Source organism: Manis pentadactyla, chromosome 2, assembly GCF_030020395.1.
Source record: "Manis pentadactyla isolate mManPen7 chromosome 2, mManPen7.hap1, whole genome shotgun sequence".
Lineage (NCBI taxonomy): Eukaryota > Metazoa > Chordata > Mammalia > Pholidota > Manidae > Manis > Manis pentadactyla.
In genome coordinates, this window is record NC_080020.1 from 231,644,561 (window position 1) to 231,788,739 (window position 144,179).

Here is a 144,179-nt window from a genome sequence, read left to right on the forward strand (position 1 = left end):
CAGTCCCTGAAACACTATTCTTCGCTCTTGTTTCCTGATTGTACTGTATTATGCCCACAGTGCTTGCCTGTGTGATAACTGGTTTTTGAATTTATACAGGCTCTGATGACTTGAGATTCGAAATTGTGTTATTTTTATAATTTTATCTCTCCTCATCCTCTTTATATTTGTCTTCTGGATCAATTTGTGAGGAGCATATATTAAATTCTCTAAATAAAAATTCAGATTATTCATTTCTCTATGAATTTCTGTTATCACTTTATAAAGTATAAGTATGTTGTTAGAAGCATGTGAGTTTTTGAGTTATAACTTCTTTTTCTTTACCAGTATATAATGCCTCTACTTGACATTAATGTATTTTCTGCTTTGCCATAACAGGATTAAATAAGTTTTAGAGTGTCAGCAGAATGCCTATAACATTTTACCAAGTATCTGAAATACCTATGATCATTCTGAATGAGAAAAGGATACTCAACAGATGGGGGTAAAAAGAGGGAATTGATATTAGAATAATCTGACCAAGAGCTTAAAGCAACCATCATTATAATCCTCCAGTGACCAACTGTAAACACTCCTGGGACAAATGAAAAAATAGAACCTCATGAGAAATAGAAGATCTCTGAAGAAAAGAAAATGAAGTTATGGAGAAGAACCGTATGAAGAAGTGGAAACTTGTTAAATTTTCATTTCATTCATTTTCAATACAATGTCATGTAGATCCAAGAGAATGGAAAGGACTTACTAATATTTTGAGGGTATAAATTTCTCTTCTATCATTTTCCCAAGTCCCCTGCTTGTTACAGCATGTGGCAATTGTGCATTTAAACACATATGAAAGCAGCTACAGAGTGTGGTCTCTGGGAGATGGACAATTGGCGCAGCCGGCTAGTACTCCATCCTGCCGCGTTAACCTTGGGGGAGCTGAGAAACAGAAGAGAGAGGGGCTCATACCAGATATACTTGCAGAGCACAGCCACTGGAGAGCTCAGCAGCAAGGACAGAAGGCAGACTGGGGAGATGCCTTCAGTTTTGCTCCTGTTCCCCCCCACCACCACCCACGTTACACTGGGAGGCCATGCCCTCCCCCCGCCACCAGCCATTGAGGGAGAACTTGGCAGTAGAGCCCAGCAAGGAGTTCTCCTTTCCTCCTTTCCTTTCTTCCTTCCTATTTTTTCCTTCTTTCTAACTTTAACTCTGGGTTAAAATTGTAACCTTATTAACTTATCCAGATTATTTTTTCAAGTGTAACTAGTTTGGGTAGACAGATTTCTGCAACACCCCCTTCCCCAAAATTGCAAACCACTTCTTTCTGCTAGTCTCTTGACTGCCTGACGAAGTGCCTTCTTTTCCTAGCTTTCTGATCTGTGTCAGTCAGCTTTGCTCTATAGCACCTCAATGTCTCCTCCTCCAGAATGGTTCTCTGGATTGAATGAAGGGCATGTTTTGTCCAGTCATGTCCCTGTATGGCTTCAGATAGCTAATCTTCTGTCAATTTACATTTAATTAATTCTACCATAATTATTGCTGTTGGTATCCAAATGACAACTTGTTGAATGCTTGATATATTCTGGTCCTATTTGTCTTAGACACTGAAGGTGCAAAGGTGAGCAGGATAGATGTGACCTTTGCCCAAGCGACCTACAGCCGAGTTGGGAAGTCTGATGAGTAGCAGTTCAAGGCGTTTAAGGTACTTGTCTTCAAGGGAGAAGGAAGAGAATGTGAGACTTCCCACATACCCTGATTGCTTGGCATTTTATATTCCTTTATTTACACCCCCCCCCCCGTTTGCCCTTAAATAGTATCTTACATCTCATTTTGTGCATACCCTTCTGTTTCCTTTCTAATCCCTGGTAATTTTTGCTTTTAGATTCAGAATTTAGAATCGAAAGGGCCCATATGAGTTATACAGTCAGATTTCCTCATTTTAGTATGCATATCGGGCTTCCCTCGCTGCCTGGGCCGTCTCCTCACCACCTTTAGGGACACTAAACTGGTCTCCCTCGATAAATACTAAATCCTCCTGGCTAAAGAGAAGAGCCACAAATCCCCAGAACAAACCAGGAAGACAGAAAACAAGGAGAGGGGCTGGAAGAGGGGGGTGGTTTGCTGACGGCCCCACAGATTAGCTGGGCAGACTGTCCCCAGCTCCTTGCGGCCCGTCCCACTGCTGCAGCCCTGGCCTCCTGTCTGGGGGCACTGGCGCCCTACAGTCTGGTTTAGCTCTTTGTTTATCTGACTCTCATCATTCTGGCCCTCTCCTGTCAGCCACTCCTCCTGTGTACATCCCTCAGTTGTTACCACAAGCTTCTTGAACCAGGGACACCCTTGTTCCCCTTCCCTCCAAGGTCCCCCTGTGTGCAGGAGAGCTTCTTTGCCCTCAGGGTGTCTTCCAGCTGTCAGAAAAATTTGGCTTTTCTTCTAGGCTTAGTATGGACTTGGGCAAATTATTTACCCTTGTGAGTCCCAGTTTCCTCATCGGCGAAAGAGAGATAATACAAGAGCTTACTTTCTACATTTTTTTGCTTTTTGCAAATGAGATCGTATGTGTCAAGTTCATGGTTCAGGTCTGCAGGTGGCCGCTGACCGGCAGGGGTTCTGCGGCCGCCACTGAATCACTTCCTTGGCTCATTTGGTTTCTGTATAAGGAATGCGCTGCAACTTGTGATTCAAACCTGACTGAATCCTGTGCCCGACCTCCCGCACGCGATGATGGCTCTCTTACTACTCACACCCTGTTCCTTGTGACTTTTTACTAATATAGAGAGTTTATTCTGTTTTATCTGTGCCTATTCCCAGACTAAACTGTAAAAAGTTCAAGGTCAGAACATGTAAATTTTTCCTCTCAGTATTACCACAGCATCTACTTAATATTTTACACACAATAAATGTTAAAGAAATGCCTCTGTAATAAGAACATATAATAATTCATCTGCTTAGTCATCATGTAGTATTTCCTGAGCACCCACAGTGTTCCGATTTTCGAACTATTGCTTTGGGCACAGAATTATCAATGTAAAAGGATCCTGATGAATTTTAATAAACCCATGGAAGAATTAGTAATGAAGCCAGAGTGTGTGGGCTCATTCTGGTGGCTAAATGTCAAGCTCGGTCCTGGGTCAGAAAGGTGGTAACAGCTCCAGTTTCTGAAGGCACCTGAGCTTGAACCCCCACCTGTACCCCAGCAGTGCTGCTCATGACTGAGGAGCGGAGAACCTCCGCACACAGCAGCGGGGAGGTGAGATGCTCATGAAAGAAGGCAGCTCTTCACTGGCTGTTCAAGCCATTCCAGCTCAGGGGAGCGAGCCGGTCGGTGCCCTGCCTACGGTGCCACCTCTTCCCTCGAAGCCGAGAGCGTCGCTGCCTGGCCCGTCTCCTCACCACCTTTAGGAACACTAAACTGGTCTCCCTCGATAAATACTAAATCCTCCTGGCTGAAGAGAAGAGCCACAAATCACCAGAACAAACCAGGAAAACAGAAAACAAAAAGAAAGAGAGAGAGAGAGAGAGAGAGAGAGAACCCTTCTCTTAATGTCTTAAAACACTTTCTTGTGTCTCACCTCTGTGGTCTGTGTCTGTTTCGAGTTCATCTGTGGCTATAACCTGGGAGGTACTGGTTTGACAGCTTTTCTGAGGCCCTCTGTCAGCCTTTGCAGACATCAGCAGGATTTAAGTAGAGAATTAACCTGGTAAGCATATCATCCACTTAGACTCAAGAATAAATAAGAAGGACACAGGCTTATCAAAAGCAAATCCCTTTTAACCACCTTTTCTATACGGAAAAGACTTTTGTACATCTGTACAGACTCTTTTTCTCTATTTATCTTACTTCCACTTTTTGTTGCATGACTTTCTCACAGCTTCTTATGATGGGCATATGTGTATATTTAAAATGTGCCAACACAGACGTAAACACCCCAATGTGTTACATTGTGATATGCATTCAAAGTTTCATTAAAATAGCGGCAACAAAAGGCTGACTACTAAAAACATCCCAAATTCAGAATTAGTTAGTCCTGCTGAACTGGAGTTCTCCTCTGGCAGAAAGCAAGAAATATGCCAGGAAAACCTGGATGTTGACAGGATCTCTCCTGTCAGCCGATGGCGTCTTTCTATTTATTCCATTGATTTACAGGTGCTGGAAATGAAGGACACTTGTCAGGACCTACGACAGACAGTCGCACCCAAGATGGGGCTCTGTCCCCACAAGCCGTTCTAGACCAGGCCTCGGCCACATTCTTCCCCGTGTGTGTGCACTTCGGGCTTCCCCAGAAAGCAGTGACGGATGCGTTGTCAGGAGGGCCTTGGCGTCCTTTTGTCTTTGAGTCCTTGTCATGCAGCTAAGGCTCTGTTCCCAGGAGCGTCAGGGAGCAGAAAGGCAGGCCTGAGAGGAAGGCCCTTTGTCGGCTTTTGTCAGGAGGAGGCAGGGACGGAATCAGCTTCCTCACTTGCAGAGAGCAAACGATAATGGTGGCTTTCATCCATGTTGTTATGAAGAATAACTAGCAAAGGATTGTAAATTCAGTGAGAAATGTTTATTAATTAAATGATAACAAATGTTGCTTAGAAACTGGCAATTTTTTCTTGGCTGGCAGGACAATGGGTCATTTTATTTTGTGCTTCTTTTGGTTTGCAAGATTCATTGCCAGCAAGGGAATATGTGGCTCTTCCTTTCGTCAATTTATTTTTCCAGCCCCGTGAAATGCGGCTCTCTACGGCAGGGGCCAACAGCACAGTGAGACTTACCGTGTAGGAGACCAAGCCCTTCCATACCCAGGACGAGCACATGGGGGCTCCCGGGGGGCGGAGGACCCGCCTCCAGGAAACCTGGGCGCAGCATTCAGGTAGGGGGCCATGTGCTCAGAGCAGTTCACAGGCAGAGTACCAACCTTCTCTTATTTGGGGGCTAGGGAATGGGAGGTCACAGCAATGTAAGATTTTGTTATGAGGAGCAGACCCAGACCCATTTGTCAGATGCTAAGGTGCTTGGTATTATTCATAGTATTAAAGCAGCTTGAGAATTTCATTTACAAAGAAAATGCAGCCCTAGCTGGCACCTAAGGTGTGGTGAGCACATCCCCAACAGGGCCCAGGCTCCCTGGGAACCAGCAGGGAATGTCCCCCAGGCAATGTCCTGGGGTAGAGACCCAGCCATCTAATGCACTTCTCCAGTCCATTTTGCTCTCTGCAGCGTCGCCCTTGTTTGCTTGGCTTCCCCACCTCACTGACCCCTCTGGGGCAGCTCCTCCCTCCCGAGGGCTGTGGGAGCTCAGGGTGCTGTGCTGGCCCCGTGGGGAGTCCAGCAGCCTCCCCGGAGCCCCAGCTCCTCCTATTCGTGCCAGTAGCTCGCTTCATTCATGTCCCCCCAGCAGCACCTCCCTGGGGCTTTCTCTTCAACTCTTCTCATCCCTCTTAAACCTGATTGTTTTTTTCTGGCTCCTGACTACGGACTCCCAGTTTCCTAAATTTGGGTATTACTTTCTTGTTTAATGCAAAAACAAAACAAAAACAAAAAAACAAACAAAATATCAACCTCGAGGTGGTCCCTCAAGAGCAGTCCCAGCCACCAGACACCAGGATGGAAGACATAGCCACCTCATTGGCATGTGAGCAACTGAGGCTGGCGGCAGTTTGCCTCTGAGAACCCCACCCTTTACATTTTCAAAGAAGTTCACCCTGGGTGCTGGGGACTTTCTCCCTGGGCTCTTTCCTGAGACGCGTTTTGAGTTTTCGGAAACCATACAGCATTTTTCAGTCACTCTTTCTGAAACATTTAGTTATTTTTGTAGGTCTAGACATCTAGAAAATCTAGTGGACAGGTTTCATAAGAGAACAGATATGATATGACTCATTTGAGGTAGGTTAGAGGGGATGGGGAGGTGGGGCAGGGTGAAGAAATTATGGAAAGAAAAATTTTATCCTAACTATGAAATAAAACCATAACCTTATCATCCCCTGAAAAGGCAGCAACATAAAATGGAAAGAGCAAAGATTGAAGCGTTTGACTTGCGCTCAAATCTGACGCATCGATTTCTTAGCTCTCTGAGCCTGAATCTCTCCACCTTAAAGTTCAGACACAACCACCTGCCCTGTGATACTGTGGTATGACATGAAGCCACACGGGTACGGCAGCCGACCCACGGCAGATGCTCACAAAGGGCTCAACCCGTTCTGCCCCCTTCACATTCTTAGAAGTTTACGTTTTCCAGAATGTTTGAATTTTGTTATCTTTGTTTTCCTCACCGTCTGCTCTGTTTATCTGACCTGAACTTTGGTTTTTAACTTTTTTTCCTTGACTAGCCTTTCTTTCCCCTAAACAAAAACAGCATTAAGGAAAAAATGCTCAGTGATTTTAGTGTGATTGTTAATAAAAACAAAATATTCACATGAGAATTAAGAGGGATTAATGGGGACCTAACACTGATCCACACTTGATTGCCCATTATGCTTCCATGCCAAAGATAAAGAGAATCTGGGGAAATCCTTCTCTCCCTTGGAAAGTTTATTAAAATGATAAATGAGGTTTTGGTGGCAGTTAAACAGCTATAAAGTATTCTCTTGGGGACAAGCTCCACCCCAGCTTGTTGGGAGTATTCTAACTAGGAGAGCTGGTGTGAGCACGAGCCCATCAGGACCGGGTTGTCACGGTTACCAAGACTCTGGGATTCCTGGACACAGAATACTCCAAAGCTGCCACCAGATGATCAGGCATAGGAGGCGTTCTGAGACCTCCTTCTGCCTGGATTATTTTCTTGGGATTCATCTCAAGAGAAAGAGTCGATATATTAATTTTCCTAATGGAACTCAGCACTGACAAGGAATAATGAGGAGGCTTCATAATGGCCTCATTTTCCATCTGTCCCAGCCCCCACAGACTATGTTCATGCTGCATTCACAGGACCAGTTCAAACTGGAAGCGGCCCTCCTGTCTGAACTGCCATCTTAGTGAAAGGCGGGGAGACTTTGTTTAGAATTCAGTGTCATAAGCACCTTCTCAATGTGCAAATGCGCAGTTTGGACACTCCGTGAGCCCCCAAGTCTTGGCATATTTTAAAAATAGGGCAGGCACCTTCATTCTATGTTCTTCTGTTACATGTTGCCTAAATTGTAAGCTCCCTGGTCAGAGGTAGATGTCCGGTCGCCATCCATGCAGTAGCCTGAAACTGTTTGCATCAGTGCTGAACTTTCTGCCTCTGACCTATGCCCCCTTGAAGAAAGTCAAGGATGTGTGTGTGCCTTTGTCAAGCTTTTATACTGTTAAATAGCATCTCCTAACATATCTTACAATCTAATAGGAGATGATGATAAACTCTACCTTCCAATTTGTTGAGAGGGCTAAAATAAGACACAATGTGTGAAAGGCAGGTCCAGTGCCTGGCATGGTACAGCTCATCATGGCTGCCATCAGAGTTGTTAATGCAGAGACTTCCTCCTTCAGTTCTGGTTCACACAGTTGAACAAAAATAGTTGTCGGGTAGAGTGTGTTGGTGTCTCAAACTAAGGGGCCTTTTTATCCATTACCTCACAAAATGCTCCATCATCCTAAGGGCTGTGATCATGGTGGCAGATGGCAGGTAGAATAGGTGACAAGGGAGATGAAGAGAGAACCTATTGGCGAGAGACGTTAGAGCAGCTATAGGACCCCTCCCCTGGGGATTCACCAGACTTGAGAACTGTGCATCATTTCCAGTGTTCAAAGGTCTCATCAAGTGACCCAAATCTACTTTTTCTCTGCAGACTACCAGGTAGATTTAAGTAATGGTGTTATTCTCCTGCTTGAAACCTATTCCTATACTCACCCTCCAGTCCCAAGTGCCTCCATGTGGCATTTAAAGTGTAGTTATCCTATAATGCCCCATAGTATAATTTACCTGCATAATCTCCTGTTAATAGGTATGTTTGTGCCATCAAAAGTCTTGATAAATTATTAGAAAGCCATGATGTGGGGAAAAAGCAAAAAGAGAATTTTATAACCAAAAAAACCCTGGGTGTATGTTGGGATAGTCTATTTGGGAAGGCCCAGAACCTCGTATTCCAGGGTTCAAATTCCAGCTCCATCTGTGAAGAGAAGCTCTATGTATTATCTCTTTGGGACTGAATTCCTCATATATAATAAAGAATGTAATAATATATATCCTGCTGGATGAGTGCAAGGATTGTATAAGATAATGCATATAAAGCACCTGGAAAAGGCAGACACAATGAAAGGAGCTGTTATTATTCCACTGAGGGGGCGTGGGTCTAGGATTCTCTCTGGTCAAATAAGCACTCCGCACTGGGCCCTCCACAGGTTCTCTCCCATCATAAGGACCTCGGTTTACAGAGGAGAAACCTGCGTCCCCCCAAGGGTAAGGAATGTGCCCAAAGTCAGCCCGTGTTGTAGCTGCTATTTAAGACAGGATGTGAACCTGGGTCCGGCGCTCAGCCCTGCCGCCGCCCACGTGGCTCCTCTGGGAGCTTCTGTCAGGCCAGTGGCAGGAGACGTGAAGGTCCTGGGAACACCAAAAAGCACATCCTAACTCAGGCATGCTCTCAGGGTTTTGAACTATGAAAAAATAGCATTCTTCAGGCCAAAGTACCAAATTATGATACTTTTCATTGCTTGTATTTAATAAATTAACCCTTTAATCCACTCAGAATATTTGACACAGAACATTTGTATAACAAAGAATTTAAGAAACAGTTCATTGTGGTTACAGGTTGAATTGTGTTCGCGTTCCCCCATTCACGTGTTGAAGTCTTAACCCCCAGGACCTCAGATTGTGACTGTTTTGAGAGACAGGGTTTTCACAGAGGGAATTGAGTTAAAATGGTCTGCGAGGGTGGGCCCTGCTCCAGTCTGACTGGCGCCCTCATAAAAAGTGGAAATTTGGACCCGGAGACACACAGAGGGAAGGTGATGTGAATTCACAGCGAGAAGGTAGCTTGTCCGCAAGCCCAGAGGCCGCAACAGAAACCAGCCCGTTGGGACCTTGATTGCAGACTTCCAGCCCCCAGAGCAGTGAGACAGTGAAGCCCTGCTGTGCAAGCCCAAGCGTGCATTCCTTGGTCACAGTAGCCCCAGGACTCTGAAGTAGTCACGCCGCAGAGGGACTGCGGTCCAGTCGTGTGACATCGCTTCAAGTTGCATGATGAGTGATTTCCAGTCTGCATTATGTCAGCATCTTTGTGACTCCCTTTGGAAATGACATGAGGTCAAAAGTCTAAATGTTAGGCCATTGAGAATGTGAAGCCTGGTGCGTGTGCCCTGCGATGTTCCTGAACCCTGAGCAGTAACGACAGGCACGCTAGCTTCCAGCAGGTGGCCCAGAGCCGCTGCAGTCCCTCTCGGCACGTGCTTATGTTACACTAAGAGAGCGCAGTTGGCAGGTTGGCTTCTAGTGACTGTTCATTCTTACCTAAATCTAACTCTTCATAACACCAGATCATTTATAAGTAGGGTCGTGAAATCTAAGTTTTTATTAAAGATCAGCTACATGGCCTTGGGTGATGCTACGGCTGGAATGTTTGTTTCCCCAAAAATTTGTATGTTGAAACCCTAACCTCCCAGATGGTGGTATAAGGAGGTGGGGCCTTTGGGAGGAGATTAAGTTACGAGAGCAGCGCCCCAGATGGGATTAGTGCCCCCTCACCCCCTCTGCCCCACGAGGACACTGTGAGAAGAGGCAGTTGGTGAGCCAGTGGGCCCCACCCGACACCAAATGATCTTGGATTCCAGCCTCCGGAACTGTGAGAATTCAATGTCTGTTGCTTATTAGCCCCCCAGTCTAAGGTGTTTTGTTGATGAAGGCAGGTGAGTGAAACTTCTCCACGCTTCGCTTCTCCCTCCCTAGGAAGGCCATGCTCCCGTCCCCACGGTCTACCCTGGAAATGAAGATGAAACTGACCTTCAGTGTGAAAAGACTGCGCTCTCTGGCAGAGTTCAGCATCATTTATGGACTTGAGGCTTTTGGAACTCTGTTAAAGGCAAGAGTTTTTGTGGTTCTGGGTCTCTATTGTGGAAACTTTTCTAAAGAAGCAAAGTCAGTGGAAACCCAAAATGTACAAGCAATGCCGTCTAAGAACAAAGCAGCCAGCATCCTCCCTCTAGAGACAAAACACATTATTTCTATGACATGCTTGGTCTCCATCTGCTCAGAGAAAAGGAGCGACTCTCCCATATGCCTCACCGCTGGGCTGCGCCTGCCTAGGAGAGCGGCTCGCCCCACAATGCAGAACTGAATGTTAAGTAACTTTAGGCTGCTCTCATGGAAATAGCATATGGGTACTAAATGAATGAAAACAAATGAATACCTTGATTATATTGCCCTATTTTTGTGTTAATAAAAGCAACTGCCACTCATTACTAATCATTTTCTAACAATTTTGCTAAATCTGTTATTCTTTTTTTTTCTGAAAATTCTCAAACAATTCCCATCATACTCATTGTTGAAATTATATATTCATGAAAAAAAACTTAAACACCCCCAATTATGTGATATGGTCATATTTTCCACATAAACATAGGCATTTGTTTCCCCTAGAAGTACCCAGAGCCAGCACAATATGTAATTTGCTAGGCTATTTGGCAACTAAGAATGATTAAGACCCTGCTGTTTGCAGTTAATACGGCACAGAACTTGAGTTTGAGGCCAGAAAAGGAAGCAGTGCTGATGGTGAACTGTGGCTTTGTTTGTGAGTGAACGTTTTATGGGCCATCATGCTACTTTGGTAGGTTATTGCTCCAGAAGTGATAAAAGGAACAAGAGAAACAATTATTTCATGAAATGTTTTGTGTATTCTTTTCTTAATTTTAACAGTTGATTGCAGTCACCATTATATAGGAAAAGATTAGGCTCACTGGCTGGTGGAGGGCTGTATTTGCACAGAGGGCACGCCACACCAGTGCAAAGATGAGATGAGCTAGTGTCGGGACTCAGGCAAACCCGAGCGAGAGGACGAGCTAGAAGTGAGGGGGAAATTACAGACAAACGTCAGAGGACTTAGGAAGCATTTTAAAATGGTTGTAGAATGAATGAGTGACATTAGTATTGTTTTTCTTCTAGATGGGGACTTATAGAGCCCTTCAGATGGAATTATAAGGGAAGGGACAGTCCTGACGGGAAATGGGGCCAGGCCCCAGAGAAAGGCTGTTTCCCAAGGCCTCCATCTCCCACACAGCTGGTTTAGTCTGGAAAGCCTTGCTCACTGTCCCTGAAAACTCCCCAGTGTGGAGAAATGGCTGAGGCTCAGTCCTCCAACTGTCTAGAGGGCAAGGGAGCAGGCAGGGTAGCTGACTGGATGGCCCTGTGCAGCTCTGAGCTCAGGACGGTGAATGGCACAGCGTGCCCGGTGAGATCAGGGGCCCTATGCTCACGAGCACAGCCCCTCAGCAGACCAGCGCTGCCCACCAATCCCTAGAAAATATGGACCAACACAGGGCAAACGTGCTTAGCAAAGCCCAGGGGTCTCTGAAGGTTGTACATTCATGTATCATACTCTAAATACAAAGTATGATGAATTAAAAATACACACATAGTTTTACTTATCAGTTGGACATTTGTGTCCAATGTTCCAGGATAATGCATTTGAAATAACCGTGTGACAGGTAAGTGAGGGGAAGAACGGTGGAAGGCCGTGCTCCGGCAGCAGGTAGGGGCACACCCCACAGGCTGAAGGAGCAGGCCGGGCCATCAGGAGCGAAATGGGCGCAGATGGAATGGGCGGACTCCAGCAGCCACACGCGACGCAGCTCGGTGGCCCCTGCATGCATGTGACTGAGCCTGGTGGGAAAGCCTCAGTGCCAGTCAGGGACTGATGCCACACATAGCTCTAGTCCCAAACAGGCCCAACTCTAGGTCCATTTCAAAAATACCTGAATCAGGGACAGATGGGTTACCCGTCCGAAAGGCTCTCAGGAGGACTGGAGAAGCAGCGACTTGACGCGAGCTTGGAAGCCAGCTTTGCCGCCTGGCTCCCCCTTTAGCCTTTAAGTCCTGACATGCAGCCCGCCTCCGATCTTCAGCCCGGGCCTGTGTTCGGCCAAGCAGTGCGTTGTTCCGCCCCTCGGTCAGGGAATCCACATTTCGTGCTGAGGTGCTGCAAGCCTCCCTCTCAGAGACAACAGGCCACTGGAGTGCAGGGAGTTCCTTTCTGAGGATGGTGTGGAGAGAATTCGTAGAAGGTGATCAACTCTTGACCACACCTGTTTCCTTTGCGCTGCCGCCTCCTCCGAGAACGCATTGCAGAGGCGGCCGCGGCTCCTTGCAGACACCATCGTATGACGGGTCCCGGCGTCAGATGCGACCTGAGGGCTGTGGACTAGGTTGCTTCTGAGATCCTTGGCAGCACTAAAAGCTATACATCTGTGGCAGCTTAACCAAGAAACTTTTTCTCTTTCCTTCTTTCCTGCCACTTGGTTTTGGCAATAGCTTGAGAACTCCAGGATTCTGCACGGGGTCACTGCCCTGGCTCGTTGCCTCGGCACGGATCTGCTGGAAGCCTCAGGTTACAGAAGGTGCTGGAAGTGGCAGAGTGTGTGGGGCTCAGGCTGCAGACTCCTCTGAGGCCAGACGGGGACCTTTTATGGCCCTCAGGCCATTGAGGTGGTGCATCTGAGCCAATGCCCTTTACCTCCTCGTCCTTACGCGTCACACGTGAATGATGGTAGCGACGATGGCTGAGGCTTACTCTTCACAGATAGTTTTGTGCTAGGAGAGGAAATGAGATGTTACAGAACCCCCAGTCAGGCCTCACATGGGGTCACCACCATGCACTGATACTAAGATACTTTGCCCTTTGGAAACATCGCAAGTGTGGAAGACAAGGTTACGAGGGTTTAGTTACTGGGACGGGTTCTGATGGTGACTACTTGGAACTCTGTGTCCTCGAGGAGATGGGAGCTGGAACGCCCACCACTCCCTGCTGGCCTGGGCTCTCTATCCAACGCTGCCCTCCATCAGAGATTACTCGTCTGTCCTTGGGCCCCTTCTCTTTAGGCCATCAAGCTTGGGAGGGATATTTCTTCTGTCTTACTAAATCATCTCCTTTTTTCACAAGCTTCTACGTATCACTCTCCTATACACTTTTTTAAAAAAAGAATTTCTTTAAAAGAAACAAGAGATTTGCATTGTGGTGGTTTGGCTCTGCAGAAGGGCTGGAGAAGGTCTGTGGGGCTGGCACTCACCAGCCAATGTGTCTTCCTGTGGGACTAGCCAGAGTGGGCACGGCTTTCCCATCCCTGGAGGCTGCTCCTGCCTGGAGCATGCAAGGACCCCCTCGGCAGGGCTGCGCCTTAGTCACAAGGGGCTGATGGGTTTGTGGGAGGGATCCACATTTCTCTTAGGCATGGGAAACGATAAGAAGAATACTTTTCCATCTTCTCTCTAAATAATTGTGCTTTTTAAATTCAAGAAATTACCTTCAATTAAATCAATGTAAACATGACCCTGAATCAGTTTTATGTGTCACTTTATTTAGCTAAATAAAGATCACAATATTGAAAAATGAAAACACTAAAAATCGTAAGATTTATTTCCAATTCTTAGTAATAATTTCTCAATATAATTCTAGTCTTGAGCTGCTAAGCACAGCAGTCAGTATTCAGAGTCACTAGGAAGCAAGTCAAGGCCCTCCTCGTAGTCACAGGCCCAGTGTCTATCCCCACGAATGTGCGGCAGGACCCTCAGTGTGCACAGCCGAGAGAAGGCTGGAGATCATCTTCCCAGGGTCCTGCTTCCTCTCGAGAGAGGAAGTAAAGGTGTCATGTTGTGCAGCTTATGTTCCCCATCAGAATAATGCCCTTTGATGGTCTATGACCCCTGCCAGTGATAAACAAAGCCAATTGCTCGTTAAGGTGGTAGGGACAGATTTTAGTCCATGGCATAGGATTGCAATAGGAAAGAGGATGTCATGAGCTGAACTCAACTTCCATTTGTGCAGAGGTGACTGGCGTTCTAAAGGGAGAATGGTGGGGGTGGTAAGGGGGCTCAGTGGATTCAGGGACATGAAAATTACAAAAATCAGGAAGAAGTGTGGTCCCCATGGAACCCATTTGAGCTTGTCAGGTGGTGCCTCTGAAGCCAGGCTCCCACCTCCCCTCCTACAGACATGGGAGCTGCGGCCACTCTCCTGGTGTGGCTGCAACATAGCCCTTTTCTGTCACCTTTGAGTCCTGCCGGGCACTTCAGGAGGACTGGGGTTATCCTAAGGATGTGGCCATGAGCTACTAGAAGCTATGTGAATGCAGCTCACCTCTTTATAGGCCAAGACTGAAGCCCTGTGGACAGGCAGGCTTGGGGCCTGGCTGAGGATTGGGTCCATGTCACTTCTCACTGAAAAGGTTTGCTGAATGTCCTCATTATTATTTCTTGTTCTCTCTTCTCTCCCTCTCCTGCTCTTGTTTTATTTTTAGGTGTTACTGTTCCATCCTGCCATCTGCCATGCTCTTTGCATCTTCCCAGAATCCTTAAATCTATTCATGAAACATTTCCTTTAAGGAGCCACTTTTCGCCCTGCAGTTTAATCCATTAGACTGATGTCAGAAAGAGATTGAATTATAGCAAGATTATTTCACTAAGGTTTAGTTTTTAAAATGGAAGAGAAACCCAACCTACAAAGTTGCTTTTCAACGAAGACACAATGAATATCTGGAGTCACAACATTTTCAAGTTGAAGGTTTTCAGGGAGCAACTGTTTCATTTTATGGAGAAGAACCTGAGGGAGGAGATGGAAAAGTTTCTTTCTGGGGTGCTCTTGGTAGCTCCTGTGCCAGGTGCCCTGCAGGAAATTCCAAGGGTCTCCCAAAGACCCACTGATGCCACCCTGTTGTGCTAGGACCATGCCTTGAGCCCTCTCTCCTCCTGTGGATTCTATTAGAATCCAAAATCTCAGCTTGGTGAAAGTTTCTTTTTTTCCCACCATGTCTTTTATTTTTGTTTTATGCTATGTCACAAGTTCCTCCCCTGCCAGCCCCCCTTCTAATCCAGGACGAGCCTTTGGAAACATCCAAGCCAACGCTGACTCCTTTCAGCTGGAAGATTCTGTTGTGACATGTCATGGGTTGAACTGTGCTGCCTCCAAGCTCCCGTGATGAAGTTGTGGCCCCAGGACCTCAGAATAAGATCTTACCCGGAGACTGGATCTTTGCAGGTGATCAAGTCACCATGAGATCATTAGAGCAGCCTTCATCCAACATGAATGGTGTCCTGATAAGAAGAAGAAATCTGGAGACAGGCTTAACGGGAGCACAATGTGAAGACACAGAAAGGGGATGGTCATTGCGAGGCAAGGAGCAGGGTCCAGGGCAGACTCTCCCTCATGGCCACCAAGGGACCCAGTCGGCTGATGCCTTGACCCCAAATGGCCAGCCCCAGAGCTGAGGGCCAATACATTTCTGTTGCTTAAGGCACCAGGCTGTGAGCTTTGCTAGAGCAGCACTAACAGAACAGTGCACACGTCTTCCTGGTGAATGAAGTGTGTGGTGCATGGCACTGCAGGATGGCTGGAAGGCCGAGGCCACACTCCAGGGTATATTCCACCTCCTGGGCAATGTGCGATGCTGGAGTTGGGAATCCTAACATCTGTCCCCTTGGCCTCCATTGCCATCATCTTAGAGTGCAGGCTGTCTAGGGAATCCTCAGCATTTCCCAGAGCGTAGGTACAGAAAAAAACAAGGATTGCCTCTTACACATGAGGGCCCTGGTATCTACTTTATTTGTCAATAAAACCTCTGTGTAAAGAAAATGTGGTTGGTTTGTGCTCAGAGGGATTTTGTCTGTCAGCCGATTGTTCTTTTCCAATCACGGCGCTTACTGGTAGGAAACGGAGTTGGCAAAGCCAGCCAAAGGCAAGCCGAGGGCAGAGGAGGAAACGCCACTTCATAAAGGTCAGCGGTGGAGGAACAGAATGAGTGCTGGAGTACAACTCCACTTTTCTGGGCTGTATTTATTTTGCATGAATAAAAATACCAAATAGATTCTAAAGCCTGTGAAAAGCAACAGATACTCTGCCATGCCTACTAATTTCTACCTTAGTAAGTCCTGTAGCGGAGAAAGGAAAATGAAGCAACCATTCCTGTTCTTTGTTGCCTCTGGTTGGTTTTAAATTATGGAAAAATAAACTAAATACAGTAAGGACAGAAGATATGGTAGGTGTGACGCCCGTGTGGATGACGACATTGTGTGCGTTATCTTATTTCAGTCCTAAGACCAGCCTCAAGGAGATGTATTCACAGCTTCATCCTATATGAACACGGATGAGGAATGTGAGGCTGAGAGGAGCTGTGGGCTGATGACATTGCTGAGGGGGTGTGGCCATGCTGGGACTGGACCCGTTTTCAGACTCCAAATCAAGAGGCCAAGATATCTCCGTGAGCGCAGACAGGGTCGGTCTCAAGGTGTGAGACCTATGCCGTCACACCGAGCCCCGCTCAGAGATTCCGTGTGTGATGCCGCTCCGCTCTCTTGAAATTCCCTCTGAGTTTTGAAGGACAGGTTTCCATCTTCATCTTGCACTGGGCCCTGCCACATACATACCTGGTCCTGCATGCAGGCACTGATTTCTTATGTTGAAGTGAAACAATGGCATAAAACCATAATTTTAGTATTATTACTCTCTTTGAAATGGCTCAAATCTATGACTCATTATTGTGATGTAACTGGATCATTGGGAGATTTCAGAGTAAAGGCCCACATATTCCTTCTGTAGCTACCAAATCCTTAAGCTCCTTTAAGAAAAGCAGCAACGATGTATTCATACTTCTTTAACCATAATGTGTGGATCTTAATATCCTTAGAAATAATAAAACATGACACTTCAACAGCCTTTGAGACATATCAACACTTTATTACCATTTAAAGTTGAGAAAATACAAAGTTAAATGTTTCACAAAAAAGTGTGTATCAAAGAGAACACTTTCTTATTAAAAAGTGATATAAAGCATATTAATTTCTCTGCACTTAGTTTCAAAGGAAAATGTGGATTTTCATAGGAAGATGGAAGGTTTGGAGGAAAAGGGAGGAGTCTTTGAGTCAAATAGACCTGGGTTCAAAACCAATCTCTGGAATTTACTGGCCTATTGTTAAGAATCCCTAACCTTATTTTCTAACCACTAAGAGGAAAATAAACTTTCTGCAGAAATATTTTGCGTATGACATGTCATATAGCCACAACACACTTGTGAAATTAACTGTCACATACTATTTAAAAATTATTACACAGTATTTTCTTCCTGTTCTCTCATGGAACCATTTCACTAAATATTTAGTGATATGACTAAGCATAAGAATGTATAATGCAATGGTTTAATCATACAACTTTTAATAAAGAAGCTGAAACTAAGATGATATCTCATATGTACTCTTAGATGGTACACTTCAGAAAAAATTAAAAATTTAGGTAAAAACTTGCTGTGACCAGAATACAACAAACCAAAATAATAGGAGAGCTATCTCAGCTCAAGAGTTCTCTGAGTGCCAAAGTCAAGAATTGAGGGCTACCAAAAAAATGGAAAGTTTATCAAAAAAATTGTTAATTAGTGTCCTGGTCAAAACAGTATCCGATTTGAGACTGTGGATCATGGTTCGCCGCTGGCTGAGGAAATACTGTGCCCGGCCCTGACAGTTCCCCTGATCATTGGCTGTTGGGTCCTTAGTTACTGTCTTTATACTTTGCAAAATCTGTATTTTACTTCCCAGGGCCAGGTATGATGTAGTGCTAATTCTCAGAGTATTTCTCCTGCTTGGACCCTTGCTTCTCAGAAAAATTAATTAATGAACAAAGAAGTAGGTGGACCATGGTGGGATTGTCCAGGAAGTCTCCGTGGGAACGGAGTCCCTCCAGCACCGTCCTGTGCTGAGGCCTTCTCTCTGTGGAAGGTGGAACCTGGGGCCAGGCATCTTCATCCAGGTGCTGTGACGTTTGTCTCTTCCCAGAAGATAGGCTACATCCTTAGCAGAGAAAGAGAACAGGAAATGACTCTCATTCTCTGCATAATATTATGGTTTTGTTTTTTTTTTAAATGTTGGCTTTGCTTTAACAGAATTGGACAAGGGGAAAAAGAAAGAAAGAAATGGTACTGTTCAATTGGGAGTACTAAGAATGGGGCTTGGAGGCACTGCCGGCTCATAGTTTCTGCTTCGAGGACAGCTGGAAAGACCCCAGCAGGGCTTGGGGAGAGGGGCCATTGGTGTTTGAGAGCGCTGCTCTGACGGGGCACGTTTCCCTCGCCATCTAACTGCGTGACTGGAGAAAGTCTGAGGCTGTTGGGAGAGGTGGACTCCCACCTGTGGGCAGAGAGCAGGGTGGGGACCCCAGGCACTCCCTGGATGTGGGCTGACATTCACCCACTGGAATAAAGGGGTGGAGAGACAGACCTCATCCTGCCCTCCAAGTGTGTCGCCATAAAATATGTGTCATTGCACAGGAAAAGATTCTAAATAGATCGAGGCAGTGGGGAGGGTTTAGGGAGGGACTATAGCCTAATTTTTCCAGCTCTTAAAATTATGGCCATTTCCATTTTGGAGTGTGTGTGTCTCGAATGACTTATAAAAAATCTGGCTTTCCTAAGGCAAAATTTAACTGAGCTGGTGCTATGTTCTGGAGACTTCTGCCATAGCTGGTAACATACCGAACGTTCTAACTGCCGTTGTTTGAAACCACTGAACAATGGCCCCCAACAGAACTAAGTGAACTATATAAACACCTAGTGTTTATTAGGTGACATTATAAGGCAGCATCAATGAACTGCAACGTGGTGGACTGTTTGCATCTACACCCTTCATATTGTGGGTACCTGGCTCATCCAGAATTTAAAAGTTCCATCCCAGAACCGGAGGGAGAGACTGCAGAGGGCCCTTCCTGAGGAGAGCAGCAGGGAGCCTGGGGAAGGGCGTGGACCTCATTCGTCCCCTCCTCCCAGCTGCTGGGACTCCTCACCGAACACATGCGGCTGGAAACCAGAAGACACGCGACGCTCTGTGGGACCCACACAGTCAACCTCCCAGAGAACAGCCAGGTGAAAAAAAAAAACAAGGAGTTACTGGGTGAGGGGAGGCGGTAGGGACCAGGAGGGTATCTGGCATAAAACCTGAACTATGTAGAATAAAATCTGCACCTCAAAAAAAAAAAAATCCTATAAAGAGTTACGTTTCTCTGATTTTTCCCATGTGGCCTGCCCTCGTTTTGACCATAAAACTTAGGTAGAGACTGTCTATTGCAGGCATCTACCCAGCCTAGTATCTATAGGGCTCTCTAAACCAAGATCTTACAAAAGTTGCAAATAATGAATTCATTCTGTGCAAGAGACATATCTCACATTGGAGCTAATGCTGTCCAATGTACAACTGTGGGTGCTACAAAGTGGGGCTCCTGTGGGCACAGAGAGCCTCTTCTCCAAGGCAGGGGTTCCTACGAGAGAATAGAGTCTGCCCACCTACTGGAATCCTTCCACTTGAATTGTCCTGACCCTAATGACCCCCTTCCGTGTAGCCCTGATGCTCTGCGCATGGCCGTGGCCCCAAGTGGTATCTCCTCAGCATCTCTTCTTCCCTTCCGAACAGAACTGCGATTTTGTTCCAGTATCTGACTTCATCCTGTGCCAGAAGGTGACCCTATACATATAAGCCAGTCAGCACATTCCTCTTTTAACTACTTTTGGTCAGTATAAGGGTAGTGGCCTAGATTGCCCAGTGGGAGGAGAGAAGTCAAGGTCTTTCCATTCCTCTCTGATTGCTCCAGTCTGAGCACTGTGCCCCTGGTGGGCCCAGGACCCATGACCAGGGAGGGAAGGGGCCTTTGCATTACACCGAAGCCATGGGTGCACACGTTTGATGAAACTATCTATTAGCCATGTGGCAGATCTGGAGCAGACCTTGTCAATAACATTAAAAAAGAAAGTCTTAGGCCAGCATAAATGTTATTTATTGTACAGCATTTGTATGGATCTCACCTCTACATGGTCTATACAATTCCCCAAAATATTATGACTTAACAGAAATGAAATAAGCTTTATCCACAGGGAATCACAAAATCACCCTGATTCTATAGACCACGATTACAATATGTTCTTCCCTTAAAATGTAAGTAAATTTGATATTGCATAACTCCAGGAGGGACTGCAGAGTGTGTGTGTGGGGGGTTAACACTCTAAGTGCCAGTGTTTCCGTTCAGGGGAAGTGTTGGATATTCGACTATTTTCATGAGTGTTCGTCTAGACATTAGGGTTCAAAGATCACACCTGCCTCAGTTTCAGTCTTAATTGTTGTCACCTGTACAGTCCCCGGGCTCTCCGGCTGGTGTCCGAGCTTCAGCGCGGCTCCCCAGCCATCCTCCACAGAGCAGGGATAGTTTGAAACACCACACCGATTACACAACTTCATTGCTTAGAATTTCCCCATCACCAACCTTGTCATTAAAAACAAAGTTCAAACCTGTCAGCACAGCACACAGGCCACGAGAGGTGTTGCCCTTTCTTATATCTGCCTCACCTCCCACCTGCCATACTCTCGACATTGCTGACTTATTTGTGAGTTTCTTAACCCACCGTGCTCCTGAGCTTATATTCCAGCAGTTTCCTCTAACTGTGCTGCACTAATTACTGCCCATCTAACAAATCACAGTCTTCTGTACTCTGCTCTTCAGTACCGCCACCACCAGATGGGCACTCCTGCAACGTGTATGAGTGCACACTGGGTCCAGCCCAGCCCTCACTTGAGAGCTAGGTGTAAACACAAAGGAGACTCCGCCCTTATTTTCAAAAGCACAGAGTACTGAGCGGTGAATGAAGAGATGATTGAGTTTAGTGGGCTAGCCCCTTTCTGCAGGCTGTGAGGAAATGCCTCATCAAGTTCTTGAGGGGCACAGAGAGGGTCCCAGGGAGCCAGAAAGTCTTTCCGCAATGCTCTTGAAAAGGACCTGAGCCAGGAGATGCCCTTGAGACTCCAGACCTTCACTTAGTGTCTATTGCAGCTGAAATGTATCATCACTTCATTCTACAACAGAGTAAATCTGAGAAATTCACCAGACAGCATTCAGTAGAAAGCAATAGAATTTAAATAAATGAGGTTTAAAATCAGATCCACCTATTTGAGGTGTCTTACAACTGGGATACCGGTTGGCTCTTCTGTGAATTCCACTGATTGGTACCATGTACTCTTGTGCTTGGAGGTTCTTAAAATAGGTAAAGTGTTTTCATATGGCATATATGTACATTTATTCCCTGACATGTTCATACAGAATAAACACTTAAAGTCTGATAAGCTAAAAAAATATTCTCCTCTAACCTTTTTGCCTGTAGGAAAATTGCATGCTATGAACAAAACGGAGCCTAGAAACTACTGCAATTTTTCTTACTTCTTCCCATCTTCCAGGAAGATCAATGAGCTCCCTCTCAGGTCCCTGCAGGAACGGTTGGGCATATTGTATTTTTGTAACATTGGCTGAGATCTGAGGTTTGGCTCGTTGGTTTTTAACACCTCCATCCTCGTGTCCTTTGAAGGGCTGGTGGCCCATTCCTCCAGTGCCTACGGCTGATCTCACTGGGCCCTACCTGCAGAGCGTGGCTGCCCTCTCTCCCCTCACACCTGGGGCCTGAACCCCCACTTGTGTTGTGGGGCACACTGCTCCACTCCTCTGTTGGCTAGAGTCACTGAAATTTGAGGCAGCCCATCCAGCTGCTTCCAAATTTCTCTCCTTTTGGAGCTCGGAAGGCAAAGCCTGCTTCCATTTTCTTTGTCCAGCCACCTTGTTCTGGGATGGGCGGCAGAAAGGCAGGAGCTGCCAGGGAAACTTGACTATCCCCAGATCAAAGAAAAGGAGTTTCCCGAAGGACAGTGGTTGGGATCCAGACCAGGAGAGTGACTTCTAGCCCAAAGGGGCAATGTTTCTCAACAGCAACCTAGGAATCCAATTAAGAAGACTGAAATGACAGGAAATACCTGTGAAAGTAGTTCTTGCAAACCTGCGACAATCCTAAAACCAGGTCAAACAGAGCAGTCGGCTGTGGGTGGCACGCCGTTTCTCACAACATTGCACTATTGCGGGTGAGTCACCTGAAGCTCAGAGGATTTAAACGAGCTCCCCAGATTACACAGCTTGTGAGTGCTGGCACTGTGAAGCTGATTTCAAAGCCTCTTCCCCTTTTCCCCTTTTGCTGAAAAATCAGTAGCTCTGCTACTCAACCTGTGTGTTTTGGGGCAAATTTAACCTCCCTCTGCTTTAATTCCAGAGATGATCTTCAAGGACATTTCTAGCTCAAGAATAATAACTTCCTTTAGGAGCTACTCTGAACTCAAAGAAAATGGGCATCTCAAGTCCCTCAGTGAAGGATTCCCCCCACCCCCACCCCCACGAGACAGTTTACATTTGCAAAAGAACCAAGACCTTCAGAAAGATCTCAGCAGGGCCTCCCCCCAACCCCATCCCCAGCTCTCTCACCCCTGGCTTCTTAATGGAGTGAGATTTTCTTTTCTTTGGTTTATTTGCTTGTTTATTTTAACTTGACTCTCGTTTTCACTTGACTCCTTGAAAAGTCCCAGATGGAATAACAAAGCTCACAAACTCCACCTAACCTCCAGGCTGGCTAAAACAACCCCGACCAAAAAAGCTGTTAAAATCCCTTGACGTGCATGGCCATCTGTTTTAGCCGGTGCTCTCACCTTTCACGAGGCTGCAGATAAGCAGGATAGAGTTCCTTTCCTATCTCTCAGGCTGATCTCAGCGGGGATCTGAGAGCCCAGGGACTCAGCCAAGCTTTAGAATGTAAAATGAAGACTTAACTCTTACATGGCTGGTAGCTGGGTCTCGGCTCCAGCAGTGGGGCTTGTCACCCCACTCTAAGCGTCCCAGAGAAGGCTGCACCCCAGAGCTCTCTTTGGAGGGATCTCTGCCGGAGCTGGTCTGTCCCTAAATAAATGGAAAACACAATGAGTCGGGTTGAGAATAAGAGAGACAGAGAGGGCAGGATACAGTGGGGACACCTGATCAACCATGTTGGGTGGAGACAGGCGTGTTGGAGTGTTTCAGCTTTCAAGATTGCAAAGATTTGTATTTACAGTCCGTCTGTTTCTGCCATATCAAATGTGGTAACACAGGATATCAAAGGAAGAGGGTCTACAGGGCTGCCACCATTTTACATGAAAAACGTCCGTTCTCCTCAAGCACGGCGTTATAATCTGGCACACATGGAAGCATGTGCTTCTATATTTTACTGGTTCTGTACATTACACTGGCAATAAATACTGGCCAAATCAAGTTGTAATTTCTAAAGTTCCATATAATCCATTTTACCAGTATCAGCTGCCACAGTTTATGGACCCCCTAGAGAAGGCTGCCCAGATTCCCCGGTTTTATAGGCCATTTCAAGGAGACCTCACAAAGAAAATGTATATTGACAGCATGGCCTGTGTTTTAGTATCCGTCTAGTTAATACTGCATTTGCTTATTGCAGTTTAAGCATTTCAATTATGTGTTGGGCCTACTCTTTCTCTCTCTAAACTCATATTTATTTATTTGTTTTCTTTTAAAAATCATTTTTCAGTGGCTGTGAGACCTTCTGTCTATTTCCTAGGGTGGGGACACATGGGATGGGTGCCAAGAGAAATAATTGTTTTGGAACGGAATGATAGCTTCGACCAGAGAAGGTCTTGCAGGCTCTGAACACCAGAGGCCACAAAAGGTAAAGAGATGGCTTCCAGGGGTTTAGTGCATTCCTAGGAAGAAAGGAGGCAAAGAAAGGGATCGAACAGATTCAAATCTGACCTGAGCTGGACACTTCCTGGATGCCTATTATGAGCAGTGCTTGGAGGGTTTGGAAGGATTATCTAATTTAATAACAGTGCACCATTTTGGTCATTTTATAGGTAAAGAAAGTGAGTTTGGGAACTGCTGATAACCACATCACATGCACAGCTAGAGCAGGCAGACCTGGAGGCTGACAGAGGCACATTCGATGCCCAAGTCCATGGATTTTGTTTTCGGGTGGATGCAGTGCTGCCTATATATCCTGTTTCTGCCACTCATATAAGCCGTCAGGTGCTCCTCGGTGTGCTTCCTGCCTGGGTCAGCCGTGTGGCTGTGCTGACCCCGTGAGCTCCTTTGTCTAATGTGGGCTTCGTACTGGACCACTGGGCATCTTCCTCCTGCTTCCTGGGAACCGGCTGTCACAGCCGACACTCGGCAACCCCAAGGGAGCAGCCGTGTGGCTCAGGGAAGACTTGCCGTATTTCTTTTAAAAGAGACCATGGCAGGAGGGGCGGACTAGGGCAGGTCAGTAGCTCCCCTTCCCATGTGTCGGCTGAAGATAAGGTGGGACTCCCGGGTATGGTTCTTAACAGCCTCTCCAAATGACCCTCCTCTTCTCCCAACTCTCCGGTGTGGATACCAAGATCAATTTTGTTTTCATTGGGATTTCAGAGCCCTGGGGACCAGACGTTTCTTTCTTTGAAGAAAAGGTCCCTAACTTATTTTGGGTAGGGGTGTTCCCAACACATATATCGGAAGGGCTTGGTCACTCCTTATGAAATCAATGGTTTCAAATATGTGTGTGACTGCCACAGACCTTTGCTTAGTAAATTCTTCCTTTTCTAAATATCACTGCAGATAAAATATCTTAAAATGTGTGGAAAGTGTTCCTAAAAACACATTTCTGACACACAGTGTTGCCACGGCTTTTCTTTCCCCAGGTAATAAATTCCAACTTGCATACCTGCAGCCTTTCACAAGCCGGTCTCGGACACCTTGTCGTCCGACAAAGACTGTCTCCTTGACCAGACTTTGGGTCAGGCGATGCTGGGCCCTCCTGCCGCAGGGCCTCAGCCTTGGCCTGGCCGTGTCCGGCCCCCATGGCCAGTCTGCGCAGAGAATCCTTCATCCCACCCACCCTGATATCTGCCCCGTTCCTCCTCCTGACCTGTGGTGTCTAAGGCCTGGTGCTGCCTTCCCCTAGAACCCCCAACCCTGATGTCCCCCCTTCGCATCGCCCACAGGCCGCCCCTTCTCTGCTCCTGGGCTGTGCATCCCCAGCTGTCTTTGCCGTGTTAAGAGTTGTGCCCCATCTCTCCCCACTATCACCACAGTCTTACATAAAGTCTTCCTTACCATCTTCTTAAGTGCCGGAATGATTTTTTCTTTAATGTGCTTCCTCATCAGATACCCTGTTTTTAAAAATACCAAAATATCATCGATTCTGTGAATAAGCCATACTATGTCTTTCCCCATTTCTGCACCTTTTTACACAGAATCCTTTGAAATGCTCCTTCCTTCCTTCTAAACCAGGAAAACTCTCACTCTATACTTAAGATTCAGCTCAAATGTCACTTCCTTTGAGGCCCAGGGGGCTTTGAATTTATCTTCATTGGACCACTTACCGCACCATATTGAGTAGGCCACCAGCTTGTCTGTCTCCCTGTTTCACTGTGAGCTCCTTGAAGCTAGCTTCTGCACCTTATTCACTTTACTTAAACACTTTTCTCTGCCCCCACTGTGCAGGACCTCTCTCCTATTAGAGAGTAAGGAGGGCCAACGGTGTGGAAGAACGCAGCAAGACAGAAACGTTTGTTTCAAAGCAATTGCACTTTCCTTTTCTTCAAAGTAATTCCTTGAGACTTCCACTGGACAGCTCTTCGTGCCTGTATTCAAAATAAAGGCTTTTTTATTGTCTTAAAAAGAATTATCCTATTTAGGACTTGTCACCAATGTGTATTGGCATTGCCAAATGTTTCGAGTTTCTTTTTTTCCTTTTTTAAATTTTGGAATGTGTTCTTTGAGATAAGGAGTCCTGGTCTTCTGTGCCTGCTAAACTCAGTTGCCTGTTTCCTTGGGACCCTAGATGGCAGATCCACATGACAGACTTTCTCATTTTTGTGATTATTCTTTGTTTCTCCTTTCTATTTCATGTATAGTGAGTGAAAAAATGCACTTTGTTTTTAGACTTACCTGAAGATATATTGCTGGGTTACTTTGTGAGGAAAGTAGGTGACATTGTATTCAGGTGATTGTCATCTGCAGTAACTCCTTAAAATGCACGACTGACTCCTTCACACCCTCCATGCTCTTGATTTTATCATATTTTGAATTGAGGACAAACCCTGAGATACTCATTTATTTCAGATTCATTAAAAAAAACACTCTTACTAGCAGACATTTATAAAGTCCTTCTTTGTATCAGATACTTAATTGTCTCTTACTAGGCTCAACAGCCCCACTAAATGTTATTATAATTATCATTATTTTTAATTCCCATTTTGAGCAAAATAAGGTGGATGATGTGTCCTGCAGCATGCGCCCAGGGATTGCAGCACAAGTCAGTGTGGTTCCAGCCTGGGCCTGTCCCCAGACGCCTTCACCCCTGCCTAAGCTGATGGTGTCTCTGCCTCATTCCTTATAACTTTATAGAACTTTCTCCTCTAAGTGGTTCAGGTCATGATACGTCTCTAAGTTGCTTTGTATCAGTTCATATGTAAAGTGTTAAGATGCATTCGGTTTCATCCAGAGCTGACATAATGAACAGATGTCACTAGCTTGGGTACACTGGTGGGGCTCTGGTTGCCCACCCATATGACTGGCTCGTGTTGAGGCCTCCCCGAGGAGGCTGCGATGGGGGAGGGCCTGATGTGGACCAGAGGGAAAGCAGGGCGCTCAGTCTGGATACTATTTACAGTTCTGGATGCAAGTAGAAAATGGGATAATCAGCCTGGATCAGGCCACTGTGGGGCCCATTGGCGCCCCCCTTCCTGGCTCTGCACACTTGATCAAGTTCTTGGAACCCTCAGAGCTGCAGCCTCCTGATCTCAGGCAATGGCACCTGTCCTGTGGGGAGTCCTTTGGAAGAGCTCACAGGGAGGTCCCAGCACGGCACGGGCACTCCACAAAGCCTTTCCCTTGACCATTAATTTGCTTTACGACCTTTGGGGCAGTTTCTTAAGTTCTCTGTGACCAGCTTTCTTCTTGTCAAATAGCAATACTAATACCTATTTTATCTATGCTCAGAAGTTTTTATAAGGGTCAAATAAGATAATAGATTTGAAAGCATTTGGAAACTATCCAAATGTAAGCTGCTATGATTAACGACACTTTCGGCCATTCCAGCTGCATCAGAGAGGGAGCTGGGGAGCAACAGCTCTGGGGGTGCTTCCTCCAGGGATGGCAGTAATTACAGCAGTGGTTAGGTATTAAAAACTGGTTTTTCATTATATTTTTTCAATATAGGTGCAATATAGGAACCTTGTAGATTTTGTTTTTATCCTAATTTCAATTGAGCTTTTCTATTATATAATACAATCTTTTTCTCTTGCTTTGCTATACAACTTGACGATAAAATTGCATGAATCTCACTTTTTTAAGCCTGTTTTATTACTTATTATTGAACTGGATATGTGCTTATTTATGTATCTCTCCCTCTGAGGATGTTAGCATAGCCTTTATTCTTCAGCATGGTTTAGGCTTAAATGAAGTTATCTTTCCTTAATTTATGTGCATATGTACATATCCCTATAAGGTTTTCCCAACATCCTATTGCATTCTTATGGAACCACAAACTAATAAGGCATTTTAAAGTTTGGGCACAGATGTTTCTGTTAAAATGTGCTCCAGGAATCCATGGATTAAAGGAGAATTCCCTGCAGAATTTATCCCTATCGGGTGTTGGATTGTGATTACAGAGAAAAGCAGAAAGTTGAAAGCGGTGTGTGGGAAGAAAAAGAATCAGAAATACCAAATTACGCAATCTGCCTAAATGTAATCAGATGGCAGTACGATCCCATATGCAGGCTCTCTCTCGATGCTCAGCAGTTACTGACTTACACAAGTAAGTAAATAAAAATCCTGCAAATTAAATCCTAGGGATATGGAAAGATGTTTGTTTTTTATCTGAAAATGATCTTGCCAGCTCATACAATTTCTAAACCGCTCCAACATATTACATATATGCTCCTTAATTCGTGGTCTCTGAGCAGATCAAACCCTGGCTGGCCTTTTTCTCGAGGACTGGAGAACACGTGTTCTCATGTTGCGAGCCCAGCCAAGCTCAGCAGTGTGGTCTTTTCAAACTGAACTTAAACCACTTGGTATGCAAGTTCTTTTGGTCATGGCCAAACATGACTTCCTGTTTCTGAGGAGAAAGGCTTAAAAAGACTCATAAAAAGACTCAAAGGGCTTCTTGGATATCAAAGGGTCCTTACAAAACATTGTTTGACGAGTTAAGTGTATGGAATAAGAAACACACGGAATTCATTTCCTTCAAAATGCACATGGGATTAAGAATTATGGAGAAAAGGGCTTACGAAAATACATTTGAGATTTTTATCAAACCTAGCTTAAAATGTGTAAAACATAGCTTGAATTGCATTAAAAATATAAATCATGGCTAAAATTCCTTCTTAAAATGAGCACCTGTTTATGTATAAATACACTCAGACAGAAGATAAACCTATAAAATAATGTGATAGATTTTTTAAGATTCATAATAGAAATTTTACTTCCAAATGAATATTTGTTTCAAAATAGACAACTTTTGGAGCCCTCACACAATGCAAAGATCCTGAATCTCTCTGCCTCCCACCCCAGCACAGCTGACTACAAAAGTAAATGCCTTCTTTACTTCAGTGTGGTCTTCAGGGCTTGGGAAATATTGCTTTGGGGAGCGTCAGTCCCCATTTTGTGGTTATATTTGGAAAAAATAAATTTCATTTAGAGTCCCATCTTATGTATAAACTAAGTGATAAATCTGGGTATTCTAACGTAAGCCCAAGAAAATCATTGTGGGTCTCTTAAACCGGTCCTCTGATAGTCAAAACAAGAGATCCAGAAGTATTCAGAACAATGGAGTCATTCTTAGAAGAAACATTCAGACTTATTGGATAATTATTTCAAAGGATAATACCCATTTACATGGATATATTTTATGACATCAGTTCAAAACAAATCCTATGACTTTATAATGATGTGTTTTGATTATGTGTTAGCATATGAAACATTGAAGGACATACATGTAAAACATTGATGAGGGGAATCCCCAGATAGTAGGATACAGGTAATTTTTCTTTTCTTTTTTAGTTGTCAATGATCAATATTTGTTAAATTGTTGTTATAAGCACTGAGTGTTATGCTGTCTGCTGGTTAAGTGTTTAACAACTGACTATTAAAAAAAAAAAGCAATTGCTTATCTGTAGTGTCTGCCAATTTCCATGGTGTGAATACTCCCACTGTGGCTTATTGTAAGTTACTGACTTGATGTCAGTGAAGGTATCAAGAGGAAGAGATGCTTAGGGCCTCTCAGGAGCCTGTGTGTACCATCTCTAACACCCACACAGCACCTGTTACTTTTATAAACAAGAGGATATTTTGTATCAAAAGAAAATGACATTATAAGATTTGTACATAAAGTATGACCCTAAATTTAAAAAAAATTTTTTTTAATGGGGAAAGAATTACATTAAAATGTTGAGAGTGGTTATCTCTGTATCATGTTATGAAAATAGGAAAATAGGCAAAGATATATGGCACTTCTCATCTTAGAACTAGCCTTGGCCTTACAAATTAGGATGATCATACAATTTACTGTCTAAACTCGGACAATTTTAAGAGTAAAAAGGAGCATATATATAATATTCCAGTGAAACAAGCATGAACAGGAACTTTCCTTATAGAACCAGGATGTAAATCACCCAACTTACCTTTAGCATTTTGAGAAACCTTAGCCACGGGACAGAACTTGACAGGTTAGTATGGAGGGAGGTGCCATGCACCGAATTTCTGTCTTGTTATTTCTGGTCTGCTCGATGGTCATGAAACACCTAATATGTAGCAAGCACAGTGACAGGTGATGGGGACAAAGAGCCTGAATGACAATGGCACAGCGTGGTTTGGTAAGTACGGTGTTTGTTATTTCACAGGGCACGGAAGACGTGGCTCAGCCTGAGACATCAGAGTGGAACCTAAGGCATGGTCTCACGTTCTCACAGTGTGTTTGGACAAAAGGAGGCTGGTGTTCTCCCACTATTTCCCACTTTTCCCTGAAACAGGTGATTAATTTGCCTTTATTTAGTGAGAAGAAAAAAAAATCCTGAATTCCAAGCCTGAAATTTCACTTCCATTTATGTGTTGAATCTGGGAAAATAGCACCACCTCCTTTCTGTCTACAGAAAATCTACACAAGTCCCATGCGTGACTCCAGGATAGACTTCTGGGCATTATATTACCCTTACCTCAGTCCTCACACCCATCCTGAAGCCTTTACTGATGCATGTTGATGCAAACAGCTGCTCCCTACTGTATTCCTATAGCCTCTGTTGTTGGTACTATAGTTGTACCCCTGTTGGAGCCACATTATCTTGTACTAGAGTATTTGTCATTGGTACTTAGTGTATTTTATTTTATTTGGTTCATTCCTTCTTGTGTTTTAATTTCTCAACTAAAGTGAAAATTGAAAGCTCTGTGCAAACCGGATTTTTAATCTAATATCTGTCTTCCCTTATAAACTACCTAGGATCATGTTTTGCTCATAGCAATAGCTCAATAAATCTCCATTTACTAATGCATGGGAAATTGCATTAGGGTATATGTGTTCAGCACAGTATGAGCTAATGCATACCTGTTAATACTCCTCCTGTCTTAGCATAAGCAAGACATTTAATAAATTCGGACCAAGTTTTATATGCCCAAATGTCAACTCTGATAGATCAGAAGGAAGTGAGAAATGGCTTCTAGCTCAAAGTAAGCAAAGCCTTGCCACTGTCTCCCAGGACAGGCTCATCAGTAAAAAGCAAAAAGGTAACCACAGGCGTGGAGCTGCAGGAGGGTGCTGCTAGAGTAGCAACTTTTCATTTACTGTTTCATCTGAATATCACACAGTAACGTCAGGCCAGGATGAGGAGTCTGGAGGGCCAAAGCCAGCCCCTGTCTGCCACTAGCTGGCCTGGGGGTCCCACCGCAGGAGAGCGGGGCTCAGCCTCCTGCTCCTCGCCCGTGGGATCCGCTACGGGTTCCTGGTGCTTCCAGGCTGACCATCAGTCACGCTCAGGCTCAGTTGCCCTGGTAACCTGGCAAAGGTAAAATTGTCACTTATGTTACTAAGCAACACTTCTTGGAGAAAAACGGCTGCTGGCTGGACTCTGTGTCCCAACTGGAAGGTGCAGCCGGTGAGCTGTGAGTCCCTGATGGGCAGCAGCTCTGGGCTTTCCCCTGTGGAGCTCCTCTACGTGTTGTCCTTATGCCTGCGACATTGTGAGTTGAGAAGGGTACTGACTTCCTTTAGGGCCTGAGGTTCCAGTCCAGAAGCTTTCTGACCAGGGCAGGTCTTGCCTCGGCCAGACGCAGAAGGGCCCCGTGTTGACTACGGCGGCAGGGCTGGGGCGGGAGCACCGCCTTGGGGAGGACACCGGCCCTGCAGGCGGCTGGCTCAGCCTCAGTTCTCAGCAGACTGCGCCAGGGGTGGCCGAGGGTCGCCGGGGGTCATCTGCCGGGACAGTATGCACCCCTCGGTGGACAAAGTCAGCTGCACAGGGGGAGGTGCATCCAGAACGGTGACTTTTGGACTGCATTTTTGAATCAAGGGTTTTTAGTAAATTGAAATAAATACATCACACATATTTGTACAATTATGTTTCCAAATGTATATATAGGCTCCCCATTAAAATGCTAAGGAATTTATTATATCTTGGTATAATTGTGTACTTACTCAGCATATTATTATTATATGGTGGTTCTATACGAAGTTTTGACTGAAATGAGTTTTTTATGCTCTCAGTATTTATTCTAAATCGCACTTTTATGCTTTTGTGTACTATAGTATTATGAGTATAATTAACAGAAAATGTGTTGTCATTAACATTTTTAACAACCACAAAATCAACAAATTCTCAAGATCCCATGCAAAAGCATTTTTCTTAAATGTTAGCTTCTGAAAATTAGGATAACCAAAAGTTGGCTTCAATTACCTTGAGAAGAGATGATTTCTTTAGAATGAAACCAAAGTATTAAAAATGTATGTTTTTGTTACATATCAAGGATAGTATTCATATCTATTTAGATGACACATTTATATGTTATAGATATTATCATTATATATTATGTATTGTATAGATGTTATAATTATCTATATATTTCAGATAATATCACATATAGGATATCATTTATATAGGAATGTGGATATTTTCAAATTCTAGGTATGATATAGTAGCTTCTTAAAAACTTAAATGCATCGACCTCTTCCGCATTTCTCATGGCCTTTTCAGTACCGCTGAGGAGCGCTTTCTGGTTGTCTCAGGCCCTGGGGGTATACCAAGCAGTTCAGAAAGTAACCAGATCTCCAAATGCACAGAGTTTTGTTGATGAAAAGTCTGTAATTGCACCCAGAAACGCTCTGGAAGGCAGCAAGGTCAGGGTGACGTTTACCATGTCACAGCTTCTTAGCTGCATTCCACACCGACACTGCCATTAGCAAAGCGAGTGATTCGAGTTGTACCACACTTAGTAGTGTTCAATTAAACAGAAAATTGGGCAGAAGTAAAGGGGCTCGCCAGGCCTGAGGGACCCCAATATTTGCAGAAAACCAAGACTTCTCCGAATGGCTCAAGGCTGGGTCAAGACACCTAACGCACAAAAAGTTGGGATCTGAAGAAATGTTTGCCCTCAGATCACAGCACATTTTTCTTTTCTTTGATGGCACATTATTTTTAAAAGACCAACACTGTCTGGTCAAGATCCAGGAAGAGCTATTTCTGCGCTTCCCAATTCAGCCTCCATCCAAATTATTCAGAACATGTGTTACCTTTAAAAATCCTAAGAGCACCAGGAAATGGAAAATGAGGGCAAATGGAAGAAGGGAGGCATTAGAAGGGAAAGCTTTATGGTTTGGGACACTGTACACACAGGTTTCTTCTGCCAAGGCCAGTCCTTATTTCAGTCTTTCTTCCCACGGAATTTCCTAGGGAGGCAGCTACAGAGACGCTTGGAGCTTCTGAGCATCTTGAACAGATCAGAGGAAATTCAGATGAGTCTAGAGGGAAACATGGCCCCAGTCATTTGAAGGTCAGCCTCCGGGAAAGCAGTGTCAGGCACTCACGGCACAGCAGATATTCCTGAAAATATAAGAGGGCAGGAAAGCAGGAGAAAGGCAGGGAAGTGAAGTTGCAAGAAAAGAAGGGTGGAAATCGGGGCTGAGGGGAGCTGAGGATGCTGGGCAAGGAGCGCTGATAGCACCGTGGAGGAGGCAGGGAAGGACTGAGGACAGGAGGACCAGGGAGGGAGGAGGCGGAGTGGGAAGGGACATTAAGAGGAAGGAAGAGAAGAGTGGAGAGGGGAATGCAGGCACGGCCTCTTCTGGAGATTCACCCACGACAAGTAAGGCGAAGACCAGATCCCTAGATTACCGCAGGGCATTTCTGGGAATGCCAATGTGGCAGGTTACAGGGAGAGCTTTCAGCAATGGCTACTGTTTTATCAAAGAATTATGAGTCCCAAAACCATGTATCAGAGACTTTCATGACAAATTTCAAAAAAAAAATTCTCACCACAAATATATTAGTACATTTAGAAAATGGAATTCTTAATTTTTTCCAAGAATCATATGCTTGCCTTAGCAGGCATCCAGGCTCAGGAGATACACTGTAACCCCAATCCTTTTACACTAAACCCCTCATGCTTTCTCACAGTGAAATTGGACATGTGACCGTGGGTCATACATTTGTTAAATTTTCTTCTCTGAATCACATATCAACCTGTATTCAATCATTAGTCCCAGTAGGTATAATGATTGAAATCTTTTAGAATGAAGTGTCCTGGGTGTTTTACCCCAACTTCAATAATCTCAGCCTCTAAATGCCTATATATTTTTTTTCCCCAAAGACAAGGTGGATATACGCACAAAGAGGAAACCACGAGGCAGGCCCCAGGCGTGGCGCGGTTGAAGCCCCATTCCCATCATTGTTTCTCTCCTCTGACTTGGTGCAGGGGAGCAGCCGGAGTGCAGTGCGGGGTCCACAGCGCTGTCTTCTGGGTAAGTGCCAGGTTAGGAGGGGAGAGGAATTTGCGTCTGTCAGCGCAATGAAGAGATCTCATTGAGCAGCTTCACCAAATGGCTCTTCACACCTGCCTGTTCTGAGGAGTATTGTAATGATTCAGCGCGAGGGGGCTTCACATCCTAGACATACACGTTGGTTGAGGGATAATGAGTCAGACCCTCTTCAGTCAATCCCTGCCACCCTCATCCCAGCCATTATCCAAAGCAATTGAAAACTGCCAGTTAAGAGCACTCACGGATATTTGTCATGAGATATTTCAATATGCAGATCATCCCTGGAGACTTGAAAATATGTATCATGTCAGTGCCCCATTGTGTCAAGGATCCAGTTCTTTAAAACAGTTCTTGCATATGAATTCAGCATTCAATAGACCATCATGATCAAGGACATAGTCAGGGGGTAGTGATTAAATAGTATATACTTTTCAAAACTGTTTACATGGCCAAAAGGAATGCTACAGTCGATTATCTAACTATGAATTTCTTAAAAATTGAAGATGCATACATGTTAATAGATGCTTCCATAGCTGTGGCAGAGATTAGATATCAGCAGTTATTTCTAAGTGAAATAATGTTCGCACCCCAAATCTCAGTTCTTAGAGAACAGAGTGCAGATTTCTCACGGTGGTTGCCCAGATGGCCGGTTGGGGAAATGGAGAGCGGCTGAGATGTGTGTGGGGCTCGCCACCCTGGTAGGCCCCACGCACCCTTGTCTGCTGCATGCCAAGTGGAACCAGGATGCTACACCAGCCATGCATGACTCCCTCTCTTCCTGTGCCCCCCTTCCATCTGGCCTCCAAAGTGTCCCGACACATGGGTTACCTTCCAGTCCTCCCCACAAATCATGCCACCAGCTGGCAGATTTTCTGAGCTGGCAGGAGGGAGGCAGCACGGCGGACCTTGGCCAGCCATTACCACCCCACTGATCTTCCCTTCCTTTCCTCTCCTGGCTTCTCGTTCCCATTCTGGATATTTTGAACAAAATGAAGCCACAAAACCATGTAAGTGAAAGCCGGGCTGACAAGAATGGTGAAGCCTCCAGGACTCCCCTTCTTTTAAAGCCATCACCACCGCCCTCTGGAGTTTGGTCAAATTCTGTGGGGTGCTATCTGCCCACCAAATGCATTTCTATGAGGGCAAAGATTCTGCTGGTACCTTTCCAGGGTGCCTCATACACTGCACTCATAAGCCACCACACCTTCGCCTTGACTCTTTCCCCACTGGCCCTCGGAAAAACGCACCCTCCAACCATCATTTTTCCTCACTTAGCCAGACACTCACATCTCCCTGACAAATCCCTTCCAGGCTGTGGAGAACACTCCTTGCTGGCAGTTGACAGGCTTGACTCTGACAAGACTTGCCAATAGTGCGGTGATTCTTTTCTGCCATCTTCATCTTGTCTGAGTGGTCAGATTCTCAACTACTGCAGAAGGGCACGTGGGTACAACAGGAAGAGGTGCGGTTCCTACAGGTGGGAATAAAAATAGCCCGGTCAGAGCACCTAAGGAACAGAACCGACTTTCCAGAACTCAGTTCCTTGTCAGCAGGGAGTGCAGCTGATGGCTGGTGTCAGATAAACTCAGCATCTCAGCTTTTTATTTACCAGTTGTATAGTCCTGGGCAAATTATATGATTGCATAAATACCACTTTCTTTATTTGCAAAATGGGAAAAATAATACTGCTTGCTTAATATAAGGCTTTAGTGATTAAAAAAAATTAATCTGTAATACCTGCTTAGAATAATGTCTGGAACAGAGGCAATTCTCGGTATTTTTTAGACACTCTTGTTCTGATTTTCTTACTGTATCATTAGCATGTCTGTGATCTCAGGGCCTCCAGCGTGGCTCTGTATTCCTTACAGTTGCTCAATATATATTTGCTGTTTCTTAGTTTCTTTGATTAATGAGTTAATATTATGGCTTAAAGTTTGAAAACACATGGATTTAAATGTAAATATTTAAACAATACAAAGATTATATACTAAACACTTCTACACCACCTTTCCAACCTCTCCCCCTGGAGGTCGTCACCATTAACAATGACTTACCTGCCTTCCAAAATGTGCATGTGTGTGTCTTCCTTTATAACAAGTTCTGTAGAAACTATCTTCATGTCCCTCCCCGCCCATACTTCTGTCTTCCCATCAGGGATAATCACTATCTGGAGTTTTATATTTATTTCCTTGTTTTCTTTTTCAATTATTCTACCAAACATAACACTAAACAATCCATTTTTAGTTAAGCTTATTTTAAGCTGTGTGAAAAGGCTGCCATTCACCCCCTGTAATACATTTTTTCATGAATAGGAACACATTATAACTGTTTTCTCACCCCTTTTTCTTAATAATATTCATTGAATTTTTAGAAGTATTTGAGTCCAGTGTCTGATCAAGAAAGTGCTCGTAGTTACATATGGATGACAGAAATAAAATTAATTTTTAAAAACCATTATGTCTAGAAGTAGTACATTTTAGTGCATCTTCTAAAACACTTTTTTCTCTTCATGGGTCTCTAATGTATTTGGGAATCAAATGGTTAAACATTGATACTATTTCAAAATTATAAAAAGCCAGTGCACTGAGCAGAGAGCTGGAGATCACTTTCTCTTTAGCAGAATAGGCTACAAGCAGTGCCGGGGCCGGTGCGTCCACCACACCTATTAGAGCCCCACGTACATTTATTATCTGGGATAATAGCTTAATGATGCCCCTGACACAGATATGAACGCTGCTGGCTGACCCGAAAATGAAATGAATGGTTTTGTTTGTAATCCTTCTAGTTAGTCCTTCAGGTTATTATGAAAATAAGCATAATGTAGATGATACATGAACATTATACATAAAATAGCTATAAAAAAGTGGCTTTTGACACTTTCCATGCAAAAGCAAGTAGGCCAGCATCACTATAGATCTGGGAGCACAAACCCTCAACATGTGGCAGTTGAAGAAGTCAGTACTGAAACAGATTCATCAGGTAAAGGTGCTAACTGTAAGGCCTCCTGGGGTGTCTGCACGCCGTAGTGGACTGGAGACGGCAAGCAAGGAACCGGGAGGTCAGCACCTAGAGCCCCTTTTGGAAAATAGACATTTCCCGGTGCCTCTGTGGCTGAGGGAAAGCTGGAGGCTGTAGATGAATTGATTCTAGAAAAACACATTTTTTTTGGTAGTTTGCATGCATTCAATATACCAAATCGTTTTATAGTCAGTATTCACTTCACACTCCCCTGGAGGATGGAGAAAGCATCTCACTCTAGAACATCTAGATAAATACAACTCAAACAATGAGACAAGACTTATTCGCAGTGATACGCAAGCCAGTCTAAGGCATCTTCCAGTCTCAGTTTGCTGATTGGCTGGATGGCATCGTTTTAATCCTTGCTCCCCTCCTCCCCTCCTCTGTTCCCCCTTCTCTCTCTCCCCTTTCGTTCCACACCTGTGCAAAAGTGACTACCTGCCAGGCTTAACACATGCCAGTATTAGGCTCTGGGGCAGCAAACTGGTCAGAGTCACTCTAATTCAGGGTAACACGGTCTTTCTGAACGCAGTCATGATGGAAGGGTGGGTTTGTTGGAGAAAAGGTGAAGTCAAAGACATGAAACAAATGCCGTGAGCATTTGAGTGTAGCTGGGACTCCTCCTACCCACACACCTGATTCTCCTGTCGGCTCCACTTACACAATGTCTCAGGAAACATCAGGATGCAAATCAAGCTGATGGAAATCCCTTAATGGAAATTACAGACAAAATAGCTGTGTTTTGTATGTCACTTACCCAAAGGGACAGAGGAAACGTAAGCATTGGTTTACTGGTGCATAGAGAATACCAGCCTGTCTCCAACATATGAAATACAACATAAACGTTTTAATATCCCTTTTTTCCTCCCTTCTACCATGTGGCTATACCCATGTATTGACACATTCAATGGGACCATACAAGCCTGGGGAAGACATTGGATCTCCAGGTTGCTGGTAGCACAAATACCGTCTGTTCCCAGAGTGACCGGGCAGAGGTGACAATGCCCAGAATCATTCGAGAAGCCGAGCGAAGTACAAAGACCAAGAAGCTGAGCACTCACGATTGAAACAGAACCGTGACTGAAAGCGCCGGTCTTGTTTTGGGCTCTTTACTAGCCAAGTGCTGTGATATGAGGAAGTCACTCCCGGTGACCGCACCGCGTCTGACTGCACACGCACGGCATGCCCCTGCCAGTTCTGCTGGGGCAGGCGGCTGTGTCGGGGTTGCCTGGGCTGGGGGACCCAGGGAGTGTGAAAGGGAAAGAAACCAACTGACCATGAGTAGCGGACTCCTTTCGAGTGACAAAAATATCCCCAAACTATCTTGTACGCGGACTTGCACATCCCTGTGAATAAACTAAAAGCCGCTGACCTGTACACTTCCAATTGATGAGTTTTATAGCATGTTGCTTATATTACAATAAAGCTTAAAAAAAAAAAGCTGAGTAATTCTTGGATTAGGATCCTCACCATCCCCTAAGGGCCGGCACAGTTTCCAGAGGGAGTAATGGGAGCGTCACCCTAAAGGAGAAGCTGGGGCCCAGGGCCTGCTTGCTCTCACCACTCCTTCATCTGCGCTTAGACCTTCCACTGCTTGGGGCCCCCAAACAGCAGGTGACGGCAAGTGCCTCTCAGCCCACCAACGTTAAGGAAGGGGACAGACCGCAGAAGAGACAGCTGCCTACTTGAGGAAAAAGCTAGAGCCCAGGAGGTACTTTCTGGTTGCCCAGTCTTTGTCGTTGTCCAATCTTAATCTCTGTGTTATTTGACAAGAAGATCCTTCTCCTACCAGAGGCTTTGTTGTCGCTTTGGAATCCGTTTCTCCGTGGTCCACGTCAGAGAGCCTCTGCCCCCTCGGGGATGGGTTGACTTAACACAGAGCCACGGCATTTTTGTCTCAGGGGAGAGGGTGCGTCTGGCACTGGCTGAGAGCGCGCCCCTCTCAGCCGGCTCCTGGCGCTCACGCTGCAGGTACAGTTGAACTCATGATACTCTTCAAGTCATGGTTCATTATTGTCATGGATTTGCACAAAAGCCCCTTTTTTAAAATTTCATTTTTGCCCTGTCTTATACTCATGATCTGTTCCCATCCCTCCCATTTTTGCAACTACTTAAATGTGTTCCTTGCATGTTGTTTTGTTTATATTTGCTCTTTCAAAATGAATGAAGGCATTTTAAATCAATAGAAATAGTATTTGTTTTGAATGCATTGTTGCAGCTCTTTCAGTCTCTTCCTTATTTAGCACCATAAAATCGTTGAATACCACCTACTGGGTGATTTGAATATTTATTTAAAGTGACTATATAAAATGAAATGAATTATATAAAATTAGTCATGTTATTATATTATAAACTCCTTGAGAGAGAGCATATGGGCTTTGTAAACATTCTTTGACTGTTCAAAGAAAGTAATAATGAAAGAAAAAAAGAAATGAAGGAAAGGAAGAAAATGCCTTCATTCTTTCACATCTGTCGTCCTTAATCACACCCTTTACTAACTCTGCTGCTATGGGGCCTCACGCACACTATGGCCATCCTAACTTTTGTGATCTGCCTACCTTCTGATCTAAGCATTCAAGCTTGTTGTGGAATAACAGCAAATGTTTCCCACAGGCCTATCGTTACTGATACAGTCAGCACTCCTAGTATGTAGACACAGACTGGCCATGCATAAGCCAAGTGTCTGCTGGGGGCCCATTAGCCCCAGATGCCCACGCTGTCGGGCTGTAGGCCTCCCACTGGACACTGCCTCCCCAAGACTTTGTACCAAGACACATTTTGTGTAAATATCAAACAGCTTAGAGAAGCTGTGGTGGAGATGACAAACATTGCTTATTTTGGGGATATACAAAATAAAAATTATGGTATCTATAGTTCCTCCTAGGCCTGAGGCTTTGCCAAAAGGTAGTATTTGTAGAGTTCTGTGTAGGTCTTGCTGGTTTTAAACTGAAGGGTGTGTTTGAATTTGAAGTTATGCATTGAATTATCTCAGTGTGCCTCAAGGAGCCAGATATTCAAAGCAATTGATACAAGAAGTTAACACTACCTTTTCAGAGGCAGATATAACATAAGTTTGTGTTTTTTTCTATTACTTCTCTAGACTTTCAACTTATTCAAGGTGGAATTCATGTTTCAAATCCTTGGTGAGCCCCACCTCATCCCTACATCCTTAATGAGCCCCATCTCAGCCCCGAGCTCCCAGTTCCCACTCCTTCACAGTGACACTCCCCTCTACTCAATTCCTACAGGTCCAGCTTTCAACGTTCATCATTTGGTGCTCAGTTTGCACCTTTATATACATGACGCTTTGATATTTACAAAATTCTGACTTAAGTTTGTTTCTCCAGGAAAATGACTTTGAAAGGAGAGATTCTGGTGGAGCGCACACAGAAATAGCATCATTTAGGGAGCCATGGAAGCAAGCTGGAGAGAAGGTGCCATTGAGCTGCAGTGTTGGGCAACAGAGACCACAGCTAATAGTGTAGGGGGCTCTGGGGCTGGGATGGCCCAGGGATGGTCCTGGTTCAGGGCCAGGGAGTGGTCATTTGTCCCCCAGGGACCAGGCACTGGACAGTTGTTGGTTCCTGGAGCAAGAAAATTCAGTAATAACCCGCTAGCCTCTGAGCATTTGCCCGTCAGTACCAGCAGCCTCAAACCCCCAGGTAAGGGCTGATTGCAGGTAAGAGAAAGGGCTCTAGACAAATGGCAGTGCAGGTCTGTGGAGCTGCCAATCCTTCCGGAGACTTCCGCACTAGGCAGTTGCCTGTATTTCTCATGGTTCCGGGTCAGAGAGGACTCATGTGAGGGCCTGGGGGACATCCCCTCTCCCCGGCATACGTGTTCAGCCAAGGTGCCTGAAAATGTAAGGTGAATATGAGCAAAAGGACACAGTAAGAAAAGAGACAGTTAAATGAACACCTTACTCCAAATATAGTATAATTATGAAGGCAGCAAAGTTAGGAATTTGTAGTTAACTTTCTTAGGGAGAAGATCTTGCATTTGAAGCCAGAACAAGTATTTATAAAGTAGGAGAAATACAGTATCTATAAAAATATAGTAGTTAAAGATATTAATAGATGAGTTCATTAGAAAGTGATACAGTCAAAGAACAAATCAGTCAGTTGTAAGTATAGATACAATATTTCTTAAGGGCATAGAGAAAGGAAAAGAGTTAAAAATAACAACAACAAAAGTCAAAGTATACGCAGGAGAGAAAAGTCATGCCAAAAATCTATTAAGAAAGCTATGTAACAAAATTCAAAGTTCAAGAAAAAAAAACTCAAAAGACTAGAATGAGAAAGAACTATGCATAAAAATCCTATTATTTTATATAAAAATCCTATAGCAAATCCCATATGCAATGGTGTTTCTTTGATTTCTGTTCTGATTTTATGGAGGGGGTACTTCATTCAATTATTTGTGTTAAAAGCTATGACATCTTTATTTGCTGCATGGACATTTTGCTGTTTTGATTTGTTTTCATGATGTACTTTTCTATATCATTTCATTTTATTTCTTTGAGTGTACATCCAGTAATTAAAAAGCAGTCAGAGCAAGATCCTTTTTGATTACTGTTCACCTTGGAATAAAGTTGGTGTTTCCTGTATGAGTGGTTTTTCAGAGTTAGTGCTGAGGGGTGCGTAGAGAAGGAAACATTCAGGATGGACAGACAGGCAGCACCCGCCCAGGAGTCCCGGGGACGGGCGGGCACAGTGCAGCAACAGTGAATTTACCAGCAGCAAGGAGCTGTCTGTCAGGAGCACAAGTCTAGCCCCTGATGGGCGTAGGAACAGATGACCATTTCCAGATAAATAAATTAGAGACCAGCGTCATAAAGACTCATTCTTCATAATGCTGTGGAAGCTTAATTAACCAGAACTGGATTACCTGGTCCCAGAAAGACTGAGAACAAGGCTGACAAGTTGCAATCCTTTGTGCTTTGAATCAGAATTTTTTAAATACTCTTGAAGAAATAAACCCTGCAGAAGAGCAGCAACGAGTCTCTGCTGCCATGAGAGAAGGACCTCAAAAAGCGGTTGGGTGCCATCTGAGCGCTGATTCATACACTGCAATCGCCAAGAAAGATTGGCGGATTCCAAGTCAGTGCCCTTCTAGCAGGATATTCCATAAAAAATTACAGCCTCCCAGCAGACATCAAGTAAACGCTTCCATCCGGAAGAAAGCGCGGGCTCCACAAGCCGGGAGCGAGGGTGTTGTCATGGAGACTCGGAAGAGAGTTTTATCAGGTGGCTGAGCCGAACACCAGGCAGAGCTCCTGGGCTCTCCGCTCTTGGCTGAAATTCTTGAAAACTGTCTGGTGTCTCATATCCTTAAAATCATAGAAAATGTGACCACTGTGATCCCCAAAGTGTGGCCTGATGAGACGTACACCTGTCACCTTGACCCTGGGGTCTGTTTCAAAACCACAAACATGGATATATGCACAGAGCCCTCTGGAATGCATTGCATACAGTACCCGGAGGTTGAACTTGAATGAACCTCCCTTTACAGCATCCTGACAAGGTGCTCAGCACGGAAAAGCCTGAGGTTGTGACCCAGGGCCTGGTTTCCACGAGGAGGGAGGGAGAGCTACCAAGCGGAGGGAATTAGAGCAGCATTTTTTGGAAATTTCACATTACTTATCTCAGAGGTCTCTTTGTCTCCTTTTGTTCAAATTCTTCTCTTCCAAGTTTTAAGTCAGTCTTTATATATAATGTTTAAACACTACTTGATCAAAAAGTTTTCCTTTAGTGCTTTGGTCAGTCCCACCTGCCCCAATTTTTGTTTAAATGTCAATGTTTTCTTACAGCTCTGAAGGAATTGTTAAATCAAAAATAAATTCTCTAAACATTCTGCCCTAACCCATAAATAATTCCCTTTAGTAAAGAAACAAATCTCCAAATTAGCTGCTTTTGGTTATCCACAAACACCTTCTATACGGATAATAGCTGTACAAACCATCTCTCTTATTTTCTGCACGCTGCTCTGAACAGTCACTTACAATAGCGTGCTGTTTCCCAGGAGCCTAGAACAGCACATGACACAGGCCGGCCCCAGCACGTGGGTTGTGAATGAATGACCTGATCCTCACGTGACTTGTATCTCTTGGAATCGGGGAACTGAGGTGTGGACTCAGTGCCCTGGTTTCTGGGGCAGCGTTGTGATCCATAGGCTGCACTGCCCTCTGAATGTACTTACTGCGTTACGATTTTATTCTGTTTTCCTGAGAGCAAGTTACTAGCTTGTTTCCTTCTTCTACTAACTGGGAAGCTTTTAGGAGAAAGAGACGGTGACCTTCAGATTTGCTGCTCTTAAAGTGTAGAGCAAAATACTGGCTGCCACTAGTTGCAACCAGGTTTGATGCCGAGAACATATGGGTTTTAGATTCAGACCAAGTTTGCATTTCAGGTTGGACACTATTTAGGCTCAGTTATGTTCCCCTCAAATTCATATGCTGAAGCCCCAATCCCCAGGACCTCAGAATGTGGACATATTTAGAAAAGGGCCCTTAAAGACATGAATAAGATACAAGGAGGCTCTGAGGGTGGGTCCTGATCTAATAGGACTAGTGTCTTTACAGGAAGATAGGGGACACCAGGGAGCTGTGAGCCAGAGAAAAGACCACGGGGGGCTGCCAAGAGAAGGTGACTGTCCCCAGCCCAGGAGAGAGGCCTCCGCAGAGACTAGCCCTGCCCACGCCATGATCTTGAGCTTCCAGCCTCCAGGGCCGTGAGAGAACGAACTTTCGGTTGTTTAAGTCCCCCAGTCCACAGTGTTTTGTTATGAGAGCCGTAGCTGATGACACAGTAGCCGTTACTGGTGTTACATTAATGTCACCACTAAACAGCTGGATTCCACTGAAGAAAACAGAGTTAACAGTCTTACAAGAGTGTGAACCACCGTTCAGTGTGTGAGGGGAAAGACACACTGCACATGCTCATGTGAGACGTGAGCACGATTGGATGCATGTTCTAGTTACATAAAACAATGTATCGAATTGTGTATTTTATGTCGCCTTTTACTATTTTCCCCGCTGTCTAGGAATATGTGACACCTGCACTCACCCCCCCGGGTGGTGTATCCAACCCTCTCCCCTGGCAAATGACAAGCACACAGCCACTCGCAGGTGGACACCTTGCTGCCCCTGGACTGAGGATCGGGTCTGTTTTTCCTTTGTGTGTTTACCTTCTGGAAGTTTTTCCTCCAGCCTTAATGGGTCACACATTTGGTTGCTGCACCTTTCAACCAGTTCCAGCTGATGCCTCAAAAATTGTGATCCACCTTGCAGAGCACATTTTCTGTTACTGCTCTGAAATCCAAGGTATGTGGCTACTTGGACTGGACAAGGAGCCGTTTCTTTCTTTCACTTTTTTTGAAAACCTCATCAGGAGGGAGTAAGCGTGTACCCCCTGATTTCCTGGGACCATGCCAGCATACACCTGTTGTCCCTGCATGATATTTCAGTCTTTCACTCAACCTTCCCTGCACACAGGGCTGTCTGTGCTCACACTCCCGCCTTCTGCAGCCACCTCAAGGAATGACCGCCAGCTGCCCTGGAGGCTGGCGTACTGGGACGTCACAGAATCCTCCCCAGTGGGTTTCCTCCTCACATTCCTACAGCGAAAAGGAGCTGAGGAGAGGAACGGGTAGACAAGCAAAAACAAGCAAGCATCCAAACACCCTATGGGTGCTTTGGGACGCTTTCCCAGGACTTGAATACTCTGCCTTCTCCACACTTCTTCTGATGACAGTTCTTTCCTAGCTGGTCTCTAAACTCAACTAACATGACCTTTACTCATTGTCCCCAAGTTCCCAGAACTAGTCTGAATGATGCTTTGCTGTGGTTCCAAATTCACTGGGTTCCCTTCTGAAGATTATGCAAAAGAACCAGGGATCCCAGGTTCTGGTCCATTTGACAATTATTTGGGGGTAAATGTAAAACTCCATAGTGCTGGTATGCTTGTCCTTTAGGGAAGAGATCATAGAAGAAAGAAGCGGGTCCTAGAGAACACAGGCTGCGGGGCCAGAGGGAGCACTAGAGCAGGGAACTCTGGGGGCGCATTAAGGTTCAGAGGCTGGGAGGGGGCCAGACACGGATGAATTTTGCAGGTGCCACAGACACGTGGCGTCTGAGAAACCAAACTCGGTGGCCAGAGGCGGAGGGCCAGGGGATTGCTGGGTGAAGGGGGACAGAAGGTGTAGATGCCCAGTTAGAGGCTGAATGAGTCCTGGGGATGTGAGGTGGAGCTCGGTGCCAGTGCTCTGAGCTGTATTTGAAAGTTGCCAAGAGAAAGATCTTACATGTTCTCAACACGTGGAACAAAATGTGTTTCTTTGTAACTATATGAAGTGATGGATGTTCACTAATGGTACTGTGGTGATCATTTTGCAATACATGTATGCCGACACATGCTGTGCACCTTGAACTTACGCGGAGCTGTACGTCAGGTTCGTGTCCATAAAACTGGAAAAGGGAAAACGAAGAAAGAAAGAATCAAGATGACCAGCTACCTCAGGGTTGGAGACGGAACAGGGCCGAGAGTTCCACCAGGGAGACAAGAGCAAACCCGGTTGGGACAGGAGGAGGTCAAGAATAAGGTGAGCATAGGCCTGCTCTTCCAGTCCGCCTGGGACGTAAGTGATGGTGGGGGCACACAGCTCCCATTAAAGCAAGAGCAGAAGAGGCGAGCGAGCGGACCTGGGCACACGGGCCTTGGGGAGGTGCACACCCACGATAAGGGGTTTGCACACACGGCTCCTTCTGGCTTGCCTCGACTTGAAGCAGGCTGGGCCCATGACATGTTGAGAGAGGCCCGACTATGCTGATTTACTCTTGAGACCTGGAGTGACTCAGCCAATGCGACTGTCCCTTTATCTCACTAGAGCGTACCTCTCTCTCACTTAATTCACTATTTTCTCCAGCCGGACTCTTTATTCATGATGGCCAGCCCTCTCATTTTACCATTATTACTTTCTTGTTCTTCACATTGAAGCCCGGGCGCTACCCAAATCGGAACATCTCCGTGTTTACAATAATGCATTGAGTTTTATTCATCTCAAGGTAATATAGCCCAGTAGAAACTCTTTGTATCACTAACGTGTTATCTGGCCGCACCACCGCAAAGAGAGGAAGAAATGGAGGCTCGTTATCTGCGCAGCCTGAAAACAATCCCTTGTGTTTGGACTCCAAAGGCAGCTGGCTTGCAGGTTTACCTCCTCACAGGTAGAGCTTTTACTCTTTTCTGAAAGTAAAGGCCGCATAGGTCTTGCAGACCCTGACACTGTGATCAAAGACTCTAGTGTCTTAGAGTCACTGACATAAAAGCGTGATCAAATTAAGAAGACTCAGAAAACCTAGTAACGCAGTCCTTGTTAAATGAAGTGCATACACGCCCTCCAGATTCTGTCCAACGAGCTTCACTTGAAACTCAGGAAGGTATTGACCTTCCAAATGCTCATGTATTTGTATTTTATAGATTTCTGATTATTTGGAAAACACGAGTTATACTTTGCATCTAAGTAATTTGGGTTTTGTACTGATTATTAATTAGACAATAGATCCCCAAATAGCTGTAACATGGCCGTTCAAGAGCAGTTCTTAGGCATTACAGCTTTTCCCATATGCTTCCAGAGATTTGGTAAAGTCCTTGCACTGCGATGCCAGCAATGTCTTGAATTTAAAATACTGAGATTGGAGGATCCTGAAATCCTGCCTAAAAGAGACAAAGACTTTTCAAAGGAAAATGAAAACATTGATATATTTTTGATGAAAATAGGTTCTCTCTCTCTCTCTCTCTCTCTCTCTCTCTCTCTATATATATATATATATGCAATTTCTTTAATTCAATATGTTAGAACCTATGTTGACTTCTACATATTTTTTCCTCCACTTAAGTATTTAATGTCTGACTCTACTTCTTTCCACAGAGCTTAAAGCATTTTATATTCTCTACTTGAGAGATATCTTTCCCTTCTTGCTGCCTTCAGCTTATCACCTTTTTTTAAAAAATCACCCAAAAAGGTCTTCAGAGCATAGCCCACACATAAATCGCATGTGATTTCATAATGGATTCTTTATAATGTGACTTCTTCCACGATCGTGAAGGTGACCTCGGGGGGCTCCAGAGACCGCCCTGCGTTCTGCGTGTGTGGTTGGAGACACACGGGTGGGCAGTGTCTCTATCTCTAAGCACGAATTATGGGTGAACTGCCCAGTGAAATAGCTTTGCTTACTTCTTACTGTCCTTGGATCATGTTCCCTCACATCTTCTTGAACCAATCGTCTTGGTTTCGGTCTATAATTACTCCTGTGAACTATGATCCCATTCTCACCGGGGGTCAGATCGCCCCAGATTCCTCCAGTGCCTCTTCCTTCATTTCCTCATCCCTCTCTCTCTCTTTCTCCTTTCACAACACTGACTATATGATCTACTCTTGGCAAACTCCAGTTGTTTACTGGCAATTTCTACCGGATGTAGCTTTCCCTCCCAAATTTCCCCTCCCATCAACACACACACACAACACTTTGCTACCACAGCTCTGCTATTCATGGTACAGTCCTTCCACAGCTCAGACCTGAGTTTCTGAAGTACTTTCCCCCCTTTATGCCTCCCACATGCAGTTATTTAAAGGCTGTGCGATGTATCAGACACCCATGTTTCCCAGTTAAGGCTGCTGTTTTCCATCTGGTTTACCTGCCTCTGCTCTCATACTCTTAATAAGACATTTGTAAATGTTTCATGTTATCCATCAAAAACAAGTTTTATATTTGGCTTAATAGATACTAGTACTGTTTCATGACAAAAGATTTAAAAAATTGACTCTGGAAACCAAATTCATACCAATGCCAAATGCTACAAAAACAACTAAAATTGTATGCAAAATCAATACTAATTATTCACTTCATTGAGAATGATACAATTTTGCATTTAGATAGTGATTGTGAAGGTCATTTTTAGGTATGAAAAAGTACAGACATAAGAGTTAGGACATTCCATTTATTTGACTCAATACTTGTATTACTCTGAACTGCCAAAATAAAAGACTCCAGACTGGGTGGGTTAAACAATGGAAATTTATTTCTTGCCGTGCTGGAGGCTAGAAGTCTAAGACCAAGGTACAAGGAAAGCACATGTCATTCTGAGGCTCCTCTCGGCTTGCAGGCAGCCACCGTCTCTCTGCTCACACATCCTCTTCTCTGTGCTTGTGTGCAGAGAGAGAAATCTTGGGTGTCTCTTCCTCTTCTTATAAGGACACCAAACCTAATGGATCAGCACCCCCCACTTCATGATCTAAATTTAACCTTAATTACTTCTTGAGAGGCTCCATCTTCAAATACAGTCACACTAGAGGTTAAGACTTCAACATACGGATTTGGGGAGGACACAGCATTTAGTCCATGACGGCACTAGTGGCAGAAGGTTGATAGGTGCTGTGAAGCTCAGCGATTTGGGGGTAAACCGGCTAACAGTATTTCACAAGCATTACACCTCTCAGGAAGAACAGAGCAAACGTGCAGGAGGCGGGAAGGGATATCTGCTTGCTGCCTGGGGACCTCAGGCACGGAGGGGTGAAGTGTGTATGCACGCCTCTTTTCCCTATACACACTCATTCATTGGATGAATGAAATTCCTTATTCTGGCCGTGCCATTGGCTCTCGGGGCGGTGAGCACTTCCTGACCTCTGAAAACAGCCACTAGACAGCCTCAGATAAATTCACTCTAGCACTGTTTGCAGAGCCACCCTGGCCGGCGCCTCTGCTTTAGCAGTGCTCGGGAATAAACTCCGTGCTGGCCTGGAAAGGCACTTACGTCCTTGACAAGGCAGCTACTGTTAGCAGGAGTGGAGATTCTCTAGGCACCTGGAAACAGAGAACTCCGGCAGCAGGACCCTACTGGCTGGGAAGGCAGTTAACACACACACACATCGGGAGGCTATTTCAGCCTCTCCCTCCTGGGTTTCGGTCCTCAGCTTCGCGTCACACGAGGGTCAGGAAGTGTCATGTTCGTAAGCCTCATTAACGGTGGTGACCCATCCTGATTCGTGTGGTGGGGAAAGCGAGCTCCTAAAGCTTACATCACAGAGACCAATGGGAGACTCAGAATATGACAGCCCTTTACTAGGTGGAGGGTAACACAAGGCCTGGATGTCGGTTAGATGAGGCACACGCGCACACACACACACACACACACACACACACACACACACACACACGCATCCTTCCCAGCTGCCTCTTGGTGGTGACCAAGCTTAGACAGGAAGGATTAACCTGCTTTGCCACACAGGTAGGAGGCAGATTTCTGTACAGTCTATGCACTTAAATCAGGAGAGGGCTGGGACCCAAGGTCCCGGAAGAAGCTACAGAAGCCTCGCAGGAGTGGAGCCTGCCCTTTCCTTTGTGGAAGAAGGAAGGGCCGCTACAGGAGCGCAGGTGCTAGGGACACAGTCAGAGGATAGGATCAGGGGAGGATGGCTGCGTATTTTAGGGTCCTGCCTGACCCTGGCTGTCCTCAGCCTAAGACAGAGGGCGATGTAATGGCGCAGACACGGGGTGAAGCGATGGGAAATGAGCTCTAGTCAGGCCAAGCACACCAGAACTGTTCACCTCCGTGCATCTCGGAGTTTCCTAGATTAGGAACATTCAGGCCGCTGTTCTGAAGAGAAGAGGCTTCAGAAGTGGGCGTGTTCCTGTCCCGTCACCGACGAGAGTGTTTTGGGTGTTAAATTTTGTTTGCTCACTTTGCCCTAACCACAGAGGCAGCACACCATCTTGGGTGCGTGATTGGCCTGCTGGTCTGATGACGTCTGCTCACCTTCTCTGCTCAGGTCCAGGGGACGGCCTCCCCAGGGTCTGTTCCCGACACCCCACCCTGCACCCTGGGCCCATGTGGGCCCTGGAGGCTGGCCTTTCTGGGGATGCAAACCAGCCAAGAGCCAGAGGGCTGGGGGCAGAGTCATGCCCACTGGTTTCTGGGTTCAGAAACATCAGCCGGAACAGGTTTTTATTTATTAGTACTTCTGAGAAAAAAAAATATTTTGAGTAAAAGTTCCTCTAAACTTTTACTTCTATTTCCTTTACTAATAACATCTCTAAAATAAAGTGTAGATGATTTATTTCTCTTTAAGGTCTCTTAGGGAGTAAAATTTTTATTATTTTGTATTATATAAGTATATTCATATATATATATATATATATAGTATTTTTTTTCATAGTTCCTGTTTTAAAAAATGGTTCTTGGGATAGTTAAAACAATTTAGAACAAAACAAAGTGAGTTCTTTCACTGCAAAACTGCAAAACTTATTATAAAGCTTCAGTCACCAAGAAAGGGTGGGAGCAGGACAAGAACAGGCACGCAGATCGATGGGGCAGAATTCTGGGACATCAGTGGAAGGGAACTGAGGCTCCAAATCCGTATACTGGTAGTCAGCTGATTTTTGACGAAGATGTCAAGGCAGTTCTTTAGGGAGAAGACAACGAGTTCAACAAATGGTGCTGGGAAAACTGGGCACCCATCTGCCACAGGATGAACATAAACCTTCATATTGATCATAAAAACTAACTCCAGATTGATCACATGATTATGTGAAAGAAGTCAAAAAATTACACGTTTAGAAGATAAGAGGAGAAAATCTTTCAGATGCTGGGTTCAACAAAGGTTTCTTAGATGCTCTGCTAAAACAGTAGTCCACTGAAGCAAAAAAGGACAAATTAGACCTTATTGTTTTCAAAATGCACTTCAGAAGACCTCATTAGGAAAATAACAATGCAAGCAATGGACTGGGAAAGAATTTTGCCTTAATAACATCATCAGGTCATATTTTTGCTCTAAGGAAGGTATTTTATAACTCCCTTCTCATGGGTGAGAAATGCCTGGGGGCCTCTGTGGTTCAGAAAGGGGTGAAGCAGGAGGAGGAGACAGGTAGGTCAAAGGTGGGGGAAGGCCCGGGGAGGCTGCCCAGGGCACCATGCAGTAGGTGCTGCCCATCTTGTGGAACTGAGGCCCCAAATTATCTTTCTGCTGGGGAAAAAGCACTCAGAAGCCATCACGTATTGTTTATGCCTGGATGAAGAGCAGATGGACAGAGAGCACACAGTGCCCTCGTGGTGGGCAAGGTTTTGTAGAAGAAAGCTCCATGGTCATGACACTTACAGGATTCAAAAAATCATCAGGACAGGCCCCCAGTGGAAGGGCTGGAAAGCAGGATGCCTGAGGGCGTGACAGGCAGACAGTCTGGGAAACCAGAGTCCAGAGTCCCAGAGGCTGCGTGCGCTGTCACCAGGGAGATCAGTGGACCCTGAGCAGAACTGGCCCCTCAGGAAACATGGGAAATGTAAAGGGACACGGCCCGGCTGCCCAGACACGCGGTGACCGTGAGAACCATTCCCGAAGGGTGGAGGTCAGCCCTGCCACCAAGGTCAGACTTGCAGAATCAGTCCCACTGTGAAGCAAAAGAGAAGCCAGCCAGAGGGAGAAAGGAGACACGGGTGGAGAGGAGAGCAGAGGCTGCAGGGAACACCCTCCCCGGCCGGCAGAGGGCAGCCCCTGTGGAGAGGTGGCAGAGGCCAGGGTCCACGTGTGTGTTTTAGTTTGAATTCTCTCTTTACAAAGTAAACAGAAGCTCCCAAGGGATGTGGTAACTGGGCAGAATGCCACCTGTGAGCAGTGATGGCGCAGAGAGAAGCTAGCATCGCTGGGGAAGGGTGCAGGTGTCCGCAGGTGTGCTCGCCGCCCTGCAGGTGGGAGAGCAGGTGCTGACGGGCCGGAGCCAGGCCCTGGCAGGGGAGCCTTCTAGGCTTGGGGGTGCGTGCAGCACAGCTGGAGGTGGCACGGCGTGGGCGAGCAGGGCCGGGAAAGAGAGCAAAGGCCCTTGGGGAGGAGGAGCCGGGAGGTGATGGGGCTAGGGCCGAACCGAGAAGACAGACGGTCCTCTGGACACTGATGTGCTCACAATAACTTTTTAGGGGATATGAACATGGAGGCAGGAAACGTCCTTTTGTCCAGGTAGTTTTGGCATCTGCTGTGGAGAACCTGAAAATAATAAATATGCAGGGTAGGGAAAAGGGTAGCTATGGGAAGGCTGAGTCGTGAGGGAAAGCAAGGGCCCTGGCATTCCCAGGGAGCTGCGTGCTGCTCGCCAGGAAGCTGCTGACAGCTGGTGGCGGGGCAGGAAGCCTCGGAGTCACCGAAGCTGTTTGTCCCTTTCACCCTCTTAATGCATTAGCTGGAGCGCTAATGCTTTAGTGGGACGCAGCCACGCGCTGCCATGCTGTTCGGCGTGCAGCAAGTCCAGCCAGGCCCCGCTGTTCCGTGAAGAACCCGGGAAACGAGGGGGTGCCCCCTGGTGTCTATTGCCAAAGAGAATCTGATTAGTTAGAAAGAGTTTGAACTCAAATTAACCTCTCCTGTAACATATCATTCTCTTTGATTTCAGAATAATACCAGATTCAACAATCTCCATGAGGCCAAGACAACAGGATGCCGAGGAAATTTATGAGGTGCTTGTTTCGGTGTTGAAGAATATTGCTTTTATTTGTGTGTATTCATATATGACCCTCTTTGTTCAAACAAATCCTGGCTCCAGTTTAAAAGTGTACAGTAAAAGAACTCTAATTATTCCTACATGTTTTCAAAGAACTCCAAAGGGTCCGATCGCAATTTGCTCTTCTGGGAAAATGCCTCATTTTTGTTTGAGAACAGAGCCTGCAATGGTTCCAACATAAATAGGGACACAGAAGTCACCTTGGCCTTCTTGATTTATATATGCTGCTTACGTTATCTGCCACCTCTTCATTCTCTATGACTTCAGTGAGTCCTCTTACCTCCAGTTTATCAGAGTGCACAGAAAGGAGGCTTGATGGATTTCATCTTGTGGACAGGCTGGGCAAAGCCATCTCCACTCTGGGAGAAAGCCTGGGTGGCCATCAGTCCTCAGCCCCCAGCCCTCAACTCGCCAGGGGAGAGGTGACCTCAGACCAAAGGCGAGTCCTCTAGAGCTGAGCAATGCCGGTATGCATCTAAAGCACTAGTTCATGGCTCTGGGGGACTTTAGTCAGCTGGCATTGTCCTGGGCCCCATTTGTAGAAAATGCCTAAGTTGGGCACTCACCTGAGGGACTCCTCTCTTTCTGCAGAATGAGAGATTCTGAAGATTTTCCACACTATGTGCACAGGGATTACAGACAGGGGTCAACACCACTGTGTTGGGTCCGGCCCTAGTAGAAGTTGCCCCAGAAGGCTGTGTGCCCCTCGTAGTCAGGCCCTGCCTGCTTGCAAGTGGACAGAGAAGGGGAAACAGAAAGACCCACTAGAGGCCGAGTCTGCATGCAACTGCCCTCTTTCCCTGCGGCTGAAGTCAGAGGGCTCCAGGCATACTGTGCAAGACCCTGTTGGGGCTGGGGTGCCTACTGATAGAGTGGGTTTAATTTTCCTGAATCCTGGAATGCAGCAAGTCATTTCGGTCCACTGAAGGGACTCTCTCCCTCGTCCTTATGAAAGTTGCCAGTGATGACTGTGACCCTGTGTGTTCTGGCTTTTAATCCAAAATCTTTGATTTTTAGATGAGATCTTCAACCTCAGTTTCCAGGTCGGTCACATTGCCTCTTAGCACCTTCCTCGTTGTGTCTGTTTCCTTTATGTGAAGGGAGGGCGCCAAGTTGGACCCCCACCTCCATGATCCATGCAGCATCCCTGTCTCCGGGTCTCTGATGAGGTTTAGGTTTCTGTCCTCTCTCACGCTCCCCTCACTCTCTCACCACCTCGTCTCCCCCACTTCATCCTACTAGCTTCCCTTCTTCCTCAACGGTTTGGATTCCAATTTCAAAGAGAAATTTGTGGGGTTTTTTTTGCCTCATATTGAGGATCACAACATGTTCTTCTAAAAAAGGGGTTGATTTCTGCATGAAATTCTTTTCATATGCATGAACATCAGCCCTTAGGATGATGTTCCTTTTCTTTCTCATCTCATTATTTCTTTACAAATAAGATCTTTGCAAATTACATATTTTTGTAGGAACCAAAATGTTCACAGTAACACTACTTAAAATGGCTAGAGTGTTAGCAATAAAACCCAGTCCTACATTACATTGTACAATTAAATAATACATACCTATCCAAAAATACAGAGCATGTAAAAACAGAAGACATATGTGTGGCATACTGTTAAGTGAAAGTAAAGGATAGAAAGAGCCATCCCATTACTTGTGGAAATGCAGAATGAAAGGAGCTGCTGATCTGGTGGGTAATCAGTACGTGGAGATTATTCCTTATATTTTTCTGTAATGTAATTTGTATTTTATTGTTAACAATTAAAAAAACCTTTTCTGACAGCTAACTATAAGTGGCTTTCAATCGCGCAGTTACAATTTCAGTTAATTACTGTGGGGATGGTAACAGTGGAGAAAGGCTTTAGAGTCTTCAAATTCAGCAACTTTTAATTCACCCTGACTCCAGGAAATTCACGTGACTGTTGACTTTTTCCCTCTACATTGTTTTCTTATTTGACAGAAGAAAAGTGAACTGAACTGCAGGTCCAATGAGGACTTTGTCTCAGAGATATTTGACTAATTACATAGCTAAACAAAATTATTGTGATTTTTGAAATTTCTCTTGTTTATTAGCTCAGCAATAAGTTTAAGTACATCTAGGCAAACAAAACATGGCTCTAACTTCCTCACTGGGTCTCTCTGTTTCCATGTCTATTAAAAAATACTGGAGTCACGCTAAATCTCCAAGATTCCTACTAAGTCTTGCACTCTCCATGATCCTTACTGCTAAATTTTTCATTACTTAGTTATATTCAGAATTCTACTTTTACATATTTTTTGTTGTTGAAATTTTCTTTGAAAGCCAGGCCACCCAGGATAGATTTCTATTAAGATATGAACAAGTGGGAAGAACAGGCCTTCATAATTCAGAATTCTATTTTTACATATTTTTTGTTGTTTACTTAGATAACTAAGATGAACAACAGAATAAGCATGGGAAGATGACATTTGAGCTGAGTTTCAAAAGTTTGATAGAATTCAGAAAGGTTAAGGGTTAAGGACATACAGTGATGTTTGATACATAATATGAAGGTTAAATGCAAGGTAATTTCAGTTAAAAAAATAAGTAGACACATTGCATATATTTATATAGTCAAAACATGTTAAAGAGGAATTCCTGAATGCATATGAGATGAAATGTGTAGTTTCATCTTTATGCTATTTCCTTTATGTTGTTTCATTAGTGGAAATAAAAAGGAAAATGGATAAATTATTTTTTAAATAGAATTCATTATCTAATTAATTATTCTCCCATTGAAAATCATAGCATAATGATATTCATTTCTTTCTATAGACACTGCTTTCTTTCCTATAAGACACATCAATTTGATAATTTTATAAATTAGAATACTAAGTAGCCAAGAAAAATCAATGTTTGCAACATTAAAGAAGTTAAGAGAAAGTTTGACCTCATAATTATCATTGTACTGGTAGTATAACTCTGAAAGTAAGCATAATGATTTGAGTAATTTCAACAACAAAAAATATGTAAAAGTAGAATTCTGAATTATGAAGGCCTGTTCTTCCCACCTGTTCATATCTTTTTTTTTTTTTGTAGATAATTATTTTTTACTGAAGGGTAGTTGACACACAGTATTACATTAGTGTCAGGTGTACAACACAGTGATTCAACATTTATATACATGATAATTCTAGGTACCAGCTATCACCATACCAAGTTGTTACAATATTTTGACTATATTCCTTATGCTATACCTTACATCCCGGTTACTTATTTATTTTACAATCGGAAGTGTGCACTTTTTTTTTTTTTTTTTTGTGAGGGCATCTCTCATATTTATTGATCAAATGGTTGTTAACAACAATAAAATTCTGTATAGGGGAGTCAATGCTCAATGCACAATCATTAATCCACCCCAAGCCTAATTTTCATCAGTCTCCAATCTTCTGAAGCATAACAAACAAGTTCTTACATGGAGAACAAATTCTTACATAGTGAATAAGTTACATGGTGAACAGTCCAAGGGCAGTCATCACAGAAACTTTTGGTTTTGCTCATGCATTATGACCTATAAACAGTCAGTTCAAATATGAATATTCATTTGATTTTTATACTTGATTTATATGTGGATACCACATTTCTCTCTATATTATTATTTTTTTTAATAAAATGCTGAAGTGGTAGGTAGATACAAGATAAAGGTAGAAAACATAGTTTAGTGTTGTAAGAGAGCAAATGTAGATGATCAGGTGTGTGCCTGTAGACTATGAGTTAATCCAAGCCAGACAAGGGCAATAAAACATCCACGTATGCAGAAGATTTCTCTCAGAACAGGGGGGGTGAGGTTCTAAGCCTCACCTCTGTTGATCCCCAATTTCTCACTGGATGGCCCCCCTGCGACTGTGCCTGTCTTAGGTTGTTCCTCCCTTGAGGAATCTTACCCGTCTCTGGCTAACCAGTCATCTTCCGGGGCCATACAGGGAAATGTAAAGTTGGTAAGTGAGAGAGAAGCCTTATTGTTTGAAAAGGTTAGCTTTTTACTTCTTTGCATATTTATGCCCTGTGGCTTCTATGCCCAGCATTTGTCTTGAGGTATCTTTACCACTTGGAAGAATTATGATACTTGGTAATTTTCGATATGAGGCACAAATTCTACTAAAGGGTTGTAATAAGGAAGGAAGAAGAAAAGCTATAGAAGTAGCAGGCGGAAGAAAACATGGGGAGATTGATTATTTCTTTGACATATCTTCTTGTAGAGTAACTTCAGCATGTATAGGTTTTAAGCTACTACTTAAATTGCGCACACACATTAACATAATAGGAGTATAGTTACATAACCAAAGCATTTCTGTAATTACCATCCATCTCCAGTGAGGCCAAGAAAACCAGTTAGGCACCTTAGGCATTTGTGAAAACTTATCTATGATATGGTGGATATTGTCCAACTGAACTTGAACAGTCTGAGAGAAATCAGACAAATTAAAACAACCCATTCCTGGGGACTGTTCACATCCCTTATGTTCTTTTAACAGTAAATAGTCTGTAGTTGTAAGATTTCGGAGCGCTACAATTTGCACTTCTCCTAATTCTTGGTTGAGTTCCAACAGTATAGATCCAGTCAAATTTGTTGTTTTACTGTATGCACAGGCCAGCTTAGATATCTCCTTCTTCATTCCCATGGCAAGTCCAGGACCACCTGTTTATATCTTAATAGAAATTCATCCTGGGTGGCCTGGCTTTCAAAGAAAACCCATCAATAAATAAGCATCTCAAGCTACTTCTGACTCCTTTAAGAAGAAAGCCAGTACTGAGTGTGAAATGCACGTGAGTTCCATCCCACGTTGATTGCAGAAGCAGTTTGCTGCTTCTCACTGGTGAGCTGTGCAGCATTGCACGGATCTGCCCATTTGCTTGTTAATTCCTCAGCTGAGGTAGATTTGGGCTGTGTCCAGTTTTTAAATTTATACACTTATTGGCATAAATTCAATTATGCATAAAACTACTATTCATGTGCAGATTTCTATGTAAAAATAGATTTTGACTTAATTTTTATTTGGCAAATACCCACCAGTGGAATTGCTAGGCCATATAGTAAATGACACCAAAACTTCATAAGAAACAGCTGAACTGTTTGCCCAAGTGCGTAGAAGATGTGACTTCAGGCAATGTTTGTGAATTCTGGCCATTGCACATCCTCGCCAGCACGTGTACTTGTCAGACATTTTAAAATTTTGGTCATTCTGTTTATTACCTATGTAGTGGCATCTCTGTGTTCTCAATTTGCATTTCCTGAGTTCCTTATGCTGTTCAACATCTTTTCATATCTTTATTTCTCATCATAAGTCTTGATAAAGGCTGCTGAGAAGTTTTGTATGTTTATTAATTAGGTTGTTTGTTTTTTATTAGGCCTTGAGAGTTCTTTACACATTGTGGATACACATCTTTCATAAAATGTGTTGTCTGAACACATTTTCTCTCATTCTGTGGCCTGCTTTATCCTTCCTCTTATCATTTAAGAGCAAGTGCTCTTACTTTTGATTGGATTTATTTTACCAATTTTTTAATTGTATAAGTCATGTTTTGGTATTATATCTATTCCCAGTTCAAATCGTGATATTCTACTGGTTTGGACAAATGTGCAACTACAAGTGACCACGACTACAGCATCACCCAGAGCAGTTTCCCTGCCCTAAAAATCCTCTGAGCTCCCTCTATTTTCTCCTCCTTCCCCCCAACCCCTGGCACCCCCTGACCTGTTTACTGTCTCCACAGAATGTCACATCATTGGAATCACATAGTATGGAGTCTTTCAGACGGATTTCTTCCACTCAGGAAAGTACACTGTCACCAGACACCACGTCTGCCGGCACTTTCATCTGGGACTTGCCAGTCTCCAGAAAAGGTGAGAAAAATGTTTGTTGTTTAAGCCACACAGTCTATGGTGTTTTGTTAGAGCAGCCGAGGAAACTGAGTCAGCACCCAGCTGATTTATCGATTCACCTCCTGAAGGATATAGAGGTTGCTGCCAAGCTGTGGCAATCCTGAATAAAGCTGCTATAAATATCCATGTGCAGGTTTTTCTGTGGACATAAGTTTTCAACTTCTTAGGATAAATCAAAGAGCACAATTACTAGTATCATACAGCTAGTAGATTTAGTTTTGTGGGAAACCATGAAACTGCCTTCCGGAGTGGCGGCACCATTTTGCACCCACCAGCAGTGAATGAATGACTCCGTGTGTCCACATGCTCACCAGCACCTGGTGTGGTTCTTTCTGTTGACTATGAAAATCTGTTGTTACAGCATCATTCATGAAAAGACCCTTCCATCTCTGTTGAATTGCCTTCGCTCGTTTGATGAAAATCAATTGACCATACACGTCCTAATCTATCTGTGGAGCCCTCATTCTTTCCCATTGATCAACATGTCTCCTCTTTCTGTAATTTCACATGTCTTGAGGGCCACAGTTTTATATTGAGTCTGGAAATCGAGTGAGTCCTCCTAAATTTGTTTCTGTTCTTTTTAACTGATCTGTCCTAGTTCCCTTGCCATTTGCTATAAATTTTAGAATTATTTATTTATACAAGAACTACTGCTAAAATTTATTGGCCTTGTATTGAATCTATAGATCCATTTGGAGAAATTTGATAATGTAAAATATTCTGGTTTATAACATGGCATATATCTTCATTGAATTAGGTTTTATTTTAATTATTACATCAGTGTATTCTTTTTTAAATTAATATATTGATTTTGCATAAAGGTAGTAAGTTTTGTAACTATGCATTTCAAGTTTTGGTGCTATCATAAAGGGTACTATTTTTCATTTCAATTTTTAGTGTTTCAGTGCGAGCATCCAGGAATGCCGTAATTACTTTTTCCATAGTAATGTTATTTCCTCTGGCCATACTTATAAATTCTATAGTTTAGTTGTAGATCCTTTTGAATTCTCCTGGTAGACATCATATCATCTATGGATAATGACAGCTTTAATGTTTTCTTTCCCATCTGCATGCCTTTTATTTACTTTTTATTGCCTTATTAAGCTGGCTAGCATTGTTAATACGGTGTGCACCAGGAGTCATGACAGTGGACATACTTGCCCTATTCCTGATCTTTGGGGAAAAACATTAGTTTTTCCCTTTTGTTGTGTTTTTGGTGGATATTTTCTAGCTGGTTTGTGGGGAGGGGTTCCTTCTATGTCTAACTTCCTGACAGTCTTTTTTTTCTTTATGTGAACAGATTTTTAGTTTTATGAAGGGCTATTTCTGCATGTTTCATGATAATCGTGTGGTTTTTCTTCTTTAGTATGTTAATATGTGAATTGCACTGATTGATTTTTGAATGTTGAACTAGCTTTGCATTCCTGGGATAATCCTCAGTTGGTTGTGATGTATTACCCCTGTTCTATTTAGTGGGATTCAATTTTTTTTTTTTGCTGTCTTTTTGAGCCTTTTTATACCTAACATTCATGAGTGATCTTGTTCAATATTTTCCTTTCTTGAAATAAGCTTTGTCTGGTTTTAGTGTCTGTGTAGTGCTGACCCCATAACATAACTTGGGGACTATTTCTTCATCTTCCATATTCTGGAAGAATTTGTGTAGAATTACTATGATTTCTTCCTAAAAAGTTTGGTCTGATTCACCAGTGAATCTATCCATATTTTGGGTTTTCTTTGATGAAAGGTTTTAATGATAAATTTAACCTATTTAGTAAAGATTACACGAGTTACATAATTTTCCTTAAGTTATCTTTGGTCATGTGCATCTTCAAAGGAATTTGTACATTTTTAAAATGTGACTTTCCAGCTTTATTTTAAAAGTTCTGAGTTCTAATAGGCCTCTACACCCTCCTGTCCATTACCCTAATTTCCTAAATGAGTGACATTCCAATCAAGAGAGTTGGAACTGATTATCATCTGATTGCACTTCATTTTTCACACTGAAGAATATTTGTTTCCTCAGGCCCTTTATCTCCCTGAAAAGCAACCTTCCTATACTGTAGTATCTAAAATGCTACCCCCAAAGCCCCAACCAGATCTGTATATTTAATATAATAGGGTTCATGGACACTCAGGCTGATGTTTTGCTCTCTCCGTTGATATTGACCCAATCGGGAGGAGGCCTTGTTCCTTTCACTTCATTCTAGGGCGAGCAGAGTGGAGGCCAGACTGCGGCACAGACACAGACGTCAAGGAGATGCTCACCCTTAGGCTCCTGTAAGTCCAAGGTCAGCACTGGCAGGGATCTGAGATGAACTCCGCCTTAAACTGTATCCTGGGATTTCCAACTTTCTCATCTAGTCCTGGTCCTTTCAACTTTATCACTCTTTTGAGTGCTCTAAAAATGTAAAATCTGGCTAGTGTTTTATCAGAAGTATTTCAGGCATTATTTCCAAAGGAATGAACAGAAAACCCTTCATTCCTACTTCCAGCAAAGTCTTGTAAGTCCCTTTCCATGGCAGTATGAAGACAGTATTTTAAAACCTATGCAAGCCTTCTAAACATAAAAATGCCACAGTTCCCAATTTTGTCCTTCATCTCCCTCCTCCACACACACACCAAATCATACATGTGAGAAGACTTTTATTTGTAGGACTTGCCCTGTTTAGGATTGTTCTGGAATGCATGCATTTCCCTTTCACTTAAGAGGTGCATGGCCATGGAAGAAGTGGATGCTGTTTCAGGAATAAGCTTAAGTATTGACTAATTTATTTTTTAACCATTTGTAAACTCTTATTAATTTTTGGAATGGCGAATTATTTTTAGATGACACATCACAGGTGATCACAACACGCACTGCACAAGACGGGCACCTGCTGTTCTTCTGCATATGTTGTGTCACACATTATCATATACACAAAACATGGCTAAGAATTTATAATTTTAAAGAGCAGTTTCAGGAAGCCAGGGGCTTTTGGAAAGTGGATGAATCAGAGAAGGTCCCCTAATTCTCATCGAAGACTGCCACCTCCGTGTCAGGGGGCTGTGGGATTTCTGTGATCTGACCTCACGATGACCCCTTTCTATGGTGAAATAAGGTATTAAGCAAGGTCGTTCTCTCTGGAGCCATAAAAGATTGACGAGGGAAGATTGAACTGTGCTTTGCTCTGAGCAGGCCCGTGGCTTGGCCGTGGCGGTCCCCATGCCCGGGTCCAAGCAATGGCCACTCCCCCAGTTCCATCTGGGCCAGCTTCTGTTTGGCTGTTTCTCCCTCCTCTTGCCTTTTAAAATTATGAAACTGCTTATTACCTCATTGTCTCAATCTAAGTGCAATTACCATAATACCATGTATGTCAGCCTTAGAAATCCAGATGTGACATTGGGAGGCTGGGTTTTCCTGGCTTCCTGTGCCTAGTGCTTGTGTTGGCAATACTCCAGCTATATTTCTCATACTTTACTGCTTCAGACCCAGGAGTTTAAGACAGTCACATTTGCTTGTTGAACAGGTTTGAAGTTATCACAAGAGCGTTTCATGCCCTGGGTTGTATCCCTTACTTACTGCTTACAGCATCCAATTAGGTAGATAACAAACTTCCCATTTTTCAGGGAGCAAACCTAGGCTTAGTGAGGAAAAGTGACTTGTCTAAAATCACCCAACTCACAAAAGGAAGAACAAATGTTTAAATATAAAAATCTCTCCCTCTAAAATTTGTGTTTTTTTCCCAAAGCCAGCATCACCTTTGAGGACTTGCTGTGGAATCAAATGTTCTCAACTTTTATCTTTCCTTTAACCCCTAAGAAGCTAAGCAATTATCATATGTGATTTTTTTTTTAACTGCTAACTAATTAATGAGTAAAGCAACCCAGAGAATGCAATCAAAAAAACCCACAAAAAACCTAAAGCAATAATCAAGGTTGCACGGTTTCAAAAACCTTAAGAAGTTGTTACCAACATCACAACTGGTATGGTTGTGACCTCCCTGTACCTGCCATGCTCTGGCTCGGTTGGCATCTCCTGGCCATAGTTCCCTCCACATCTTTGGAACAGAGCTCCCTGAGGTGCCTGTCTCCACCCATTCCATGTACGGAGTCCCTTTTGTAAGAGATCTGATTGTCTCCCAAAGATAGGACCTGGAAACAACATCGGAGTCCCTTTTAATCATGTCCCTAGTCTTTACAAAATGTGTTTGTAAAATTAATAAGAGAATTTCTGTCAAATACATTTGTAGGGGGTGCAGCTACATTCTACTAAGCTTATATGTCACTTCTGAGAAACTCAGAAGCATTTACATGTGGAATGATTCCCACTCTCAGCAACTATCTCATGTTAAATCCCATCTGGAAATTCGAATCCTGAATTATTAAGGTCAAAGAGGTATGGCCACAGTCAGTGCCTATGTTCGGCCTTTGCTTGACTAGAAGGCTCAGTTAATGGCCAGATCAAAATTGGGCTGGGATTTGCTTTGTAAATTGCTAAACAGTTTAACTGGGTTGTAGAGAAAGACTCTCTGACATTAAATGACCTTCCTAAAAGATTATTTCTCCCCCAACTGCTCATAGTGGAATCAATTTCAGGAGTCATTCAAATGACTCAAAATGAGCGGTTTATTAGCTTCCTCAATGCATTTACTATATGCCAGATGTCCATCTCACACATGTCTGCTGCTTGCCTGCCTTGCGCTGACCCTCTCAGTGGATGCTACTGCCACGGATCCGTCACCCGGGAAACGCATGTCCCGGAGAGGCGTGGTCGGCATGCTGAGTCCCAAGGAGAAAGGACACATCACTAGGGTGCGGTCAAGGGGGACAATGCCACTGGAAAGGTTCAAACGCTGATAAAATTAAGTTTTTCCAGGTCGAATTTAGAAATACATTGTTTTCTCAGATCCCTCACTGTGTTTCAAGCATTTAAATTGCCCTGATTACATCCAAATTTAATTAGAAATGAAGGTCAAAAATATCCCCTTGGCAGTTCAAAGGTTATTCTAAAGATGGCTTGCAACTTGATTTTTTTTAAATGTCGTATTAAGCCAAAATATTCTGCATAAGAGATAAGCAAGTCTTTGGTTTCATTGTTGCTTTTGATTTTTCACTTATATAGTAAGACCATCATCCATTGTGAGTGACTCACTCTGAACAAAATGTAAGCTAATCTTAAAACACTCTCTATATTTCAATGTGACATACTTTGATAGAAAGGCATGGGTTAAGTAGTATTTCCTGTTAACCAAGTATCTCACCTTCTTACTTCTTTCACTAATAGGGCTGGCAATCTGTTTCACAGTTTTCCATAAAGTGAAAAAAAAGATTATTGATTTTCTCCCTGCCTTTTCTATAGGCAAATAACAGCATTATTTATTGTTCCGAATGATTTCTCCTAAAATTCTAATAAATGATGTGGAAATCCCAAAATAATTTTTTAAATGTATATGCAACCCTTTACACAAAACTGGAATGAGTTAACTATGAGTGATGATATATTTATTATAAAAATAAATTTAAATGTATTGGAAATATTGGTAAAACACAATTTTGGAGAAAGGGCTAAAAATGCTTTATTTATACTTTCTTCATCGTTTTGTTTCTATGATAAGGGTCATGAATATTGAAATATACATTTACTTTGTAGAAATACAAAATAAAAGGGACAAGGTAGACATTGAGCAATGAAAGCAGTATCGAAACATTAACAAAATGCAGAATAATAAATGCAAACAAACCATTTAAAGTATCAAACATAATACCTATTTTCCTGATATCACACCGAGGCATTTACTTTGTGTTGGGTCTCCTGAAATGTCAAGATTAATGACCATATATATATATATTTGGATGTCATGTCATGGGGTAAAACTCAATTGCGTAGTCAACCATAATGAGCATTGTTAGGTTATTTCCCAATCCGCAGGGAGAGAGTTACATTACTTTGTAGCTCACTGCATCACCACGTGCACACAAGCACTCAGTCAAAACTTCTCGCTGCCGATGATAAAAAGCATGGAGAGATTAAAACATGGAAATTATTCAGACTAATTTGAATATATTAGCATGGATTTTTTTTCAATTGAGGTAAAAATTCAGCCCCAAACTCAAGCAGTACTGAGCCAAGCAACCGTGCTATTTGCTTCTCTGGGGATGCCTGGGAAATAAACTTTGAGAGGAATGGTATAAAGGGAAGATCAGTGTGGTTCGGAAAGGCTTAGAAAAGCCGAATAATCTTTGTGCGCTTCAGTTTACTCACATGCAAAATGGAGGTGAAGGCAGGGCTGTGGTGGTGCGCAGACGCCACACAGATGAAGGGCCTCGCTTTGGGCCAGGAACCTAGGAGGTCCTCAGGAATGACGACAGGGCACACGTGGATCAGGTCCAGCAGTTAGCCTGGCCCTGCTTCTGGCCACCAAGGAGTGTCCTAGCTTGACCTCCTGGGACTGTGACCCTCTCTGGCTCCTGATGGAAGTGGTCATCCTGCCTGATGGATATTTGGCCAGGTGAAGCCCAGGCAGGACACAGGGCGAGGGGAAGGTGGGCAAGAGGCAGGCACCCACGGGAGCGGGTGTTTGGGTTCCACGCAGGCTCCCACATTTGCAGTCCATAGATGAGGTGGGAGAGGAGAGAGGTGTAGCATGACCGCAGGGCGGCTCATATTTTTCATGGTGCCTGTGAAAAGTAAGTAAAAGGCACATTATTGTAAAAGTGTCTTTGGCTTCTAGAATGTGTTTTTGAATTCAATACTGCCCTGAGACTGACCATGGCTTTACTAGCAAGAAAATACCTATGGTCATGATTTTCTAGAGGGATGTAAGTATACATGTGCCTATGGACATGTGTGGGTAGACCTCGCCATTCACTTCTCACACCCAGATCCTTCTCACCCTACGAAGTCCAAATACCATGTCATCTATGATCTCCACTGGCCCTGATTCATCTAATTGGCAGAATATTTTGCAAGAACTCCCTTTACATTTTATCCATGCCTGTCCTTGGTCGGGCTCCTCAGAAGCAGAGCCTGTGGTGGGAATTCAGGTGATCGATTCCCTGAAGGAACACCAACAGGAGAAAGGGCGCAGAGGAGAAGGGACCCAGCAGGGGACAGCTCAGCACAGGTGTGGCCTCAGCAGGACTCCGGCTCTGGCCTGGTCACACAGCATGTTCCAGAACAGGAGCTGCATCCCTGAGCTGGTCCAGCCCTTGGGCTCTGCTGTTGATCACTTACTGCCGGTGGGCTCTGCATAGCCTCCTGGAAGAGAGTGTGCCTTCTGTTTCACTGAAGGATGCTCCTCGGGGGGGAGGCGGCGTCCAGCTCCAAGTGGCCCATACTCACCCAACCCAGTCCAGGGTACCTGACGGTCCAGCAGTAGCACACCTGACAGTCTCCTCCTGATGGTCCTGTGGAACAGGAAGTTATATGTATATTGTCTTTCCACTCAATTGTGGATTCTTTGAGGATGAATTAAGGGCAATATTGATCATGGTAGCTCTCAAAATACCTAGCCCAGTTCCCTGTATAGAATAATATTGGGGAAAACTTTGGAACCGGTTACCAAGACTTAATCTCTAACTGGAAGGAGATACAGAATAAGGTTCAACTTTATTCTATCTCAAGATGGAATAGACCATTAACATTTGTGGGGAAACTGCCTCAAAGTTCAGAAATGTGCAAATTTACTAACACTGATGTAACCAGAGTTAGTTAGCAAGGTGTGTGAGGGTCCAGAAACGAAGTGGGTTAAGAAGGGCACAGATAACTAGGCTTACCTAGCTGTTAAGGGACTTGTTCTTACCCATCAAAGATTGATACCTAGGCCCTCGGCAAAATGACACACACGTGCACATCATGAACCTTCAGGATACCACAGATGCTGAACCGCAGTATTAAATGTGTAAATGCCATGAGTTGGTAGGCATATTTGTTGAATAAATGAATGACATGTTAAATAACAGAATGTATCATAAATACATGGTGCAAAACTCCTGAACCAATGAGAATAACAATGAGAATGAAATTTTACGCAGGCTCACCTAGTCGCCTACTAGAACTCACTGCGGCTTCTGTCACCTGTGCTCTGCAGCGTCCTAAGTCAAGAGCCCACCTCAGATTCCTTAGCTACACTCCTGTCTCAAAGGCGGGCCACACGCTCGGCCTCTGGGAGCTGGAGCATGCCGAATGACGGTGATCATGTCCGTCGTGGCTAGAAAGGACTTTGTGGATTTGTGTTGCATAGATCCTCCCACAACTCAGTATAAAGAAAGTCGACCTGGTCAGTTTGATGATTATCCCACGAGTGTTATTTTCTCTTCATGGTGCCAATGGAAAAGTTGCAGATGAATTCCTATATTTTTTCATGGGATGAGCTTCAGAGAAGTTTAAACTCAGCCTTCAGTTGTTAGGAATCTCTGCTCCTGAAAGCTAAATGGAAGCTGATCATAAATCTCTAGGTGCCTCCAGGCACTGTTAATTTGGTGATGTGCTGATGATGTAATTAGTAATATATTAAAATGAGAACTCCCAAAGCAGAAGATTGTTCTCCTGACCTGGCAAAGACGCAGGTGGGGAGTTGGATAAGCATGGGTTATAATCATTTTATACCTCTGTGCAGAAAATCCTAGGAGAAAAGTGTTTCTCCATTAGCTGTCACCAAGAATTATCTGTCTCCTGGGAGTTGCCTGATAACAATGTTTTTGCTGACTTTCCAAAGAGCACATGTAACTCAGGCCATGACAGTGACATGCTGGACCAGCAAAAGCAGCCAGTGACTTGATAGTGGCTGTGTTCTGCAGTCAGGACATGTGGGCATCCCAGCAAGCCTTGGGGAGGGTTTGCGGGGACATTGTCTCTTTATGGAGCCTCAGACAAGAGCGGGTGGAGGGGGGTTTGAAGTCTGGTGACAATTTTCCTTTGTTGTATCCTTTTGGGGACCTTCATCCCCGACCACTGCAGATGCGACAGGAAGAGGAGTATTCTTGGCAATCCCTCTGAGTCACCCATGGTGTAGGCAGCTGTCTGACTGTCAAGAGCCTGTGGCCACAGCCCCATGAGCCTGGCGTCCACAGTTAAGGCAATGCAGGAGACAGGCCACACATTCCTGCTGCCACTTACAAACATGCTGCGGGCAGAAGGCCAGTGTGAAGACGAACAAGCCTCTGAACTCCGTGAGCACAGAGATGGGAGCCGCATGGGGCAGCCCCAAGAGAGCTTGCTGGCCCAGGAGAGCGTGGGAGAGGCCAGCACCCACCAGCCTTCCCCAGGGCTATGCTCCGACTATAATACAAGGATGGGACCCCTCTCCCTAATGCTTACCCGAGCCCACACTGAAATGACACTCATGTTAAGCTTATCACAGGGGTGATATTTTGGATTTTATTTTGCAAAGTATTCTTTCCCTTACATCTGCTTCAGACCCACCTCTTCTACTCACGCTGCTTTCTGTAGCCTCTCGAGGCCCTGGGCCCCCGATCCTCCCTTCCTGCTTCAAAGGAGGCACAGGATGGGCTGAGTCAGGGGAGAGCAGAGGTCAGGCCTTTGTGTCAGCCCCACCTCCCTCATTTACCTGCTTTGCAACCTTCAGCAAGTTATGTAACTCCTCGGGGTCTCGGTTTCTTCTGCTGTGATCTGGGCATAATAGTTACGTTCACCTCAGTGGATTATCATGAGGATTAAATGGGTTAATATCTGTCAAGCAGCTTAGCACAGTCCCTGGCACATTGATTCTTTGCTCTTATTAGTATTTTTAGAGCTGATCTTGGTCAAAGTGAGTGAAAGGCAGCATCCACGCCTCTACTGGGGTCCTAGAATGAAGTCTCCCACCCCACCCCAGCTCTCGGGCCTCTGCTCCTCCACTGCCTTAGCAAGGCGCGGACTGTCTCTGCTCCAGCACTTGGGGACTTAGAGGCCCACGGGAGAGCCCTGGGGCCTGGCTGCGGTGTAGAACTGCTCCAGCATGGCTGCACCTGCTCTGTTACAGGGGACGGGCTTCTGCGGGTGCCGCTCCCACATGTTGACGGACTGTCCAGGCTCACTGTGAGATAAGGGGACATCCTTCTCTGATTTCAGCCTAATAGGTGTCCTACTGCCTCCCCTCGTTTGGGTCAGACTTGCCTCCAAAACCAGAAGTGATATCTTGACCAGACTCATATACCCAGAACTTTATGCTCATAGAAAAATACACACACACACACACACACACACACACATACACACACACACACACACACATACATATACACACATATATCTGATGGTCAATACGTTATTGTTAATTGAGATCATTAAAACATGTCATTCGAATGAGGTTTACAATTTTTAGTTGAACAGGAAAATGCTGTTGATATAATTTTAAGTGAAAGAGACAAGATATAAAATTGTATCTATAGCATGATTTTATGCACATACATTTAGATGATTAGAAAAAAATGATGCTTGTCGTGGTGAGATTATAGGCCATGTATGTATTATTGTATATTTTTAACAGCTTCCTATATTTTTCAAACTTTTTAAAAATGAGTTTACAGTACTTAATCTGAGACCAAAAAAGAAAAAAAGCAAAGAAGAGCACTATTTTTAGAAAACCTAATTAAAAGTATAATTGCCCCTGGGTCAGTACTGGCAACCTTTCTTCCCCATTCGGCAGACTGGAGATCTTCTAACTCTGATGTTGGAGGGATATTTCGAAGAACTGCGAGGAAAATCTGGGAAATGTGTTGTGGTGTTGCTCAGGGTCCCTGTCTGTGAACTGAGGTTATAGGAGCCCCAAGTCCCCCAGCCTGTCCAGTGCTAGCATTTCATAATCATTTATTGCATATTTCTGATGAATGTGGCTGCCCGTATTGATGGGAATAAAGTCCTGAAAGCAATAGGGTGAGTGATGTGCAAAATTTCTGAGGTCCTGTTGTTTTTTGTTTGCTTGTTTTTTAAAGTTTCCCTGTGTCATGTCCTCAGAGGGCAGAAGCGCTTTCTCCACGGGTGAGTCTCACGCTGGTTGCCACATTTCACTGCCTTAATTTACCCCTGAATCCTAGACTGCTCATCCTCGGGATGGAGCACATCTGCCCTGAGCCCAGACTGCAAGTTGGAGCCAACCCTGAGTGGTCTGGATGTTCCGGCAGGTGACCTACTGTGACCCCAGGGTGCTGTGATGGGACCACGATGCTGTCAGGGGCCTTCGTGCGACTGGCAAAGCCATGTGGTCACGCCAAGAGGGCTCTGATCTAGCCATTTCTTTACTGATGCACAAGTTCACCATTTTTTGGAATTAGCCTTCCTTAAATTCCCACTTAACTAAGCATGGAGAGTAAGCTGTTTTGAAAAGTACATGATGTTGCTTATCACACTGCAGAACAAACTGCCCTTAGGTAGTAAACCACCAAAAATGCAAATGGAAGAAGGATGCCAATGAGGGGCACAGCCAACCTCTGCCTGGGCAGCTCGGCGTGAGGGGGACAGGAGTCGCCCACCCTGTCTCCCTCCTGGTGGTCTCCTCGGCCCTGTGCAATGCCGACTTGGCGCTGACAGGGGCCAGCCAGCACTGTGACAGGCTGTCTTGAAATCTTCATTGGTTTACACACTGCCTCACTGTGAAATACGTCAGAAAACTTCTTGAAGACAGAAACCACCCGTGCGGTGCTCATCAGAGCACCTGACCTGGTGGGTAGGTCCCAGGCTGGCTGGAGCTCAGTGCAGAAGAGCGGTTTCTCTGCAGGGGCCAGCCTGGGTCCACAGTCAGAAGTGTGGGGATGTGCAGCTGGCTGAAGCGGGCTGAGGCCCCACAGGCAAGGAGCCTCCACCAGGCCCCTCTGGGTCCTCCATGCAGCGCGTGAGCCCTGCCCCCCAGGCACAGGCCCCCCTCGGCCCGGGGCTTCCTTCCCGTGTTACTGTGTGGCCCGCCAAAGGACCCCTGCATGGCCATGTGTGACCAAAAGTGGGGAATATAGATGCCAGCCGGGTAACTCCTCCTCTCTGCCCTCAGTGGGGTGTCCCCACACCTGCTTTAGCCTGTGGCATCCAGCCAGGCTTCTCTCGGTGGTTGCCAGGTACCCACACAGCCCCATTCTGCCCTCCCTTCCTCTACTGCTCCTTTGCTACCTGATCTGCACTACCTCGCCCCCAAACTCTGCTTTCTGGGCAGAGCAGGTCACAGCTGAGCATTGCAGTGGAGAAGCAAAGGATCACCCAGCGCCCGAGGACCCTGACGACCAGGGGCCCCTCCAGCTGCCTTTCGCCCCTCCCAGCAGGTAGGCACTGAAGCTGCCCGGCTGGTAGAGATACCCAGAGCTGATGTCAGCACTTTTAAATGCCCAGGCCTCAGTGCCTCCCCATACATTGAGCACCTCACCCACTTACTTGACTCTCTCCTCTGTTTAATGTATATTTTCGGAGGACCCACTCTGTGCGGATGTGGTTCTGAAATGCATTTCCAGCACGTGTGTGCCTGGTGCTTGCAGCCCACACACGTGCACGGTGAGCCTGGGGCTTGGGGACCAGACCCCGTCAGGGGAGCTGCTCCTCCTGCCCCAGCGTCTTCCTGGGCTGTCCGCATCTGTCCCTGCCCCTCACTCCTTCAGCGGCCCCCCGCTCTCTGAGCACTGGCACCGCTGCCAACAGCACGCCGCAGCAGCCCAGTCCTGCTGTCCCTGGAACAAGTGACCCGGGCAGGCCCTTCATACCAGGGCTGCCCAGTGGAGCTTCTGCAGTGATGGGGGCACTTGAGATTTGCTCTGGCCAAAACAGAAGTTGCTCCCCACATGTGGCCAGGGTGACTGGGAAACCGAACTTTAAATTTTTATCCAAGTTAATTAAGTTGAATTTAAAAGCCACATGATAGCCAGAGCCTATTGTTTGGGAAAGCACAGCCCTACAACCCTCGGAGCGCACCCCCGCGCCAGCCTCCCGCAGGCCTCTCCTCTCCCCGGGACACCCCGTCCCACCTCCCAGACCCAAGTCACTACATTCACTAGCTTGGCTTTTCTTAAGTCCCAAATAATTGAACAGCCTGTGGGAATTTGCTGGAGCTTTGGCAAAAGCTGAGAAAAGCAGACAGAGGGGCAAGAGCCAGGAATGGGCTAAAGAAGAGGGCAGGCAAGTGTGACTGCCTGAGAGTGACAGGAGGAGACTGTACACAATTCACACAGTCCCTGAAGGAATGCAAGGCTGATGGGACTTAGTGCCGGCAAAATGAGGGGACGGCTGAGCGCAGTGAGGTTGGACCTGAGGACAGGGGCGCGGGCTGGGGGTGGGGGGTGCTCCACAGCAGCCGTGGGGGCGGGGCAGAGCTCAGGGGAGAGCCCGGGGCGGGTGGGAGGCCCACGAGCGGGCACTGCCACGGCCAGCTGGGCCCACGGCAGAGATGCGCCTGGCCCTCCTCGTGAGATAACTGAACTTGCAAAAATGTATGCAGCCTCTCACTCTCCTTTCCCTCCCAGAACCAGCTTCTAGCCCGGCCCAGTTCTCACCACCTCCCCAAGGGAGGCGGGGAAGGGAAGCCCAGAGTGGCCGTGAGGCAGGATGGCCTCTGTTGTGCACGCCGCGTGCACGTGCCTACTGAGATGTGCCACCGATTATGCCCCATTGTGAGCAGGAGCAGATGTGAGAAGGAAGACAAAGAACAATGAAGGGACATCAAAGTCTGAATAGGGAAACGTGATGGCAGGAACCAACCGTATTATTTAAAGTTTATACTATATTAAGTGTACTGGAACAGTACAGCAAAAAACTTAAAAAGCCATAAATCAACCTGTAACAGACTGAAGCCCGAGGGCGTGGTACCAAATGCCTTCCCCTGGGGACACACAGCCCCTTTCATCGCACCCGCCCTCCGGTGCAGTGGGACCGAGGGGAGACCAGCTTGATCGCTGGGTCCTCACCGCCCCTCGGTGTCCCCCAGGCCAACGAGAGCCCATCTAGCTGGGCAGTGGGCTCTGGTTTGGTGCTTTCAGACTTCTGGGGAGAGAAACCACTAGTGTGGAATTGGGTTTCTTGCCAGCAGATGTCCTTATCCATCAAATCAAATGAGGAGGACCCAGGTGCCCTCTTTTGTGTGCTTTGCATTTTCAGAGCCTTGGTTCCCTGGGGGCTTCCCAGCTCGCGGGGGGCCTGGCTTACCACCGAAGCAGCTGTCGGGGCGCTGATGGAGCCCTTGATCGCCAGGATTAATAGTGTCCACTGGACACGTCAGAGCTGGCTGGAGGCCGTCAGGGAGGACGGGGAGTGCCCGATGGACGGGGACCACCAGCCCAGAAGTGGGGCTGGACGTAGGTCCCCCTGGCTGCCCCCCGGGGACTCGGGCTGCAGAGGATCTGATCACCTTGCATCACTGAGGCTTTATCACTCGAATCATGTCGCTCCAGCCAGTGTGCCGAGGACCTAGTGCTGGACCCAGGAGGCTGGCGGAGGCAGCGGCCGCCCACACCCCTCCTTCCCCTCAGGCCCTTGCCCAGCTCTTTGGAAGCTCTGTGAGGGCATTTAAGTGCCTGACGTCGGGGAGAAAGAAGCTGGTGGGAGAGTGCCCTCTGGCTCAGCGTGGGTCCCCACTGCTCTGAAGTGGAGTACTGCAGGCAGACCTCATCACACGTCGCCGGGAGGGTCTGTTCACACCAGGGGAAGTGGGCTTTCCCAAGGTATTGGGATTCACGTCTGCAAAATCTTTCCTTTATCCCAATAATTTTTCTTGTTATCGAGCCTACTCTTAGCTTAATCTGAAACCCAAGAAAAGTGTAGGTAGGAGAAAAATTCATATCCTGTATGCAGTATAATGTGACAAATGTACCATTTATGGGGCAGCTGGAGTGAAGGCGAGTGGCCTGGAGTCGGTGTAGGGGAGGGACGAGGGGGCTAGGGGTTAGGAACTAGGAGAGACTGAGTCATCACACCGAGTCCTACGCGTACTGGCCACTCTGCTAGGTGAACTCGTATTGTCCTCAGTGCTCCCTAAGGTCCTGTAAGATGGCTATTATCATCCTTGTTTTAAAGATTTGGAAGCTGAGTCTAAGAGGGTATGTACGTTTTAAGGTAACAAAGCTCATAAGTGGTGGATACAGAATGTGAACAAGTGCGTCTGAATCCACCTCATAAAAAAAAAGTCAACTGCGCTCAACCCCAGGCCTGAGGCACACCTTCCCAAATTCTTTGATTACTTACCTCTAGCCGTCTGTCAAGTGTCAGCCTGTATGGCCCTTTCTGACACAGACCTTCCTCATTTCCCTCATTGCACATTTTCTGAGGACCACATCTGTTTTGGCTGTTACGTTCTCAGTGCCTAGCCCATAACCAATAGGCATTTACTGGATTGGATGAATGACAAATAGGCAGCCTTGGTGACCTGAAGTCCATGTTTTGTCTTTATAATGCCCCTGTGCATTTCCAGAACTGGTTATGACTCTTAAACAATTCATGCTTTGTCTTTGACTTCAGTCCTGGAAAAACAAAATCCAGCATTGGTGCTGCTTGGACATCTCTCCTGAAATCCCTGGTGGACGTTCCATCCATAAAACATTCCCTAGGCTGAAACCCCCATTCATCTCCATTCCTCACCGAGCATCGAGTCAGACATGCTCAGTTATTAGTAATAAATACCCAAAGTATTAAATATGTAGTCGGACAGCCTGTTATATTATTTACATAATAGAATTGTGGTGGACATAAATGTTAATAAATAACAATGCAATATTATTAGCGATCACTTATACTTGCAAAATGATAAATTATGCAGGAGCTTCTAAATTCTTGAATGTGATATTATGTTAGAGGGAAACTATCAAAGGTATATTTTATTCATAGCAGACTCTCAACATTTATACTTTTGACAGATCCAATCATCCCCCTCTGACTTTTATAATTAAAGGAGACTTTGTGCTGCATAGATTTAGGTTAACTCTTTGTGAATAGCTGGGGACACTGCGATTTCTTCACAGCATGTCCCAACCCATGTGCTTATAGAACACTTTCCTTGAACTGTATGTGAATCTGGCTTTTGGAGCTTCACAGAGGCTCTGACAAGGGGCTCTTACCTGATAATGGCACAATGAGAATTTCCAGATGACCACAGCCTATGTCCCAGCCATTCCCACAATCCGCACATTTATGTTCAGGTCGCAGAATAATTCTGAATGGTTCTGTCCTCAAAGTTAAAGCTGGGTACTGAGCACCATAGGAAGCATTTCTCAGACTGAACTTTTGGAAAGCAGATATCCAGTGGTTTCTGAGCACTTTTTATCTGCTATGTGTCTTCTTTTCTTTTCTTTTCTTTTCTTTTTTAATCCTTGTGACCCTGAGACATATTATTACACAGACTAGATTTCATTCTAAAGCTAAATAAGCAATCTTAGAGTTATTAGGTAGTTTGTCCAAGGTCTAGATAAGTGGCAAAGTAGGGATTTGGACCCAAATCTACCTTAGGTCAAAATTTATGTACTTCTACTGTATGTCAGGCTGGCCCAACACAAGTCAAGTTATGTCTACCATACTTCACCCTTTGGTAATATTCTGGGTACCATTTTCATTCAAGCACAAATACTAAAGGGACTTCTGTTATATGAGGATTACTATGTAAATACTCGGGGAAAACATGGTGAGTAATCTAGATTCAATCTCTTCTTAAAAGATTAAAAAATTTAGCTCTACTTAATATTATTATTATGTTTTAAAGTTAGGAATAGTCTGTGCTTTCCTGTTTACATACCCCACAGCTCTAAGACTGAGCCCATCTCCCTCCCGGCTGTGAGGATCCCTACTATTCCATAGTAATTGTTTTCCCCAAAGCCTCCAAGCCTAATACAAATGCTTAGACCTGGTCTTCCAAATCGGAGTCCTGCTTTGCAGTAGTAGGATGTCCGTTTCCCTGTTCAGTTACAAACTCTGAGATTTCCCGAGGGCTTCCTTGAATGTTCAGTAAGCTTCCGGCCCCCTAGGCCCATGGTGCTCCCCAGGGACCCCTGGGAGGCTGCACGCAAGGCCTATGTGCCACCTTGTGGCTGGCGCAGGAATCTTTGCATCCTGGCATCCCGGGGCCTGGAGACAGCTGCCAGGATTTGCTTTTTGTTTATTAATTTTATCTTATTTGTCCTCAATGGGGCAGCATTTCCACCAATCCTCTGACCTTTCAGAGGGCCTCAGTGTGCAGGTTAACAATGGTCTATCGGTGAAGGTCAGTCCAAGGGCACGCTCTGCACTTTTCTAATCTCTAGTTTTACACCTATGACTGTCAGCAGCACGCTTTTATGATAGTCCCTTTGGAAAATGTGACTTCACCTTTATGACCAAAGTAGATTTTGAAGGCTAGGCTTAAAAATGAAACCCTTTGGAAAACTAAAAAGAAAAAAAGAAAACACACCCACACATGGAAGTGAAAGTTCTTTGAAAGAAATACCTCAATCTTCATGTTTGGGATTCACCTGGCTGAATGAGTGGCCACCTACTACCAACATTCCGTAGTGGATGGAACCCCCATGGTAATTCTGACGGGTCACGAACCACTGTGAGACTAGGCCCAGAATGCCAAAATTGTGTTCTCTTCAAACTCTACGCTAAAAGGCAATATTGATCACCTTGAGGCACCCTGGTTTGAGAAAAGACCACTGAGTAGAAAAATTGGGAACAACAAGATTCAAACAAGGGTCATTTACCCTATACTGGTTATTAAATAGATCTTTAAGGAACCCTACTGGCTGAAGCACGTCCAAGTCAGAGTTTAGCACTAACATTTTTGTGTTTCTGGAAATCTGCATGAGCAGAAAACGAGGATGTATAATAGAAAAAAACCTCAGCTCTACCCAAATTTCTCATGACTTCAGGTCTGACATTTGCAAGGGGCATGGTAAGAGAAGGTGGGCGACAGGTGAAGCTGTGGTCTTGAGAGATGGCATGGTGTCCGTGCCCAGAAGACACAGGTGGCTTGATAAGAGCTACCGTCCCTCCATACTCTCAACAAGCCTCGTGACACTCTTGGGCTCGACAACATTTGGGTTTTCATTTTATTACATTTTTTAATTGTAGAAACAACATTAAAAAATAAGTACTTGCTTTTAACATCCTAGTGATGAATAAAACCCTCTGTGTATTGATAAAATTAGGTCACACTTTCTTCCTTAAGAGATCCAGGGAGTAACAGTATGTGCACGTGACCCCCAAACATTCAGCTGTAAATAAAAATGTTACATACACTTAAACACATTTCACCCTTTTAAACAAGAGGACTTTATAGAGTTTGTAATATTAAGTACATGCAAAATAGGAAGCAAAGACTAAAACTGAAGAAGTTATACAGTTAAAAGGGACAACTAAAGAGATGGCACCCAACCACAGGGCCCTACGTTTAAGTCAATATATGATGTATACAGGTTAGAGTAAGTCAATTAATCAAAAATATAATTAATAGTACGTTTCAAACAATGCTTAACTTTTTTAAGTGTATTTTTCCTTAAAATGATGCAATACATCCATGATGATTTCTGTTTAATTTTTCTCTGAAACCCCAACAATTAATTATTCCTTTGGAGGCGGTAGCATTTTGAAGATCAATGTCTACTTGTATTAAGTCAGTGGGTAATTGGAAATGATCCCCTTGCTAGTCAGGCCACTGGGGGATACTGTGGGCCTACCAATTATTCCCCAGAGGGGGAACCTATCTGGTCACTTCCCACTTGGTTACCCATGAAGAGAAAGCCATGCATTTGTTCTGACTTTTGCATTTTGCTTTCTAGGGAAGCAAACAATAGACCTAAATTTTAGTTTTTATCTATTTCTCTGAGAACAAGGCACCCAAAAAAAAAAAAAAACTCCATGAAAGTCATAGATTCTAAGGCTAAAAACTGTACTTTCTCTTTTCCCAGTTCTAGTGGAGAAGGGATAGAGAAATGGATACAAACTGAAGTTTATTGAGTGCCTGAAATGTTCTAGACTCTGAGTTAAGTTCCTTACATTCATTATTTTATTTTACATCAGCTTTTTGAAGAAAGTTTTATCATCTCTGTCTTGCAGATCAGGGGACTGAGCCTCAGAGAGGTTAAGTAATTTGCAAAATGCCACACAGAGTATAGCAGATCTTTTATTTGAACCCAGATCTGTAACTGAAGTTTACACTGATTTCTCTGTGCTGAACTTGAAGACTGGAGAAGGGCAGGACCACACGGACGAAGGTCTCCACTTAAAGTCTCTGCTTGCCTCAAATATGGGTGGTTTCCAAACCCCTCCATGGGGAGATGTGGCTTCTATGTCCATGGATACACACACCCTGTGAATATCGTTCCTTGGGATATGAAATTAGTATTATTTCATATTCTCTGTCAATTCTGTGGATGCTCAGAACGTGGCCGTGCTTGGCACAGCTCAGCAGGCAGTCAGCATGGCCAGAAGGCTGGTTGTCAGCTCCTTTCTTGTCAGGACAGACATATTTGACTGTAAACCTGTATGTGTCATTATTTCTTCAATCCGTGAAGAGCTGACACCCATGGCAGGTGAGCTCTTAAGGGCCCAGATGCCCCCACCCCCCGTGCTCTTGTTGGCCAGAAAGGAGAGCGAGTGGAGAAGATTATAGACTGTGACCTTCCTATTACTGAAATGACATTGTCGATGCCTTTTTCCCCCTTATTTCCTACTTACCATAACCACCTCTACCGCTGGTAGATTGCACTACCTTCCAAGGTGCTCCTCTCCCGAGGGAGGCGGAGAGCAGGACCTGGCAGGAGTCTGGGTGATGCACACAACCAACCTCAGGAAGAAGAGCTGTACTGTTCCTACTTTCTGAGCCAGAAACAAGGGCATGCATTTTACCAAGTTGGATGTTATTTGGTGTTATTTTTAAGACGTTTTTAGTTTCAAAGCAAAATTGAGAGGAAAGTACAGACGTTTCCCATGTACCTCCTGCCCCCTGACATGCACACCCCCTGCCCCATTTCACCATCCCCCACCAGAGGGGACATTTGTTACATCCCTAACCTACATCAGCATCACCCACAGTCCATGGCTCACCTTAGGATTCCCTCCTAGAATTGGACATTCTGTGGGTTTGGACAAATGAATAACAGGATGCACCCCCCATCAGGGTACATGTGCATCCTCTTTGGGGAAGCTCTGCTTTGTTTGTCCCGTGGAATTTCAGTGCCTGCCAGGCCGCAGGCCCCATCACTGCAGCCTCTGACACAGCACTGGCCATATGGGATAGGGGCTCTTGGTTTCCTCGTCTGTTTCTCCCATACACTGAAAGGATTTGTGAGAGCTCTTTTAGTGCCTGGTGAATCCTGGCACATTGAAAACATTCAATAAGATGTTTATTGAAATGAATGTCAAAATAAGGATCACCTTGGTTTTCCCAGACGTGTCCCAATAGAGAGCAAAATTAATAGGAGAATTCCAAAGATATTTTGTAAACATTTCCTACTTCCCTACATTTATAGTATGGTGTTCCTACTTTTCTGTTCCCTGGAAGTCTCAGTAATATATGCATGTTAATACGGTTCCCAGTGCTGGAATGTTTAGCTTTCCCTTGGCGGAAGCCACAAGATGAGAGTTGAGAAACATGTTTTGGATAAAGGAGTCTGTCTGAGAATCAGGCCCCTTGTTATTCTGCCCTGTGATCTGGGGGGTTAGGCCGCGGGCACTCACCTCCAGCGGTTTGCTCAGGCTGACTCCCTCCGCAAGGGCAGTTAGGGAGAAAGACATCTCTGTGATGGGCACTTACTCTGAGCCTTTGGGACTTGATAAATGTGGGTAAGAAGGTGGCTGACTATGTGTGTTGAACGATCAGAACTGGATTGCTTAAGATTGTGATTATGCGAGGTTGTGATAAGATTTTGTAAGTGAAAAGTAAAACTAGGAATCAAATAATTTTGGTCAAAGGGAGATCTGTAGAGCAGATTTGTTTAAATTCCTCATTTTCTTTACATGCCACTGGAATTGGATATAAGGAAAAGTCAGGGGTGTATGGATTGGTACTGAGTTAATAGAGAGTTAAAATTCTTTTCTTTTATTGCAGCATCTGCCTAAACTGCCCTTAACAAGATCATTTTTTTGTACATGAAATTTTGCACCTCATTACCCCTAATTACATCCTTTAAGAGGCATTCTTTGAAAATGCATAGTGAACAATGTACAATAGAAAATACGTATCTTTCTTCTATTCTTGTTAATTGCTGAGTTTTATTCTTACATCTGACTTCAGCATTTATCTCTTTCTATCCCGAACAAACTTTTATTCTCTCCTAAACTTCAGAGACTTTTTTGGGGGATAGCAGAGAGAAACATACCATTTTAATGAACACAGAAAGAACATATTTCTGTCCACTCCCATAACACTTTCTACCTTGCTTACATCACTTAACATGCTCTACTGTATCATATAATTATACAGTACCTCTTATGGATACTAGACTATAAACTTCCTAAGGACAGAAACAATTTCTTAAAGATTTCTTGGAATCCTTATAGTAGCTAAATTGGTGTCTTAAAAATAATACGTACCTGACAGATTTTTGTTGAATAGGATGACAATAAAAAGGCTTCATGTTTTGCAAAGTATCCTGTATTATCTTGACTATTTCCAAATATTGGAAATTCTATCCCTATTTTGAGATTTCTTCTTCTTTCATCTCCCACCACATCATCTATTACATAAAGCTATTCACAGTATGGTCCACCATTCTCCCATGTCAGCCTAACAAACATGCAAAGATAAATTATATTTTGCACCTGAATATTTATCTATACTCTTATCCTCACTGCCAGTTTCTTCCTTTCTTGCTTTTAAATTTAATTATCCTCTTCTTTGAGCATGCTCTTCTGTATATCTGTAGAATATATCTTAATAAGCAGAAATCAAAACTGGATGTAGTATACTGAGGTGATTCACTTAACTGAAATAAATTGAACTATCATTGTTATTACTGTAATACAATTCTTCTACTAATGCTAGTAATATCATCCATACATATTTGACTACTTTTAAAACCACATCATTGTGATAAATCAAAATGATTTTCTTTTTAATAGAAATCCTAGCTTTTCTCAGCTTGGTCACCATGATCTTATTCTTCTAATTTTTGTCTTAGGAGGGACACACCTAAATTTGGGAGTTTATATCTGTCCCTAATATGGATAGATGATGGATGGATGAATAGATAGATAGATAGATAGATAGATAGATAGATAGATAGATAGATAGATAGGTGATAGATAGATAGATAGATAGATAGATAGATACTGCTAATAACAGTTTGGGGGTACTTATTTTGCAATAGGCACTTTACATGCATATCTAATCCTCATAACTACCACACAATGCAAAACCTGTTATTGTCCCCATTATAAAATGAGAAAAGCAGAGTATTGAAGCTGAAGGAGATAAAACTAGCAGTTTGTCTCTGAATCTTTTACCCCTGACAACTTTTTCCCAATCATGTCTCTGCCTGATAAGACAGGTGTTCTTAGGGTCAAAATACAGGTGCCTTTCACCCTTTGTTCCATAAACATCGTGCCACCTGGAAATGGCTGGTTGAGTCAGATACATTTGCAAGTGCTTACAAAGGTAAGTGACCAAAAACTATGCCAGTGGGTAAAGGAGGGGCCCCTCCGTCCATCTCTAATTAATGCAGAGGTCTTCTCCATTCTTGAATCTATTATAACCCTTATAATTTTTATTTCTAAGAGGAATGGTCCAGGCTGACATTTACATCATGGTGGGAATAGTGGCGGACAGAGGGGATCCTGAGTCTTTTATCAAAACTAAGCATCTGGCGGTTGCCTCTCTGTTCAGAGGCAGAGAGAGCACTGTGTTAATGCTGCACGATGCCCCGTTCTTGGACAGAAAGCTCCTGGTGCAGACCATCTGGACTAATGTGTTGCTTTATGCATCTTCACATTTTTTGAAGAAATATCAAGGGTGCCCCCATTTCCTGATCATTTGTATTGCAAAGCATGAAATAAAACCCATTGGGAAATACACTCAGAGAACAGAGTTGGATTACCTCTGTTTAGAAAGTGACTGAAGAAAGAAAAGGAGGATTTACCGTTATGTGATGCGGGGTGAGGATGAGCAGTGCCATCCTAATGGCCAGGCCCCATGTGCTTGACATCAGTTCACCTCTGCCCCTTTCAGATTTTGTTCCTGTGTTACTGAGACACATTCGATACCATGTCAAAGGTCCCAGGAGCTCGAAACTTAAACCATCAATGTTCCCACATCCCATCTTGCAGCTCTCTCAGACCCATACCTGCTTTGTGAGATTGGGACTGACGAGTCCCTTCACTTCTGGTGCCCAAATAGTTAGTAATTCCGAGGTGCCAAGGCTTGAGTTGAGACTCTTATCTCAGATTTCAGCTCACCCTTTCTCAGTTCAAACACTAAGAATAGTTCTTTGAATAATATGATCTCCATCAAGCATGCAGACTGAACAAACACACGTCTCATAACTAGCTCCTTTACCTTTCCATTCACAGGTAAAATCTCCTTCTCCATGGGGAGTGTGCGTGCGTCTGTGTGTGTGTGTGTGTGTGTGTGTGTGTGTGTGTGTGTGTGTGTGTTTGGCAACGAGAAAGAAATGCCAGGGAAAGAATCTGACCAATGGTGCAGACACCTAACAGTGCAAAGGATTCATCAGCCTGTTTCAATCTATTCCATAGAGGTGAACAGGCTGGAACCAGAGTGATGGAGTGAGTGATCACCAAGCCGTGTTTATGAACTCACATGACTCCCATGGAACATGTGGTGAGGATATTTGAGGCATTATCAAACACCTGGAGATTTTCAATTCCTCATTTCTTTCTTGTGTGATTTATTAACAGTTTTGCTAATGCAGATAGAATGCAACCCCAAATTAGAGCAGCGGATGGGGCTTGATGCTGCAGAGTCTATGCTATTCAGACTGCAGAATATCTGCAACCTAGTTGATCATTTTTGGATCATCAGCTCCATCTTTATGTTAAATTAACAATTTAACAGCTGCTTTCATCAAATTCTTTTGTGTCTATCAACTTCATACTGTCATTTTTTTTTTCTTAAATGCAATTTCCAAAATCATTTCTGTGTTCTTTTTAGTCTTGGATTACTGATTTGCATGTTTGCTCAATTTGTGTACAAATGTTCAGGCATTTATATACCATCTAGAGAGCTTGAAATACCCTCCATAGCTCCAAAGAATAATTTGGTCTGTCTTACCATTCACTTACTTAAATTTCTTTTTCATTAAGGACAGGTGATGAATGAATGCAGGAGAAGGACATCGGTCCCCAAAGAAGAAATATTCTAAAGCAAAAGAATAAACAAGGGTTTCATTTTCACATGAATATTGGGAATATTGAAAATTGAGTTAGACTTGTCACAGAAGATGTACCTTTTGCCACTTTGTGTACTAGTTGGCTCAGGTTACCATAACAAAGCATGGTTGCCTGGGTGGCTAAAACAGTAGACATTTATTTCTCACAGTTCTGGAGACAGAAACATCCAAGATCAAAGAGCCAGCCACCTCGGTTTCTGAGGATGACGTCCTTCTGGCCTGTGGACAGCTGCCTCCTCTGTGCCCTCACATGACCTTTCCTCTGTGCTTGCACACACGTGCACGTGCACACACACATAAACACACAGAAATGGGGTTGGGGAGAAAGAGAGAATGGTGTTTCTTCTCATGAGGACAACAAGCCCATCATGAGGGCCTCTTTCTCCTGACCTCATCAGAAACTATTTCCCAAAGTCCTCACCCTAAAGCACCAGGATAGGACTCAAAATAGGAATTTTAAGGGGGACAAATCAGTCCATAATACATCTCATATTTCACAAAATATCTTAGCTTTAGGTATAATTTACTGGACAGTGGTCATTATTTTTCTGAGCTGTAGGACATAATATTATAGCACGAATGTCCTCAATTCAAATGAAAACATTAGGATGTCAGTACACCTAGATTTTCAAGGAAAATCTGTGATATGTTTCTGCCAGAAAACACTTGAATTGATTGAAATAAGTTCCTTCCTTGGCTGCTAGATCTGCCTTAGAACCCAGGTTCTACAGATTGTAATGGCCTCCTTGAGGGCATGCAGTATAGTCCTGTAATCCTGCATCACAAATTGAATTAGAAGGACGATACTCTCTTACCAGCCTCTGTAGTGGGTGCTAATCTAGCCCGTTCCAGTCCCCCAAACAGGAGCTGTTCAAATCTGACCATCGTCGGAACTCGTGGGATCAGATGTGGTAGGAAGAGTGGGGAAGGATGGGAAGTGGGGATGCTTAGGAGAATTCCCAGTGGGGTGCACACCAAGTGGCAGGAAGCAGGCGTACCAAATGCTGACATGGAGTCCAAAAGACCAAGGGCTGAGATGGAGTGGGGAAATAGAAGCCACAGTTCCGGGCGAGTGGGGACAAAGTTGATAAGAACAGTCCTAAGACCCTAAACAGATGTTGGCCAACCGTAGCTTGACTTACCAGCTGCAGAGTGCTCGGTGAAGAGAAACTTGTTCTTCTGGCTTAAAGGATCAGCAGCAGTGTGGACCCAGCCATAGGAGCAACTGGCACTACTGGCAAAGCACAAGGGCTTTATGCTTTTGCTGTAAAAGTTCACCATCTGACATGCCTGGTTTAATATTTACCTTCCACAGAGCGCTAAGTTTTCTGAATGCAGGGCTTTGTCGTACTGTTTTCTCTCTCGTCCCCCCACAGTCATGTTGGTACATAATAAATATTCAATCTGTGTTAAAGTTTCTTGCCCATCTCTTTGCAAGTCAGGTATAAATGTGAATTTCTCAAAGAGACGTAAACCTAGTTTTTCTTAAGATGTCAAAGATCAAATGAGTTTCAGCTCCTTTCCTTAGAATAGGCTTTGACTGATAAACGAAGTAAGAGACTCCAACCCAGGGATGGTAACTCAGAAGCATTAATAGGAAGAGTGGTACACGGTGGTCCCAAAAATTAGCACCGAAAGATGCAGAGAAAGCAGAAGCTGATGTCAGACCTTTCTGATTGTCTAAGTTTTGAAAAGTCTTAGCTGGCATTTTATTAGCAATCCAGACCCTGATCCTTGTTTTGGAAGGCGTGTTTGGGGATAACATGTTCTGCCAACATTCCCGCATCAAGTGGGTGTCACTAGTACTCCTGCCAAAGTAATTACAATAAAGAAGCAACTAAGGGCAAAAGGAAATTGACAAGCATTTTGGAGAAAAAACAATTTCTGAGCAGTGACGTGGATTTCCCACAGATCTTCAGGGCTGGTCGCACCATGAGTCATGGGCTGACAGCTGCTGACACAGGGTGCTTCTGTTCACGCAGGCTGGTGGGTGTGTGGTGTGCTCTCTCCCTCGGGGATCTGCTGACTGGTGATGAGGAAAGCATGTGAACTGTACTGAATTTCAGAAATTAGCTTGGAAGTACTGGTAGTTAAGGGAGTCGGTTGATTCCAAGAGTCTGGGATAGCCCATTTCTCCCATCTGTCTGCATTTCCAGAGCCAGAGATCACCTGTTCCCCAAACACCGACTACTGACTAGCTGCATCAGAATCAGCAGGTTTCCATCCCAGAGAGACTGAAGCAGCACACCAGGACAGACCGCCAGATGATTTTGAAGCACCACCAGTTTGGAAAAAAACTATAATAGAAGCTAACCTGCCTTAGAACTTTTAGAGCTGTAGTTCTATAACTTTACTTCGTATTAGAATTATCTGGGGAGCTTTGAAAATGCCTGATGCCCAACCTATATTCTGTATGTATTGAATCTGAATTAAGAGGTTGGAACCACAGAGTCACTATCTTTAGATCCTAGCAGGTATTTCTCATGTACAGAAAGCATAAGAACACTTTTCCCCTGGAGTAAAATGTGTAAGGTGAAGGGTCCTTTCTGACTGCACTTGGGGAAGCCTGGATAAGAAGTGTGATACCACAGTTCTGTGAGGCACAGACATCCCTAGGGACGGTTTTGCAACAGCAAATCTTGCTCATGCCATTCAAACTGGCAAAAGACTACCTTGCACCAAATGGAAATTATTAATCTATGGTGAAGTGTGCCAGACTGAGAGTCTAGAAGGCAGCAACTATGGTTTGTCACCTGGAGCAATTCTGAGCAAGTAATTTGTTTACTTTGAACTATAGTTTCCTTACCTGTAAGGTGCATGTGAAAAAACCAGCTTTGCTACATGGTTGCTATTTTATTCTATTAAAGTAGCCGACATAGTCAAATGTGCAGAGAGCTTGTAAATGGAATTGAGAGAGCTGTTTGGAATTCCCCATTTAAATCTGGAGTCAAATCTTCATTGATTAACATTTGCGATTTTCTTTCTATTTTTTCTCCATCATTAAGCACTTTTACAGACCTTCATAGGCTAGTGGTGCTTAGATATGTTGTTGGAGTAATTTTGTTTCATATTTTTGTAAGTGGCCGACAGATTCTACCGCATTGGCCCTTGTATTATCTATGGCTGCTGGATACAAGGGAAAATGAGGGGCACCTGCGCTGCCTCGATAACCAATGAAGTCCAGATCCATCTGCAAACCATTTGGAGTTCATGGGCAAATGAAGCAGGTCATAAAATACTAAGAACTCAAGAGAAAATTAACTACCAAGGTTGAATTAGAAGTTAAGGTCCCCACTCTTATCTTTATCTCCACTCGTCATGGCAACGACATGTGATGTCAGTTGTTACGGGCAGGGGGGAAAATGGCAAACAGCAGAGGACCATGAAATACTGCTCTGGGAGGAGGTATTTTTGTGCCTTGTGAAAACCTGGACCAGATGTACCTGCGTGATCCCTTGAGCGGACGGGCAGGTGTCTGGAGCTCCCTGGGATTCCGTGAGGGATGCTGTCCTTCACCGTCTTTTCTTTGGGGCAGGGCACCAAAGGCTGTGGGGTCTCAAAAGGTGATTCGTGGTGGTGCTGAGTGTGTAGGCACTTACCCTGGAGCCGCGTGCACTGAAGACACTGCCTGTGTTAGCTAAATGGGAATAAAACGAGGGGCCGTGTGTTTGGGTCAAGCTGTCAGCATATACACTCTCGGTGGGAAGATACTACTGGAAAACAAGCAGGAATGTGAGACTTGCTTGATCAATAGACCATAAGAGCAGCTGGAGCCCCTCGTTTTCCAAGGACGCCTGCCCGTGACTGCTGCCTGTGAAGGACGCCTGTCAAGCGGTCAGTCAGTACTGGCACTGTTTCCCTTGCAGTGTCCTCCAGGTTCTTAGATGATTACACAGATAAGGGGGACCCATTTTTAGAAACTAAGTCTAAATTTAGTTTTTTGGAAAATGAGCCAAGAGTTGAAATCCTAGGACTCAAAGAGGCCAAGAGGGCTGCCGAAGGGCTAGTCCAGCGACCGCTGGCCTGTGCTTGAGACTGGGCAGAGCTGCCCTGAGCTTCACTCACAGTGATTTCAGCTCTCAAGTCCTGTGACTTCAGCCCTCCTTCTGCCACTGAGATGAATTCTCCCCAAACAGGGACAATCTGCGTGTTCTCCGTCCTTAATCGGGGTGGGCAGGGGGAACAGTGGGCATAGGAGTTTTACCAGGATTGGGTAATTTTCATAAAGGGAGGGGGATTTCTAACCCATCTGTAATTTCTCTGAGGACCAAAATGACAGGTCACGAGGAGGCCCAGGTACTGAGGTGGACTCCACGTGACGGCCTCATTCTGTTGTCTGCCATGGTTCTACTCTGTTCCATTATACTCCAGATTAAGTAGCTGACACGATGTAAGGCCAAAACTTCCTGCAGAGGCTTGATGACGGGTACGTACTCCACTTAGTGCCATGGGTCAGAATAACTTCGTAAATGTACACCAGATCTCAACATAATTCTCTTTAGATCAGGAGGAAAATCATGACCTGTTAACATATCATAAATTTGGATGGGCAATTCTGGAGGCTTTGGGCCCGTGAAGAAGGGTGTGCTAGAGTCTCGGCACGGGTGTTCAGACACAGCAGGCTCCTTTGGGCTGGCGTCCCCTGGGTTCTCATAAACCTCTGGGTGTCTTTGTATAAACCCTCCTGCGGACCCTCGGCCTTGCTCCCATTGCCCACGGACTTGGCTTTAGACTTCACTTTCTAGACTTTCGTCTGTGGCCACTAAAGTTTGGTGTTTTTTTTTTCTTTTTTCTGGTATTTCTATTTCTAGATTTTATCTTGCTGTGAATGAATTTACCTTCAAATGTATACGCCATCCTGTATGAGTTTGAACATCGTTTCCTCCCCCTACATCCTCAGTCCTACCCGCCCACTGGGACCCACTTAGCTGAGCAGACATGCTGACCTAGACCCACCTGTGGCATGTGTGGTCAGCACAGGCCCCCCGCCGCCTGCTCCTGCAGGGTTAGCGCAGCCGATGAGGCCCCCTCATCTGGGTCGTGTCCTTCCCGGGAAAGCCAGGGGTTGAGCACAGTCAGATGTGAAGGCCCAGGCATTTCAGCACGATGCGATGGCCGTGCAGGGCTCCCCCAAGGGATGGGCCTGGGGACGACTGTGCATGGCTGGCCAAGGCTGCACTGGGTCTGCCCTGGGGTACCTTCCCTTGGCCATGGTCTGTCCCTTCCCCTTCTTACAGATGCTGACAGTCGACCTCTAATGAATACCTTTTGCTCCAACTCTGAGCTGGCTTCCAGACACCTGCTTGTTTCTACCTAAACATTGGAAATAGGACTCTACCTGCTGCTCAGGGACAAGGGGCTCGAAGAACCCCTTTGACTGCCCTGTCCAGGCTGGGAGGTGATGCCCAGGGAGGGCTCACGGGATGGCCCTTGTGTCTTCCCCAACACGGTCCGTTCACATCCCTCTCAGCTCCACCTGCTGCCCTCCCAGCCAAAGGACCAAAACGATGTCCAGGAAGCCCGACAGGGTTTTCCCAAACTTCCTTTGCTTCTGTGACAATATACGCCTACCTTCAGACTCAACTGCACAGAGGAGAAAGGTTCATCTTTCTCCACAAAGGAAATCCCACCTCCTCCTTGCTCAAACATTCATTTTTGGACAGTATTTATCAGCATTTGACTGGGCCTGGATCTAACCTTTAACGTTTGAGTAACATTTTATTTCTCAGTTTCTTCATCTCTAAAATTAGGTAAAAACACTGACCTCACCTTTTTAGAGGGCCGATGTGATAAACAATTGATGAAAGAGAATGAAGAAAAGTACACGAATATTTTACAAAGCAAGGCATTCGAAACCCGGAGGAAACACGAAGACGGGGTGATTATTTTATAATTGTTTCGTAGTTATTGGTTCTAAACGACTTGAAACTTTCCTAATTTTCTTTTCCAGTTGCATTTGTGGCCCGTGGCTGACATTTACAAGATGGCTGTGACAGGGCACAGGTTTTGCTGGGGTACAGAGCTCCACTCCAGCCCCGGTTTAAGTGGCTCATATGGAGATTGATCCCCTGACCTTGGGCTCATTAACTTCACCCTCCTGTGAAACCGACAAACCAGCTCGAAGGCACCCTTTGTTAGCACACGTTTCTTTGTATTCCTGGGGCTCAGAGACACTGGTGCCCCACTTACGTGTGTATTCTGAAGTCTATTTCCTTTGCCAGGCTGTTTTCAGGGGGCATCCAGAATTCACCATTTGAAATAAACTGACATCATGACAAAAACGGAGAATGCATTCCCATACTTCATAGTTGATAACAGCAGGTGATACAAGTAAGAACCGAGATGCTTCACAGCTCTGAGAACAGAGCCTGATTCCACACGTAATCCCATAACAAAATGGGGCCTTTTCGCCCATCTCGGGAGCTGGGGAGACTTTCACCGTGAATAATCATGCTCTTGCTATATTCCTCAAAATCAAGTTTTACAAACTTTCCTAGTTCATTTGGCAACAGAATCGTACTGTTTTAACGCAGCCAGTGTACAGGGCAAGGGAACTGGCTGGGGATCGCAGAGAGAATGGTGGGTTTTCTTGTTTCTGTGAGAACATAAGATTCTTTTTAAAAACACATAGGAGGCACCTACTCTGCCAGTCCCTAGGGCTGCAAACATGAAATTGGTGGTGTATTTTTCCCCAAACTGCATCCGGTATCACTTTTCCAGGGGCTGGGGTGTGGGCTGGGCTCTGGGCTGTAACCTGATCCCCCGGCACATCTGGGCCCTCGCTTCAGGCCCTCGCTTCACTCTGACAAGGGGAGAGTGCTTTTAGAAAGATGGAGTCGGAGGGACGAGGGGGGAGAAAGAGTCCCTTGGGTGCTGGTGGACTTAATTCTGGATGGCCTTTCCTGAACATGCAGGAATCGCCATTCAGAATCACCTTTCCCACTAGCGCTCCTGTGAAGGCCACCTTCTTGCAGGCCCTCCAGCCCTCTGTGACCCAAGTTTTCCACTGCCGCGTCGTCCCAGGGCCCAGGGCTGTGTGAGCAGGAGGCCTCACTCCTGTGCCAGCAAACATGCGGCTGCCATCACCACGCTCCCCAAAGTATCTGCCATGAGGAACCAGGTATGAGCATGCTTTAGTTTTGTTGTTACTGTTATTTTTAAATTTCCAATCCGTCCATAGATATTGTTGTATAATCCAAACAAAATAAAATATGTTGAGAATTCGAATTTAAATATACTGACAAAGCACAAACTCTATCCTCATTATCACTGCTTCGTTATTAAATTCCAGAGACAAATGACTCTTGTCAGTTCTTGTTCCCTACTTACCGCAGTGACTACACACCTGGAGACACGTTGCACACGCTGAGCTGTGACCGCTGACAGCGTGATCCGGGCCACACTGAGGTTCGCCTCTCCCTTCCCACAACCCTTAGGCTTTAAGTACTTTGCTCGGCAGAGGAGGAGGGAGAAAGACAGGTGAGGCGGCGAGGAGTGCATGAACAGCTCAGATGGAGTGCAGATCAAATTCGCGTGGCTGCTGGGGAGGGGAGCTCAGGAGGCAGTGGCTTCGGATCTGAGGGGAACGTGTAGCAGCCAGACGGCAAAAGGTCCAGATGTCAGGGTGACGTTCTCTTGGCTCTGAATTTGGGAGCACTGGTGAGTTTAACATTGTTTTTCTGACTATAAATGGATTGTGCACTATTACAGCAAATGTGGAAAAGCACAGAAAGGTTAAATCAAAACTGTTATAAGAACACCATCAAGAGAAATAAAATATTTGGAGAATTTCCCTTTAGGTCTTTAATTCCATGATGTTTTAATTTGTCATCATGTGTAATACACATTATTTTTCAGCTTCCTCATTTAAAACTGTAAAAGAAATGATTCTCTGTATTACTGTCTTTAAAGCCATATTTTAATGAGTCATACCATTGCATTGACCTATGAATCTCAAATTACTTACCCATCACATTATTTTTGTGTCATTTATATGATTTCCAATTTATTTGCCATGGAAGTGGCTATATAAATAGCCATGGAAGTGAGTTTTTTGTGTTTATAGATTTTTACATATTCCATAGGTTTACTGGTTATTTGTATTTCTCCTTTTGTTAATTACCTTTTCAAGTATGTCTATTTTAATTTACCAAACAAAACTAATACTTCCCATATTGATGTGCACAAATTCCAAGTGCAGAAAATAAAAAAAACCACCGGCCAGTCATATGACTTTTCTTTCAAAGACCATTGTTCTTAAATGTTAGTCTCCACATCTAAATTTATTTTCCGTGTGTGGTTCTTGCTTACTTTCATTTGGGGCTAGCTGCTTTGTGTAGTGGAAAAAGAATCAGTGAGAGAAAGAACTAGAGTCCAGCCCCGGGTCTGACCCTTCTGGTGGGCGTGGACAGTCGAGTCACCCTCCTCAGCACGTGCTTTCCACCTCCTGGTCCGAGACGCCTGCCCCAGCACACTCTGCAGCATGTCCGTCTGCAGGCAGAAGGCAGGGTGAGGGCAGGACCTCTGAGCTGCACACATTTCTTCCACACATGCCCTATTGGTTACAAGTTAAGTCACAAGGCCATATCTAGTTCCTAATGGAATCTGTTACCTATCTGCATGGACATGAGGAGACACCTGCAAGTGTCCACCAGTGTCCCCCTTTAGCCACCCGAATTTCTAAGCTCACCCATTCTCCCATGCAGGACATGCTCATTTTGTTGCCTAAAGAAAACCCAGTTACTCCATTGCCTCATCCAGATTGAATTCAGGACCTCTGGGCGATGGACAGTTTGAATGTGGCTTCTTACAGTTTGGCCAGCTTTAAACTAAATCAAACTTATTTTCCATTTACACCTACTATCCGTGGCATCTGAGGAAAGGGAGGGCCACAGTATGAAATACCATTCAGGAAAGAAAACTGGGGACCCCACGGGGCAGTGACTTCTTGTAGCAATCATCAGGTCACCCGGTGAAAGGATCCCCGACCTGGCGGTGAAGGACGCTCTTTGGTAAGCCTAACCCAGCTGACAGAGGCCGATGATTCTCCAGAAGGTGCTCACGCATCCAGGGTCCTCTGTTGCTGCAGCTTTGCCCCCAGGGTGGTTCCTCAGGTTGCATTTCTTCCTCTCATTGGAAAATATCCTGTCTGTGGGGACTGGCGTAGCACGGCAGTTCAGAGGCACATCAACACTGTACTCAGACTCGTGAAATTGTTGTTTTCTGCATTATTTCCTCCATAGCTTACTAGGTGAGTTAATTTCCCAGAGCTACTGTAACAAAGTAGCATAAGCTGAGTGGCTTAAAAAAAAACGACATTTATTGTTTTGCATACCTGGAAGTCAGAGTGTGAGGTCAAGATGTCTTCAGAGCTGGGCTCGCTCTGCAGACTGTAGGGAAGGACCTGCTCCATCCAGGCTTCCCCTCCAACTTCTCCTGCTCCTTGGCTTGTGGCAACATCATTCCAGTCCGATGCATATCTGTGTCCAAATTTCTCCTTTCTGTGAGGATGAGAATCAGATTGGATTAGGCGGCCCACCCTATTTCAGCATGACCTCATCTTAACTGATTATCCTATAATAGCTCTATGTCCAAACAAGGTCACATTCTGAGGTACTGGAGATGAGGACTTAAGTGTATGAATTTTTGTGGTGAGATACAATTCCACCCATAACTGGAGGCTTGTGGACCATTTCCTCTGGTAATTTCCCTTGCCAATGATCATAATCAAAGCCTATTGCTTGCTTTAACTGTGGTTCTTGAACCTGAAGACTGCCTTATTTTATTTACTGCCCTGTAAGATATGCCCACGCAAGGTCTCGGAACTGTTGATCACCTTGTGGCCATCTGAAGCAACAGATTGTGCAGGTAGGAAAACCTTCAAATTTTTCTTCACTGTATTTCATTCAGCTCAGCTAGAGTAAACGTGAATCTCTCGCTCCCCTATACAATTTTGCTAAATGGGTCAGAATTAGTGAACACACGTGAACTTTTGGGCTTTTTCCTTTTTCTTTGCTCTGTATTCCCTGCACACATGCCCCATTTTTTGGTTCAGCCCCTACCAATAGATCCTCACTCCAGGAAGCCTTCAGAAAGGAAAAGGAAGGAAGGACACACTCTTTTCCTTTAAGGAAGTGACTCTAAGGTCAGTCACGTCTGTTCTCCTCTGATTGGTTACAACTTCGTTACACTGATCACACCTGGTAGTGAGGTGGGCTAGAAGTGCAATCTTCACAAAGGTGCCCAGGTGTGCAGATAAAAATTTTTCTTCTGAATAAGTAAGTCAGAACGGACTTTGGAGTACAACCAGAAGTCTGTGTCACAAATACATACTTTAAGGCCTTCAAATCCCTTGTTAAAACAGAACAAAGGGAAAGGTGGATGGATGGATACATGTAACATTGCCCAACAGAGTTCTGGAAAAGCTTAAAGGCAGTAATTGCTATGTTGTGAAAAATAGTTTTTATACACGAAGTTAGGAAGTGATTAACACTGTATCTACCATTTAGAGATTCACAATAAAGATGCTGATAATCTCTCGGTAACCCAGGAGATGCCTTACTTTTTTTGGGGGGGACATTATTTTATTACTCAGTCATCTACTGACCTCATGTGAAACTCAATGTGGGAGCATCAAACTAAATGGTTTATAAAGTTCTTCCTGCTCTGAGGGTTCTGTGATATGGAAATAGATCATCAGACTCTTGCAGCTCTTTGACATCTATTTAATTATTTACTGAATCTATTTATAGCCTCCCTGACCCGCAACTGAGTTAAGGAAACTTAAAACAGGGGCCTTTAAATAATGCTAAATATTAATAAAGATAGTGAAATGGGAAAGCAAGATCAATTTATATCTAATTAAGAATTGGTAGGATAGATGTGTTGGCCAGTCAGCTATTTAACTAGCTGAGTTTGGAAGGAAAGACTTAAGTCACATAAGACCTGTCGCTAGGGGTGGGAGTGGGAGGATGGAGTTGGCCCAAGAGACTCCCCGGGTGGGCAGAGAGCATGAACCCCTGCGGGGTGCACTGAAAGGGAGCAGGGCGTGCCAGGCAGGAGGGACAGCTGACTTCCAGCCTCCTTGACAATTTTGCTTAGGGCTGGCTTTGTGTGTGTGTAAATCATTCAGATAATTGCTGTAATTCGGTGCTTAGCTCGGCTGTTAAGACCCTTGGTTCATGAATATTCAAAAGATCTATCCACAATCCACTATTACTTAGATTTTCCTAGACAGCTTTCATGCTGAGAGTGCCAGCATGTTTGTGCTGGGGACGGTGATGGCAATGATTTCTTGTCTGTGTGGAAACTTTCTTGTGCCCATCCATTCAGGTGATGATTGGAAAAGGTGCTCTTGCATAATCTGGCCCTGCATCTCGGTAGGTTTTGGTCTTATACATCGACTCTTTCATTCAGTGCTGACTGAGCACTCTGCCAGGATTGTGCTAGGCTCTGGGCTATGGCAGAGGACAGGGTGAATGCCAGTCTCTAAATGGGTGCATGGCCTGACTGCCAAAATAGTTATGGAGCAATCATCAAAGAGATGGTATTTGCTGGAAGAGGATGAACTCGGAATGCTCGGGTTGCAAGGAGCTTAGAGGAAGGGCACAAAATCAAGATCAGGAGTGAGTGAGATCAAAGTTAGAAAGCAAGTGCTTCTCACAGGACTCAGATACCTAACTTGAGCCTTCAAATTACATCACAAAAATATTCTTATTGCAAAAAACAAAGAAAATAGAAAACTCATTTGAAAATGTTCACCCAATTTTGTCGTTTCTACTTGCAGACTTTTCCTCATATTTCTTTTTAACAACAGTTATAACAACAATGAAAAAAAATCATTCAGTATGTGGAGTTTGTTAACCTATGTTTTTTGAGTAAGCAAATATTTGAATGAAGTCTTGAAGAATGAGTAAGAAGCTCCTGGGTGCACTAGGCCGAGGAAGGGTGAGAAAGCACCAGGGCTTGTGCGGGATCAAGCCTCACGGTTGTGGGTCGGAATGAAGCCCAGAGCCCCGGGTGAGGGTGACCCTGGACAGGAGGTGGGCTAGACGGTTCCATGCTCGATCCCTAAGATCTAAGGAGTTAGCATTTCCCTCTGAGGGCAAAGGAAGCCACTGAAGTGTGGTAAGGAAGCCAGGCAATTCGGAAAATCACTCTGAGGATGGATGGCAGTAGAGGCAGCTTTTAACTGAGGCTGCAGTGAGCACTGTGAGACCCTGGCCGCCTGCAGGCTGCGTGAGAGCCAGTCACACACAGGCGCAGCGGGTGCCCACTGTCCACCGTGGCATGAGGACCTGCTCAGGCTGGCTTCTCCTCCACACTCCCCAACAGCCAAGACCTCGAAAATCTTAGCACCTCACAAGTCAGCATAGATACATTTCACTGGTTGTGTTTAAATCTCAGGACTAAAACAGAAGCCAGTTAAAATGTGTTGTCCATCCCGGCCACTCAAATATTCTGAAGGGGAAATGTGAACCATGGGACTTCATTTTTGGGGGGGAAATGAGTGCTTTTATTCTCATGTCTTCTGGGTGCACTGCATTCAATTGAAAACATTTTTATAGCAATCTAGTAAACTATGGAGTTACAGCTGAATTGGTTGCCTGAGATAATTTATAAACAGATAGGAATGTACATCTGCATTACAATGAACTTTCATGAAAAAACACATAGCAAACTTGGAGTTAACTGGGGGGGGGGTCAGAGTGATCGTGGGGGGACTGAGATCATTTCTGCTTTATTTTATATATACTCCACTGTTTGATAAAGAGTATCTATATGTTTATAGCAAAAGAATAGCAATATCTTCAAGGCTTCTTTTCCTTTCTTTTATTTTCTATAAAAGACACATTTTGATTTGAAAGAAATGTACGGGGGTTATGTACAGAACATAGCCTCTGATTGGCTGTGGCAGAGAGGTGAAGGGAAGCAGGGTGTGGGTGATTCTCTGCACTCTGGGTCCTACAGGGGTGCCGTCTGCAGTCAGGAAGACAAGAAGGACAAATAAAACAACGGGAATGCAAAAAGGACTTGAGGTGTCTTCAGATATTTGAGCTGGAGATGCTGCGAATCCATAGAATCTCTTTATTGGACTGCAGAAGTAAGATGTTGGAAATTTTAATTTAGGAGCCATCCGACCATGTGTGACCATTGCTGTGTCAGGGAAGGAAACAGTCATTTCAAGAGCAGGGGCAAAAAGTGGAGTGAACGTGGGACTGAGCCTTGGGAACGCCACTATTTAAAGGGCAAACAGAGCAACTGACTAGTCAAAACGCAAAAACAAAAAGACGGCTGAGACCAGAAAATCCAGAGAATCGCACTTCAGGTGAAGGTGAGTTTCCGGAGTGCAGAACTGTCAGTGAAGGTGAATCTTGGGATTTGTCCTCATCTAGGGCAGGCACTGTATGTGCCTGTTTGTAAAGGAGCTGAGACTTGCAGGTGAGAATAAACTGTCAGTGAAATAGCTGTCGACCTCCCACTCACAAAGATTCAGTAAGAAAAGGATAATTTATCCAAATGCCTCTAAATAATTTTTGTCTTGGTTGCAAAATATATTTGTCCAAGTTTGGGTTTCACTGAGAGAGAGAGTTTGCACTATGGGTGAATACTCAAAAGGTGCTTCTTTGAAAACTTTTGGAAATACCCAAACACAGTGCAGGGCTCTATGAACACCCGGGCAGATGTGACCCCAAAACAGAGAGGCATCCGTCTCGCTCTGCCTCAGAACCCCTGGGACCTGTTCTGCTTCCACAAGCCCCGAGCGGCAGTGTAGGGTCTCAGAGAAAGGAAAACGTGCTCAGTGAAGTCACCATGCCGGGGTGCTGATACCCCACGAAAGTGGACTCACAGCCCGGAAAGGTGAGTCATGTCCATGTGCAGCAAAGGAGCAAAGAAGAATTTACAGTGGCCAAGTGTGAGCCAGGATGGACACCCGGCAGAGCAGCGGGGACCTCCTGATGCTGTTTAGTTGTAGGATGAGCACCTGAGAGGTACCCTCACCCAGAGAGGCCCAGGACAAGAGGACTTTGGAAGTGGTTTGGAGACGCTCTGGAGAAACTCTAGTAAAATTACACATGCAGAACAAATTGTTTTAAGTTGATTTAAACTGAGAGGCTAATGCTAATTTTTTTTTTTTTACCACAATGTATTCATAAAGATGCACACATAGTCTAAGACACTAAGTGAAGAATGGAGAATGCTCAGCACAGTGTGTGGCCTCCATTCATCACATTATTAACACACCATGACATTCTTTCTAAGAAATGGTGGGAGGGAGCATATGTAAGACCTTGAAACACAAAATGTTTTCTAAACGGATAAACAAAAATAAGCCATAAAATTTTAGGGCATTAATGCTATAAATGCAGGGTTCCTGATTTCCAGCCCATGGATTAAGTTGGCCCACTGATGTTTTTGTAAATAAAGTTTTATTGAGAAAAAGGCACCCTTTTTAATTTATGTATTGTCTGTGACTGATCAAGCTATAGTTGACTAGCTGTGACACAGAATATGTGGCCTCAAAGCCTAAACGATTCACTCTCCAGCCCTTTATAGATATCTTTATTGTAAAGATAAAAATAACTCCTTAATTTGTTTATTAGGTGTTTGTTTACAAATCAGCAATCACGCCTTGATAGAAAGATCAGGCTCAGCTTCTATATTACAGAGGCGGCTGCTTCCGCAAAGCATTACATGTGGTGAAGCTGGTGAAACTGCGTGAACTCACACAATTTCTACGGCATAGCTTTTGTCTGTGCAGTGAGGGAGAAGCGTGTCCCAGCTTACACCGCCACCCCCTCCCCCTGGCCCCTGGTCTGTATGCTGACGAGGCATGAAAAGCCAGTCCGTTGCTCCCAGTAGAGCCACTCATTGTCAAGGCGAATGTTGATGACTCTTTGGGAAACCTCTTAGTACAATACAACTGCCCTAGTCCATAATCGATTTCATATGGTGAGCTTTTCCAAGGCCCATTTCCCTCACTGCAAATGGACTTCCCCACTGGGCATCGAATTTCACAGAGCTCTACCATATGAGAGAGGTGAGTCAGTGGACAAAATATCAGTGCTTGTTTAAAAAGGCAGATTTCTGGGACCCACACCAAATCTGTTAAACCTTCTGGGGTGAGCCAGAGAATCTGGTTGCAGCAGGGGACCCGAAGCCCTCGTGGTTCTGATGTAGACCTTGAATCCGTAGTTTGAGAAACATTGACCCGTAGAATTCTTTTCAGCCACAAAGCTTCCCAGCTCTGAGAACACTTGGCTTGCTTTGCATCCCATTTCTCAAATCATTCTCTCTGCTTCTAATTCTCTGTCTTTCAAAGCTGGAGTGTATTTAAGCAGTGTGAGATTCAGTGTTGAAAAGGGTTTATACTAGTTGAAGTTTGTGTTATTATATTTGTTTCATGCATTTAATTCCTGTTGAGACTTTAAGTAAGGACAGCTGGATTCCTATTCCAGGTGCTATGCCTCACAAATTGTTGACATCTTTCCTCTCTGTTAGATATCAGAGCCCAGCTGCACCAGGACTAACAAATCTACTGCCTCCATCAGCCTCTCGTTTGCCTGGGTGACCACTGCTGAAGACGAGAAAGCACATCGTTGGAGGGGAGTCCGCTGTCCTCGGCTCCAGGCAAGCACTGTTGTAGCTCAGCTAACCAAAGCATATGAGTAGTATTTTCTTCTAGATGAAACATATTTAAGTTTTGAAAATTGTTTCCTGGGAGAGAGGAGAGGCAATGCAAAAGTTCAATGATTCATAAAAACTCCTGTCAGGAACCTGTTGAGGATCATGTAAGCATGGATGCTTCAGCCCCGCATAGCTGTGCCAACAGGGATCTCGCAGAGTATTTGAAGCCTACATCAAGGACTCCTGACCCCAGGAAATGTTCCATAATATCTGTCTCACCTAATTAATTGCTCCCAACTCTAAATTTCATTGTTTCAGTACCTCTAACATTAATGTAACCAATATTGACTCGCTGTATTTCAGTATACAGGATATCAGAGGCAGCAGACAGGGATTTTGGAAGTAAGACACGATCCTCGTTTTCCAGGAACTTGTGAGGATAAACAAGCCCTTAGAGTGCAGAGCTGACCATACCATGTCCTGTGGGGCAGGAGCACACATTTCAGTCTCCCTGCTGGACCGGAAGCAGAGGTGACAGATCACCGGTGTCTTGGTACTTTTGTTTCGACCACAGCCCTTTTCATCTCCCCTCATCAATAATCTCCTGAATGGAGCTGACTCTGATTCGCTCTTTTCCTTTTAAAGGTGTGGATGTCAGCCATAAGCATCTGGTTTTCCCATTAGCAAATCAGGTGTAGGTAAGTCTTGTTTTCCATGTGTCTCAGTATTGAAAGTCTCTTTTGCCACCTTGGAAATCAGGCTCAGCTCCAGGTAAGAACAGAAAGGAATTCTGGCTGGTCCCCTGCACAGCAGCCAGGCCCCGGCTTCCACGCTACCCCCCAGGAGCGCACGCGGCCCAGCCCTCCCCTCCCTGACATTTTCTTCTCTCTCTAACTTCCCCTTCAATAATCCCTTGTCTTATTACCAGTTTTTTTCAGAACTCAGTTAACGGTCAGGAAACATGATAAACAAATGATAGGGCAGCCTAATGAGAAAAGTATAGTCTTCTCACATAATATATTTGTATTTTAATAGGAACCCTTGAAAATAAAAGGTGTTTGGCAAATAAATGGAGAAAAAATAAAAAGGGACAGATTTCAAGAAAGTAAGAGAGACATTTTCAGATAGTTATGTTTCCCATGTCCACTCGGATACCAATCTGCCTGTTCTTGCTTGGAACTTTAATTACTTAACATCTGCTTTTAAAGGTAGAAGTTAATCAACATTTTTAAAGTTTATCTTTCAAAAAAATGTTCATAGCTTTTTATCCTGAGGACCTTCCTTATCCACAGTATAGTATTCTATCCCTTAATAAAAATAATGTAGTCATGACAGGATTTAAATCAAACTTTTATAAATCAGCTCATGTTTAGTATTATTTTGTTATATGGTTTTAGAAATAAGTTCCTTCAGAAATAAACCTTTCTCTAAATACACAATGTTAAAATGAGAAAACATTTCATATTCCGTGATTAATAGAAAAAAAACATAGTAAAATTTTAATATGCAATAGATCCAATAAAAAGCATCCCTTTTTTTTTTTTGACATCCCTATCTGATGCCATGGACTGCATTCAACTTTAAAAACTAGAAGAGCCTCATTAAATTTCAGATGGCGTCAAATTCTTATAGGTGAACAGCTTCACATTGTTAGATATGGAGAAGATTCCCAAGGAAAGGCTGAAATAGAGTCCAGGTCTCCTGGCTCATGATCCAGTCTGCAGACTCCAAAGGGCAGGAAGGTGTTTGGAGCTGTCCGAGCCAGTCCTGAGGGAGGAGACGGTGTGGGGCAGAGTGGACAGCCAAGAGGTGGTGCATAGATTTTCTAGGTGCCAGGCTTGGGATGACATGAACTCACTCCAGCAGCTTACAACTGATGTACACCCTCTCTGCCTCAATTCTTTTTCTTTGTAAATGTAGAGAATGCATGTGTAGTTGCTTTGGAAACCACTGCATTGCTGTGCAGGAGAAAGCTCACCCTATTACTAGTCTTAATATTGTCTGCACTTAATATGAATTAGTAGCTGCTGGACCCAGTGGGCATTGTTGCGGATCCTCTCTGCGCAGGCGAGCTCTCAGGGAGCGTCATCCTTATCAGGCTCACACATCCTTTTCAGGAGTAATGGTGGCAGAAGATTATCAATCTCATTTTACAGATGGCGAAACCAGCGCCTTTCCACGTAGCTGTGCTGACTTGTCAGATCATTAGTGCCCAGTCAGTGCCTCCTGCTTTAAAGCACAGGGGGAGAGCCAGAACACCAGAACCAGTCGTGCCATTCCCTTCACATTACCACTGTGGAGTTATGCGCTCATGGAAGTTCTGCAGACCCAATGCTTAATTCAGGAAGGAGTGAGAAATTCATATTTCTATATCATATATCGAATTAAAATTGATTTTTGTGGAGAAATGATACCCCTGTGCAAAGGCACAGGATCTTCATTAGATAAGAATTCAATGCACTAGAGAATGGATAATGGCATGTTCTTTAGGTAGTATGGCAATTGTTTCAGAGAGTCAGGAAGTCTTATCAAGTGCAAGCTTATCTTTACCCAGGTGCAAATTCAAGCCAAGTGTACTGATGCAGGTGTATACAACTCAAAACAACCTCAGTGTTTATTTTACTGCTTTTTCTCTGGTTCCGGTGTGTTTTCATCAGTTCCCTGCAGAGCACCGGGAGGCAGGCAGGCCTGATGGCCGTGCTGGTCTGACGGGAGGGAGGGTGGAGGAGCAGGGTGGCGGGGCCTTCCCCAAGGCCCTGATCCTAGCTGGCGTCAGAGGGGACGCCCTGCTCCCCACCTCCATGCTTTTCGCTTGGCCACACTCTGCAGCTGGAACTGGATCAGCCCCCAAAGGAGACCCAGAAACCTCTGTGCACGTGTGACATCCTGTGCCACCTGATGGGACTCTGCAGTGGTGCTCTTGCCTGCAGGCCCACCAGGTACTGTCTCCGGGAGGCTGCCCACACCATGTGCTTGTCAGGACACCCGGGCCTTGGGGGCGGCCTCTCACCTCTTCAAAAACTGCATTTTGAACCCTCGGTAATCAAGATTTCAATGAGCTGCAGGGGCTCTAACTTGTGCCTGGTGCTGTGCTGTGCACATCGTAAATCCTCAGCACACCCTTCATGAAAAACCTGGCACCACCAATGAGAAGGGAAGCCCACGTGAGGCACTCTGGGGCTGCGTGACCCCCGGCTCGGGAGTGTGGGCGGCCTCCCCACATCAGACGGGAGGCCCCCGTTAAGCCTGTGGGAGGCCGCGGGTGCTGAACCGCTTCACTGCACAGCTGGTCTGGAACAGACCTGGAGCTTAATTTCAAAGCTTTCCTCATCCCCTCCATTTACACAGACCCCAGCTGCCCAGATGGGGGGTCAGCAAAGGAGAGCGGGAAACTACCCACTCTCTGGTGTCGGGCTCTAAGTCTTATTTCCATTAGATACATGCTCTGTGTTCTAGCTTCACATCTATTTATTTCCTATTTCCAAGGAAGAGTCAGTTTGAGACTCGTCAACACAGTAAAACTGGAAGAGACAGCCAGAGGCAGATCCAATTCTGGGAAAATACAGAAAAGACGGATTATAAGGAAAACCCTCAATTTGCATTTTGCTTTCCTTGTAAGTCCTAATACTGGGAAGCTAATGCAATCCCCTCAAAGAAGCTTTTTATATCTAATGGCAAGGCTCTATGCCTCCAGGTGGAGAGACGCTGTACTTCCCATCAATCCTCCAACACGGCTGCTTTGCTCTTCTCTGTGCAGCACCTTACAGAGGAGGGAAGAACTGGTTTGCAGGAAGCAACACAGGCATGCCTTCTGCCCAGCAGGGATCCACGGCGGCTGTCCCCTGGGACGCGTGGCAAGAGACGTGCGCAGCCAGGTCCCCAGGCTGCATGCCTGCGGAGGTGCCCAAAGCCTGCCTCTGGCAGCCTGGGACTGCCAGGCCCCAGGGGAGGGTGCTGTTCACTTAGGCATGCGTGTGCCAGGCTCTCCTCCTCCTCTGCTCAGAAATCAACTCGGTATTAAAAATGGATTTGGGGAGCAGCCCCAAAATGTTGCGCTGTACCACTTTGCTTTCCCCGCTCCGGAGACAGTCGTATCATTATCGTCTGCAGGCCCCCAAACAGGAGGGGATGGCCACAGTGCCAGGCTCGGGCGAGCCACCAACAGCTGCACGCTTAATTATGGCTCTGTCCCTCTTCCGCCCTCTCTCTTTAAAAATCTCAGCTTTAGAAATAAAAGATAAGAAATTCTTTAGAGTAATTAGAGACTGCTAAGCGCTTATGGTAATAATGAAGGAAAACATTCTGACTGATTTACAGCAGGAAGAGGCAGAGAGGAGCTAGGCAGGTGGAAAAAAAATAATTAAAATCAGCTTTGCCCCTATCTTGGCTGAGCTGCCAGTCAGCCTCAGAAAGAAAAGAAATGCTAATGAAATATTAATATGCTGCCTTGGATTTTATGTAACAGCCTTTGTTCCCAGGTAGTGTTCCAGTTCATCAGTCAGAAGGGGCAGGTGTGAGGGACACAGGGACCAGGGCGGGAAGGGGGAAAGAGAACTGGGAAGCCGAAGGGTGCTGGCAGCAGGCAGGGTTTACTGGAGCACCGAGGCAGACGAGATGAAGAGTCCTTCCCTGCGTGCGGGAGCCTCAGCCTCGCCAGCTGGAGAAATCCTAGCGGGGGGCAGGCCTTTTCTTTTCTTTTCTGTCCCTTTTTTTGCCGGCTGACAGACACTAAATATCAGCAATCATCATGACACAATCAGAGCTAGTTTTATAATATCTGTAAGTGGTTTCAAAGTCTGCAGATGGCAGACAGTTTCCAAATCTCAGGGAAATTGTGCTCAAAGGTAGTCTTCAGACGAGACAGAGCCCCACATGCTTTTCTTTCATCTAATCAATCACTCAGAGCTAGGTTGCAAAATAGACGGCGCAGCTTGGAAGCAATGTGTATGTGTGTGAGCTGTATGTGTGTGCGTGGGCAGGTGTGTGCTATGTGAATCATATATGCATGTGCACCTGTGTGTGTGTGTGAGTTCTGTGTATGTGAATGCACACGTGTATATGCCATGCGTGAACAGAATGTGTGTGCACCACATAAGCTGGGTGTATACATGTGTGCTCTGTGTCTGAGTACACATGTGGGGGTGCATCTGTGCAAGCCATGTATGCTTGTGATCATTTTGTGTATGCGTGTCTGAAATCACTCCAGGATTAAAAGGTTCCCAAGTAGCCACACCACACCCTGTGTGGAATGGTTTGGGATACCCTTTGTTACCCTGGAGCTCCAGGGTCCAGTTATCCAGGCAGGCTCAGAAAAGATGACGAATGAAAGGTATAGAGACAATGGTCAAGAGGGGCCCACAGGAGCCACCAGCAGAGGAAGTACACAAAACTGTGCAGCATCACTGCATTTGGGACTCTGCAGAGAACCCACTGAGTGGGACGGGGCCCCTGGGCCCCTCTCACCAAACTCCTCAGTTCACCATAGGGCAGACCCTTCCCCACGCTGGCTCCACTTAAGTGAGGATAAAACCCTGGGGAGCTTGGCCTGCAGAGAGGACCCACAGGTTTTAGCTTCAGTTCCAGAGCAGAGAGGCTGCGTGACTCTTAGCAGACCCCGTGCTCTCCCTGGACCTCAGCGTTTGCCCTTGAAACAGGATAATATTGCATATGCTTCGATGAATACTGAGGATTAAATAAAAATAATAAAACAGAGTTCTTAGCAGAGAGCCTTGCAGATCACAATAAAAACAGTAGCAATAGCTGGCATTTATTGGAATGCTGCACTTGCACTAGGAAACAGGCAAAACAGGGCTCCAGTAAAACAGGGCTCTTCCCTTGGGAAAGCACTACTCAGGATTCACAGCATTCACTGAGCATGGACCCCACCCTCAAGGCTGCTGCTGACCACTTAAATCTGCAGTCTACACACATTTTCGATCATGCTTACATGATTAATAAAAAAAGAATTAATTCACATTCCTAATATATAAATTCATTCATTCCTTTTCTACATATATTTTTGTCAAGCTGTACCTGTAAGCTCAATTTGTGTTTTAATTTGTTAGATAAAAGTAAATAGATATAAAATCTTATTGTTTTCTTCCAGCATTACACTGGGGATCTGTGCATTTTATTTTGAAATCCACTCCATCAGTGAGTGGAGAACTCTACTTGACTGCTCAACATGCATTATCTCAGCCTGATTTGTGTTTTCTTCTCATCTTCATTTTTCACTCTGCTATAAAAAGTTGTTTCTTGATGTTAAATGACTATAAAAACTAAGCATAGATCCCAATGGGAAAAAGGGTAAATGAATGTAAAAAGGTATAAACAAGTAACTCTTAACTCCCTTTCAAAAATGAATTATTGCTGAGCTAACACTTATGAATGCTTCAAGCTAAACATAGAATGAGTACTGAGAGCTAATATGTATTATGCATTTACAATATTCTAGGTACTATGTTAAATTGTCTTCATATGGTTACTCATTTAATTCTCACAACTATGAAGTAGGTGTGAAGTAGGTTCTTTTACCCTGCGAGGTAAGTTGCAAGGAGTCCCACATTACAGATGAGAAAAATTAGGAAGGGAAAGACTAAGTATATATCTACTAAGTAGCTAGCAAGTAAGAGGAATAAATAGTTCCAGATGCACAATGCAGGATATGGCAAATGCACAGATAGATGACAAATGAGCTCTCCCACATTTTGCAACAAGCCGAGGATGAGCATTTTGTAAATAATTTCTGCAAATGCTCCAAGCTGTGATTGGTCTCATGAACTTAGCTGTCTGGCTCTTAGTGATGAGGCAGGCAGAGAGCAGCATCTGTTGGCTGATGGGTCAAGGTGGCCTCTCTCTGGCCAGTGCAGTAGCTGAGTGCATGTGGAAGTGGATGTAATAACATTTCTTTTTATCTTTCATAGACACTTGACTTTTTTAACGTTAATGCCTTAAGGATAACAAAATTCCTCTTCACCATAGAAAAGAAAGCCATTAAAAAACCTGATGACCACTAATACACGATAAAGGAGCCATGGATATACAATGGGGAAATGACAGCCTCTCCAACAACTGGTGTTGGTAAAACTGGACAGCTACATGTAAGAGAATGAAACTGGATTACTATTTAAAACACAAAACTGAACTCAAAATGAACCAAAGACCTGAATGTAAGTCATGAAACCACAAAACTCAGAAGAAAACATAGACAAAATCTCTTGAGTATAAACATGAGCAATTTCTTTCTGAACACATCTCATCAGGCAAGGAAAACAAAAGCAAAAATAAACAAATGGGAATACATCAAAGTAAAAAGCTTCTGTACACTAAAGGACACCATCAGCAGAACAAAAAGGCATCCTACAGTATGGGAGAATATATTCATAAATGACACTTCTGATAAGGGGTTAACATCCAAAATATATGAAGTCACATGCCTCAACACCCAAAACACAAAGAATCCAATTAAAACATGGACAGAAGATCTGAGCAGACACTTTTCCAAAGAAGAAATTCAGGTGGCCAACAGGCACATGAAATGATGCTCCACATCACTAATTATCAGGGCAATGCAAATCAAAACCACAGTGAGATATCACCTCACACCAGTTAGGATGGCCAACTTCCAAGACAAGGAACAACAAATGCTGGTGAGGATGTGGAGAAAGGGGAACCCTCCTACACTGCTGGTGGGAATGTAAATTAGTTCAGCCATTGTGGAAAGCAATATGGAGGTTCCTCAAAAAACTAGAAATAGAAATGCCATTTGACCCAGTCATTCCACTCCTAGGAATTTATCCAAAGAAAACAAGATCCCTGATTCAAAAAGACATATGCACCCCTATGTTTATCACAGCACTATTTATAATAACCAAGATATGGAAGCAACCTAAGTGTCCATCAGTAGATGAATGGATAAAGAAGATGTGGTACGTATACACAATGGAATATTATTCAGCCATAAGAAGAAAACAAATCCTACCATTTGCAACAACATGGATGGAGCTGGAGGGTATTATGCTCAGTGAAATAAGCCAGGCAGAGAAAGGCAAGTACCAAATGATTTCCCTCATTTGTGGAGTATAACAATGAAGCAAAACTGAAGGAACAAAACAGCAGCAGACCCACAAACTCCAAGAAGGAACTAGCAGTTAGCAAAGGGGAGGGGTGGGGGAGGCTGGGTGGGGAGGGAGGGAGAAGGGGATGAAGGGGCATTAAAAACAAAACAAAACCTGATGGTCACATAATGAATATTTATTGAGTACTATACTATGGCTGCCAGAAGAGCAAAAAGGGAATTGAAGACACGCATGCAGGCATGGGGGTACCTGCTTAACCTCATTGTCTCACTGAGGAGGAAAGACTTAAACACAGGTCATAATTAAACAGTAGGTCCCCAAAGGACTTTTAAAGCCAGTGAGGGATCTCACCGAAGCCAGGCACAGAGGAGGGGGCCAGCGCTCGGCTGTGGACACAGGCCGCTCTGCCCTCATGCCGCCTCTGCTGAGAGTCTTTGCCCCACTGAACCTCTGTGACTCATCTGAACTGACAGACATGCTTCTGTTGCAGGGACACTGTGGGGACCTAGGAAGATGAAGCGCTGATGCGTGGCGCCCCAGGCAGGGAGCTTCACTCCTGGAGGAGCAGACCGCCTGTGAGGGCGGAGCCTGGGCTGGAGGCAGCTAAGGCCAAACCAGGCTCTGCCAAATTTATGGGGCTCCTGGACGAGGGGCTGGATGGGGGTGAGGCAGAGCACTGGACCGAGGTGCCAGGGGATTCCAGAGTCAGGAGCCCACAGGGTCCGAAGCAGGAGCCACAGCGCCCTTAGAGAGAGTTTGCAGCTGATAACAGGTCCTCTCGGCAGCTTCACCCTGAAGCACCCACCCAGGTCTGGAAAGGGCCCATCAGGGTCGGGCAGGGGCCTGACTGAGCTTCTCCAGCCTTTCCTGTCCCTGTTGGCCTCATTCTTCAAACCGGTGTGATGCTCAGGTCAAGGCCAGAGTAGAGATGAATACATGTCACAGAAGGAGAATTCTCCTGCAAATAGCTTAAAGACCATGGAGTCCAGCTTCCGGTGTGACTAGTCTGCAGCCCCATGTGGGTTTGGAACCCACATTTCCCTGCCTTCCCTGAGGTCCCATCCACCATTCACCAGCCCCAACCAGGTACACGTACAGGCACCTCTTTGGGGTTATAGCCTGTCTTTCTATCTGTTATGGCTTAATTATGTCCTCCCAAAACTCATACATTGTAGTTCTTACCCCCAGAACCTTAGAATATGACCTCATTTGGGCATAGGGTATTTAAAGAGGTAATTAATGTAAAGTGAGGTCACTAGTGTGAGCTCCAATCCCATATGACAGCAACCTTATAAGAGGAGATTAGGATACAGACCTGCAGAGATGGGGAGGCAGGGAGAAGAGGCCTCTAGAGAAACCCACCACAACTTGATTTCGGACTCCCAGCCTCCAGAACTGTGAGGAAATCAACCTCTACTGTTTAAGTCCCCCGACTGGTGTACCAGGCAGCCCTAACACCCTAATGCACTGTTACCTCTGCCTTTCTCTCTCCGTCTCTGCCCTCCTCCCACTTGTCCCTTGTCCCTCGTAGCTCTTTCCCTTTAGCCTTCAAACTTATTCACATTCCTGATAATGCCGTGTCTGTGCCCTCCAGAAGCCCCCACTTGACCCGTGTTCTCTTCCCTCCTCCATTGCCATCTGGCCTCCATGTTGTCAGCCAAGGAACCCATCCTACATCTAAATCCAAAATTCACCTCTACTACCCACTGTACTTGATGCCTGCAGACCTGAGCCCTGGGCCCCTGTTAATAAATAGGCAGAAGAACACATCTGGAGGAAATCTGACCCTGAGAGGTCCAGTCATAAGGAGAGCTGCTCTGTCCATTGTGTCTCTGGCACTGCTAGGCTTCCTGGATTTTCTTTACTTCAATAATGTCTGAATCAGTTTGGTGGGAAAATTTTCTTAAATAAAGAGGGTAGGCAATAGAAATAGATTTTAAGAAAGACCATGAGTTTTGAACTCAATTTAATCTGAGATCTAACTCTTTTCTTCCTAAATGCATTATTTTGGGTGAACCATTCAACTGAAGTTAGCTTCCTTTCCCTGCACTAGTTTCTGTAGTGTGAGACACTCTCTCCTGTGCAAGCTGTTAGGAAGATGAAATGAGATGATGTAAGGGAAGCATGCAGGGCTGTGCCTCCCACACAAAGATTCAGTACATTCCGGAAGATCGGCTGACACAAGCCTTGAAGGGCAAATGGGTCTGGGCATCAACAACAGTGGGAAGGCAGGATGTAAAATAAAGGCGAAGCATGTGCACAGAGGTGAGAGCCACTCCTGTGGGCTGGCTTCCAGGTGAGTTGCCTTTCCATGGGACCCGGCACTGTGTGATGGTGCAAAACGACGAGGACCCAGAAGTAGGTACACAGAGTGGAAGGTTCTCACTGCACACCGTGGTTCTAAAGAACGGGTGCACTGTTCCATATCCTTCAAATCAAACTGAGCCTGACTGTGAAGCCCATCCCACCTGGCAGGGGGAGGTCTCAGGCTGCATTACACCCGGGGCCCCTGTCCCTCATACAGCCCCAGGAGAAGCTAGCCAGTTTGTGTGGGCCCCAGAATGTTGGTGGGCCTCCTGTCTTACTCCATTAAGAACCCTGCTGATGACCCCATCATCTCAGCTTCAACGGTCCCTTGAAGCAGGTGCTCCTCCTGCTCTGATAGGTCGAGGTGCGGGCATGTGCTGCAGGTGGCAGCCCTGGGCTGGACAGCAGCCTCCCTGAGGCACTGCCGGCTCCTCCCCAGGAGGCTGGAGGTACCTTGGCGGCCCCCTGACTCCTATCAGGGAGCTAAGACTTACCTGCTCAGGAACCGAGTCTAAGGCTGCACAGCCAGAGGGCTGGAATCCAGTGGGGCCAGCAGCCCAGTGCGGAGCCGGGACCTGCCTGCTCCGCGGGAGAGGACCCAGGGTGGGCCCAGGGTGGGGGGATGGACGCGCGGCAAGATAGAGGCCTTTTGATAAATGCCTCTACCCCCTTTAATTGTAAAACGAAGGGGCATTCAGAGTCCACGTAAGCGTGCTTGCATTCTGGCTGGACTGCTTGGCAGCTTCGTGGTGGAAAGAACAGTAACCGACAAACCAACAAAACAACGGAGTCCCAGACCCACCACCACCACCAAGGGACAAGAAAGAAAAGCAGGGGGTCCTTGAAGCGAACTGGGCCGGGAGCCCACGGGGTCCCTACCTACCCCACAGCTCAATTCCCTTGTCGGTGGCCAGTGTAGGACTAGCCCCCGGCCGGAGGCCTTGGGCCGGAGGGCTGCCCGCGCTCCGCGGCTCCCCGCTCAGCTCGGAGCTCATCCCGTGTGCAGCGCACCCGCAGCGGCGCGGGAGCGAGGCCTTCGATGCAGCCAGCGCGGAGGCGCGGCCTTGCTCGGCCGGGTCCATGCCACCATGTGTGTGCGCGAGATAAGCATGGCTGTTATTTAAGCCACTGCATTTGTGGGAATTTCCTGCGCTTGCCTACCTCTCAGAATTGAGACAATGCGATGAGAGGGTTGGGGAGGCCTCTAAACGGGGGCTGCTGCCCCTGATGGGGCCTTACACGGGCGGGAGCTCCAGGATTGGGTCACGTGAACCACACCGCCGTTGCAGCCCAGGGACAAGACGCAGGATCCGTGGGTACGAGCGGAGTTGCCAATGCCTGTCTGGGTCGGACGGCTGGAGGCCGGGGTCGCGGAGGCAGGCACAGCCGCCCCGACACAGCGAACGACGTGCACGGGCGGCATGTCCTGCGCACAGGACACGGGAGGCCTGGCGGCCCCGGCGCGCAGAGCGCCGCCCACCCCCAGCTCCAGAGGGTTTTCTTTCTAACCAATTTCCTGAAAACTTAAAAACAAATGCGACAAGACAAATGTTACAGGGTTATAATTTTATAAGCTGGCAATTACAGCAGAGAAGATAAAACCAACCCAGCCACCCTGGAAATGCAGGGGGCTCCTGCTCGGGGCTCGGGCTGGAGCTTCGGGGCTCGGGCTGGAGCCCCGCAGCGCGGCGCAGAGACAGCGGTTCGCGTCCGCTCACCCTCACCTCCCCGCCCCCGAGTCTGCGTGCGCCCGTCCTGATGTCCCGGGAAGGCCCTGGGTCCAGGCCTTCCATTGCTGTCCTACATATTTTTGCTTTCCCAGAACCATTCTCTGCTTCGAATACTAAGCCAGACATAAACATCAAAAAATTAAAATAATTTTACAGATAATGGGGCTGTAGAGCTCTGTGATCGTGAATACCCTGAAAGTAGGCTCCACCTTTCCCTACATCTACCTTTTCAGTTGGACTAATTTTCCACTATTATTACCACCACTTGATAACTTAGAGAAGTCCAGAATTTGAATACACGAATTAAATGAATGGCATGAGGTCCCTGCAGACCAAAGGCAAACCCAAACCTCGCAAAGGCACTTGATAGATGGCAGGGAGGTGTGTCTGAAGAGTGCATCTCGTAAAGGTGGCTGGCAGGCTCCCAGACACACGTCAGGTCATGTGGGGGCCTCTGTGACCTCTGAGCCGGCCACCCACCAGGATGACGGCTGAGGGGCTGACAAGCAGCCACCTTTCAGGTGGCACAGGAGCCCTGTCGCCCCTGCACGTTGGTCAAGGAGCCCCTTCTAGTGACAGCAAAGGTCCAGAGGAGGTTTTGTAATCTTCTGTTGTGTTGCAGCTGAGAGCCGGGAGGTGCTGACAGGCTGTGGGTGATGCATCAGGGGCAGGACTGAGAGGCCTGTGTGTCCGCAGCTCCTGGGGCCCCAGCAGGCAGCCTGCCAGAGGCTGGTGCCGGGGACTCAGAGCAGGGCCTGTGGGCGTGAGGATGCGCTTTTCACAGGCCACACACAGGGCCCCCAGTAGCTTCCACAGCAAGAGTGAGAAGGCCAATGTTTGAAGAGACCCCCACCCCAGGCAAATCAGAAAGGATTCTAGTAGACGATGAGTCCTCTGAAATGCTAGCTCAGTCCTGAAGTCTGAACTCAGAAGGCAAAGTGAGCAAAATGGGCTTCAAATAAGAACTTCCTAGAACTGGGTGGGGGTGGTGAGGAGACCCCATGCTCTTCCCAGTCATGTCACATTTGCATTGGCCATGTCTAGAGGGATCCCCAAAGGCTGCAGACACGCAGCTGGGTAAAAGGGGAGCCCGCAAAGGTTTCCAGGGCCCTTTAGCCTCGGGGGCCTCTTCCAAAAGCACCCTGTTCTCCAGCTGAACGGCACGTGTTCACTGAAGCCCGCTGAGCATCGTCATCTCAAGCAAGGGCAGGAACAACTGATAATTGTATCTACTCATCACCTTCCAAGCCATCTCGCCTTCTTCTTGAATTTTTGAGCTGCCTGATCTGCTCAAATAAATTAGAGGTAGAAGTTAATTGTAACAAAACATAACTCTTTAGAAATAAAAACATCTCTACAAGCCAGCGCCTGCCATGTGCTTAGTTCAGGCTGTTTGCTGAAGAGCAACAGCACAAATTACTGGATGTGCACTTACATTCCATGTCTCCGTTGCATCTAGAGAAGCTGTGGGGTGTTTTGTTTCCTTTCCTTTCTGTTTTCTGGTGCAGTTACAGTCAAAGCAAGATGAGTGGGCAGAGCTGGTGCTCAGCTCCAAGGCTATAGGTTAGAGCTCATCTGAAGGTTCTGGAGGAATTTGCATGAGGCATGGCTCCTGCCCACAGGGCTGGGTGAGTGAGTGACGGAGGTCTTCTGGGCCCTGGTCTCCTGTGGGGCTCCGAGAATTCACGTTTCTAATGTGCTTCGTTGGGGCTAATAGCCCCACAGACGTTCATTTAATTTTCATGGTTATCCTTTAAGGAGGTACTATACTAAGGAAAATGTTTGTAAATGAAGAAACCAAGCCTCTGGAAAGTGAGGAAATTGTGCTTACTTCTTAGGTGTAAGTCAGCAGAGCTAGGATTTGGCCCCAGGTCAAGTTTACCTGAGCACTATCCTTGTGTCTAAAACATTTCCTGGACCTGCATGTCAGACTCACAGCATGTCCTGCCCCTGTGCTTGAAATACAGGCATTTCAGCTATACCATAGTTTGCAAATCTATGTTTTGCAAATCTGTACAGTGAAAATCACAGGTTTTATGTCCTGTTGGCATCCCAGTCCTCAGCACCCATGTAACTCAAACCAAAGAGCTAAGAATTAAAACACAAAGAAGTATTTTAAAAAAGCACCTGCAGCAATCTCAGTGAAGACAGGCATGCAGCTCGAACTCCACTGGGACGGTCACCGGAGAGCAAGGCCAGCCGGCCCTTCTCAGCTCTGGAGGTCCACTGGAGCGTCTCTTGAGGTGTTGGTCCTTAAGCACATTTTTCCAAACAGATCCCAGTTTGGGCAAAATTAAACTGTGATTCAAGGTGTAGTCTTTTTCATCAATTATTTTTCAAACAAGGTGTGAGATGTCTTTGCAGCTTTATGAGAGAGCTTAACCACATGGAAAACAGCAGTGCTTGGAGCCAGCCAACCACATGCTGCTCACACCAAAGGTGGACAGTTCTAGAGGACTGTAAGCACATTTCTTAGTCTCCGTATATTGCTAAGGCTTTCTCTCTACTTGAAAGTTTGCCTTCCGTCCCCTGCATCACCATGAACATTAATTGTATGTGAGCCAAAGGAACTTCCAATTTATGCTGATACTTTTCCCCCCCTGACCAAGTGTCCATCGGCTAATGCCACACATAGATGCAGGTATTTATTATTATACTTATACTTATAATTATTTATTATTATACTCATTTGTTCGCATGTTTGTTCATACGTTAGACCTGTGCTGCAGCCACTGGCCACATGGAGCACTTCAATGTGGATGACTCAAATTGAGATGTGCTATAACTGTAAAATGCACTTCACATTTTAAAGACTTGGTATGAAAGAACAATGAAAAATATCCCATCGATAATATTTATATCACTGTCACATTGAAAGGATATTTGGGATCTATTGGTTTAAACAGAACATATTATTGAAATTATTGGATTTGCTTTTAACGTTTTTCTTCTAGGTACTAGTGCACTTAAAATTGCATGTGTGGCCAGTTGTCCAGTTCTATCAGACAGTGCTGGGCTTGACCCCAGCTTATAGGGAGCAGGGACTGTGATTTATTGAGGCCACAACAGCAGAAGTGGCATGCTGCCAGGCACAGGGCTGGCCCATACACATCAGTCTTTGACAAGAGAATGATGTGTGTCTAACTCAAAATGAATGTTCTTGCCATTGCTCAGGGCTTCCAAAGGGAAGGAGCATGTTGGCATGGGCTGCCTAAAGCAAAGGCAGGGGCTGCAATAGGGCTGATTTATGGGGCTCATATGGTCAGCCTTCTGAGGTGGAGACCAGAGTGGAGATGGACAGAGAGTCTGTAGGGCAGATGATCCCTTTTCTGAATGTTTTTGGAAAAGGGTTTGTTTCTCAGGCCTATGCATCTCCTATTTTCAATAATTCCATTAGAATTTGCTTACTGAACACGTATGATGAATTCAGTTCCACTCTATGAGATTATCTACATACAAAGAGCTTTACAGTGTTATTAGGAGGCCCACATTAATTTATAGAAAACAGTAGAAAATGTCATGTGATGCAGCCTATACTTATGGAATCATGGCATCTGACTTTCAGTTTTACTATGTAATAGTCACATGACTATTACTACCAAATGCACATCTTTTTAGTAGTTAAGTGACTTACTGAAAGTATCATTCCTAGCTTAGTGACAAATCTGGATGCAGAAACCAGGAGTCTCATTGAGAATTAGATAGAAATAATGTTTCAAAATCATTACTTATTGCACCTCTACTAAATACCAGCCACTGCACTAAGGGTTTTCAGGCTTTATTTCATTTGTCTCTAAAAATAGCAAGATAAATGACTTCATTGCAATATATTTTTTTATTTTGGTATCATTAATATATAATCACATGAGCAACATTGTGGTTACTAGAATCCCCCCATTATCAAGTCCCTACCACATACCCCATTACAGTCACTGTCCATCAGTGTAGTAAGATGCTATAGAGTCACTACTTGTCTTCTCTGTGCTATACTGCCTTCCCCATGCCTCCCCCACCATTATGTGTGCTAATCATAATGCCCCTTTTCCCCCTTATCCCTCCCTTCCCACCCATGCTCCCCAGTCCCTTTCCCTTTGGTAACTGTTAGTCCATTCTTGGGTTCTATGAGTCTGCTGCTGTTTTGTTCCTTCAGTTTTTCTTTGTTCTTATACTCCACAGATGAGTGAAATAATTTGGTACTTGTCTTTCTCCACCTGGCTTATTTCACTGAGCATAATACCCTCTAGCTCCATCCATATTGTTGCAGTCTTCTTATGGCTGAATAATATTCCATTTTATATATGTACCACATCTTCTTTATCCATTCATCTACTGATGGACATTTAGGTTGCTTCCATTTTTTGGCTATTATAAATAGTGCTGCAATAAACATAGGGGTGCATATGTCTTTTTCAAACTGGGCTCCTGCATTCTTAGGGTAAATTCCTAGGAGTGGAATTCCTGGGTCAAATGGTATTTCTATTTCTAGTTTTTTGAGGAACCTCCATACTGCTTTCCACAATGGTTGACCTAGTTTATATTCCCACCAGCAGTGTAGGAGGGTTCCCCTTTCTCCACATCCTCACCAACATTTGTTGTTGTTTGTCTTTTGGATGTTGGCCATACTAACTGGTATGAGGTGATATCTCATTGTGGTTTTAATTTGTATTTCTCTGATGATTAGCGATGTGGAGCATCTTTTCCTATGCCTGTTGGCCATCTGAATTTCTTCTTTAGAAAAGTGTCTGTTCAGAACCTCTGCCCATTTTTTAATTAGATTATTTGCTTTTTGATTGTTGAGGTGTGTGAGCTCTTTGTATATTTTGGATGTCAACCTCTTATCGGATATGTCATTTATAAATATATTCTCCCATACTGTAGGATGCCTTTTTGTTCTACTGATGGTGTCCTTTGCTGTACAGAAGGTTTGTAGTTTGAAATAGTCCCACTTATTCATTTTTGCTTTTTTTTCCCTTGCCCGTGGAGATATGTTCATGAAGAAGTTGTTCATGTTTATATTCAAGAGAGTTTTGCCTACATTTTCTTCTAAGAGTTTTATGATTTCATGACTTACATTCAGGACTTTGATCCATTTCAAGTTTACTTTTGTGTATGGAGTTAGACACTAATCCAGTTTCATTCTCTTGCATGTAGCTGTTCAGTTTTGGCAACACCAGCTATTAATGGGGCTGTCATTTCCCCATTGTATATCCATGGCTCCTTTATCATATATTAACTGACCACATATGTTTGGGTTTATATCTGGACTCTCTATTCTGTTCCACTGGTCCATGGGTCTGTTCTTGTGCCAGTACCAAATTGTCTTGATTACTGTGGCTTTGTAGTAGAGCTTGAAGTTGGGGAGCGAGATCCCCCCTGCCTAATATATTCTTCCTTCTCAGAATTGCTTTGGCTATTTGGGGTCTTTTGTGGTTCCACATGAATTTTAGAACATATGTTCCAGTTCATTGAAGAATGCTGTTGGTATTTTGATAGGGATTGCATTGAATCTGTAAATTGCTTTAGGCAGGATGGTCATTTTGACAATATTAATTCTTCCTATCCATAAGCACACAGGATGTGTTTCCATTTATTGGTATCTTCTTTAATTTCTCTTAAGAGTTTCTTGTAGTTTTCAGGGTATAGATCTTTCACTTCCTTGGTTAGGTTTATTCCTAGGTATTTTACTCTTTTTGATGCAATTGTGATTGGAATTGTTTTCCTGATTTCTCTTTCTGCTAGTTCATCGATAATGTATAGGAAAGCAATAGATCTCTGTGTATTAATTTTGTATCCTGCAAATTTGCTGTATTCAGATATTAGTTCTAGTAGCTTTGGAGTGGAGTCTTTAGGGTTTTTTATGTACAATATCATGTCATCTGTAAATAGTGACACTTTGACTTCTTCTTTACCAATCTGGATGCCTTGCATTTCTTTGTGTTGTCTGATTGCCATGGCTAGGACTTCCAGTATGATGTTGAATAACAGTGGGGAGAGTGGGCATCCCTGTCTTGTTCATGATATTAGGTGTAAAGCTTTCATCTTCTTGCTGTTAAGTATGATGTTGGCTGTGGGTTTGTCATATATGGCCTTAAATATGTTGAGGTACTTGCCCTCTATTCCCATTTTGTTGAGAGTTTTTATCATGAATGGATTTTGAATTTTGTTGAATACTTTTTCAGCATCTATGGAGATGATCATGTGGTTTTTGTCCTTCTTTCTGTTGATGTGGTGGATGATGTTGATGGATTTTCTAATGTTGTACCATCCCTGCATCTCTGTGATGAATCCCACTTGATCATGGTTTATGATCCTCTTGATGTTTTTTAAATTTGGTTTGCTAATATTTTGTTGAGTATTTCTGCATCTATATTCATCAGGGATATTGGTCTGTAATTTTCTTTTTTTTGTGGTTTCTTTGCCTGGTTTTGGTATTAGAGTGATGCTGGCTTCATAGAATGAGTTTGGGAGTATTCCCTCCTCTTCTATTTTTTGGAAAACTTTAAGGAGAATGGGTGTTATGTCTTCTCTATATGTCTGGTAAAATTCAGCGGTGAATCCATCTGGTCCGGAGGTTTTGTTCTTGGGTAACTTTTTGATTACCAATTCAAATTCATTGCTGGTAATTCATCTGTTTAGATTTTCTGTTTCTTCCTTGGTCAGCCTTGGTAGGTTGTATTTTTCTAGAAAGTTGTCCATTTCTTCTAGATTATCTAGCTTGTTAGTATATAGGTTTTCATAGTATTCTCTAGTAATTCTTTGTATTTCTGTGGTGTCCATCATGATTTTTCCTTTCTCATTTATGATTCTGATTATGTGTGTAGATTCTCTTTTTTTCTTAATGAGTCTGGCTAGGGGTTTATCTATTTTGTTTATTTTCTCAAAGAACCAACTCTTGGCTTTGTTGATTTTTTCTACTGTTTTATTCTTCTCAATTTTATTTATTTCTTCTCTGATCTTTATTATGTCCCTCCTTCTGCTGAGTTTGGACCTCACTTGTTCTTCTTTTTCCAGTTTCAATAATTGTGCATTTAGACTATTCATTTGGGATTGTTCTTCCCTCTTTAAATAGGCCTGGAGTGCTATATATACTTTCCTCTTAGAATTGCCTTTGCTGCATCCCACAGAAGTTGGGGCTTTGTGCTGTTGTTGTCATTTATCTCCGTATATTGCTTGATCTCTGTTTTAATTTGGTCATTGATCCATTGATTTTTTAGGAGCATGTTGTTAAGCCTTCATGTGTTTGTGAGCCTTTTTTTTTCTTTGCACTATTTATTTCTAGTTTTGTACCTTTGTGATCTGAGAAGTTGGTTGGTAGAATTTCAATCTTTTTGAATTTATTGAGGCTCTTTTTGTGGCCTAGTATGTGATCTACTCTGGAAAATGTTCCATGTGCACTTGAGAAAATTGTGTATCCTGCTGCTTTTGGGTGGAATGTTCTATAGATGTCTGTTAGGTCCATCTGTTCTAGTGTGTTGTTCAGTGCCTCTGTGTCCTTACTTATTTTCTGTCTGGTTGATCTGTCCTTTGGAGTGACTGGTGTGCTGAATTCTCCTAAAATGAATGCATTGCGTTCTATTTCCTCCTTTAATTCTTTTAGTATTTGTTTTACATATGTAGGTGCTCCTGTGTTGGGTGCATTGATATTTATAATGGTCATATCCTCTCATTGGACTGACCCCTTTATCATTATTTAATGTTCTTCTTTGTCTCATTACTTTTTCTGTTTTGAAGTCTGTTTTGTCTGATACAAGTAATGCAGCACCTGCTTTTTTCTCTTTATTGTTTGCATGAAATATCTTTTTCATCCTTTCACTTTTAGTCTGTGTATGTCTTTGGGTTTGAAGTGAGTCTCTTGTAGGCAGTATATACATGGGTCTTGCTTTTTTTTCCATTCTATAACATTGTGTCTTTTGATTGGTGCATTCAGTGCATTTACATTTAGGGTGATTATCGATAGATATGTACTTATTACCATTGCAGGCTTTGGATTTGTAGTTACCAGATGTTCAAGGGTAGCTTCTTTACTATCTAACCATCTAACTTACCTCACTTATGCTATTATAAACACAGTCTGATGATTCTTTATTTCTCTCCCTTCTTTTTCTTCCTCCTCCACTCTTTATATGTTAGATGTTTTATTCTGTACTCTTTGTGTTTCCCTTGACTGATTTTGTGGATAGCAGATTTTATTTTGCATTTAGTTAGTATTTAGTTGTTTTACTTCCTTTGCTGTGGTTTTATTTTCTGTGGTGATAGATATTTAGCCTTAGGCATACTTACATCTAGAGCAGTCCCTTTAAAATGCATTGTAGAGATGGTTTTGGGGAGGTAAATTCCCTCAACTTTTGCTAATCTGTGAATTATTTAATCCCTCCTTCAAATTTAAATGATAATCTTGCTGGATACAGTATTGGTTCGAGGACCTTCTGTTTCATTGCATTGAATATATCATGCCATTCTCTTCTGGCCTGTAAGGTTTCTGCTGAGAAGTCTGATGATAGCCTGATGGGTTTTCCTTTGTATGTGAACTTTATTCTCTTTCTGGCTGCTTTTAATACGCTGTCCTTGTCTTTGATCTTTGCCATTTTAATTATTATATGTCTTGGTGTTGTCCTCCTTGGGTCCCTTGTGTTGGGAGATCTGTGCACCTCCATGGCCTGAGAGAATATTTCCTTCCCCAGTTGGGGAAGTTTTCAGCAATTATCTCTTCAAAGATACTTTCTATCCCTTTTTATCTCTTCTTCTTCTTCTGGTACCCCTATAATGCGAATATTGTTCTGTTTGGATTGGTCACACAGTGCTCTTAATATTCATTCATTCCTAGAGATTCTTTTGTCTGTCTCTGCCTCAGCTCATCTGCATTCCTATTCTCTGATTTATATTCCATTAACAGTCTCTTCCACCTCATCCAGTCTGCTCTTAATCCTTCCCTTGTTTGTTTCATTTCTGTTATCACCCTTCTGAATTCATCTCTTAGCTCTTGAATATTTCTATGTAGCTCCATCAGCATGCTTATGACTTTTATTTTGAAGTCTTTTTCAGGAAGATTGATGATTTCAGTCTCACCAAGCCCTCTCTCTGGTGTTTGAGGGATTTTGGATTGAACAAGGTTCTTCTGCCTTTTCTCGGCAATGGGAGTGGTCGCCAGTGAGTGGTACGTGTGTCAGGTGGGGGAACAAAGTCCCTTCCTGCTTGCTGGTCACCTTGCCTGTCCCTGCTGTGTCTGCTGGTCAACTGCACACAGGGAGCAGCCTCTGGATTAATCCCCTGAGCTGCTGTGTGTGGGGCGCCCCTTGGGATGCCCTAGGGCTCTGGCGGGGGTTGCAGGTGAGTGGCATTTCATTGCAATATTATAGGTAAAGTAATTGAAGTTTAGAAAGGTGAATGAGCCTGCCCAATGACAGAGTGAGGATTTGAAGCCAAATGGATTTGACTGTGAATCCCATTCTCTTTCTATTTTGTCAAGCTGTGTCTAATCCAACGGTACGTTCATTGATTAAATACCTTCTCTTGTGTCAAGTTTTATTTTCTTCTGTGCCAGGTGTTTTCACAAACAAGTAGGAATCTCAGTTATCCCCAGAGAAATATTGTGGAAATGGCATTTTCCCATAATTTACAGGTATGGACAGGTAAGGGACAGGTTCCCAAAGTCACATGACTATTACATAGCAAAACTGAAATTCAGATGCTGTAAGGAAACTATAGGCTGCATCACATGACAATTTCTGCTGTTTTCTATAAATTATTGTGGTCCTCCTATTACACTGTAGAGCTCTTTGTATGCAGATAGTCTGATAGAGCGGAACCGTATTCGTCATATGTGTTCAGTAAGCAAATTGTAATGGAATGACCGAAAATAGGAGATGCATAGGCCTGAGAAACCCTTCTCCAAAAACATTCAGAACAGGGATCATGTGCTAGATATCTTAAACTAGAAATTGATTGTAAATAAACCTTCAGCTAATGCTCATGGATGCCCTTTGTGAACTGCACAGTGGATATAGACAAGGCAACTGCTGAATGCTGTGCTCACACCTGGCTGCAGAAATGGAGTATTTAATGCTGAAATCTGCTTTTTACGACATGTAGGCTGTGGGTTCTTGGTTGGGTTACTGAGTTCTTTGCACCATGGCAAAAATGACAAAAGGAGTTGAGCACTTTTGACACTGACATAAATTACGTGAATTTAGTGACCAGTCCTAACTCTTAGACAGAAATAACACAAGCAATATAATTTACTTAAGAGTGGTATTTCTTTAGTAGGAAAAACATGGTTCAAAATATAATTCTGTGGGGAGAAGAAAGCAAAGATTCATGTTTGTGGAACTACAGGTCTTGTACACTAACGTTTAAACAGTTACTGAAGAGAGAGAAGCTGTTTGCCCCATATCACACCTACATACTTGAAGGAGGGCAATATTCCAGCTTTCTCCTGCCTCTGGGCCACCCTGCCTCCCTATGGCCTCCTCCCCTGTAGTCCTCTGAGAGCCGCAGGAGGTTGACATATTGCACCCTTCATGAACAATCACTCCCTTCCACACATTTGCTGACCAGACACCCTAGACCATCAAACACACAGCTGGGGTTTGACAACTTGCAACCCTGCCAACTTTGCCTGGGCTCTCACAGAGCATGAAGACAGGACAAAACGGAAGCTGCAAACCAAAGAGGAGGGAGGGTCCTGTGCACGTATGAGCAAGGAGGAAGCACAGAGGGGCATCTGTGACAGCGGGTGGGAGAATGCAAGGGAAACAAACTGAGCAGGAAAAAAGGAGGAAGAATAACTGGAGGTCTATTTATACCATAAATTGTGTAATGATGGCACGTGCCTGCGTCTCTACCACAGTTTGACCGCCGTGTCTGCTTGGCATCTACTGGACTCTTACTTTGTCCACCACTTTCCTGATCTGTGTTAAGCAGTCACAAAATCAGGCATGCCTCCAGGTGAAATGGCAAATTGTATTTCATCAACTTTGCTATTCCTGTTACTAGTGAGTGAGTTTATGGAAAAGAACTGATCACTTTCTACATACAGCCATGGTTACTTTGATGACAGGATTTATGTATAGAAACATATCTATTACTCATCATTCTGTTTGTTAACTCATTAGTCATTAACAGAGCATACCTTCTTCACTGAGCAATCCAGTGTAGTCATTAACTCCCAGGACCTAGAATCAGAATCTCTCAACAAAAGCACAGAACTTGCTAGTGATATGTACATGAGCAAGTTACCTAATGTTTCTGTCTCGTGATGGTTGGACTTACACTGGCTGAGGCCAGGCTACATGGGTTGCTTGTCTTTGGTCTTATTATGGACACTGTGAAGTGTCCTCCAAATATAAAATAACCAGGCCTTGGATCAAACATGCTTTTAAATAGATTGTTGGCTTACAGAAAACAAGGAATAATTCCAAGGGTTTCCCTTCCCCTGGGAAAAAAATGAATTTGGGATACATGTAGCCCCGCCTCCATAGGGAGAAGCATGGAGAAAAATGGGGAATAGATTGTACTGAAGGCAAATGCCAGTATCACTGTTCAAGTTGGGACCAGAGTATTGGGCAGTAGATAGATACATTGAATTGGGGATTCTTACCTTGAGTCTGGGACCTCAGAAGTAGGCTAAAGTAATGCCAGGGTGAGCAGCACCTTCTGGGGCAAAAGTTTATTTTTAGAAGAAGACATTCTCAAGTTAAGCCCTTGGGGTTTCTAGAGATTTCATTCCACCAAAAAGGGACTCATAACCAGGGATCACCAAACACACAAAGGAGCTGGAAACAATGATTTATAGTCAGCATGTGCTAGTCAGAGTTCAGTGATTGGTGTTAAAATTATTAGACATGGAATAAAAATATTTATGTATGGAATGTTTAAAAATAATACCAGACAGTCAAAAGCAAGCCAACAAGAGATTACCCACAATTCCCAGGAAGGAGACTTTACCTCCAGCCACCATAAAGTAGTTGTTACTCTCACCATAAACAACAGTAAAACTGGGTAAATATATATGGAGCAACTGTTTTTAGATGTGGGGTGACAGGCAGCACAGGGCTGTGATCTTTGAGGGTAACATTCATCCTGGCTTTCCTTCGGGAAGCACTTAGCTGATCATGGCATAGGAAGGTGGGGTCCAGGCAGAAAGATAGCACCCCACAAGCTAACAAGGCCAAGTCTGGGGCTAGGGGGCGAGGGGAAGGGCTGGAAGCGGGTGGGGTGGCTGCTTCTATTCTTCTGTGTTTTTTCTAACTACAGTAAAGCTTTCTCGCTTTGGTGACATCTTCTTCACTTAACTGAGTATGTATTTAGTTTCTTCTGGTTTAAAAATAAATATTTAATTCAGTTGCATCAATCAGTTTCATTGAAATTCCTTTGATTCATCTTCCATCTAATTCCAACTTCCCAGGATCCATGTTGGTTTTTCCAAGAACAGCAGCCCAGACTCATTTCTCCCAGGTATCCATCCAAAGACTTAATTTGACTTTATTTACAACTTTATAACTCTTTTTCAGCAAAATAAGTTAATTCAGTCTCCTCTTCCCATCCTTCAGCTCCTTGTGAAAACAGCTTTAGAATTCCCAGAACTTTGGGTTTTTCCTCCAAAGCATCTTTTGGGGGCTATTTGAAGTTTCCCTTCATTTATCTGATGGATTTCAGAGGAAGATTCCATTGCAGCCATTGAAGTTGGATGTGCTCTGATGCGCCCTGTGAAGACTGAAGCTCTCTCATAATGTTAGTCACCAGCACAACTTGTTAAAAATGTTGGGATTTGTCTTCTTTTGGTCCTTTTTTAAAGTGTCTTTGCCAAACCCAGTAAGAGCTAGAGATTTCTAGTTTCTTACTGATATTTTATGCATTTCTAATAATTTGTTCTCTGGTTTGGTTTGCATTGAAGCTGACTCAAGGTCTCCAAATACGTATTCTTTTTTTCTTTGAAATTAGTAGGCCTTATTTATTAAACCAGCTTTAGTTTTATAGAAAAATTAAGCATAAAGTACAGTGAGTTCCCATATATTTCCTCTCCTCACCCCCACAGCCATACTCACAGGTTCCCCTATTATTACTTTGCATCACTGTGTTACATTTGTTACAATTGATGTACCAATATTGATCTATTATTACTAACTAAAGTTCAGTGTTTACACCAGGGCTCACTCTGTGTTGTATATTCCATAGGCTTTGCCAAATACATAATGTCATGAGCCCACCATTAAAATATCAGGTAGAGGGTTTCCACCGCCCTAAAAATCCAGTGTTCTACTTCTCCGTGCCTATCTTCTCCTCCCCTACTCCTAAACCTGTGCAACTACTGGTCTTTTGACTGTCTCCATAGTTTTGCCTTTTCAAAATGTCAAATAATTGGAATCATATAGTAGGCAGCCTTTTTAGACTGGCTTCTTTCACTTGGCAATAGACATTTAAGTTTCTTCCAGGCCTTTGTGTGTCTTGATAGCTCATTTCTTTTCATTGCCCACTAATATTCCATTGTCTGGATGTACCAGGTTTATGTATCCATTCATCTATTGAAGGACATGTTGCTTGCATCCAAGTTGTAACAAGTATGAATCAAGCTGCTCTAAACATCTGTGTGCAGGGTTTGCATGCACAAAAGTTCTTAATTCATTTGGATACCAAGTATGTTTTCAATAAAACTGAGCTTCTAAAAAACACGTGTGTTTCTTCCAGGAAAGTAAGAACTCTATGACTAGTTTGCTTCTTCAGTAAAGTAGTTTTAATAATTAAAAATATGACAAGGACTATCAATGCCCCCATCCTCTGTAACACTCCACTGGGATACAGGCCTGATCTAAGGTCCCCTGGAAGGGCTGCTCCCACCTGGCCCAGAGGCTCCTGAAAAGGTGCAACACAGCACGGCGGCCATCGGCAGACCCCCCAGGCTGCTAGGACCTTGCCAGCCACAACAGACTCGAGAGAACACAGGTGAGCTTTTCACCTGAAACCGAGCCAGTTCCTGGTCAGCCTCTGGGGAGGACGGAAAAGGGCAGATGCTGCAAACCCTGCTGGACAATTAACTTCTCATTTGGGGCCCTGGAGGCCTCATGTTGCCCACCAAGGTCACAGAAAACTCCCAATTCTCAGCCCCCTCCCTCCTTCATCCCCCATGACCTTGACTATGTGTGGGGAGGGGTGCAGGAGGATTAAGGATGGCTTTACAAAGGGTTCCAACTTAATTCACTAATTTCCCTGTTAAAAACTAAGGAAGGAAGGGAAAGAGCTCCCAATGACCCAGCTGAGACAGTTTTGGTCACAGAATAGCACAGAGTTGGAGCATAAATAAAAGTGTAAATAAATATTGGGTCCATATTGATAGCAATAAATGGTTGAGTACAGGAAAGGAGGTGAGAGAAGTCTTCCTTATGGAACAGCTGGGGTAATCACGTGGAGGTCAGGGCTGGCTTCAGAGGCACCACACAGGCCCGGGCATCCGAGGGCCTCTCACTGGGTCACTGCTCTGCTGGCACCATCACAAAAATCTTAATAATTTGGACTAAGAGGCAACTCCTCATTTTTATTTGCACTGGGAGCCTATATAAACATGCATTTCTGGATCCATTTATAAGATTCTGTTTGCATAGGCCTGGGGACTAAAATTCATGTCCCTAGCAAGCTCCCAGGTTGTGTCGATTCTGTGGGTCCAGGCACCATTCTGGAAGCAGCCAGGAGGCCTTCAGGAGGCACGCGGCCTATACCTCGGACCCTGCTAGGACGGACGTCCCTCCTGGCCCCTGGGGCGCGCGTGCTGCTCCCCCAGACCGGGCGCCTCCCACCGGGCTCCTCCGCTTACAGCTTTTTGACCCACTACCCGTAAAAATCTCACACCTCCAGGTGCTGCGTGCAGTATTCATACCCCCGGGCGCTGTCGCCGTGGGAGCTGACGGGCTGCGGCAATTTGGGCACAATAAGGGCCTGCGGTGGTTCAGCACCGGGCTGGGACGCCACCCCGGTCACTGGGCCGGGATCGGGTTTTCCCGTTGCAGGGGCGCTGCGGGGCTCACTCCAGCCCGCCCGGGGTAGGACTTACCTAACCCACTAAGGCGGCCAGGAGGCCCCCTGCGGTCTGCAGGCCTCCGCCCCGTGGCGGGCCTCTCCTAGGGTCTGCTCTGAGGTCATGGCCCCCTCGCCCCCTCTCTCCGCCGGCAGGCGTCCGGAGACCTGGTGGGACGCCACTTCAGCAAGGCTGGGTCACCCTGACCGGCTGCCATCGGCCTGGCGGCGGGGGCCCCAAGCGGCCCGGGAACGGTGTGCTGGCATAGGGCGCTGATGGCTCAGGAGCACCCCGGGGGGCAGGGGGGCCCGTGGGAGTTCGCGGGGAGGGAAGCCAGAGGCGGAGGCAGCGCTGGTGGGAGGGGGGCACGGCCAGGCTTCCAGTGGGGCAACAGGCACTCTTAGCCCAGAGCAGAGCAGGGCCGTGCGCAGCCCCAGGGGGCGGTCCGGGGGGTTGGGGGGCAAGGGCCAGGGGTGAGGGAGGGTCAGAGGCCCCCGCGGGAGACTTGGGTCTCCCTTCGAGGCTTTGAGTGACCTGCCACACAATCACTGGTTCAGTTGGCAGGAAGGACGCATCCTAGCTTTCTAGTAGGAAGGGGGAGCGTTTGGATTCGCACTTCAGGAATACCGTGGTAGTGGGCTGAGGGGTGAGGGGCACACGTCCCCTTGCCACTGTAGCCCGAGACCAGGATCCTTCTGTGGGCCTTGGGAAAGGGAGCCAGAGTCCGCAGGGCCCACTGGCCATTCTGCAGTGCACGGTGCTCCTGGGGTTGCAGGGCAGACACAGCAGTTGCTGAATTTGAGGGGGTCTCCTATGCCTCAAAATACCAAGAGGAGAAAAAATCCGGTTACGCACCCTCCACTCGCCTGAGCTCCCAGGAGCCTTCCTGTGCCTGGCTGTGGGTCAGTGCCCTCTGAGGAGGGGCATCAGGAGTGGGCCGGGGCTGCCCCAGGAAGGACGAGGAGACACCTGCCTTCTCAGGTGGCTGTGGAACCCCTGATAATTTGCATATCCGAAGGGGGTGTTTAGGGAAGGGAGAGTGGAGTATCCTTGGCCATGGTTAAGGCAACCTGTCTTTCTTAAACACTTTCACAGTAAATGTGTAGACTTACAGAAATGAGTTGCTGCCATGCTCTTAATCCTGTTAAAAATACAAATTTGTTGGATGCTCTGTGTCACCCAGGAAACTACATGACAAGGCCAGAGGTGGCAAAACTGGGGACCTTTACCTTGGGAACATTCCTTGAGCATGCCTTTGCGTGATTTCTCTGTGCATTTTTCTCTGCCGCCCTGTGTCCCTCCCGCCACTTAGGGACTTGGAAGGAGGAGCTGCAGGATCCACCAAGACTCTCACGGACTCCGCATGTTTTCACAAGTGAATGTGCTGCGGCAAAATCACTGCATAGGATGCAAATTTCAGCCTTGAGAATGAGAAATGGTTTCCAAATCTGAGCTGTCAAACTATGTATAATATATACAAGCCCACCGAGATGCATTAATGGGGTGATTGTGTCTGTAAATAAATTGTTTCTGGATTATCTGGAGATCTCGTTAAATGTTGGATCTTTAATGCCTCTAAAAATTAAATAAGCTTTTCCTTAACCTCTGTTTATTCTAAACAGGAGACAAGGAGCATTGAAACAGGGGAGGTGACTTGTTGAGATCCCCTTGGGAGAATGGTGAGAGGCGATAGGCATTCTCATTGGGAAGGCCTGCAGACTTCAGCGTGCATGCTTCCTTCTCACTGGATTCAATCAAAAATAAAGAAAGTGGGATTCAGAATGGGAGAGCAGGAGTGAGAAAATCACTACAGTTTTTCTTAATCCTAAGTCATTTTAGGTCACCTGTCTACCATCCAGCCTCTGAAACCAAACTCAGGCCAATAACCGTGGGTCTTCATAAGCCTCACAATTTGATGAGTCTAAACTGTATCAGAAAATGGAAAAAAAAAAAAAAGAGGTGGACCATGTTTCCCACAGCTGAAGACGGTTCTTGAAGTAAAGCTTTTAAAATGGGAATAATCATGAAATGCCTAAAATTAAAAAAGCACCTAAGTTCTGCCATTTTTCATTGTAACGATGATACCAAGTGTCATTGAAAAGCTGTTCCAAGGGTGCGCACCCAACATCACCCACCCTTCCATCTAAGCTTTGCAGAACTAATCTTCACTGAATTCAATTCTAAATATCCACTTCAGGTAGAGTGGGCTTTTGCCGTCATTTTAATAAAGCAATTTGGAGCAGATACAGGCACAAAGGCAATATCTATATGGTAAATATATACATACGTAATTAGGTGGCTGCAAAATTATATAGAATGGCTTTTAAAGAAGCGAAGAGTTCAAAATTGAAATGGAAGCCTGGTAAATAACCCATTATGCCCAAAGAAATCCTGATTGCCTATTCATAGTTGAAATTTACATGAACCCTTGTTCATTAAAGAATGAATAGCTGCTAATTTGCAGCATTACCAAAGCAAAGTTCAGATGACAGAATAGGAAAAAAAAAAGATTCTTCTCAAATCAGAAATCCACCAGCTGTCCCACATAAACACCACTGCAACTTTCTTAGTATCCTGGAGACACTATTTTTAAATTCTACTATCTAATTAAAATACCCAGGAGAAAAAAAGATGCAGATTACAGAAATCAAAATTTAATAATAAAAAAGAAAATGGGAGGGAGAAAATCAATCCATTTGTTAAAGCAATATGGTCCATTACTTTCTTTTCAGTATTTATATATTTATTTACTTACATATTTATTTATTTTAGCAGAGGATGCTACCTAGGCATTATTCAAGGAAATAGGTTAAGGTTCTTCTTCAGATCTACAAGCTAAGCATTTAAAGAAGGGAGTGGGGTGGGTAGTGGTAATGAAAAAACATGATTGTCCTTTAGAAGCCAATAGTCCAGGGAAGGAATCAGACACAGTGTGGACATAGGCTCTCTGCGGATTAGCGAGGGTGCCCTGTCCGGCTCTGAATGACGCCATTCTTACTACCCAGGGTCTGGAGCCTCTGCCTTCTGGAACTACACCTGAAAGGCACTGCTGGGATGATAAAGATTTATCTTTATTTCTTTCTCTTGATGTGGAAACTGAGGGCTGGGGAGATGCTGCCACTTGCACAGTGTCAAAGCTTTAGAACCTCTTCCACATCTCCTGATCTTTAGCTGTTGCATTTCATTTATAGATGAATGCATTTAAAGACTCACACTTTATCATCCAAAGGATGAAAGACAGCAAATATACACCCTGCACACACCCCCACTATGCACAACTGGCAAAGAGCCTTAACATAATGAGCTCCCACAAATCAGTGCGACTGAAAGCATGTGCAATTGTTACAAACCCTAAATAACCAATGATTTCAAATGTCTATCAAATTATGAAAAAAGTTCACGTGTTCTCAAGCAAAGATAAGTTAGAATAGAAGCTAAGGGCTGTTTGTCACTTGCAAATTTGACAAACGTAAAAGTAAATTGTAATACCCAATATTAGAGAAGTTTAGCAGAAACAGACATTCTTCAGTATGGCTTGTGGGAAGGTAGATCTCACCTGCTTCTCTGAAGATCAGTATGGGAATATACATGAATCTGGAAAAATACTCATTTACTCGACCAATTCCTTTTCTTATAAATTTACTGAAGAAAGTAGGCAGGCAAGAAAACAGAGGTGTGTGTATAAAAATGTTTATAATAATTTAAAACTGGAAAGAACTTGTCCAAAAATAAAGATAAATTAACTAAATTATAGAAGTACAAAATTTACTCGAGATTATTTTATTATAAGCCTATATCATGGTGTGGTTAACAGAGTGAGCTCTGGAGTCTATTCAAATCCTGGCTCCACAAATTACTAGTCAGGTGATTCAGAACCATTTACTTACTCTTTCTTTCCCTTGGTGTATGCACATAAAATGTGGGAAATGCTCTTACCTCCTCCAGAGGATCACCATGAGGATTAACTATCTCAGTGTCCTTCAGGGTAACGCACTTAGGTTAGATTCTGCTGCATCACGTGGGTGTTAGTCAAGGTTCTCCAGAGCAACAGACACAATAAGATAAAAAAATAGATAGATCGCTGATAGATAGATAGGTTTATTATAGGAAATGGCTCACTCGATTGGGGAGGCTGAGAAGGCCCATGATCTGCGGTCTGCAGGCTGAGAACCAGGAAAGCTGGCAATGTAATGCAGTGTGAGTTGGAAGGTCCCAGAACCAGGAGCACCGATATCGAGGACAGGAGAAGATGGATGTCCTAACTCCAGCCAAGAGCAAATTTGTCCTTCCTCTGCCCTTTTATTCTACTCAGGCCAGTAACAAATTGGATGATATGCCTGCACTGGGAAGAGCAATGTCCTTTTCTTGGTCTACCAGTTCAAATGCTGATCTCTTCCTGAAACTCCCGCACAGACACACCCAGAAATAATGATTTACAAGCTTTCTGTGTTTCCCTTCACCCAAACTGACATATAAAATCAACCATCACAACATGCTGTAAAAATGTTATTTTAACTATTTTTATTACTGTCATGCAATCTCAGTGAGTGATGTTGTCAGAGTATATTTTGTTTTCATAAAAATGATTAAGGAACTAGACTGAGATATATAAAAAAGTTTGTATCTCTTTATGCTTATCCATATGTTTCTTTTTGTATATAATTGATATGTATTATCTTATTAATAAGAACCCTACAGGTATTTTCGAAGTCTGCATGCAAGAAAAGAGGACACCTGTGTTCATAATGTAGTGATAATATGTTGTGTGGTAGTTAAGACCTTGCACTATAGCATTTAATGTAAGTATGTATACCCTCTCTGCTGAACACTTGCTCACTGTAATCCTTGGACAAGTTTACTTATATCTTTAAATCTGAATGGCATAATGGCAATAGAATTGCTTATAAATTAAATGAAATAATCCATGAGTAACATTTGGTCTAATACAAAATATGAAGTATATGCACAATACAAATATTAGCTGGTGTTACTCAAAACACATGTCAGTTATTAACAAATCTAATTGTTAGAATCATACACTTGAGAATGTTACTAGATTGAGCTAGACAGTACCTAGAACGTGAAAATCAGAGTAGACAGACCAAGGGACAAACATCCAAATGGGATTCTATCCAGTTGCTATGATACCTTAGAAATGGTTAGATTTGCCTCATAAGCTAAAATATGTGTAGTTTGAAGAATCAGTATGATTCAGAAAAATGCATTTATTGTTTTCAGTTTCCCAGAGAAAAACAGAATCCTTGGCAGTACCATACATAAAAATATGGAGACACATACGAATGTCTCTCATTACAGATGCCATATCAATGTGTTCATTTTGTTTTCACTGAATTAAATACAAATAAAATAATTAGCCACCTGAACTAGCAAATGTTCTCATTCAAACATGCTTTAAAATGCAGCAGAGTAAATGAATGAATGAATGAATGAATATACAAATAAATAAGCGAATTATTATGAACAATGGATTATTAGATGTTTAGGGGAGAGATAGAAGTTAGGTGTGTGATAAACCAAGCATAGCAAAATGTTGATGGTAAAATGTAGATGGTGACTGCATGGCTATTTACATTTCTTTCTTTTTCATAACTCAATTGTGGGAAAAAACAAAAAGGAATACTATGGAATATATGCTTTGTGCTTATTACGGCATCTGGGAGTCTGAAGGCAATCTTCCTGTGATGAGAAGCACATCTCTGCTCCCCACGTTGTCTGTTTTCACACATTAATGTGCTGTCCACGGGCTCTTTCTCCCAAGGGTAGGTGATGGCAGCAGCTCATCTGGTGCACACAGTGGTGGTTATTCTTAAGGCAGATTCTCCTTGTCAGTCTGAAAGATCATGAAATGGAACAGACTTGTCTTTCAATTCAAAAAATGACACCATTGTTTTAGGGATTTTTCTTCTTGCCTGTCACCCACTAACATGTATTTACCTTTCAATTGACATTTAAGTCGAACATTTTTTCTGCCTTTGACGTTTTAATATTTCAAGGCAGAATCAGTTCTGGCCCTTGCTGCTGGGGCTGGATCTGCCCACGGGGGAGAGATCGTCTCCTAGTGGCCTGGCTCTGGGGTACGTCTTTCCTGAGAGAGATTCTTGGGGATGTTTCGTGAGCTGAGTGGGACCTTGTCAGGCAGGCGTTGGCCAGCGACCATTTAGAAGTCTTACCTCTCTGAATCTCCGCTCCAGTGCAGCCATACCCTGCCCCTGTGTCTTATTTGTACCAGCTCACCCTTTGGCTGACTGTATGTGGGATTAAGAAGCAATGGCCAAACCCTTCTTCCTGTGTTACTCTGTGTTTTGATCATGAGACCATTTCACTGGCTGACGTAGCCACTGTGCCAAAGCAGAATTGGCCCAACCAGAAATGGCCTGAACGTCACCCTTTAATAAAAAGTTGTCACTCATCTGGCAATGTGAGCAAGACCAGAGGTCGCACATTGCTCGCGCTCCGCTTCCCTCCTCTCATGTGGTGTTCGGACCGACTTCAAAGGGATATCATGCAGTTATTCTGTGGGTTTCTAGGCTGGAATGTGGACGGTGGTGCTGAGTGACTCACTGCTTTGATTATGATTTGTGTACAAAAAGAAAATCATATGTTCATATCAAAGGAAAACAGGAGAGCATGGAATCAATGTAAAAATGTCTCCTTTCCACCCCCGAAAATGGATGCTTTATCTTGAAAACATATCTTTTCAGTATAAATAACATACTAAATGACTCCAGTATGGTTTCACTATACTGAAAAAATATGGCTTTTGATTCTTTTTGCAATAAATGAGTTAAGCTTAGGGAAAATTATGACAAGGGAATTGTACTCCATGTTGGGAAATGAGCTAATGATTCTCATAAGCGCTTACTAGGTAAACTGATAAACTGATCAATGGCACTTATTATACACATTTACAAGAATACCACAGCATGACATTAGGTGCTGCTAACACCTGAAACCGGAGAAAATGAACTAATGTGAAGTGGAGATGATAGCCCTGTTTAAAGAGTTGCAGCGATTGCAGTCATGGCCTTGCTGTGACCTGTCCTTACCATGTGAGTGCAGGGCAGCCACCCACTGGGATGCTGTCAGGTTCCCCTGTGGCCCCAAAGGATGGAGCAGCACTGATTTGGACAGTGGCTGATAATCCGAGAGAGAAGGAGCTGGGGCCCAGGTGTGCTGGCTGCTCTAGTCAGAATCAGGCCAGGAGAGCACAGAGCAGAGGACTCCCAAGGCCGGAGGAGGCGGTGAGATCGTAACAAGGAGAGAGGAACTGCAGGAAAGCTCCGGCTGTCGGGCCAGGGACAAGGGGACAAGTTGGAGGCCAGACCCGGCGTGCTTGCTGAGTCCCCTCAGGGAGCTGAGACGCAGATTTGGGAGGAGGGGTTCCCTCCAGTAGTTTCTGCAAGTGTGTGAAAATTCTGGAAGCTGAACCACGTGATATTGGGACAAATTGCTGCTTCCAGAGTGAAGAACTTTTGTGGGGACCGTGTTGGCAGGATGAACTGGCAGACGGGAAGGCACATCTTTTCCCCCAAGGCTTGCCTCTGGTCCTCAGTGACTAGCCCAGCAGGAAGCAAACTGAAGAGCAAAATAGGGTTTGCAGAATCACTGCCCGGACACCACAGAATGGGATGCGGAAGGGCAGTTCCAAAGCTGAGAGAGCCTAACTCTTAAAACTGCTGCCATGAGAACCTCGCTGATTCACAGGTAATGTGCCAGTGCCAGGCCCAGGGCCACGGTGAGACTCAAAAGCAAGGAGAGGCAGGAGGCTGGTCCACGGTAACAGTGCGCACCACACCAATGTAGGCCTGCAGTGTATGCCCTGTGCTGGACCCTCAGCTGACTTTATACTCTAGGGCACTTACAGGCAGTCATCCTGCATTTATTTAAACATGAGACGGTGGTTTATATTTGCCAGGCATACAATATTCAGGAGTAAAACATCATGGTAGCTTACTAATATTTGGGAAAACAAGACTGTTTATCCAGCTGTGTCTTGGATGTAGAGATGGCAGGGAGAAAGGGAGTCCATGCCCTCCAGAAGTTGATCCTATGAGACACAGGGTCTTAAGTAAGAATGACGCGCCTTCTCTACTGGTGGCGTCACGTACAGGGAACCAGGGATTCCCTCACCTTGCTGTGTCATGAGCAGGAAGGGTAAGTGGGGAAGCTGTAGGAAGAGGTGAGCCTGGGGTCAGAGCAGGGCAGCTAGGCTGACTTCAGAAGATGGGGGAGTTTTCTGGGGACTGAGTTAAGAATCTGGGGCTTTTCCTTAGCTTTTAAAGACTTTTTGGGGGCTATTCTAGGGGTGTTAGTGAATGGGCCATGTTGTCCTTCTACACAGCTGTGTGATTGCTTGTTGTAAACTCTTCGGCCCACCACCTTGGTGTTGGCATGATACAAGGCTCCCGTTTATTTCATTCTAACCTCCTACTCCTAAGACTTCTGAGGGGGGGTTTTGCATGCCCTGAACTCCCTTTACTCTAACTGGTCTTGGTTAGAATGGGCAGACTAGATCCAGCCAACATAGTGCGTACACTGGGAAACTAGAATGTTCTTCTTGTCCCCACCTCTTCTGCTGGGGTCTAGACTTTTGGAGATTAAGAGTAAAGCCACTGTCATATTTCTTTATTGATGTCCAGGGCCACAGTGGGAACCCATGGTCTATTCTATAATGGAAGGTAGAGGAAAAATACAAATACACTATGAAAAGCCAATTTATATTCAACTTTTCAAGAATATTTCTATTTTGTGTAATGAGACATGTCTATAAGTAGGATAATTCACTTGATATTCCTTATGAAAGGCATCTTTATCCACTGGGAATTTGTTTTGATTTTATTTAGTATTTTTAACTTCTATCTATGGCAATCTTATCTTAACATTATATTAATACCTGGCTGTTTTTACATATGAGGAAATAGGAGCTTCATGTGTCTTTCCTTGCATGAAATTTCTTTTTTTTTTCTGTAGGTAAATTTTTAAAAAATAGCTTATTTTGTTTTGACCAGAATTATATGATGAAGGATATATTGATAAATGTGTAATAATTCTTACCTTCCATGTTTCTAACAATCATTTATTTCTCCCAATTATTCACTGCACTTTCAATTATTTCTTTCCCATGAGCTAATTGGTTATAGTTCCAGACCATGTTATAAATTCTTCTAAGATAAGAGACCAATTGTACACTGAATCATAAATATTAACAATAGAGAAGATTGAAAAAAACTTGAAATATCCTAATTGGCTAGGTGGATAATGTAAATAAATAAAGTTAATCACATGTAAGTAATAAAGAGTGGATTGTGGTAAATAGGAAGGGCTTTTTTGGGTTCTTTTTATGTTTTCACTGCTCAAATAAAACACCTGCCAGCTTAGGAAAAATTCAGCCTGTGTTGGTGCACAGATGACAAAAGATAGAACAATTTTATCACACATCCTTTTTGCAAAATGAGATGATACAGCTGCTTAGCACAAAATATTTTGTGCTGAAATCTGACTGGACAACAAACTGTGCAGAAACACACTTCCTTTTTGTGTTTAGAAATGGATAGCTCACTTTCTGATGTTTGAGTTGAGCAAATGCATCTGTGTATCTGACCCACTTCAACATCATCATTAATGTCTTAAGTGCTGCTAATGCCTTTTTGTATTCACCTTTTGATTCACCTAGTAACTGTGACACATCTTTTTTGTAAATTTTATTCTCTGCTTTTATGAGCAGAAGTGAAAATTTCTGAGTTCTCAACTACATTCACTTTCAACTTAAAAAATTCAAAATACAGTATCTGTAGGTGTCCTTTATACCTTCTTGAAAGATGATGCACTATTTGGGGCAAAAAATAAGGAAATGGAAAGATAACTCAAAAATAATGTTTTATTAATGTTATGCATCATCCTTCTGGATGAGTCCATCATTCTCCCATAATGTAATTTTTTGGTCCTTTTTCAGTTGACAATAATTGAGGAGTGATAATATCATAATTCCTAAGGAGATAAATAGGCAAAATATTTAAGTAATAAGAAAAATAAGAACCCTAAGATTTCACAATTTATCTTACATGAAGGGACATTTTATCTTACTTAAAAGGACCAAATGGGCCCAGATAATAATAGCTAGATAGATTCTGTTTCATTCCAATTTTTTTAAATAGTGAATTTTGTCCTTGTATTTGGGAGATTCCTAAGAAAAACTCTAAGTTATGACATACCAATTCTTACAAATAGTTGGAAATATTCATAAGAAACTCAAATCTAAAACTGGGTCTCATGGGTTCTGATAGGTACCAAGGGTTAATGAGAACACTTTGTTCTTAAGATTAATGTATTTAATTAGGTAGCACATTTTTATTCCAAAAATGAAAACATACTTCCCAGAGAAGCAAACTGACTTTAAGGGAGCATGTGTGTTTTACTCAGTAACAAAGCTTCTGAATAACAGGTAGAAAAATTTGCCAGTAATTTATTCTTACATATTTTCATTTTCTTCCTTAGAATGGGACCTGATAGAAGTCAGACACAGATGACATTTAGATTTTACTAATTCTGAAACAGGAAAAAAATCCTCACATTGGTCTTACCCTACAGGAAATCCATATAAGAACTCCCAGAATACTTCAGGGCAAAGATTTTACATAATTCGTCACCTGTGTGAGTTTCAGTAGGAATGCAACCAAAACTTAATAATGTTTTAAACATATCATTTATACCACATAGGATCTACCATAATGAGATACACTTTTATTCAAGGTGTATTATTTCATCAAATATTTGTAAAAGACCCAGAAGTTTCTTGAAAAGGCAAACCTTAACACTAATTTTTGGATGTGTATTAAAATATTTGTGTCTGGTTATGTTTAGAGGTTTATTATTCAAATACATTAATAGCAGTCTCTTCTACTTGTGACATGCAAACTTTATTATTTTCATGCAAGAAGTTTGTTTCAATGTGATATAATGAAAATAGTGGAAAGGATTATAATATATAATGAAACAAAATAAAATGAAAATATATTAGGTGTCAAATAATTTAGTAGTTGTTTTGTTCTGTGGTATTAGTAAGAGATATTTTCAAGTCCTCTTGAAGTAAAGCTGTTTAGGTTATAACCCACTTCGGTTTTTTTTCTTTTTTTTGTATTGGTATAAGAACTATTTTCCTAAGCAAAGGTTCCAGCTATGCTATTTGTTAAATATGATATTTCTTATTGTGAAAGAGAATTTTATCTATTTATCTGCCTCTCTATCTAAAGTTTTCCTATTATTTGGGCCAATTTATGCTAAAAGACACACATGCTATGGTAAATTTTTAAAAATAAATTTTACTTGGGAAAATTGCAGGTAAGATATAATAGATCAGAAAATACATAATTAGCCCTACTACTGCTAAAAACCCTTTAAAATAAACGTAAAGGCATTATTTTATTTAATTTATATAGTTTTAAATTCGATTTAGTTAAACTAAAAAAGAAAAAGGCATTCTTTTAAAGGCACAAATCCACAAAGACAAAATGTTCAAGAAAGAGAAAAACATGTACAGAATTTGCAAGCTGAGTGGTGAGGCTGTGTGAGGACTGATCAGCCTGTACTGGGTAAAGAGTGCCTTAGTACAGTCAAAGACCTCTCACAGAATGAGGACAGATGGAAAGCAAGACAGAAAGGATGCAGATGCCAGGACAAAGCCAGGTTTAATATCCACATGACAGAGTTCTAGAAAGAGAGAACAAAGAAAATAGAAGAGAGGGAATCATCATTGACATAAAGACAATAATCAGAAAAAGAATAAAAGCAGTTTACTATAATAAGAAATGTTTCTAGATGAAAGGGCCCATCATATGCACAATAAAATAAATAAGAACAGAGTTCACCAAGTAATATCCTGGAAAAATGTGCTATCTCCAAACACAAAAAGAAAATTACATGCATGCTAAAGGAAAAGTAAAAGTCACACTTACAGAACCAGGTTGGTCTTCTCTCCAGAATTTAGGGAAACAAAATGATAGAAGGCAATAGAGCCAGGTTTTAAAAACTCTGAAGGAACTTGATTTCTTTTAAAGATATAAAGTTAATGGCCTACCTGAGAGGATTCTTGAGGTAAGATTTAGGATGCTGGGAGAGAGTTTGACTTTGAATTTGTAATAAGTACAGAGAAAATGAAGTAAACAAAGAAACAGGACAATTACTATCACACAGATTAAAACAAACAAGCTGAGGCACGAATGCAGAGCCAGCGGAGGATGCCGCACAGCTCAGCTGGTGGAGCACCTACACCGCCTGAGGAGGGTGAATTCGGAGTCTTGATGTGACCGCATCAGACGTTATTATGTTGGTAGGATGGGAGAAGAGATTGGGTAGCTCCTGCCTGATTAGGGTGTGTGGCTGGGTAGGTGACGGTTAAGTCCTCATCTTTTGATTTGGGATACTAATGGATAATGTCAAACACTGAAAACTTAGGAAATAGCCAGAGAAGTATATTACTTACCAGTATAGAAGTCAATGCAAAGGAAGAGCCACATGATTTGAAAGCTCCAGGATTTGTTGTTCCGCCCAAGAACATGCGGGCTCAGTGCCTTGGAGCTCTGCTACCTGTTTTTGGAGAAGGCTGTGTATTGAATTATAATTTTACTGATCAGCCTTGCTCTGATACAACTTTTACCATAATGAGTCAATATCCCTTATAGTCTGTGGTTAGCATGTTCAGGTAAAGGCAGGTTTCCCTTCTCACTGAAAATAGTTTTTCTATTTTTTTCAACTTTTTGGTCAAATTCAACAGGCAGCAAACAGGAGAATGGAGTAGCAACATGGTGATTCCTCCAGCCTAAGTTGGAAATTTTGTTTTAGTGGTTATTTTTTCTCCTGGTCTGTGACAACTTGGGAAGCTGTCACTATCAATGAATAGTTAATATCACAGTTCTTTCCTCTTACTTCCATGTTTTATTCTATACGTTGCAAACCATTTAAGATAATCTAGTACAAGAAACCAGGCCATGAGTAACATCTCAGGGAGTATTGTATGCAGTGCTATTTGTATGCTGTGCAAAATGCACATCACAACATTTATTTTTGCTGCTCTGCTCCTTTCTTTTTAATGCCACATGAGACTTTGGATAGGGACTCTGCAGACAGGGACATTTGGACTCCATATGTTGTCAACCTTTGTCTGTGAGGGCAGAATGCCTACACCTTGCTCAGTGTTGGCCTTACTAGTGTGAACATTCAGAGCACCTGACTGTCAAAGTGGCATCACAGTCACTGAGCTGTTGCTACGACAATAATCTTTCAAGTACAACCAAACTGAATGAGATGAGTGTGAAGCATTCGTTTTAATCCTGTAACAAATTAATGAGAGCTGGGGAGCTAAGATGAAGCAGAGGTACAGTTCATAAGGTGAGACTTGTGTTTGAATAATTGCTTACAAATTATAAATAATATTAGGAAGATGTTCCAAACTTTATGTGGATTAGAAATGACCAATGTGTTTCAAACTATGTCTTGATATTGTCTGAGTCATAGCAGACACTTAGCTCTCGTTGAAACACATACTTAGCCTTATACATGGCTCAATAACCAAGTCGTGATGCCTGCCATGGCCCCATGATTTCTCCCTTCTTTGACAGTATATTGTCTTTGCCTGATTCTTTGTGCACCTTGAAGGAATACATCTTGTAAAGTACAGTAGAGAATGAGGCAAATAGTTTTGTGCCTGGGGATCGGCACGCCTCACCTTAGTGTGAAGTTGGAGTGAGTCTAGTGAGGACTTGAGTAATTTTACTTGCAAGTTCTGCTGGGTTCTCTCAGGGAACTGCAGGCTTCTGCCCTAAGATTGCCTCGTGTTTAAGACAGGAGCTAGAAGTTTCTTCCAATGTCTGCTCCGCCCTGGGCGCTGTGTTCTCCCATAACGCTGCCCTCAGAGATTGTCCTTGTTTGCTTGCCCGCAGTTCTCTGCTCCTCTGCCCAGAGAGCGGTCAGCACACAGGCTCTGCTGCTTCTCTGTCTCAGCTTCAGTGTCAGGCAGGCCCTGCGGACTCCGCTCAGGGCCTGGGCATGCTCAGGGATCCTGTCTTTCTCCAGCTGGTGGAAGCCTATCCTGGCTTCAGCCCCGGTTGCCTTCCTGCCCTTGTCCAGGGGTGAGAGGTCCTGCTGCCCTCATCACATGCCATCTGTACAGTGTTACTACACATGATGTGAAACATTTCAAAAGCTTCAAAATGTAGGCATGGAAGTAGAATAAGTTTATAAATGAAATTTGTTCAAAATGGGTCCATAAGCTTTTTCTGATTATTAATATTTAGGATATGGGGACTGAAAAGTGAAACAGCATCCTCTATGGTGTTTCCAGTTGGGATTATGTTCATAAATGTACTTAAAATTAATAACCTCATGATGCAGAGTATCACAAAACATTAATGAACTATTAGTGCACAATACACATTTCTCCCCAGTTGGACCTGCCAGCTAAGCACCATAGATACAGAGTAAGAATCCTTCTCAACTGAATAACCTTTATGAATTGTCTGCAAACCCCCCGAGTGTTTCCTATACTTAAACACTTCATAAGAGGTGGCTTCTTTTACAAATGTATATAAGGCAGTTTTATACATTATTTGATATTGTGATTGAACACAAAACACTGACAAAACAACACCGTCCCCGGGAGTGCGCAGCTGTTGAACGGCCCCTCTGAGGAAGGGCATTTGATTATTTCTGTTATCAGCTCGTAGCAGCTCTGCTATCTTGTCTTTCCTCAGTCTGTGACTGTTGTGGAAATGACATTGAAAAAATGAGAATAATTATGTGGAGTCACATAGATTGAAATTTAAAACACCCCAAATAGCTCAATCTACCTGAAACGTTATTCTCTAACTGTTGTATTTAAAACACGTTTTACCCTTACAACCACAATCTTCTCCCCAAAGACCCACAATGAAACAATTCTGTAACATCCCAGGACCTAAACATCCACGGAGGCCGCCGCGTGCTCACGAAGCCGCCCCTGCGTGTGTGCTGGAGCCTTCTCTCACGCAGTGTGGTCGTTTCACCAGTCCTTCCTCCTCTTGCTGTATCACCAACTTCTCTTTCCAAACTGTACAAGCGTGCATTTGCACTTCACATCGAAGTGAAACAAAATAGAAACAAACCATGAAAGCAGCCTCTTCTGCACTCTTTCCGGCAGAGCTCCATGACTGGGTTGTCTGTGTTCAGTCCTCTGCCCTCTTCTCCCCTCTGCCTGCACCTGCTCCCGTTACGGTTGCAGCCCAGCCTCCCAGGTTCCCAGTGACATATCATGACGTGAAAACAAAGGATCAATCCCTGGCGCCCATTTCACATGCCTTCTGATGTGGGTGATAACACGTTCCTTAAAATATCTTTTCCTATGGCTTCCAGGATGGTTCTTTCTTTGTCTTTTTTTTTTTTCTTTTAATTTTTTCCCCAGCTTTACTAAGGTTGAACTGACAAATAGTATGTGTATGTCTTCGTTTCTCTTTCAACTTTCTGGCTATGCCTTCCTCATTTTCTTTGATGGTATTTCTCATATCTCCAACTTCTACATGTTGGAATATCCCAACGTTTTGACCTCATTTTGTCTACTCTGAGTCTCAGGTATTGACATCTCAACAATGTCTCTGAATATCATCCATCAGCTGATAAAGCACACATTTATATGAATCAGTAGCCCAGACATCTCCTGAATTCCATACCCAATTACCTGACTGCCTTCTTAACATGCTACCTGGATGTCTAATACACAGTAAAACCATTCTAATTAAAATATACTTCTAAAGTAAAGAGTATAAATAAAAGTAAACTTGAAAATGTGTACATTTCAATAGTGAGACAAATCTTCATACATTACAAGAAGCCCACACCATAGTGTGCAAGGAAATAAACAATGGATCTCATGAAAGAGACTTGGAAAGGGTGGTTGTTTTCTCATTTTAGTAGAAAAAGCAAAGCAAAGCAGTCATGCGTCCGTAAAGTGATTAAAGGGAAGAATCAACTAAGACTTAATTTTTAAAGTGCATTTTACATTAGGAATCATCACAGCAGCTTCTCGTACTTTGCAAAATCCTTCGAGTTCGGCTAGGCCAGCACCCTTCTCTACTGTCAAGATCCAGTCAACTCTGCTTCCGTGGCCTCATTTCATTCCTTCTAACCCCATAACCGAGCGGCATCAGCAGATTACCTCCCGAATCCCTTCCTTCTGTATCTCAATCATCATGATCACCCAGTGCTTTATTTTCTATTTTCATGTCTGTATCCAAGTTCACCCCAAAGCTCCCCAAATTTATTTTCTCCCTCCAACAATGCAGCCCCCACATCCATCTGAACCCTGTTCCATTGCCAAGCCAGGTCACTCTGCCTTCCTGCCAAGCAGAAGCATGGCTTTGCCATCCATCAGTCACCTGGGCTTGAAAGCTCTGCGCTATTGCGTATTCTTCATTTCTGTTCACCCTCCTAACTAGTTAGTGCAGTCTCTTCACACTTGCTGCAAATGCTCCCTTGCCTGTTACCCCATTTCCCGCAGTATTTCACAGCTGACCACTGGAGTGCTCTCTTGACTAGCTCCTTTCTCTTTCTGTTCTATGCTCCATCATTCTGACTCCCCTAGAGCATGCCTTAATCAGGTGCACCTCCACTCCAAACAGAATTAAGTCCAGATCCTTTCAGTGATACTTGTAATAGGGCTAATATTTATTGAACACTCACTCTTCTGGAGGCACCCAGCAACACTTGCTGCAGTTCACACTCTCTAAGCATGAGGGCTGGTGCCCTAACCAAGCTTCCTGGGCACCCCTGCCGTGGAACCTCGGTGATGATTGCCAAGTACACACAGTAATCTGAACTTGGCTTTGATTATTTTATTCTCTCTCCCATGCTTCTATTTCTGTCAAATTATCTTCACTTTTAAAGGCTTGTGTCGGGTGCCACCTCTTCCATTTTCTTTTGTGTGGATCCTAGGACTGAAATTAAGTGTTCCCTCGTTTTGATTCACATAAAATTTTTGCATTTCTGTTTTAAAATTCAACAGGTTCTGCAAGGCATCACACTTATTTTAGGTATGTGCTTTATGTATTTAAAAAACACATAAAGCAATATTTTGTAGGCATTGAGCAGACTGTGTGTGGTTAGAGCATAATTCGTAGAGCAGACTGCCCGACCTTGATCATTGTTCTGCCCCACGCTGTAGAAATGACCTTCGATGAGTTACTTGGCCTCTTGGTGTTTCGTTTTTCTCAGATGAAAATGGAGATGATAATAAGGTCTTCTCCTGGAGTTGCATGGATTCAACCAGGAATAGCTATACGTTCAAAATAGTGCTTGAAACTCAGCTAACCCCCAGTAAATGGATCTACTACATTCAAGGCTCTTGCTGTCTAGAAAGCAGCACTTTGCCTTCCACCAGGGTCATCTCGGACCCCCCGGGGGCCGTGCGCTGAAGCTGGAGAGCAGACTGCCCCTGTCGCCTCCACCACGTCAGAACAGGATTTGTGGTGGAAATCACATGGGGTCTTAACCTCTTTAATTCATGGGACTCCGTTAGGCCTGGTAAGAGTGTACACTACTTCCCATATTTCTGCTTCAGAAAAATTTTAGAACTAAAGTTGCCAAGGAAAATTGATCTTCCCCTAAAACACAAATCAGAAGTTTAACCTAAGAAAGCATTGCAAGAAGAAATCTACTGGCAATGAGTGTATAATTATTGAGGCACAGAGTTTACTGGTTTACAAAAGGCATGCGGGACAGGGTAGAAGGACTGACAAATAGACAGTTTCTAATTAAAGCCTGAAGGTTTTCTTGGATTTCTTAGACCCACGAGAGGCACCTGTGCTCCATTTTCTGTCTGGGAGGACAAAGGGTACACATTTTTCATCAGTGTCAACTCAGTATCTGTTACAGAGATTACTTGATAAGAATATAATAATGTAATCAATGCAATATATAACATATATTTAATATGTTTAAAATAATACTATAGAGCATAAATATTCATTTACTAAATCTGAATTAATAAACTAGCTGAATTAATACTTATAAGCCCAGGGTTCTTAAGTTATTATGACAAAAACAAAGTGATTTGAAGGTTTTTTTAAAGCTGGTAAATGATGGACCTGGCTCCCAGTCACCGGAATGATTCCAGAGCCATGCTCTGAGCAGCTACTGTGAACCATCGTTGATGTGAGCTGATCTACAGAGAGACCTCACCCCTGGGTGGGGGAAGCCTTCCTGAGACCAGAGGACACAGAGGGGCAGGCTGTGTGGGAAGGAGGAGGAGGCCCCGTGTTCCTGGGGGGAACATGGAGCATGTGCGTTCAGGTCCTGTCTTGGAATTGCATGTTGTTCAATGGGCGATAGCCCACAGACGTGTGCATGTGCACGTGTATGTGTAATGTAGTGCATTGCATTCACATGTGCACCGACAACCCAGCACCATGGAGGGAGTCAAGGCTGAAGGACTGATCAGGGCCACCGATCTGGCGTGTTTTTGATGCCAGGAGTGTGGATCTCATTTTGAATGCAGTACAGCCAGTGAAAGGCCATAATCTGTAAAGGGAACGGCCTTGATTTATGTTTTAGGAGATTGGCTCTGCTTTCCTTGTGAAGGGTGGTTTAAATGGGCAGGCAGGAGGCTTCTCCAGTGTGAAATGCAATTCCTAGGGATTCTGAGTTCTATAAACAGGCATTTCCACATGAAAAGGTTGATGAAGCTT